Source organism: Podarcis liolepis (assembly GCF_965112155.1).
Source record: "Podarcis liolepis genome assembly, chromosome: 14".
Lineage (NCBI taxonomy): Eukaryota > Metazoa > Chordata > Lepidosauria > Squamata > Lacertidae > Podarcis > Podarcis liolepis.
This window is the reverse complement of record NC_139569.1, coordinates 51,219,088-51,333,494: the sequence shown is the minus strand read 5'-3', so window position 1 is coordinate 51,333,494 and position 114,407 is coordinate 51,219,088. Positions and strand designations below refer to the sequence as shown.

General features: G+C 43.6%; 4 protein-coding genes and 3 long non-coding RNA genes across 20 annotated transcripts in view; 3 read left to right on the top strand and 4 right to left on the bottom strand.

Moving 5' to 3' along the window:
* The window catches only part of MCEE (methylmalonyl-CoA epimerase), a 7,318-nt gene extending 2,988 nt beyond the window's left edge, over positions 1–4,330 (bottom strand). Inside the window, exon 1 of one of the 2 annotated variants that reach the window (XM_083476049.1) lies at positions 3,467–4,330. In XM_083476049.1, the coding sequence (XP_083332175.1) occupies positions 3,467–3,497 (31 nt within the window). In that variant the 5' untranslated portion in view covers positions 3,498–4,330. Of the gene's footprint in view, positions 1–1,162; positions 1,310–3,466 lie in introns of those variants that run through there. The other variant, XM_083476050.1, reaches the window with a different exon arrangement.
* A 2,212-nt stretch (positions 4,331–6,542) lies between these two features.
* Positions 6,543–18,240, top strand: MPHOSPH10 (M-phase phosphoprotein 10). 2 transcript variants are annotated; one of them, XM_083475770.1, is made up of 11 exons: positions 6,543–6,761; positions 8,200–8,881; positions 9,731–9,876; positions 10,496–10,676; positions 11,271–11,412; positions 12,220–12,287; positions 13,066–13,203; positions 14,161–14,271; positions 15,390–15,497; positions 16,513–16,740; positions 18,033–18,240. In XM_083475770.1, the coding sequence occupies exons 1-11, from the start codon at positions 6,688–6,690 to the stop codon at positions 18,177–18,179; spliced, it is 2,025 nt and encodes a 674-aa protein (XP_083331896.1). In that variant the 5' UTR covers positions 6,543–6,687; the 3' UTR covers positions 18,180–18,240. The 2 variants fall into 2 exon arrangements, with proteins under 2 accessions (XP_083331896.1, XP_083331895.1); XM_083475769.1 differs by having other exon boundaries at positions 6,565–6,761; positions 9,728–9,876.
* A 7,546-nt stretch (positions 18,241–25,786) lies between these two features.
* On the top strand, positions 25,787–57,623 carry FAN1 (FANCD2 and FANCI associated nuclease 1). Of its 10 annotated transcripts, none has more exons than XR_014519181.1 (15): positions 25,837–25,980; positions 28,333–29,749; positions 34,481–34,621; positions 35,897–36,092; positions 38,376–38,609; positions 39,909–40,040; positions 43,249–43,357; positions 44,237–44,356; positions 44,555–44,719; positions 47,793–47,961; positions 49,939–50,042; positions 51,566–51,760; positions 52,600–52,728; positions 53,986–54,567; positions 54,656–57,623. XR_014519181.1 is itself a non-coding variant. In XM_083475650.1 (14 exons), the coding sequence occupies exons 2-14, from the start codon at positions 28,432–28,434 to the stop codon at positions 54,121–54,123; spliced, it is 3,150 nt and encodes a 1,049-aa protein (XP_083331776.1). In that variant the 5' UTR covers positions 25,787–25,864; positions 28,333–28,431; the 3' UTR covers positions 54,124–54,938. The 10 variants fall into 10 exon arrangements, 3 of the variants coding, with proteins under 3 accessions (XP_083331776.1, XP_083331777.1, XP_083331775.1); XR_014519182.1 differs by having other exon boundaries at positions 51,501–51,760; XR_014519183.1 differs by having other exon boundaries at positions 25,837–26,050.
* On the bottom strand, positions 57,366–107,789 carry MTMR10 (myotubularin related protein 10). 3 transcript variants are annotated; one of them, XM_083475702.1, is made up of 16 exons: positions 107,448–107,789; positions 100,909–100,969; positions 90,494–90,630; positions 87,212–87,284; positions 84,439–84,593; positions 76,706–76,796; positions 75,534–75,690; positions 74,939–75,026; positions 73,685–73,773; positions 72,831–72,961; positions 70,217–70,286; positions 69,445–69,515; positions 68,386–68,555; positions 65,100–65,270; positions 63,568–63,750; positions 57,366–61,783 (listed from the first exon to the last, which is right to left on the bottom strand). In XM_083475702.1, exons 1-16 carry the CDS (start codon positions 107,499–107,501, stop codon positions 61,184–61,186), a joined length of 2,301 nt encoding a protein of 766 aa, XP_083331828.1. In that variant the 5' UTR covers positions 107,502–107,789; the 3' UTR covers positions 57,366–61,183. The 3 variants fall into 3 exon arrangements, with proteins under 3 accessions (XP_083331828.1, XP_083331829.1, XP_083331830.1); XM_083475703.1 differs by having other exon boundaries at positions 84,451–84,593; XM_083475704.1 differs by lacking the exon at positions 107,448–107,789 and adding an exon at positions 101,784–101,856.
* On the top strand, positions 63,765–64,915 carry LOC310693727. The gene is made up of 2 exons (XR_014519369.1): positions 63,765–64,077; positions 64,112–64,915. It is a non-coding gene; the product is annotated as an uncharacterized lncRNA (long non-coding RNA).
* On the bottom strand, positions 65,633–68,360 carry LOC310693717. The gene is made up of 2 exons (XR_014519359.1): positions 66,886–68,360; positions 65,633–66,806 (listed from the first exon to the last, which is right to left on the bottom strand). It is a non-coding gene; the product is annotated as an uncharacterized lncRNA (long non-coding RNA).
* On the bottom strand, positions 93,586–95,313 carry LOC310693721. The gene is made up of 2 exons (XR_014519363.1): positions 95,124–95,313; positions 93,586–94,977 (listed from the first exon to the last, which is right to left on the bottom strand). It is a non-coding gene; the product is annotated as an uncharacterized lncRNA (long non-coding RNA).
* Positions 107,790–114,407: the final 6,618 nt, after the last annotated feature.

Genomic DNA, 114,407 nt, shown 5'->3' with positions numbered 1-114,407 from the left:
GAGTTGTTAGGGGACTCCAATTCCCCTCACAGACCCACAGTTTGCAGTGTGGTTTTAACAGTCAATCCCTCTTGCCAGGGAATGTCCCCAAGGAAGGAAAATTAAACTTATGGAATTCACAGCTACAAGAGGTTGTGATGGCTGGTGCTTCTACAAGGGGATTAGACCAGTTTATGTGATGATGGCAGCAATACCCTGGTCCAAAACCGAGGCTCTGTACCTACAAGTACTCCATGTTAACTTGTTGTCTGGATGTGACAATCAGAAAGGGCATATTCTCCATGTTGGAGAAGAGCTCTGTTCCATTAGAAAGGAATGGGAGATCAAGCAGGCATCAATTGTGTGGTGCTTCTCCCAGCAACTAAAAATGCACCTGCTTATCTGGGCATTTCCTGACCATTAATACCAGCTCCAGTAATAATACAGGACGGGCACTCTGCGCTTTCCACCAGAGTTCTTGTCTCAGGTGCCACAAATGAAGCAGACTCTGGTTCTTTTGTTTGCTTAGCATTATGGTTAACCTTATTTTAAAGGTCTGACAGCCTATATTTCCACCCCTTACTTTGCTGCATATTTTGTGACTTTAAATCTCCCCTGTGGTTTTCTCATCAAAGAGTACTTGCCCCACACTTGGATCTTAGCATCCAGGAATTCTCCTTTCTATACCTTTTCCTCCTCATAAGCAAAACAACGAGCATTTGGAATTAACACTTAAAAGAAAGAAGGCTATCCAGCACTCCCTAGAATGCTTTGGCATTTGTTCTTGTGATCTCCATTCTGTTTCTTCTGGAGAGTTCCCAAGTGTCTCGCAGGTGGCGCTGTGGGTAAAACCTCAGTGCCTAGGACTTGCCAATCGCATGGTCGGCAGTTCGAATCCCTGCGGCGGGGTGAGCTCCCGTCTTTCGGTCCCAGCTCCTGCCCACCTAGCAGTTCGAAAGCACCCCTAAGTGCAAGTAGATAAATAGGGACCGCTTTATAGCGGGAAGGTAAACGGCATTTCCGTGAGCTGTGCTGGTGCTGGCTCGCCAGAGCAGCTTCATCACGCTGGCCACATGACCCGGAAGTGTCTCCAGACAGCGCTGGCCCCCGGCCTCTTAAGTGAGATGGGCGCACAACCCTAGAGTTGGACATGACTGGCCCGTACGGGCAGGGGTACCTTTACCTTTACTCTCCATTCTGTTTCTTCTGGAGAGTTCCCAAGTGTCCCATTTTCAATGCATAGTGAAAGCTTTCTCAATTAGTGGTGGGAGGTGGGGCACTTGCTAGTTCCCCCATGGGCACCCTGGCAGCACACACACTCGCAGTCATTATCTGTAGAAATTCAAGGCAAAATCATAGAATTGTAGGGTTGGAAGGGATCCCCAAGGGTCATCCAGTCCAACCCCCTTCAATGCCAGAATCACAGCTAAAGAATCTACGATAGATGGCCGTCTGACCACTGCTTAAAAACCTCCAATAAAGAGACCACCAGCTTCCAAGCGAGTCCATTCCACTCTTACTGTCAGAAAGTTCTTTTTAATGTTTAGTCAGGATCTCCTTCCTTGTAATTTGAATCTATTAGTCCTCTCAGTATCCTCTTTTCCAGGATAAACATACCCAGCTCCTTCAACAGTTCCTAATAAGACATGACTTCCAGACCCTTGATCATCCTAAAGTTGCCCTCCCCTGCACACGTAGCTTGTCAATATATCCTTCTCAAATTGTGGTGCCCCAGAATTGGACACAAGGATTCCAGGTGTGGTCTGACCAAGGCAGAATAGAGTGGGACTATTACTTCCTTGATCTGGACACTTCTCTTGATGCAGCCTTGAATAGCCTTAGCTTCCCCCCCCCCCCCCCGGCTGCATCACACTGTGGACTCATGTCAAGCTTCTGGTGCTGTACTAAAAACCCCTAGATCCTTTTCGCATGTAAGGCTGTCAAGTCACATGGGAAACAATCCACCCTCCTTGCAGCCGAGGGGCTTGGCAGGATACAGACCACATCAGGTGCATGAGCACATTAGAACAGATGGTGAGATTGTGGAGGAAGGATATTAGGCCTCCAATATTGAAAAGGATTGCTCCTTCCCTCAGACCCCTCCCAGGAGTCTGCACAGGGTACGCTCTTGGCAATTCCACCTCCCTCAGAAATTCAAGAGGTGGGGGGATGACCCATAAGCAACTGAAGAGCCTGGTGCTGGTAATGCCACGGTTGCAGTTTGATCCCTGTATAGGACAGCTGCATATTCCTGAATTGCAGTGGGTCCCTCCAACTAGGGCTGTGGAATATCCAGTTTTCAACATCATGATACATCACCAGCTAAACATTGTGATATGCCTAAAATACATGGAAGTATGTAGGGTGGGCACGAAGATCAGGTGGGTGGGGGGTGTGAAGGAGCAGCCATGGAGATCCGTGGGGTGTGTGGGTGGGTGTTGAGATTGGGCGTGTGGGCAGAGAGCAGTCAGCCTTGGAGATCCGATGGGTGGGCAATCCCTAGCAGCTAAACATAACAGTTTGTTAAACCACTCTGGAAATTGTAGCTCTGGGAGGGGGATATTTAAGTAGAACTTGACATCGGAGAGGGAGGCCCCATCTGCACAATACATTTAAGCAGTATCATGCCACTGAAACAGTTGTGGCTTCTCCCAAAGAATCCTGGGAACTGTAGTTTGTTAAAGGTGCTGACTCCCCTACTCCCCTTCCCAGAGTCCCCCAGGGAACTCACCTTCCCCCAAAAGGAAAGCAGTGCCCAATCTGGCAAGAACAGGATAAATGATGCAAGGAGGAGCTGCAGCCCAAAGCAGGAAGAGAGGTGGTCAGGGAACACCTAGCTACTTTAAATGAATTTCATCTCCAGGGCCTGATGAGCTGCACCCAAGGGTACTAAAGGAGCAAGCTTGTTTCTCCCTACTTCAGAGAGTAGAACTTGAACCAATTCAAATTACAAGAAAGAAGATTCCGACTAAACACCAGGAAAAACTTTCTGACAGTATGAGCTGTTTGGAATGGACTCCCTCAGGAGGCTGTGAACTCTGCTTCCTTGGAGCAAAGCTTGGGTGGCCACCTGTCCTGGATGCTTTAGCTGAGATCCCTGCCTTGCAGGGGGCTGGACTAGATGACCCTCGGGTTCCTTCCAACTCTACTCTCCAATTCTATTATTCTATGCTTGTTAATCCACTCTCGGAATTGTAGCTCGGAATTGTAGCTCTCTGCCCCTCTAGCAAACTCTTTCTTGGCGGCGGAGCCAGGCCTGTTTAAAGCGGCCTCACGGCGCCTTCAGTGCCTGGTGCGGACGTGGCCTTGGTGGGACCCAGCGGAAGAGACCTTGCCTTCTCCAGGAGGCTGCAAAAAGAGGGACAAATCAAGGGGTGCGAAGCAAAGCTTCTCTCCAGGTACCCTCCCTCGTCGCCTGCAAAGTGCAGCCCGCCCCCCCCCGCCCGCCCCACAGGGGTCTCCGCCTCGGAGCCCCGCCTCCCCCTACCTGCTGCCAGGGGTCGCGAGAGGGCCGCCATCTTTGAACCTGGCACGGCAGGCTGAGCAGCTGTAACGGAGAACCCGCTTCCATGAAGCCAGAGCGAAGGCGAGAGAGCGCTGGCAACGGCACCGCCGCAGGCTCAAAAAGGGAAGGGAAGCGGCGCTCGCGAAAAGATGGCGAGGCGGCCTTCGCCGGGGAGAGGGGCAGAAAGGAGCCGCCCCGCGGTCCTAGCGCGACCCTTTTTTCTAATGGCTTTAGCCAAATGCTCCCGTTGGACTCAAAGGGTAGAAGGTTGACTTCTAGTCTAAGATGCTCTAAAGTCAGAGCTAAATCCAACATCCTTCCCCAGTTTGTGTCCAGCATTTGGTGTGTGTGTGTGTGTGTTTAATGAGAAGCATAAAGGATCAAACCCAGGGGTCAGCAAACTTTTTCACCCTGGGGCCGATCCACTGTCCCTCAGACCTTGTGGGGGGCCGAACTGTATTTTGGGTGGGGAAATGAACAAATTCCTATGCCCCACCAATAATAACACGGAGATGCATTTTAAATAAAAGGACACATTCTACTCATGTAAGAACACGCTGATTCCCAACCATCCATGGGCCGGATTTAGAAGGCGATTGGGCTGCATCCGGCCCCTGGGCCTTAGGTTGCCTACCCATGATCAAACCTCCCTACAAGGTAGTCTCTACCTGGCTCTGGCATCTGAGGCATCACCACCAGCACCACTCAGCTGGGCTGGGTATTTTTTATGTGTATTTTATTTATTGTTTATGACTATGTTTGTTATGTTGTAGTTACGTGTGTTTTTCATGTTGCCTTGAGCATGGGTTGAACTACGGAAGGCAGCATACAAATAAAACTGTAGAAATCCAGAATGCGTCAGCTAGACTGGTGACTGGGAGCGGCCACCAAGACCACATAACACCGGTCCTGAAAGACCTACATTGGCTCCCAGGACATTTCCAAGCACAATTCAAAGTGTCGATGCTGAACTTTAAAGCCCTAAACGGCCTCAGCCCAGTATACCTGAAGGAGCATCTCCACCCCATCGTTCAGCCTGGACACTGAGGTCTAGCTCTGAGGGCCTTCTGGCGGTTTCTTCACTGCAAGAAGTGAAGCTACAGGGAACCAGGCAGAGGCCCTTCTGGGTGGTGGCACCCGCCCTGTGGAACGCCCTCCCGTCAGATGTCAAGGAAATAAACAACTATCTGACTTTTACAAGACATCTGAAGGCAGTCCTGTTTAGCCCAGAGTGGCTGGGAAAACCCTGCCAGATGGGCAGGGTATAATTAATTAATTAATTAATTAATTAAATATATGTACTTTGGTGCTTTACCAAACAGAGAGTAAGCCTCTATCTGCAGATGCAGTCTACCTCTGAATACCAGATGCTTGGGACTAAAGACCCAGGATCACCTGTGGCCTTAATATTAAGCTGCAGAAGGATAGTCATGTTAGTCTGTTGCTGCAAGTACACTAAGAGACCCTTGGGGCACCTTAAAGGCAAGATGCTTCCCACTGCACATGTCGCCCTCCTCAACTGTCATCAAGCCCCCAGACTATAATGCTGGGGTGCCCCCAATTCTCTGGAGTAGATTTTCAGGACACGTTGAAGGCTGCAGAAAGTCGGGAGGGGCAGCAGAAACCAAGTGTCTGGCCATCATACACTAGATCAGTGGTTCTCAAACTATTTTCTCTGGGTCACACTTTCAGAATAAAAAATTGCTCATGTCACACTGAGGTTTTTTTAATTGATAAGACATAAGACAAAGCAAAAAGAAACAACTCCTAGCAGGAGACATGATAAAGGCAAAGGTAAAGGACCCCTGACAGTTAAGTCCAGTCGTGAACAACTCGGGTTGCGGCGCTCATCTCGCTTTACTGGCTGAGGCAGCCAATGTTTGTCCACAGACAGTTTTTCTGGGTCATGTGGTCAGCATGACTAAGCTGCTTCTGGCGAACCAGAGCAGCACATGGAAACCTTCCCGCCGGAGCGGTACCTGTTGACGTGCTTTTGAACTGCTAGGTTGGCAGGAGCTGGGACCGAACAAGAGGAGCTCACCCTGTCGCGGGGATTCGAACCTCCGACCTTCCGATCAGCAAGCCCAAAGCTGAGAGGTTTACACCAGCGTCCCAGGAGACATGATAGAGTTGCATAAAATGATGCTTGGCCTGCATGCTCTGCATGCACCGGGAATTTAAAACTAGTCGTCTTCCGGATCCCGTTGGATTCTAGCTACCAAGAGCCCCAGCCAGCATGCCCAAGGGTCATATTGGAAGATGCAGTCCGTCACCATCTGGAGGGCACCCTGTCCCCGCTCCCCACCCCTGGGATGCATTAGCTCAGCATGTAGAGTTGGGAGGGATCCCAAGGGTCATCTAGTCCAACCCTCTGCAATGCAGGAATCCTGCCCAGAGCCATCCCTGGGTGGGCTAGAACCACCAACTGGTAGAATCCTATGCACACTTAACTGGAAGCAAGTCCTGCTTGAAATCAATGGAGCTTACTCCTGAGTAGGCGTGCAAAGAGCAGTGTGGCTCATAGGGTTGTTTGTGGGGATAAAGTGGGGTTTATGTACACCACCTTGAGCTCCATGGAGGAAAGCGGTGTGTGTGTATATCTATATAGAGAGAAACAGCTAAGTTTTAATTTTATTTCACAGCATAAAAATACAAAACACAAAAGACAGAATAAGAACCAGAAATCAAACCCCCAACTGCCCCTTCCACAAGCACATTTAAAAGGACTTAGAATGCTAAGAGGATTTCTGTTGCCATCTGTTTTCCGTCCCTCGCAGATGCCACCTGGCACGCGGGATCGAGTGGAGAATCCTGCCTTTCTGGGGCTGGACTACTTGTCCTCTGGGGTCCCTTTCCGAAGGCTTTAGGCTCCCAATGATTCAGACTTGTCTTGTTGTTTTTAGACTGATCATTTTATTGTTTTATTCTCTTTTTAAACCGCGTAGCGATCAAGAGGCGTCTCTGCGCGTCTTCCCGGCGGCGCTGCAGCCTCGCCCCGCGAGAAGAGGCCGCCGCGCCTCCCCCGCCCCGAGCGCTTCGTCTCTCGGCCCCCAAGGAAGGAGGAGCTCAGCCTGGGCCGCCGCCTTCTCCTTCCCCGCACGCGGAACCTTCGGCGCTCGGCCGAGAGGCGGAACTTTCCTCGGCGGGCTGAGGGACGCGGCCGGGCCGGGCGGCGCAGCGGAGGCGGCGAAGAAGACGAGGAGATGGCGGGCGGAAGGCTGGGCGCCTGCTTGGAGAGGCTGGGCGCCGCCACGGCCCACCCCGAGCGCTTCCTCAGGTAAAGCGGCCTCCCTCCCGCCCGGGCGCGTGCTCACGTTACGGCCACTTTTGAGAAAAGAAGAACGCGTGTCTTCAGCATCCCGAAGCACGCGGGCGAGTGAGAGTCGGCGCCACTGAGATCCTTGGAGCTGAGTCAGTTGGTTTCATGGAAAAGGGGCCTCCGAGGGGCATCTAGCCCACCCCCGCCATGCCGGGCGCCGCAGGAAGGCTTCCTCGCGCGGGAGATTGCCCTCTCCCTTGGTGTGGGGGGTTACAGGCATTATTTGGGGGTAATTCCAGGCGTGGGTCGTTCCTGGGCTACCATTCCCTCCACCCCAGACTGTTGGCACTGCTGCCTGGGGCAGGGGAGTCCAGCACCCACTTCATACCAGGGGCAGACTTGGATAACAGGGTGCCCTCAGCGAAGACAGAATTTGGTGCCCTCCCAAAAATATTTCTTATTTTCACAACAGAATCATAATTCATTTTGATACAGTTGTTTTAAAATGGATCTCAGTAGGTACCCATAAATATGGGCTTTATTATTATAATTACTATTATTGTTGTTATTTTGCATCCCCTTGGCCCGGAGCCCTTTACATTGGAACCAACCACATCACCTTAAATCTGGCACTGTACACACGCACACACACACACACACACGCAGTGTTATATGTGTATACACAGAGAGAGGAGGAGGAGGAGAGAGAATGTTTTTAAGCATCAAACAGCAGTCCAGGTAACTTTGCTATGGATCTTGGAAGAATACCCTCAGTACTGTAGCCATGGGGGTTTCCACAGGTGGGGTGTCACCACTAGGAAGGCGGACAAGGGACAGTGCCTGTCAGATGGACCATTTAGAAGGGCTTCTTCAGCAGATCTCAAAGCACGGTGTGGTAGATATAGGGAGAAGTTCTCCTTTGAGTTTTGGGGACCCATGTCATTGAAGGCTTTCTGCATTAACCTCAAAACCTTGAGTATTGTTAGTGTATTAGCAAACTGCAGTTTGTTCCGAACTGATGTTGCATGGCCAACTTGCGTGCATTCTGTACCAGCAGTAATGGTGTATATAAGCATACCTAATTTTATTCCGCAGATATTGCTCCTTATGAGGACATGGGTGCAGCTGCATGCACTCCAGCCTCCCACTCCCCTGCTGCTGCTCCCCTTCTGGCCACAGGAGTGGAGCTGGCTAGAGCTGGGGCCAGGTTTTCCCCCTCCCACCCCTGCAGCCGTGGGGACCTGGCTTAATAGACTACAATATAGTGTAAATTTGTGTGACTTGTTTGTGATTTTTCTTTTGTGTGTGTGTGGTGGTCTGGAACTGAACCTGCAATATCGCTGAGATATTCCTGTATATTCACATACTTTTCCTGTTTCTGCGTCTTGATCTGACAAAGACCTAAACTTTATGACTTTTAAAATGCACGATGTCTTACAATTTGTTTTGACTCCAGCATTCAGGATGGACTTGCAGATGACTTCATCTCTCTAACAAAAACATTATACGATTTCCACAAAATGCTTGGAGCTGATGTTATTTCTGGAAGTCCTTTAAAGGAACTGGTGATAGAGAACTTTGATGAAGAGCAGATTTGGCAACAGCTAGAACTCCAGAATAATGCAGTTCTAGGCTACTTCAAGAGAGCTGTTGCTAGAGATGTGGAGGGAGAGGAGGATCTGTGCCTTCTTCCAGCTTCAGACAAGGATGGTTCTGTCTCAGAAGACAATGAGGATCAGGCGGGTAATGAGGACCAGATGGAAGTAGAGGCAGATTTCAACAATGGTCATCTTGAAGAGGAAAGTGAGCTTGAAGGAAAGAGAAATTGGCTTGGGGCCATGGAAGACGATGCATTTAGTGACGATGATTCCAATATGGACTTTGACATTGATAAGTTGGAGCAGCAAGCCCGAACATCAAAGAGTACTGTGAAAAAAACAGGAGAAAAGTCCATAGTGGATGACAGATTTTTCAAACTGGCTGAGATGGAGGCTTGTTTGGATGCAGTGGAGAAAAGACAAATCGGAGAGAAGGGTGATGATGATGATGAAGAAGAAGGAATAAATTACTTTGAGGACATTTTTTCTGAAGATGATGAGAGTGAGGATGAAGAGGAATTTGGAGATTCCAAAACGAAGGTAACTGCATAAAAGGTGTAAAACATCATATGTTAAAAGCTAAACACTCAGAGGGTTTAGTAATGACTTCATAACGCAACTGTCTTTTTTATTAATAGCATTTTATGGAAACAAATGCAGTTGAACATTACAAACAAAATCATAATAACAATACAAACAAAATCATAATAAATCAAGCCAACATGCTCCATGTGTACAAGTAAGGGGTAAGAGCAGGAAAGTAGTGAGGGAACTGGTGGTTCAGATCAACCCATTGCTCAAACGTTCAAGTAATAGATCTGTATAAGGAGTCCATATATCAGAGAACTTCCCATCTTGTATTTTTGAAAAGTTACCTTCTCACATGCTGCCTGTAACTGTCGGTAAATAACAGGATAACTATTTGCATTGTGTTCATTAATTGGAAAAAGACTTACAATTTGCATTGACTGCCACTAAGAATGGACTAAATGGAGAACAGCAAAATGGCAGCTGAACTTTTCATTGATCTAGCTGGAGCAAAGGTGTATCTGAATCCCTGAGGCATCTGAAAGCAGAGTAGGAAGAAAAGCGATGCATGAGAACATGTTGAAGAATATTCTCAAAGTACTTTTTAACTTCAAATCACATGGGTCACTTTGGCCACATCCATGCTTGCAGGTCCTGAAAATAGAATTGATTGTTAATAAAGTATTTTAAGACTTTGGTTCATGCTTCTTCAGGAAAAAAATGTAAACTATCCAGTTTATTTAATAAGCCTAACTATTTAATATAGCCCCTTTACTCATTCATCTTGTTCAAATGTTACGTTGAAACTTCAGGAGCCTCTTTGTAACCTCTTGCTGGTTTCTCTCCTCTTCTTCCCAGCAGATCATCAAAAGTGCTCGTGATCTTAAATATCAGGACTACTTTGATCCTGTGGGTGATTATGAAGACTTCGCAAGTGAACACAAGGATAGTGACAGTGACCAGATTGAGGGAAAGGAAGAAGAGGAAGAAGGCGACATAGATGATGAGTATGTGGCTGATATTTTGAGGGCAGTGCTAAGTGGATAATAAAATGAAATGACCAGTGCATGTTTACTCAGATGTTAGTTTCTTTGTACTCAATGTGGCTTTCTCTCTGGTAAGTGTGCATAGAATTGCATCCCAAAGTTTTTTGGGGAGCAGAGGTAATCTTCTTTGAGGAGATAAATATTGTTGTGTTGTCAATACAATAGCATCTTTCCTATCTGGAGAGCTATACTGCTTGCAGAGTCATGTATGAATGGTAACAGGGTCATCAACATGGTGTCTGGAGACGTACTCATTAAGGCCTTCCCTGGTTCCCACATGGCTCTTCTTTCCTCACTCTGATCCCCAAATTAGGTTTGAAATAAGCCTTCTCTTGTAGCCAGCAGAATAGGCTTCTCTCTCTCTCTCTCTCTCTCTCTCTCTCTCTCTCTCTCTCGTGTGTGTGGTGTCCATGACAGGATTTCCAGTTTGCAGACGTGTCCAGAATGTTTTGTGAATGGATACTTTCCTCAGGGCACTTTTGTGTGGTGTCCCAGCAGGCTCATGTGTTTATGAATGAATCAAAAGCCTAATGAAAGTCCTTTAAAGGTCTCTTTTTCATGTAATGCTGTTTAACTACAGAGCTGAGGAAATGGATGAAATCAAACAGAAAGGAGGGAATGAAAAAAGCAAAGATCCTTCTAAACGAGTGACGTTCAGCTTGCCAAATGACAGTGACACAGAAGAGGAGATAGATATGTTCCCGGCAAAGAGAAATAGTTCTGCTGAAGCAAAGTCGTCCTTTGAGAAAAGACAGGAAAAGGTAAACTTTCTGTTGCATCCCACCAAACCAAATGCGTTTATCTCATGCCATCTGAAACTAGCCTGTTTATAGCAAAAAAATAAGAACTTCAAGCATGAAAAAACAGAAAAGAGAATAAGGCAGTGTTTGGGATCCTAAGATAAGTTGACTTAAGGAGGTTTACAGAAGGAAAGTTTCGTGTTTCCTCTTGCCTCTGGCAGACTCCATGCATCCTAAAAAGCTTTTTGTAGGATTGGGGCTCCTGGACATTGGGGGTGGGGTGCAGGAGACTGATGGGGAAAGGGGGGTGGCATCACCCAAAATTGTTCTTGGAGCCTAAGATAAGGACGTTCACAGAATGGAAGTTTCTCCTCTTTTCCTCCTTCCAACAGCAGCCCCCACCCCTCAATTCAACATTTTTAGGAGGATCCCTAGACTCTAGAGAGTCATTTTCAAGTGAGTGGGTGGGGGGAAGGTCACAGGTGGGAGAAGGGGATATCAACTGTCCTCCTGTGAATGTCCTTAAGTAAACATGTAAGATTGAAGCCAAGGGAAATAAAGTGGGATTGAAGCCATGGGAAACAAAGTGCCTTAAGAACTTTTTTTTTTTTGCAGATGAGCGAAAAAATTAAATCGCTAGAAAAGGAACTGCTGATGGAGAAGCCTTGGCAGCTGAGAGGTGAAGTGACAGGACAAAAGCGGCCTGAGAACAGCCTTCTGGAGGAAATGGTTATTTTTGACCATGCAGTCAAAATGGGTAAACATTGCACTTCCCAGCAGCGCTTTCACTTAAATGTTCCTTATAGGGCAGGGCTTGCAGCAGCAGCAGGTGACCCCCTGCATGAAGAGCTGGGAACTATGTTGGGGGTGCTGATGAGCTCTGGGCCAGGAGAAGTCACTGATGTAGAGGCACTGGCAGTTCTTTGTGGCAGCTGTGCCACTTCCTTCTGCAGTCATGCACATTCTGGTAACCTTTTATATAGCTGTAGCATGGGGGCACCAGCTCTTACAAACAGCGCTTCTGCATGAGCAAGAGTAGCGCCAGACCTTTGTCTTTTTCCTCTTCCTGGAATTTTTATAAGCCTCCAGGCTTATGTTTGATATAGAGACACTGTAATTTTGTACCTTTAATAGCTGGAAATTATGAAATCAACCTTCTAAGGTGGGCACCCTCTTCCCAGACCCTCTGCTTTCCATCCATGGTTCTTAGCATGATGCAGACTTCCTAGAATCGGTCAGGCCATGGCTAAGGGGGACATTAATTGTGTATGTCTCCCAGTCTCAAGCAGAGACTGATCCCAGTCTGTCCCAGGAGCTCCTCTGCATTTGCAGCCAGGATCATCTCTGGTTACACTGCTGCCCTCAAACAGCTGTACCTGTGTGCACCCAGTTCATTATGACCTTTAGGTTTGGGTGCTGCTGCTGCTGCTGAATTGATAATGGTTCCATGTCTTTTCAAATGGCAGCTGGCAATAGAGAAAGGAGCCTGCTCTTAACCCATAAGGTTATTTACAAATGCATTTCATTAAAAAAAATCCTGAGTTTGCTGCTTTTGTATTCTCAGCTCCTGTGATCACAGAAGAAACAACTCTGGAGCTTGAAGAGATTATCAAGAGAAGGATAAAAGATCAGGTTAATAGATCTGTTTTCATGTCTTCATTGCTATTGGAAGGAGAATGGGAAAGGGAACTCAGCAGATTTTACATTTGCATTGAATATGTACATTGAAAAAGAACAAGAGCACAACTAATGTTGCTTAAGCTTTAAACAATGCCCTTTCTGTATCCCCCACTTCTTGAAGGGTCTGATAAATGCTTGGGAGTTCCTTATTGTCTCCCTTACTATCGAATATCTGTATGAAGTCACTGTAGGTGATATCTCCTACAAAATGAAGAGTCTGCCATCTGCTTATTGTATTGTTATCAATTAGATTGAAGAGGCACCTCTTCAGTATATGATGAAAGCTACATAATGAAGGTTTCAGAGTCAGATCTGTGGGAAGGGAATTCTGCAGTTTAAGAGGTTACCACAAAAAAAGCCTTCTGTCACATAATGGGGTGCAGAGTCTTCACTAGTGTGGCTCCCATTTTATCAAATCTCCTCCCCAGGGAAGCCAGTCATTGCTTCAGGACTGCCATCAAAAACTTAAAACCTTTTTCTTTAAAGAGCCATCCATTTGTAAGATTTAGTATTCTGTGATGTGTCGATTTGCAACTGTTGAATTCTTAAGCAGAATGCAATCTCATTGACTACCCTTCTCTAAAACAAAAGACAGAATAGAAATGTTAAGGCAAATGAATGTGAATGGCTAAATTCTTTTGTTACCTACAGAAAAGGCTGCACATGGTTCTGTATTGTTTTTAATATAGCTGTGGTGGTGTTTGTTTTTTTTTAAAAAACTTTGTTTTAGGCTTGGGACGATGTGGTTCGTAAAGAAAAACCGAAAGAAGACCCCTATGAATATAAGAAGCGGTTGACTCTGGATCACGAGAAAAGCAAGCTGAGTCTTGCAGAAATTTATGAGCAAGAATATTTGAAACTTAATCAGGTGCCTTTTGAGGGAGGTTGTATTGGTTGTTAAGGGTGCTTGAGGGCCCAACTTTATCTGTGGCAGTGGGCAGATGTAGAAGTAATGAGCTTCCCTTGACATGGTTTGCATTTTGTGGCACTTGAGAGCTTCAGCCTTGTTTTCTCTGACCTGAAAGGAGCAGAAGCTTTTAGGACAGAAATGGGGAACATGATATCCTCTAGGTGTTGTGGGACATCAGTTCCCATCAGTCCCAGCTAGCGTGGCCAGGAGTCAGGGAAGATGAGGAGGAGAGTTGCTCTAGAGTGAATTTGCATGTGGCTTCCTTCTCAACTTCTCAACTCATAACTGCAACTCTACTCTTCCAAGCCTTTCTAAATCAATTGTTTGTTTCTTTTATTTTTTAAAAAATGGGCTTTAGAAATTTTCTGTAATTCACATTCCATGGTAATCCCATTGTTGAAGGATCCTGCACCACAGTGCATCATTTAGGCCCTGCACGATGCTGCCAGGGAGCCATTTTGGTCCTGAGAAATAAGCAGAGGGAAAGGAAGTACAAGTCATTTTGTGTTTTCTCCTTCCTCCCCTTCAATGCTGATTCCATTTGAAATAGTCTCTTGTTTCCTTTGCAGCTGAATTATGCAGATGAAACTTGTAATATCTGTTGTTCTGAAATATAAACCAGGACTTGAAAAACTCACCATTTGGCAATTAGGAATGTTTTGGGGGGAGATTTTTTTTAACCTTGTGTATTTTGTGAAGTAAGCCCATAGCATCTGGGTTTAGTGAAGGGCGAGTGAGCCTATAAATTGGTAACTCTTAGGGACCCCAGAAAAGGGGGTGCATGTAAAGGAAATAAATAAATAAACTTCCCCTTTCCTGGCCTCTAAAAGGCCAAAGGTAGCATTTGCTTTCTTTTGAGTGAAAAATCTTGCTTGGAAGTTGCTCTTGTCTAATCCCACATTGCTCTTAATCCAGAAAAAAACGGAAGAGGAAGAAAAACCTGAGCATGCAGAAATACAGAAAATGATGGACTCGCTCTTCCTTAGACTTGATGCCCTTTCTAATTTCCACTTCACACCTAAACCAGTAAGTATGGTAATGCAACTTTGTTTGCAGGATTGTGCATAAGAAGCCATCTTCGTAGAAAAGGGTTGAAAACTGTTTTTCTGCGCTAGCCGGATGCTCCAGATATTTTCCCTTGTTAATACGTGTACATCCTATTTCCTGCAAGTATCTCAAGTGGCATACATGGTTCACTCTCTCCCTGTTTTGTCCTAATAGCATAGTAACAGCAACAGAGAAGCTGTAACAAATAAAAAAAGATATTCCTGGCCATGCCTGTTTGTATTTCTGCTGCACATGTCCCTGTCTAAGTGGGTTGTCTTTCTGTCCAGGCTGGAATACAAGTTTGGCTCTTTAACCTCTGTAACAGAATGCTGACTCTGCCATCTTCACATCTAATTTCCATAGGTTATGGCTTACCTATAACATCTCAAACTGCTTTACATACACCTGTTAGAAAACTTACTAGAAAGCTGATTGCAACCCAGTCAGTGTCTAAATTGCGGGTAAACCTCTTTGTATATGAGCAAGTCTTTGGTTGGTTGGTTAGTGTCCATTCCTTGAGATTTTCCAGGCTATATTCATGAATTAAAATAGACTATCAGAAAGCAAACTATTTGGAGTTAATTATTTTGGTTTTGTGTATAGTTACTTTTACAAAATTAAGACTTGGTGTTATGCCCTCTTCCTTCCTGGATGGTCGCTGTTAGAAATTACCCAGCCTATTAAGCAACATAGGTTAGGCTAAGAGCCAATGGCTAACCCAGTGAATTTCATGGCGGAGTGGGGATTTGAATCCAGGTCCGCAGGCCCTAGTCCAGTCTTCTAACCACTATACCATTATGAAGTCTAGGGAGCCTTGTCAAATCCATATACCCCCATTGACCTAAGTGGAACTGAATCACTTCTTCTCTGGGATATGGAGCCTCTTGCCCTGCAAATGTTTTTTGACTCCCTCATCCTCCAACACCATGGCCAATGCTCAGGGATGTTGGGAATTGTAGTCCACCCGGATTAATGGAATTCAAGACCAGGCTTTTAGGGTTAGAGTTTGTCTACTCCCAGGTATGTGTGTGTAAGATTGCAGTAGAAGTCATTTAACACTGTTATCTAACATGCATAGCTTTTTCTATTTCCCTTAGCCTGTCCCAGAGGTTAAAATTGTATCCAATCTCCCAGCAATAACCATGGAAGAAGTTGCACCAGTGAGTGTTAGTGATGCTGCCCTCCTTGCGCCGGAAGAGATCAAGGTAAGGCACTAATTCACAGCTCCCAGTAGCTTACCACTTGGCCCATCATTTGCTGGGCAGCAAAGTACACTCCATTCTTGGGAACCCAGTTTCATTCCAGGGTCTCTGAAATTGGAGGAAACAAATGCAGTTTGATTTGGCTTGGTTTATGTAGGTTTTTCTCAAAATCTGGTGCTTTCCCCCTCTTATGCTCTTTCAACAGAATCTTAATGTTTATTATTAATATTAGACGCTTGTGATCTGTTTTTTTCACCTTACCTGAGTGTCCAAAGCAGCTGATAAAAAGCTAACTTACACATTTTTATCAAATGCAATGAACATAATCACAACAGTGGAGCCAGAGCAGGAACGTAATAAAACAAATGCACCCACACCTCAAGTCCCTCTGGAAGACAAGGGCAATCTTGTTTTTAAGCATTTTCATGGTAGCTGTAGGCAACAAATTGTGCACAGGTGAGAAGGAACTGCTTCTGTTGGCCACTTGCATGAGGCTAGCTGCCTAGTTCCCCCTTTTGCCCCCTTCCTGTAGTGTTGTGCCTGGCTGTGGTGGAGCTGGTGCCAACTTGGCTGCTGGTGACTTAACCATTACCACCCAGGCATTAGTCCACTGAATAAAGTGAGACTGACTTCTGGGTAAACTGCCTGCAGTTTCATTCTGTCCATCAGCAGGCTAGTAAATGTTGTGGGCTTATTTACAAGGCTGGAGAAAGGGTAAAGAGTTAGGAGGGAGGGGCCAGGGAAACATACTGGGGACAGAGTACCAAAATTTGACTGCAGTAGTGCAAAAAGTCCTGGTGTGTACTCAGCCCCCTAATACTCATAGGCAGAAAGGCTGAGCTGCTGAGGACCTAAGACAGGGGCTGGAGGGAGTTGCAGGCCAGAGAATTGTGGAGTGGGGTGCCAGCTTGGGGAAAGCTGCAGCCAGATAGCTGGTACTTGGATTTTGTATATTTGTGTGAAAGAGAGTTTTCTATGTTGCTTTTGGATCCCACCCTCAGTCTGTTCTTATTTTTAGGAGAAGAACAAAGGTGGGGATGTGAAAACAAATGCTGAAAAAAACCCCACTGACAAAAAAAGGGAACGGAGGAAAAAGAAGCTTGTTAAACGCCTGAAGCTGAAGGAGAGGGAGAAGCGGCAAAAACTCCTGGAGAAGAATTTGGTGCCGGGGGCTAGACTGAGCAAAAAGGCTTCGGCTGAGAAACTGAAGAAGCTAACCAAGGAAGGTAGAACCTCCTTGCTCAAGGTAAGGTTGCTAAAGAAACAACTGGAGAAATCACTCTATTCTTCTATCTATAGAAGCAGACTTTAGTCCAAGGCCTTTGTGTGTTCTGCTCCTGAACTTGGGGTGTGTGTGTGTGTGTGTGTGTGTGTGTGTGTGTGTGTTTGCCTAGGCTATCCTGGTTCCCTTCAGATGTTTTGGACTTCAGGCATACAAAACGTCTGCAGGGAACTGGGGTGGGGGAGCAAAGGCTGATGTACTACAACTTGCTTATTAGGCATATTTTGGTTTGCAGGATCAAGTTTGTTGCTTATTGTTTGTTTTTGCTAGAAATGCTGAGATCCACCCAGCGGAGCCAGGTGTAAAATAGTGCTTGAGGATGGGGTAGGGGTGGAATAGTTAAGAAACAGAGTGCCTCTGAGCATGTGCTTAGCCCAGGTCGGGTATTCGTTTTCAGTACCAAAACTGAGCTGACAATCCGGTCACACAAAAATCTACCCTTGATTCTCTATACATACACACACACACACACACACACATATACACACAACTCAGCAGCCTTTTTTTTAATTAAAAAAATCCTGAAAAGCAGCATCATGGGCAAACTGGAGGTCGGGTAATGAGGCTCGGGGGGGGGGATACGTTTCAGTGTTGAGGTGATGAAAAGTGGTGGAGCAAGACCCAGGCAGGCAGGCAGGCAAGCCGATGCCAGAGAAGGCAGGTCCTTCACTCATCTGGGGGCTGCGGTGTTTCTGTTACAAGCATAATAGATAGTATTCTGAATATGATATCTGAGATGGATTTCTGATCATTCTCTGCACCTTCAGCCCAGTGGAACCACAAAACAATTTGGGCATTGTTTAAATGAAGTATATTATGGCAAACAAACCTACCTTCTGCTATGCTTTGTTGGTGAAACATAAGACCCTTTTTAAAGGATAGAGTGATTATGGTGGAGTAACTTGAAGGAATAATGTTTAAAATTCCACTGGGGCTCCCATTGCTCTTAGTCCTCGATTATAAAGGGATGCTTTCCTAGTGCTGCATGCTTATCTCTCATTAACATGCATTAAGCATGAGAGTGTAGATAACGCCAAGCCTCCCTTCCGCTTTCTGGATTTATTATGCTGCCAGAAAAAGGGTATTGCATAACATAACAGCTGCTGTTTGCCATTTAGTTATCAATCGGAATACAAATAGGGTCTTTCTCTTATGCATTCTGCTGGAACAATTAATTGGCTGAAACTGTGGGGCATTATTTTACTTTACATGTGCATGTTTCCATTTGTTCTGAAATAAATGTTGCTCTGCTACAGGATGATGGCAAAGACAAGGCTTTGAAGTCCTCCCAAGCCTTCTTTTCTCAGCTGCAAGATCAAGTAAAAATGCAAATTAAGGATGCAAAGAAAATCCAGAAGAAACCTAAGAAACGAGAACTCTCTGCCCAGAAGCTGAAACTGTAATATATTATGCATGTTGTATTTTATATAAATTAAAAACCAGGGTTCTGTTTTTCTATTTTAAGCCTGTTTTTATTCTCTGCTTTGCATAAAGCTGTTTAAAAGGACAAGTTATATTGAAAATAACTCTTCCATTACTCAAAGCAAACCCACTTAACAGAGGCCATTGGGCATGGGTTACACAGGCACGCTGGTAATTATCAAACGGCGGGCTCCACTGTCACACAGGCACTTTCAGGTACAGTCATACCTCATGTTATGTTTGCTTCATGTTACGTTGTTTCAGGTTATGTCCTGCAGCAACCCGGAAGTACCGGAAAGGGCTATTTCCGGGTTTCGCCACTCACCCATGCACACAAGCACTAAATTGCACTTCGCGCATGTGCACAAGCGCCAAATTGCACTGCACACCTGTGCAGATATGGCGCCTCGGGTTGCGCTATTTTCATGTTGTGAATGGGCCTCCAGAATGGATCCTGTTCGCAACCAGAGGTACCACTGTAATCAATATTTTGGCTCATGTACACAGAGACGCATCTTTTACCTTTTTTAATGCCCACTATTTTTTAAGGGGACACTAACTTTGTTGACATGCAATTCCAAATTGTAGTTTCACATTACACAAACAAGCATTTGGGTACTTTAAATACTTCCTCAATTTATAACAAACCATAGTTTGCCATTATAGTCAGATATGTAAGGTATAGTTTGCACTTTCCTTCCATTCTGGAATTGTAAACACATGGAGGAGGGCCAAACCCCTGACATCATTTGCCCTTCTGACTCCACCGCCAAAATTTTCATGTAGGCAGGAATGTTGAGTAAAGCCCCTACCCACACTTGGCTGCAGATGCTCTATGTATGTGGTCAGGAATCTTGCACAGTCAAGTGCTTTTTTTTCACGGCTTCTGGTTGACACACCGGAGAGCAGGGCCAGCAGGGTTGTACTGTCTCCTGCTTCCATGTGTTGGCTTCATGGACAAGGCATGAAAGACAAATGAGCAACTTCGCCTACCAGAGAAGCTGATCGACTATGCCGAGATGGCAAAGCCGAGATGGAAAACTTGGAAACCAAGAGAATGGTGAAAAATCATTGCTTCAACACTGGTGATCTTTGCTTCTTCCAGTACACTGGTATTAGTTCCCCTGTCTTCCCAAGTAATGTGTAAATTTTTTCGGAGACACCGTTGATGGAATCTTTTAGTTGGATATGGCATTGATAAGTGGTCCATGTTTCACAAGCATATAGTAAGGTTGGTAATACAATAGATTTGTAAACAAGCATTTTGGTTTCCCTGTGAATGTCCCGGTCCTCAAACACTCTGCACTTCAATCAGGAGAAAGCCACACTCGCAGAGCTCAGGCAGTGCTGGATTTCGGCATCAATTTCGGCCCTTGTGGAAAGATAACTGCCCAGGTAGGAAAAGTGATCAACATTTTCCAACGTTGCACCATTGAGTTGGATTTGTGGAGCTGCAGAGGGGTTATTTTGTACTTGTTGGTGCAGCACTTTGGTTTTTTGGATGTTGAGTGATAGGCCAAGCTGTTCATAAGCTTCTGGGAAGATATTTAGGACGGTTTGGAGGTCATCCTCTGAGTGTGCGCACACTACGTTGTCATCAGCATACTGAAGCTCTATGACAGAAGTTACGGTAACCTTGCTCTTTGCTTTCAGCCTGCGCAGATTGAAGAGTTTTCCATCTGTTCAATACATGATTTCTATTCCAGTAGGGAGTTTCCCTTCAATAAAGTGTAGGATCATGGCAATGAAAATAATAAATAGAGTTGGGGCAATAACACAACCCTGTTTAACTCCTGATCCCACTGTGAATGGTTCATTTTGAGAGCCATTGTTATCTGTGATCGTTGCTGTCATATTATCATGGAGGAGCTGAATGATTACAAATTTATCTAGGCAGCCAATTTTCAGAAGGACAGTGCACAGGGCATTAAGATTTAGTCAGGTCAATAAACACCATATACAGGGGTTGGTTTTGCTCTCTGCATTTTTCCTGAAGCTGTCGAGTGGTGAAAATCATGTCCACTATCCCCCTAGAAGGCTGAAAACCATTTTGGGATTCAGGAAGGGTCACCTCTGATATTGTTAAGAGACAGTTAGCTAAGATCCTTGCAATAGTTTTGCCAGCCGCAGCTAATAGAGAGATGCCTTGATAGTTTCCGCAATCAGTTCTGTCACCTTTTTAAAAGAGATTGATAATTTTGGCATCCCTAAAGTCTGCTGGGATTTCTTCTCCTTGATTTTTTTGATGAGCTTATGAAGTTGTTTAAATTCAATTCCACCCACTTTGAAGATTTTGGCAGGTATCCCATGGCTTTGTTGTTTTTCATTTGGCTAATAGCTGTACACAACTCTCCCAGATTTGGAGATACTGCAAACTGATCTCTAACTTGGTTTTGTGGAATTTGTGAGAGGACCTCAGCAGCTACGGGGGAGTTGCGGTTATGGAGATGTTGGTAATGCTCTTTCCAGCGCAGTGCAATAGCTTCTTTATCTTTTAGAAGTGTGGTACCGTCTGCTGAGCATAGGGGGCATACGTCATGATTTATTGGCCCATAGATGGTCTTTGTGGCTTTAAAGAAACTCTGTACATCATGAGTGTCGGCTAAGCTCTGGATCTCTTGAGCTTTTTTCATCCACCAGGACTACTCATGCCATCGGAACAGAGCCTTACTTCAAAGACAGCGTGGACTGATCTACACCCATGAAACAAATTCATGCACAGGCATCATAGAAGAGGGCAGCAATACATTTGCTGCTACCCCAGAGAGAAGGACCAGATCTAATTGGCTTGACATACAGGAGATAAATTTACCTAGTGGGGTGGTGGGCTCTCCCTTGCTTGCTAGTCTTGAGGCAGAGGCTGGACAACCATCTTTCAGGGATGCTAAACTTGGGACTTCCTGCACAGAGGAACAGACTAGATGTCACTCCACCCCCCTTTCAGTGCTGGGACACCATGAAGCACTTTCTTCAACTTTTTAAAAAGTAGGAGGCTGGTCTATGTTTTGCAATCTTAAGGGAAGTCTGGCACAGTTGGCTTTTTGGATATTGGGCATTGATTACTATATTCATTTCATCAGAGCCTCAGTCAGAGATGTCAGCAGATCCCTTTCCTAATGCTATAGCTGTGCTTTGCATGCTTTTTGTTGATTTCTCTGCCTGCCTTCATAGTATCCACATGCCCTTTTGTAGTCCTGCATATATAATATGTAATCCTTTTGATTTTTGGCCTAGCTGCTGCTGCTACTCTGACTCCTAGAGCAGTGTTTCCCAACCAGTGTTCCGCGGCACACGAGTGTGCCGTGAGACGTTGCCTAGTGTGCCGCGAGATGCCTGGAGGGAGGCGGGCGAGTCGGGCGGCGAGAGGCGGGGCGGCGGCGGCGAGGAGAGGCCGCGCCTCCTGCTGCTGCCTGGCGCTCCTCCTCGCAGCCGGCAGCGCTGCCTGGGCGCCTCCGCGCGACTCTGCCTCGCTGGGTTTGGTCTCCCAGCAGAGACGGGTCACACGCGCCCCTCCCTCCCTCCCTCAGCCTGCGCGGAGGAAGAGCCAGAGAGAGGCATCGCTCCTGCGCGGCGGGAGAGGGAGCAGCCGGAGCGATGCCCCAAACAAACGCATGGGACCGGAGGGGAAATCCTCTCCGAGGCGGATTGAGCGCAGCTGAGAGAAGCCTTTCGAGGAGCTGCCGTGTCCCCTGGAAACCCCCTTCCCAGCTCTGCCTCAGCCGCCGCCGCCTCAGTTGCCGCCGTCCCTCAGTCCCTCGCTCTGCTGCCTCCTCCCACCCCCAAAGCTTGGAGGTTCCCCAGCAAGGGGGAGGGAAAAAACTTTCACTTTTGTGCGTCCCTCCCGGCGTGACGCTGCGCGCTGACGTCACGGGGCGGGGCTTTAATGGTGGTGTGCCGCGAGATTTTTTTTCAGTAAACAGGTGTGCCGTTGCCCAAAAACGTTTGGGAAACACTGTCCTAGAGGACAGTTAAATTCCCTCTTGGTAAAACCTGATTCCAAACAGTGCTGCTGTTTGAACTTTTGTGGTGCATGTGTAGCAAAGGTCCTTAGAAGTAAATACCTCAGCCTTCTTTTGAGTGCCTTTGCTTGGAGGCGAGCACTCCAGCTTGCTGTTTGAAGTAGGGCGCTTCAAGATGCCAGTGGGATGTGAACGCTCCTGACACTAAAACGAATAAAACCCCGAAGTCCCCACAAGCAAAGTGTAACCCCACATGGAAGCAGCCAGTTGTTCTGTGAATCCTCAGGATCCTTGCAATCTGTCAAAATCTGTTTTGGGTTCTGTGTAACCCTTGTCGAAAGCATACTGTACCACGAGCAGTGAAAAGGAATGTGCTTTGGCTGTATGCATTTATCGGGCTGACCTGGGAATAAATTTGCATGGTGAGTGGAGTGAGATCTAGCTCAGAGTAATGACTTGCTTTATATGGTTGTTGAGAATTAGTTTACTGTAAAATGCAATGTTGTTCATAAGCAGACCCCTCCATTCCACGCTCTGAAAATTATAGGAGGCAGGGCCTGGCCAGGAGGGATTACAAAGCTGACCAAGGTTTAAGGCAGGAGTCTTGCCCATCCCCACCCAGAGATGCTGGGGATTGAACCTAGCCCCTTCTCTAGCCCAATGGTTGCCATCAATTTGATTTGAATAAATTTTATAATGGAATGATTTTAGAATATTGTATCATTTTATTGTTGTTAGCTGCCCTGAGCCCAGCTTCGGCTGAGGAGGGTGGGATACAAATAAAAAATTATTATTATTATTATTCTGCATGTACAGGAGATGCTCTACCCCTGAGCGATGGCCCGTCTCCTGAAAACCTGTTTTCTTTCACAAGCCCTCTTGATTCCAGCAAATGTCTGGGAGAAACTATGGCTGCTGCACCTCTGAGCAAAGAACTTCCCCCAAAGAGCCGTCTCATAATAGATATTTGATTAACCCTCCCAGCTGGTGTTTCTATCTTGCTGTGATGGTTAAACCACTGCCATCCCACCTTAAGGTTGGAGTTCGGCAAAATTGCTTGGGAATTCATGGCACCCATTCCCTGCCTGCAAAATTACCTTTCAGATCTATAGTTTGCCTTAATTGCCCCTTTTAAGGTTCCCAAGAAATGTATGTACTCTAAATGCATTACTGCAGAGTGTTGGGAAAGATGGGGGTGGGCTGCCCATCAAATGATGCCATTAAGTACCTGAAAGAAATGCCTGTTGGTTGATTTAATAGGGCACTAAATATTTTTTCTTCTCTGACCTCATAAATTATGTGTTATTTGCAAATGTGCTTTGGGCGGAATTTGTCACAGTTAATTAAAGTCACATAGAGGGGAGAACTGCATTCGTTCAAAAAAAGTTTCAAGAGAACGCAAGAGACCACAATTATGGCTAATAGAGAGAGGCCTTAAGGTCACTATCTGAAAAATAAATTAAAAGACTCTACTTAAGCGAGTGATCGAGGGCACGGTCACAACAGTTAATGGAAATAGAAGGTAAATTCAGTTGATTTCGTGTGACAGAGGAGAAGCTATTCAAAGTTTTTCTCTTGCCCCCCTCCTCCAATCTTGCCTGCAGAACGCTGCATGGTGCCATGCATTAATAGCAAGAGAAGAAAGGACAGCAATAGGATTTCAATCCTTGCTTAGAAACATCAGAAGAGTCCCGCTGCATCAGACCAAAGGATCATCCAGCATCGTGCGTCACACAGTGATCAACTAGATGCTTCTAGGCAGCCCACGGGCAGGGGGATATCCCAGTCCTGATATTCAAAGGTAGACTGCCTCTGAACAGGGAGGGTCCATCTAGCCATCATGGCTAAAAGCCATTGCTTAACCAAGTCTCCCCCATGATTTTTAAAATCCCTCTTAAAGCTGTCTAAGACAGCAATCACCATCACATCTTTTGGCAACATATGCCATCAATTTATATTAAAATGCATATGCTGCCTTTCTACCCCAAAGGCCACCAAGGCAGCAGGTCACATAACTGTTTAAGAATGCCAGTGAACAGCTGTCCAGTGTGAAAGTCCTGCTGGAAGAAGGAGATATTACCTGGCTTTCTAATGGTCAACAAGGACCAGGACTCAAGGAAAGGTGCTCCAGAGTTTGGGTGCCATTATTGAGAAGGCCCTGTCATATCCATGATCTGAACCTCAGGTGGTAGTTCATTGGACTACTGGCATAGCTCAGTTGGTACAGCATGAGACTCTTGATCTCTGGGTTGTGGGTTTATTTCCAGCTCATGGAGGGCAATTGATCTGTCACTAGTTAGGGTGTGTGTGTTTGTGTGTATTCACTGCTGCCATCAGCACAGCACTGGAGAATGCACCAAGAGTTCCCATTTGGTTCATGAGCATAACCACCAGCTATTGGGGGGTGGGGGGTGGTGGCAGCAACCTGACATTTTTTCAGGTATTTATTTTATGAGCACAAGAGATAAAATATAGCTTTGGGATTGACCACAAAGCAAGACAAACTCCTCTGTCCAGCTTCCATCCTAGTAAAAAGCTCACATGCAGACAGTCTCCTGTGGCCTATAGTTCTTTTTCCTAGGATGACATGATGCCATCCAGCCAGGTGAGGTGGGAAAAGGTCCACTCCTCTCCTTCTGGAAGCATTCTCAGTGTCACTATGGCAGTACATCTCACTCCTTCGGATGCTGGTAAGTGTACAGAGAAGCTGGTCTGACCAGTTCAGCAGCTTCTTCTACTAGATTCCAAACCTGCCAAGCCTAGAAAAGACTCCCAGATGCCATCCAGACCAACCCTGCTCCCTGCTCACAAATCCTATAACAATACGTTTACTTCACAACATTTAACAGTTTAATGTTGATTTGGGATATGTATTGAAGTACTGTATTTATACAACACTTTTCAGGTGAAACGAAGTGGTCTCCAAAAATATTAAAACCTAGCTAAATATACTTACAGTGTGTGGGTTGGCTGCTAACATCCTGTGAGTAAATTTATTGGCATATCTACTCAGAAGTAAGCTCCATTTAGTTCAATGGGACTTACTCTCTGGTAAGTGCATGCAAATTCTTCAGCCTTAATTTAAAATGATGTACACATTGTATGATTAATTTAACTGCTCTCACTAATGATATCATGTTTGGAAAAGGTACTATTGTTTCTACTAGGAATGGTGGTTGTCTTTATTTGCTTATGATGACGCTTCTAAGCCACTGCTATCATTGTCATTAAACGATGGAAACCTTCTCAATGAGGCTTTCAGCTAAAATATAATAAAATCTATAAGCGCACGAGCACAGCTTGCACCCAGTGCGCACACAGAATCAGACTCATAGAGCTGGCATCACGCCGTTTGGAAATACAGAAATCAACATGAAGCTCTCTTTTAAAAAGTGGAGAAAGAGGGCAGCGCCGCCTTGCGCCTCACGACCTCGGGCAAAGACAAGGCCCCCGCGTGGCGGATGAGGAAGGGGGTCGCCTCAGTCTCTGCCTCCCACGCTCGTCCTCGCGGCAACTGGGAATCCCGGGCCGCGCTTCGATCCATGGCTCCGGCATCGGCCACGCAGGCCTGACGCGGGGATGGATTGCACTTGCCTGGCGGTGGGGCGCGGAGCAAGAAGGGCGGTGGGCGGGGCCTCTGCCGTGTCTCCTCCTCCTCCGGCCTCTTCCCGCCGCGCGGGCCCCGATCCTTCCCCGCCGCCGCTCAGGTTTGGCGAGCAGCCGCTTCTGGCTTCCCCGCGTCGGGGAAGGAGGGCCGGAGGCGTGTATGTCTTGAACTGGCCCTGAATTCCGCCCGCGGCTCCCAAGATAGGAAGACAAGACGGTTTCCTGCCGGGTGTTCAAGTGCTTGAATTCAGCAGCGCTCGCTCTTTGTGGAGTGTTTACCCTTCCAAGTATTGGCGGCATGTGTTATACTCTCTCCTCGTGTTTTATCTTCACAAGAGCCCTTTGAGGTAGATTAGGGAAAGGGAAAGGGGCCCCTGACCATTAGGTCCAGTCGTGACCGACTCTGGGGTTGCGGCGCTCATCTCGCTTTATTGGCCAAGGGAGCTGGCGTACAGCTTCCGGGTCATGTGGCCAGCAGGACTAAGCCGCTTCTGGCAAACCAGAGCAGCGCACGGAAACACCGTTTCCCTTCCCGCCAGAGTGGTACCTATTTATCTACTTGCACTTCGACATGCTTTCAAACTGCTAGCTTGGCAGGAGCTGGGACCGAGCAACGGAGTTCACCCCGTCATGGGGATTCGAACTGCCGACCTTCTGATTGGCAAGTCCTAGGCTCTGTGGTTTAACCCACAGCGCCACCCACGTCCCACTTGAGGTAGATCAGACTGAGCCTAATTCGCAGTCCGGTGCCATCCAGTGTGTGTCATGATTAAGCCAGAATCTGAACCTGGGTTCAAACCCTTCACTGAATTGATTCGTGTCTCTTATTTAAAAAATCATGGCAGTCTGCATCTTTCCCTTCTGTCTCGCTTTGATGGAGTGTCTTGAATGCTGTGGTGCAGTAGTATCCCCCTTTGAAATACAAGGATAAATAATTGGCTTATTATAAGCCACTAGTGGTGGGAGAGAATCCACTAATCTGGTGCACAGGCCCATCAATTGGTTTCTGAAATGGGGATTCTCAGGCACTTTTTGCAACTAACTCGTTGCAGGGCTGTAACAAATTGAGAGGTTAAAAAATGAAAAGGCAAATGTGAATGAATGTGCCCAGTTATGTTAAAATAAATCAGTTTACTCATTTTCCTCTTAATTATTGACATGAGTGGGAAATGGGATAGTACTGTAGTTCTTCAAAAAAAAATAGTTCTAAGATTGATCACTTTCTTAATAGCATATTCAAAACTTAACATGCTTTCATCTGCTTATAGTGGAATCATTACGGCATCACAGAAGCATTTAAGAGGTCTTGTACTTTGTGCTTTACAGCAGGAGTGAGCAGAAAAGGTAGATCAGGTTCAGCTGATTTGCAGGAGAATGGCAAGGAAAGCTCAGTTACTTGACAAAGGCTGCAACAAAGAAACTTTACAGTGGTATCTCTGGTTATGTAATTTCGTTGCTGAAAGGAAAAATGCTTTTTGGGAAAACCAGGAGTGGACTTATGCATGAAAGTGTAAAATTGCTTCTAATCCTGAAAACAAATTCCTGGGCTGGGCTTGTGCTTAGAGGCACCCTGGCCCTTAATTCTAAAGGTCTGCCTGTCCCACCAGTTTGCATCTGGCCCTGACTGATGAATCTCAAGGTACTTTTGCAGAAGCCAAATAGATCCGTCAAGCCTGAAGTCTGTCCACCCATGTGTACTTTACAAAATGCTAACATGACTAAAAATATGGTTCCTCGTCCCAAGATGCTTACAAATTATTTTTTTAGAGAGTGGAACAAGAAAAAAGAAGGCAACAGCAGCAGTGGAAGAATATGGAAGAAAGAATTGCATATTTCTGGTTTAGTATTGATGGGGAAACAACTAAGAGGTTGAGACAAAAACAAAAAGGCAGCTCAAGCAACCAAAGATCATATTTAAAAAAAAATTATTACTAACTTGATACTTGCTAATCTCCTTATTAAGTGTACTTGCTTTTACTAACTTGGACACTTTCTACATTAAATCCAGTTTGGAATAAAATCTGGAAGAAACTAATAGCCAAGTTTAAATTTTGCATTGCTACTAAATCCCTTAAGATACCCTAATATCAATAGTACTAATAGCTTCATTGGCAAATTGTTCCAGAATCTAGGTGATACCCAATGATAAGATACTCAGAGTAGTCCCATTGACTTCTTACTTAAGTAAGTTGATTGCATCTGGTTATGACTTACTTGGATATCACTCCATGTCCTTACGTAGAGCCAGTGTTGTGTAGTGGTTAGAATGTTTGATTAGGGAGACCTGGGTTCAATCCCCACTTGGTGATATAACTCACTTGTTGACCTTAGACCAATCAGCAGTTCTCAGCCAAGCTTACCTCACAGGGTTGTTGTATTGATAAATTGGGGGGAAAGGACCGTATATGCCTCCTTGAGCTCCTAGGAGGAAATGTGAGGTGTGCATGTGATTGATAATTAAAATGACAAAACATTTTTAACTTTTTCATAAGCCTACCACCTATGAATTTATTGTTGTTATTGTTGATGCAAAACTTAAGCCATCACTTCTGCTGTTTATTCATTGCAGGCAAGGCCATGAAAAATGCTTTTGATAACTTGACGTGAAGAGTTTTTTTTCCGTTTGCATGAGGCGGCTCCTACATTCACCTTATCTTGGGTTCCTGCAATGGCAGAAGAAGAGCTCCCAGGAAATAAAAGGCCTTGTAGAAGCTCAGCCCTCAATAGGAAGAGGATAAAACCTGCCAGGAGGAAGCAAGGGACGGGTGTGGAAGGGACACTGCCTTTATCTGCATCCTCTTGCTCAATTGCTTCATTGTTCAATAATGTCCCCCCTGCCAGAGTTGCCTGTCCTTTGTGTGGGCAGATGGTAGCAAGATATGGAATCAACCAGCACATTGATGAAGTGTGTCAAAAGAGCCGGGATGATGATAGGATTCTGGTTGGTTCGGCGCCTGACGTGGGTGCAGGCCCATCAGTTGAAAATGTGCCTGGTGGTTGCAGTCCGTACTTTGCAAATAATGCCTCGACTCCAGAGAAGTTAGTAGGTGACAACTCTGAAACAAAACCTGAGGTGGGAGGACAGGTGAGCCCATACTTTAAGAAGGGCAGCGGTTTCCTGCTGGGCAATGGTGAGCCAGAGGTTCAGGCAGTTGGGAAGATCTCCCTGGGAAGGCTGTCAACCAAATTGTCCAGGAAGCGTCGTGCTGAAGGTGGCAGCATCTTTTCTTGGGATGCTAAGTCTCGACCAGCTCAAGATGTGTGTGACAGCTCTAGAGAGGAGAATCCAGAAGGCACCACTTCTTCCCAGAAAGAAAACTGGTTGCCCTTTTCAAGGCTTCAGAGACAACCTAGTCGAAAGGAAGGATTCGAAGGCAAACGAGAAACCCTGGACCCCACATGGGAAGGTGGCGCACAAACACTCTTGGGTGGTGGTGATGCTTCTGCTCCTGGACTGTTTCCATCTGATCATCTTGCTTGCGGTGAAGTTGGGCTGCCAACAGAGGACAACAAGGAGCAAAATACTCCTAAGGAGGACTTGGATTCTGATATTTGCAAGCTTGCAGTATGTTCAACAGCTTATAGTAAAGAAGCACCGTCAGACTTGGAAACCACAGACCTCTCTTCTGGTGAACAGGCTCTGTTGCCCAATGTGAAAGGTACTTGTTGCAATCAGACACAAAATATCTCTTTTGTGGGGGGTGACATGGAAGTACTTCCTATGGAAGATCATACAGACTTAAAAAATGAAGTGGTTGATTGTGTTGGTTTGGGACCTTTGGAAAACATGAATTCTCAGAGTCCAAGCAGCAACATTTTAGAGGTGGTTCTCAGTGGACTCAGCCGTGGAGAAGACCCAGGAGGGCAACCATATTATCTTCAGAATTTTCTGATGGTCCTGCAGGCTGTGCTAGAGAATGAGGATGATCAGAGGCTGTTTGATGAGAATGATCTGGACACCATTGCAAAGTTCTACCAACTCTCAGGTAGCTAATATTATATTCCATATTCTAATGTTGATCTCTATCAAGCCCTCAAGGGTTTCTGCCTATCTAGAATCAAAACCACACTGCACAAGAAAAGTAAGTCTCAGCAGACTTGAGGTAAACCCAAGATTTGCAGAAGTACAGTGGTGCCTCGCAAGACGAAAATAATCCGTTCCGTGAGTCTCTTCGTCTAGCAGTTTTTTCGTCTTGCGAAGCAACCCTATTAGTGGATTAGCGCTATTAGCGATTTAGCGGATTAGCGGCTATTAAAGGCTTAGCGGCTTAGCGGCTAAAAGGCTATTAGCGGCTTAGAAAGAGGGAAAAGCGAAAAAAAATCGGAACACTTGCAAGACGTTTTCGTCTTGCGAAGCAAGCCCATAGGGAAATTTGTCTTGTGAAGCAGCTCAAAAACGGAAAACCCTTTCGTCTAGCGGGTTTTCCGTCTTGTGAGGCATTCGTCTTGCGGGGCACCACTGTATAAAAATCTCCAGGGGTGACCCTCACATATACAGTCATGGGAAAAAGAAAGTACACCCTATTTGAATTCTGTGGTTTTACATTTGAGGACATAACAATAACCTGTTCTTTAGCAGGTCTTAAAATTAGGTAAATACAACCTCAGATGAACAACAGCACATGACATATTACACCGTGTCATTATTTATTTAATCCTGGGCTAGATGGACAAACAATCTTGCCTGGTCTGAGGCAGCTACCTGTGCCCCACCTTTGGGTAGTTGGAGGTTGCAGCAGCTAACCTCTGAAGTAATATCGCGGCAGGTGATGACTGTCCTCTTGGGTTGGGATGCGGGGAGATGACTACATGCACATAGAGTAATAAACAATAATATACACCACTTTAAAAAGCACCTGCTGTTTTCTAAGCTCTGCGCATATGTTAAAGTGTGAGGCAGTTCTTTCTCACAGGTTCACAGTCTTAATAGGCAAAATGAAGAGGAGGAAGGAGGAAGCCAGCACCGGGGCACCTGCAGTTTTTGAAATTAGCCAGGCACATTTTGCACCTGGCTATCAGTCATTTGTGACCAAGTGAAGATGCTTGGGTGCCAGAATGGCGCCTGACACACAACAGCTTTTTTCTCCCTGTGGTGCTATGGCATGAGTCAGATTTTAGCTGGAGCTGACAATATCCACAATTCATTTTCATCTTTGTAATCTTACAAAAAAACAACAACCCAAACATATCCCTAGACAGGCACCTAAGCATTCTGTTAATGTACCTGACTGTAACCTAGGTTTAAGGGGCCATATGGCAAATAGCTTTTATAGCTCAGTTTCTAACACTGGACTTGTGCCTCCCTAGCTGATCGATGGGGACAGGTTGGCCTCCCCACTTGTCCTGATTTTTTTTTTACTTGAGAGGAAAGAGGGGCGACCCTTCATGCCCTGCACATCTAGTGGGATTTGGATTTAAGACAGTAAGCAGAGCACATTAATTTGCCAAGCAGACAGCTTCTGTTTGGTTCCTGTATGCAGAGATGTTAAGCCGTGCCATTAGATGAGCTCTTTGCATAACTTACATGCTCCCCAATTGGTTGGTTTCTGCTAAGAGGCAGATACAATTTCTTACAGCTCTATGAGCCTTTGATGTTGGGCTGGTGATAAGCACCTGGGAAAGAGGCTGCACCAGGGCATGATCACTCTGCTTGAGCAATAATTTCTGCTTTGCAAGTTGGGGCTACTGGGAAGCAGGGCTTCTGCGTGATCCACAGGGACCTATTTGAGACTCCTTAAAAGGAGTGAAAGGCGGGATATCAAATCCAAACTCCTCTTCTTCTTCTATAGGAGAGTGAAGTTGATTTTGGATAAAATGGGCATCCAGTTTCCCCCCGCCCCCATGAAATCTTTCCTCCTCATCAAGCCTAATCTTTGATAAACTGCTGGGCCACAACATTTTTCTCTTCTTAGCTCAAATTAGCCTTCTGTGGCCTAAAAATAAAGCTAAGTCTTCTCTATCTGATCCCCTGGAGGCGATCCTTGCTGTACTCAGGTGATAAAGCGAATGGCTGTTTTATAAGCCGTGTGTTTTGAAATGCAGTTGGAAGTGTTTCCCAACTCAGAACCGATTTGCCAATGTCTTTTGTTACCTGGCCCACATGAATTTTATCAGCTGAAGGACTGAGCTCTCTCTGCAGGGTCCCTCATCTCTTGCGTCCATTGTCCACTTCCATCTTGATGTTTCAGCATTTTTAATGTACTTCATCTTTTTGACAGCCGCTGTGAACTTTTGGGAACCATGACCTGAAATGTTTTAAACAAAATCTCAGTGAGAGTTTGTAATTAGCCCTTCACCTAATAACCTTGCTATACTTTCATTTTGCCATAAAGATGCTGTTCCCAATCTTGGATGCCCGGATGTTATTGGACTGCAGCCCCCATCGTCACCCACCAGAGAGGCCAATTGGCAAGGATAAAGGGAGTTGTAGTCCACCAATGTCCAGGGACCCAAGGGAGAAGGATGATGCTTTAGAGAGGAGCACTTCCCAAACTTAAGAAAAATCGCTTACTCCTTTGGAGAGTTGAGTCGTATCCCTCCTCAGGTGAATATAATGTGGGGTACTTATAAGAAACACTGCTCTAGAGCTTTCAAAGCCGTTCATGATCACTGCCTGTCTTCCAATACTCCCTCTTAGGTATGCAAATAATATTTTCCCCATGTTACATATAAGGAAAACTGAGGCTCAGGGAGAAGGGATAATCTAAAAGCCATCTAAGTGAGTTCATGTCCCAAGGTGAGATCTGAGGAAAGGTGAAAGTGCATTTGCTTGGAATGCAGAAGGTTGCGGGCTCAATCCTGAAATCTCCAGGTAGGGCTGGGGAATAGCCCAGTCTGGAATCCTGGAGAACCACAAAGAATCGGCGTAGATAATATAGAACTAGATGGTCTGCCCAGACTTGGCTTCCCAGGTTGTGGGCTTCCTAGAGCACCTGGATGACTTTGGGAAGCAGGCCTGATCCTTGTAAGCTGGTGACTTTCTGTATGTTTTTGGTATGTCTTCCTCTCAGGTAAGCATGTATCCTGATTGCAACTTCAGGTCTCCCGTGATGAGCCGGAATCTGCTCCAGCAGGGTTCTTTCGCAAATTAGAAAAGGATGTTTTGCTTTACTGTAATATTGTCACCGAGTTTGCTTTTTTAAAATAGCAGGACATAATGGTATATTAAATCTTAAGTGTCTCCCGCACCCATCCACCACCGCTGAAGGGAGAAGTAAGAAAGAGGGATGATGATCTGTAAAATCAGCATTATTTCTGGCTTTTTGACTTGGGAAGTATCAGAGGGAGAACATCAAAGGATCCTCATCCCCACTGGGAAAATGACAACCTGGGCTTTGAGTACCTGGGCTTTGAGCTCTATAACACGCACCGGACCATAACACGCATGTAGTTTTTAGAGGAGGAAAATCTGTAGGCATGCCACCCGTAGGCATTCCCTCCATAACACGCACAGACATTTCCCCTTACTTTTTAGGAGGAAAAAAGTGAGTGTTATGGTGCAAAAAATACGGTATATTCTTCCTCTTGGTAGAAGGTTGCATGAAATTCTCTTTATTGTGACACCCTGGGGTGGAGGAAAATGTTGGGGAAAAGTGAAGAAAGTTTAAGAACCCGAAGGGAAAATGAATTAGTAGTCATTTTCTGACTTAAACGCCCCCCCCCATCTCATGTAAAACCAAGGAGCAGACGGATAAGAATGGCAAGATATAACAAAACCCCCGGTGTAAGTGAATAAAGCAACCTAAATAAATCAGGGATGCGGAACAGGATGCAATGGCAGATTAGACCCTGAGCTCCTCTCCCCTTGCTGGTCAGTTTGACAGGTGGCAAGGGCCTCCCACTTGTCAGTTACAGATGTTCACGTGATGTCAGATGACCTGACTTGAAAGGCAATAACTGGGATCCCAATTCTTTTCTTTCTCCTGTTGCATCCTGGGCTGGAACCAGAAACCTCAGAGTGCACTCCTGGTTGTTGCTTTGCAAGCAGGCCTTGTATTGGGTGCCTTTTACATTTGGCGCCAGGTGCAGTCTCCACTAGGATGGGCTCCTCTCAAAAGCTCCCATTCAGAAGTTCTTGGTGTGGCCAATCAGGATTTGCAGCTGATCGGCAGTGATGCGATTCCCACTTTCCGAACTCCTGAGCAGGCCAATCCCAGTGTGCTTTGCAGCCACCCTTGTTCAGCATGTTTTTTAAAGTCACATATCAAAAGAGTTGGGGATGCGTTTGAACTTTGATCAGGGCCAGCTGATGTGCGTTTGACAGCAAAGCTGCCGTGTGTCTTCCAAGTATTTTGTAGTGGTTCCCAAAGTGGGTGGTGTCTCCCCTGGGGAAGTGGAATTACCTAGAGGGGCCCTAAGAGGCAAGTGGATGTTAGGGTAGCGGTGAAACTGTAAATGACTACCAGAAGAAGAGCTAGGACCACTGCCTCAAGTTCATCTCTTTCGTTGGATTAATTTAACTAAATAGTTTTGATTGGATTTTGACTAAATGTGCCATTGATTGTTACTGTTTTGAATTTTATTGAGCTATTATATGTTCTGAATAATGCTTTCTATAGGGTAGGGTGGGAGGCATTGGGGATGAGTTTATGGAACTAAGGGGGCAGGAGCCTGAAAAGCTTTGGGAACCACTGGTGTAGATGTGGATGCAATTCCAGACTTAGAAAGCACCTTTAGAATTTTCTCTGTCCTTCTCCTGGTTTATGATGCCACTGCAGCCAGCGCTCAGAAGTTATACGTCAGGCTTTTCCAACGCAAGCTGAGTTGGATAAAAACGAACAAGATAGTCTACTCGGAGATTGCTGAGGATCTCTCATCATACATCAACGAGCTTGTTGGAACAGGATTCTTGCAGTCAGGTATGTCTGTTAAAAGTTTGCATGACAGTTATGTGGAATAAAATAATGTGATAGTTCCATTTCTGAACTGCACCACTGCAGGTGGGGTTTTTTTGGTGGGGGTGGGAGTAGATAAAAAAAGTAGCCCCGTATGAAAAGGAAAAACAAAATATTGATGTAAGTAGCATATCAGGGAGAGGGGGAGGTAATACTGCTTTCCGTAAGATAGGAGTTTTGGGGGTTGTTTTAAACATGGGCAGCATTCAAAAAGTTGACCTCCCTGCATACACTCTGGAATGGTACAATCCAGGAAGATCTCACTTGTAGAGATAGCGTAGGCCTGGGATGATTTGTGCCTTCAGTTTTGTACTGCAGGTAACTTGCAACTTTGGGTGGTAAATAAATAAATAAATAAATAAATAAATAAATAAATAAAATGGGGTGGAAAGGGAACAGACGTCTGGGGAAAAAAAGACTTTGGCAATCTCACCCACCATTGAACTCAGGGTGTTTTTGCTATATGCAATTTTTGCTTTAGGCGTGATCCCTGGAACATAATCCCTGTGTAAGTTGAGAGTTTCCTGTATTTTCTCTCCTTGATATTCCTCAGGGTCTTGTTACCTGCCCCAAATCTACAAGGTGGGAAGGACACGGACACAAGTAAATGTAAAATGCCCCTTTGCAGTTTGCTGGGTTTCAGCTTAAATTATAGGCAGGAGACTCTGCATACTTTGTATGTATAGCATCTTGGGTTCAGTCCCTGGTATCTCCCACTGAAGGATCAGATAGCTGGGGAGAGGGGTTTGAGTACAACAGTAGCCCTGATGAAGAGGCAGATCTGCTGCCTGGTCCTTCCCATGTGGGACCTGCTAGCTTCAGAGCCTGCATCTCATTCCCTGCATACCAATCAGGTGCCTCTGCCACCAGACTTGAATGACTGGGCCACAGCCTCTTCAGAGAATCAGGAGAGACCTTTAAAGCTTCCCCCAAAACAGCCCCTGCAGCTTCTACTCTGTTATTGTTAGCATCTCTTGGTCAACTTATCCTTTGTAAATTAGTCCCTCCCTGCCCCTCCACCACAAGTAGCTTTTTAAATTTGTGGTATTCATAGCACGGTTTATAATATGTGTGGTGTGTGTGTAATAAGGCAGTAAAACCTCATGCTTTAAGCACAGGATGTGTCGTAACTTACACAATGACTGTGTGGCATTCTTTGGAATTTCATGTAGCAAAGGACTTGGGTATCTATGGGGAGTCCCTTTCATTATTCTTGCATTTTTCCCTGTGTACCTGCAGAGGCAGAATTAAAAGATCTGTCTGAGGCTCTTGACTTGCTTTCTGCCCCTGAGCTGAAAACCTTAGCAAAGGTCTTCCACCTGCCAAACCCAAATGCACAGAAACAGCAGCTCCTGGAAGATTTCTTCCAGTTGTCAAAGCAGCGCTCAGTCTTCAGCAGGAACCAAGCTGGCATTGGGAATGTGATTCTGAAAAGGTAACTTAACTTTTGAGTGCCTTCCCTTCTAAAATGATGAAATAAAAACATCAGAATTCTGCATCAGGGCCACCCAGGCCAGGCAAAGCTAGATTCTGCAACCTCAGTAAAAGATGGCAATTAACTACGTTGCAAAACTTTCTGTTGTTAAAGACTGATAGATGAAAATCTTGTCCTTTCAGTCGTTAGCAGAAAGTTTTGAGCTTGATTCGCCAAGAAACAAGGAAATAAGGCATTTTTGTCCATAAGACAGTTGGTGTATTGCAGAAATAAAGAGCCCGTCCTTTCAAATGGCACCTGTGAGATATATCTCTTTCCTGCATTTCTGTTTTTGGTGAATTTTTCTTTCAAAAAAAGAAAGGAATGAGATTGCTACTTCTCAGGAAGTTGAATTCTGTTCCCAACAGAGACAGGAAAACATGCCAGTATTCTGTGTCTCCATGATTTGCTCCCACACTTTTTAAAGCCTCTAGAAAGGTGGAGGCTAGAGGATATTTGGTTTTGGCAAAGCCTCTGTTCTTTGCTTCAAGAAATGCTGTGCTTTCTGCTCCACTGTAATCCAGTTTTCAACAGCTGCCGTAAGCACAGCAGGCACCTTTCAGGAGACTCTCCTTTTTATAATTCACTCTTGAGCTATGCACTGGTTTTTAAGCAGATGAATATCCTGGTTGACGTGTGTGTGATTTTGGAGGAGCATCTCAGCACTTCAGCTGCATTGTCATATCCATTTTTGCAGGTGGCAGGGGAAGAACATAAAGCTCAGGGAAATTCTATTCCTGAGCTGATGTTGTTTAAACATATTCATTTCGCTTTCATACGCATAAAAAGGGTGAACATAAATGAAATGGAACTTTCTGATTGAAAATAACAAGAAATCAATATCACTGATGCATGGACAAGGTCATTGCAATACGATGGTACAAGGAGCAATATAGACGATAGTGCATTTAACCAAGAGTTGTTAGCCATAAATTGCCATGTGTTTGAGGAGATATAAAATTTTTGTTACATGCAAATTCAATGAAACGGTACCATAGCTCACCAGATTTGTCTGTTTGGTTTCCTTTTCTTAGCGCTTTCACCCTGTGTATTAATTTTTTGCATCAGAGCAACAAACCAAATTTCATGATAATGTATGTGTAGTAAATTTAGATGTGGTGTGTTCCATTGCCTTGCTGAAGTTAGCCCAGCAGCTTCCAGTTGCATGATTTGAGATTATTATATTGTTGCTGAGTAAAGTTTGCAGAGCTGTTTGCTTTAGGAAAAGGACCACCTTCAATCCAAATAACCTGTTTGCAAGGAGCATGCAGTAACTGTTCTAGCAGCGGGGGAACAGGGCAGTGACTCAAAAAATAGATAGTTAACTTGGTCCAGTTTCAGTTGGCATCAAGGCTTAAGGGATCAGGCAGTGGCTTCATAGAAATGGGGGGGGGGGGAGGGTCCTGAGAGAGAGAAGGTTGTCCTATGTCACTTGGCATTTCCCAACCTTGGTACCTTCTGGATAATTTGGACTGCAGCTCAACATTGTCCATTCCTGTTGCCTGGCTCTGATGTTCGTCTAGTGGGTTGAGGATGGCTGATGTTAGAATTCTTGGAAGAAGTTCACAGATCTCAGGGGCCACGGAGGGAAGGGAGGAGTCACTTGAGAAGACAGGAGAACTTGGACATTTGGAGTCACAGAATTGTAGAGTTGGATGTGTACCCCACAGGTCATCTAGTGCAGCTCCTGCAATCCCATGGGGCATGTGGTGATGATGATGTTTTGTTTTGTCTACAAGTCTTTCTCAATTCTGTAAGAGGCACTAACGTTTTGGAAAGTGCTTGCTTCCTTTTATCCTTATGTATGCTTTGTGATAAATACATTTACACCCACATCCACACTCACCCTCCCATCAATGGAATTAGACTAGAAAGAAGCATCCTGTTGCAAGCAAATAAATAAGGTGTGCTGTTTACTGGGTTGCAGACGGTGCGTTTGTGGGGTCCAGGACAATGCCTCCTATCTGCAGATGGACCCATAGGCCCAGAACGGTTGGCAAACCCTGGCCTAAGCTGTGAATATCCCCAGCAGCCTAGTAATCTGCCAGAGAAACAGTTGGGAAAAAATGGTTTAGGGGCTAAAATCCTTTTAAAGAGCCTCACCCTTACAAAAGAGTCGGCCCCATTGGACATTGTGGGACATAATTCTAAGCAAGTGTTAGACCATGTGTCTCTGTAGAAGACCTGAGGGTGTTTAGTTCATTTTGACTTTCCTTTTCCTTCTTCTTGTTGCGTACTCCTCAGAGCAAAAGATGTGGCTGGCAGATCTGTCAGGGTTCATAAAGTTCCCCGGACAGTCTTCTCACGGGTGCTGCTGCTCTTTTCCCTGACTGACCCAGTGGAGGATGAAGAAGCTGGAAGTGGCGGCCAAGGACAACTTTCCACAGTCCTCATGGTGAACATGGGCCGCATGATCTTCCCCAGTTACACAGTCAACAGGAAAACCCAGATATTCCAGGATCGGGATGATTTCATCCGGTAGGGAGGCATCCAGAAGGCCCTGGATGCTGTTTCCCCCCTTCTTACTGTAGTTTTTCTTCTTCTTCTTCCTTTTTACAGAAGGAGCCCTGCTGGACGAGGCCAGAGACCACCTAATCCAGCGTCCTGTTCTCATAGTGCCCAACCAGGTGCCCAGGGGAAGCCTGGAAGCAGGACCTGAGGGCAGCACACGCTTCCCACCTGAAATTCTGCACACCTTAGGTTTTTAACCTCTGTGAAAGTTTTTATACATTTTGTTAGTTTTTGTATAGTACTGCTTCTGGCCTTATTATTGTTGACATGTTTCTAATGAATTGCTACGTTTGCTTTATGATGAGTTTAAAATGTGACAATGTCCATATAATCCAACTGGGTTGTTTTTTGGATTGTCAGGGAAGAGTGTTCTGCTGCTCGGACCCTGCCTGCAGCTTTCCCACTGGGAGAACAGGACGCTGGACTAGATGGGCCATTGACATGATCCATATGTTGATATTTTATGATTTAAAATGGTTTGGTATTTGATTGTTCTGACAGTGATGCAAATTAAAAAGCTGCATGCAAATTTAAACATTAAATCTTTGAAACCCACGGTATGTGTAAAAGGAAAGAATGTTCATAAGTTGAGGTCCACTTACCCATCCACCTCTCTTGATATAAATATAGACCCTAAACTTGGAGTGGGTAACCTGTGAACCTCTGAAAAAAGATTTGGGGACTCAGCTCACAGGTTTGGGAGTTATGGCATGATGCCATGATTCCACATTTAAGAAATTCTGTTCTAGTTGGGATTTGGCAGGTGGTACTTTTACCATAATTGTAGGCAGTCTTCCCCAACCTGGCACTCTCTAGATGCAGATCAGACCGTGTCAGCGAGGTCTGATGGAAGTTGCTTCCTAAAGCAGCTGAAGGGCAACTGGCTGGGGAAGGTGGAGTTTACAGAACTTAGTAGGGTGGCTGTTATTATGGTGGCACATCATTCTGTAACTCTGAGGAATTACCAGGCTGAATGCTGTTCTAATTCGATTGCTGGCTGCTGCTATAGTAGTAATCTTTATTGTTAAGTAGGTGTTTTAAAACTATCTTTTAAAATATGTTGTGTGAATTTGCTTAATAATGCTATTGTGAGGCACCTTAGAAGAAAGGTTTCATCTCTAAAAGCTGGGATATAAATCTACTGCATAAACAAATGCTACAGCATAATCTGTTCTGAGATGGTGGCCTTCATCTTGAAATCATTGCTTTAAATTATTATTATTATTATTATTATTATTATTATTATTATTTCTTATTTCTTATTAGGTATGCCAGTGCTGCGTACTTGTCAAATGACATCTCTGTGGCTGTGACTCATGGGAACTGGAAGGAGGCACACAGACTCTATGAGGTGGCCAAGGAAATCTGGCAGGAGTTGAGGGAACACTTTTCTTTGTGGTATGAAGGCTGAGTAGAGCAGGAGGAGGCAAGGGGGGTGATCCGCAGTGAACACATGTGTGGGCTAGGGCTTGATGCAAGTTGTACTCAAAAAAATGGAAGGGGGGCTGAAACAAAGTGTGATCTCATTTCTGCTGTATTATTATTATTATTATTATTATTATTATTATTATTATTATTATCCTCCCACCTTTCTGCCAGAAGCAGGACTCAAGGTGCCCCCCCCCCCGATTAATCATGGATAAAACACCAAAAGTTCAAAACATATAAAATGCAGTTTTAAAAGTCATTAAACTATAATAGCATTTAAAAGATGTAAAAATAGCACAGCACTATTAAAAGCCATTTCCTTAAAAACAGTCATTTCCCCAAAGCTTGCAGAATTAAAGCAGTCTTCACCTGATGGAGGAAGGACAAGTAGGGAGCCAATCCAGTTTCTCTGGAAAGGCATTCCAGAGTCCCTCTTCCCATGTCTGCACCAGATGTGCCTGGGAGGGAGGTGGGACTGAAGAGCTGGGCAGCTTCACGTGGGAGAATGCAGTCCTTCAAATAGCCAAAGCCAAAGCCATAAGGGCTTTATAGGTCATAAGCAGCACTTTGAATTGTTCCCAGAAATAGCCAGTGGAGAGCTGCTATAATGAGGGAGTCGTGTGCTCCCTATAACCAGCCCTGCTCCACAGTCGGGCTGCAGCTCCTTGGGACAGCTGAAATTTCTGAGGACCTCTCAAAGGCAGCCCCACGTGTTACAGAAATCCAAATGGGATGTAACTAAGGTGAGTGTCACTCAGGACAGATCAGGCATCTCCACTGGTACAGTGGCTTTAACTCTGCAAAGGCAATCCTGGCCACTGCAGAGACCTGGGCATCCAGGATCAGGGCTGAATCCAGGGCAGGTGTAGCCTGCCTTTGACAATTAGCTCATGTTCTCTGCTATAAATAAAACCAGAGTCTGTTCTGTTTGCAGCTTTGGTATTATTCTAGGAAGCATTGATCATCAGGGTTTATTTGTTACAGTTCCGTGTTTTTGTTCCTCAGCTCCGCAGAGGTGAATTGGGGAGTGGGTTTTAATTTTTCCCTGAAAAAGAGCTTGCAGGCGAATTTATTCTTGACAGTAAAACCCTTGAATAGCTTAGGGTATTGTTCCTGGCCAGAAATTCAAGAGAATAATAAAGGGCCTCATTTTACAGTTTATAGTTCATAGTTTAAAAGATTCCTTTGAGAAGGCTAACATCTATTGTGGCATAAGCTTTCTTCAGTACACTGGCGAGTCTTTGTTGTCATGAGATTTGGCCATGTGGGAGGCCTTTTGCAAGACCTCTTTACCCTGCGCATATGGGAACCAGCCTCATGTTGACTCTTCCGCTTCCAAAAAGATTCTGTAGAGTTACAGTGAACTGCTCTGGATATTTGGCCGACTGCCTTCAAAATGTACTCCAGCCTTCCTTCCTTGTTTCTTTTTTGCGCAACACAGACAATTCTTTTATTTTAGATTCAGGTAGGTAGCTGTGTTGGTCTGACGCAGTCAAAATAAATATTTTTTTTAAAAAAATATTCAGTGGCACCTTAGAGACCAACTAAGTTTGTTCTGGGTATAAGTGTGCATGCACACTTCTTCAGCTATCACATGAAAGCATATACCCAGAACAAACTTAGTTGGTCTCTAAGGTGCTACTGGACAATTCTTTAATGTCTTTTATTTTAGAGAGCTGAAGGCCGTATGCCTCTGAATCCCAGTTGCAGGTAATTGCGGTGGGCGGTGGGTGCTGCTGGTGCACTCAGGTTCTACTTGCTGGTTTCCCATAATGAGCCTTTGGTTGGCCACGGTAGGAACAGGTTGCTGGACTAGATGGGGCCCCTTCGTTCTGATCCATCAGGGCTCAGATAATTTTGTTGTCGTATGCATTCTCATCTCACTACTGTTTCCACTCAATATCTCCTCCCCCTGCCCTTGCTGGACTTCATAGTGAACCAACCTGTTTGATCTGGGATGACTGGCTGCAGGAAGCGGCCTTAGCCCAAGCCAGACCAGTGTTGCAGCTTGCTCCCTTTTGTCGATGCTTCTGGCAGTGGCTCTCAAGGGCTTCTGGTGGGACGTTTTCAGCCTGACCTGGAGATGCCTGGAATTGAACCTGGAATCTTCTGTGTTTAAAACAGATGCTCTTGCCATTAAGCCAGTGGCTCTCAAAATATTTTCTTTGGGTCACACTTTCAGAATAAAAAATTGCTCAGACCACACTAAAAAAAATTTATTGATAAGAAATACTTTGGAAAACAAAAAAGAAATGACTCCTGGCACGGCTTGATTTGTAACGTAGAACACTACTGCTTTATAATATGATCATGGAACATCCAGAAAATATATAACAATGCAGCTATGTAAGAACATGAATCCTTCCCAAAATATAATTATAAAAAAGCCTCTTGCATATGTATCTTAACTCAATGAGAGGTGTGTGTGAGCTTGCTTTTGCCAGGTAAATCTCATTTGTATTAGGCCTAATTTGAGACAAACAAACTCTTGTCTCCTCATCACCACAAAGAAGTCTTTCTCTTTTCTGATCTTTCATATTTGTCAGAGTTGAAACTCCCTGTTCACAACAAGATGTCATAGAGAACTATAGAAGAATAGCCCAGGCTCTTGAAGAGAGGCATGGATACTGTTTCTGGCTGTATATCCAAAAAGAGTCCAGTGCATGCTACACACTGAAATGTTGAGTGTTTCTTTGATGGTCCCTGAATCTTGCTGCCACACATGCCATCCTGTCCTGCCACACCTGTTGAGAACCCCCGCACTAAGCTAGAACCCCTTCCTAACATGGAAACATGGAAGGCTGTGCGGTACTGTGCCGGGCTGTTAGCCTATCTAGATCAGTAATGCCTATACTCTAGGCAGGATTTCAGACAGGGATCTTCCCCATCTCCACCTGGAGATGGCAGGGATTGAACCCGGGACTTTCTGAGCTGTGATTCTCCCCAGACATAGCAATAGGAGGGATACCTGTACATTGCAGGAAATGGTGGCTGTCTTACAGCTTTTGCTTCTCCCAAGCAATTGCCCATCTCCAGCCTTTTTCATAGAATCATGGAATTGGAAGGGACCCAAGGGGTCATCTATTCAAACCCCATGCAGTACAGGAATCACAGCTAGAGTGGGTAGTTCCATGGCAAAGACTTCCTGGTTTTTTTTGCCCCCCCCCCCCCTTTACAGGTACCATGCAGCCCTCCCGGAATACTTGAGGCGTTTCACTGTTGGGTGGGTGTACACGCGAATCCTCTCCCAGGGTGTTGAGATCTTGCAGAGACTACATATGTATAAGGTAATAATAAATAAATAAATAACCTGCCTTTCACCAGCAGGTCCCAGGGCAGGTTACAGCAATTAAAAAATCCAAAATTAAAAATGTGGGCCCTGAAAATGTATGTCTCAGAAAAGGCCAGGGCACAGAGGTGTGTCTTCATCATTCCCGAAAAGCTGTGTGGTGAAGAAGCCAGGCATCGCAATGCGCCGCAATGTGTTGGGGCCAGGGAATGCCGGGCAACAAGCACTTGTTTAGCAAAGTCCTAAAGCCGACTGGAAGCTCTGAAAGGACCAGCCTGTCCTGGCTGCAAATGGTATCAAATTCCAATGTTCAGGGTATGTGGCCGAAAGGGCACTATCCATGCAAAGGGGGCAGGTGTCAACGGGCTTGGTGGAAACCCTGAAGATTGCTAAAAGTACAAACAAAACACTCAGGCAATTTTTGTTGCAGGGCCACTGCCATGTTTTACTACTAAGCATTTCTGTATTGCAGTTTAAAGTCTTTGAAGTGCTTCACATACTTTCCCTTGCCATAATCCTTACAACAGACCCTGCAAGATAGGCCTCTATTACTTGAGTGAACCCATAATGCAGATACAGAAAGCTGGCGTTCCAGCTTTCCCCAGAGCCACCTAGAGAGCTCGTGGCAGAGGCAAGGAGTGAGATAGGAGTTTCCCAATTTACAGCACGGTCCAGGAATGGTCAATGTGGTCCCCTGCAGATGTTGCTGGATATCTAAACTAGCATCATCTTTTGACCATTGACCATTCTGACCAGGGCTGGTGAGATCTGGGAGTCCAGCGTGGTTTGAGGGCCACAGGTTAGCTATCCCTGGCTTACTCCCTTGGTCACCAAGCTACACACCTTTTTTTGACTGTTGGCCTCATGTCTGCCCTAGGAGGCAGTGGAACAGCTTCAGGATCTTTTGGCCCAAGACGTTTATTGTTCTGACAGCAGAGGACGGTGGTGGGATCGTCTGGCTCTTAACTTGCACCAGCACTTGAAAGACACGGAGGAGGTAAATGCACCCATCTCTGCCCCCTTTGCACCTTGCTTGGAAGGGTGATGTCTTCTCTCCTTGCTCTCCCACAAGCACCTTCCATCTGGCTGTCAGCCCTGGATGGGGCAACTTGTGCTTGAGGACATCCACCTGCCCCTCTTGGTTTGGTGGGGGGTCCGTTTGCTCACCTCTCTGCAATGCTTGCTTGTCTGCTAGGCCATCAGGTGCATCAGGAAAGGTCTCCAGGACCCATTTGTTCGCACAGGCCATCGACTCTCCCTGTCCCAGCGAGCCCAGAGGATGAAAAATTCCTCAGCGTGTAAGAAGATAGGGCATCTCCTCCAAGATCTGCCACTTCTTTCCGTGGAAGATGTCGCCCATGTGAGTAGCTATTGGATGTCTGGAGAAGCCTCTCTTTTGTGGTCTGGTGTACATTTATAAATTGGGAATGTGGAAAGGTGCCAGACTGTTTTGTTTTTCTTTTTCATCTTGGCTTCTAAAATGGTTCACACCCAGTTCATACATAATGCTCATCCATGGTTTGTTTAGCCAAAGGTGGTGCATTTGTACATGTGAACCTAGCAGGTGTCAGGGACTGGCCGGGCACCGAGGAGTGGGTGGCAGAGGCTGTAGGGCCAGAGACTGACTCAGGGGAAGGGAGCAGTGGTTTATGGGGTTTTGTGCCTGCTGCAAGGCAGGAGCCAGGGCTGAAGGCAGGGGAAGAGTCTGAGCAGGAGGAGCTAGGGGAGGAGATGCAGGATACAGGGCAGGAGCCGGACCAGGGAGGCGGTGGAATCCCCTCCATCCCCTCCACCACTGTCCCTCAGGACCAGGAGGGGCTTCAAGAGACAGGCACAGCAGCAACTTCTGCGTAGGAGAAGTCACAGGCTGCTTGTGTGTGCCTTTAGACGAAGGTTGTACAGTTTGGGTGAAGGCATGGCCATGCTCTTGCTCCAACAGTCCAGTTCAGCGCACAAGCGGGGGGAGGGGTGCCAACTACTTGGTCTCCAGAAGAGTGTGTGTGTTCTGAACAACTTAGGAGCTGGCCTAAGTGCCTGCTTCGTCAATAAAGAGTTAAACTACCAGCCGGTTGTCCTCCTTGCACTGGGTATGTTAAGGACAGCAGGCTAACCATGGTTTGTTTTCTGGCAACAGGCCAGTGTCAAGCCATGGTTTTTTGGTGGTCTTAACTGCGGTTGGACATTATGTCCAAATCCAGCAGCCTTGCTTAACTGTGGTTTGTTGAGCTACTCCACCCTGGATGTTCGCCAAGCTTTGATGAAACAAGCTGTGGCTTGTTGGCTTGTCTGCCGCTGGTTGTAGAAACTGATCAGAACAAACTAGGTGTTCACATTCTGCGTAGGCCATTCATGAGCTTTTATTGTCACAATGCAGGGTGGTAGCAATTCTTTGATGCAAACTAACACGATCCCAGAGGAAGTGTTTTTGTGTGTGGCACCTGCTCTTTGCATGCAGAAGGTTCCCAGTTCAACCCCTCGTGTGCCTGCAGTTAGAAAAAGAATCTCCCTGGGAAGGTGGGTTAGCAAATAGTCTGAGTTGGTATAAACCATCTGGTTATATTGAGTTTTACTATATGTAGGAGCCCTAGCTCAGAGACTGAGCAGCAGCTTCTCATGCAGAAGCCCCAGACACAGTCCTCAGCGCTGCCAATTAGAACAATCTCAGATCGCAGGTGATGGGAAACAACTTTTCCCCTTGGTGAGCCACTTCAGCTGATTGGCATAGTGGGCATGTGCCAGCTGATCAGTCAGACAGTCCAAACCATTAATAAACTGCTGGCCGCCTTTTTAGGAAGCTGGATTTTGTGGCTGAGCTGCACAACTGGGGCCTCCTGTCTATATGTACAGAGCTGCTGCAAGCACCCAAAAGGTGCCATTCTGTGCCCTGCAGTGACTCCACTAGAGTCAGAATCAGAGCAGCAGATCTGACAGCATCAAAGCTCCTTCAGGTGTTTGTGGGGTCTGTTCGGACAGTATTGTTATTAAAACCTGGGAAAATGTGCTGTCCTGCATCTGACCTCTGTGGTCTTGGGTGTGCACTATTTGCATGCTTGTCTGCATGAATGATTGTGATGCATTTTGCAGATTGCATTTTAAATTGTTGTTCTTTTTGAAGCAATTCTAACCATCCTTTTTCTGTACTCCTCTATTTCTCCTCACTGCCTACCATCCTTATACTTCTCAAAATGATGCTTGTTGCCACTTTCTTGAATGTGTTTTGCCCAATTGCATTCTTTCTCCTGCAAGAGCTGCCATCAGAGCACTAGCCTCTTGCGTCTTCCCATGTCTCATTTAATACGCTCCAGAGGCCTCTGTTCCCTTCTGTGCTGTTCTCCTCCTTTGCTGTCCCCACCTGAGAGCTGCTTCAGCAGCCGGATGGGGCTTCCTTCCTACGTGTTCAATGAGACGTGCAATGTGAGAACAAATTTCCAGTCCTGACACCAGCCCCATTTGTCAGTCCCCAAAATGAGTCAAAGGGCTGACAAGGAGACAGCACTTAAGCGCTGGGTGGTCTTATTTTTAGCTTGTCACTTAGCTGGTGTTAGCAAAGTTTAAGTAGCAGCCTCTCTTCCCTCTCACCCCCCACTTCTCTCGCATTATAATTTAGAGTTCTGTAAGTGAGAAAACCTTGCAAGGCACAGTGTTCTTGTCCAGGGTGCCAGCCAGTCAGCAGTGCCCAGTGGCAGGATACTCCATTCCTCTCCTCTCCTCTCTTCTCCCTCGCCGCCTGGTCACCCAACACTCTGTTGCTACTGAGCATGCTCAATATTTATTGGGCTAGTTTTGGATTTTTACCACTTTGCAGGTTTTTCTTTTCCCTAAAGGTTCTTTGTCATTCTGCAAACTTTGGATTTCGTCTCTCAAGGCTGATGATACTCCCTCTTTTGCATAGGGGGTATATAGAGGATAATAATTGATTTCTGCACTTTGATTGATTGTTTTTTATAGAAAAGATTTTTAAAAGTTTTTTCAAACAAATATGGGGAAAAAACATTAAGTTTCCCCCAGTCACCCCCCTCCCCCAGGAACAGAAGATTTTAGCATAAGCTTGTGTGCAAACTGACTGATTATTTTTCATCAGGATGTGAAATCGAGCCTTTCCCACCTGCCCCCCTAACTGTTTTCTATGCGGTAGCCCTCTCTCAGTATACTATTATTACACACCCTTCACCCCAAGGCCTCTCTCTCTCTGTGTATAGTGATATGATTTAATTTGCTCCTTCTCCCTCCTGACCCCCCACCCTCTCCATGGGGCCTGTGTAAAGTTTTCACCATTTCCCTCTTGCCCTAGTCGCCTTCTGCAGTCTCCTTTTGTTTATTTTGAACATACTTTTAAACCATGCTCTCACAGAAAATATAGCATGGTGGCACACTGGGTAAAAGCATGGTGTTGTAGCAGCAAAAGTAAAAACATCAGTAGTTTTGATTTGCAGGTTACCATCAAAGGAAAGCTGTGCCCACAGACCGGAATGGGGAAGTCCATGTTTATCATGGAAGATGTTGGTGCCGAAGACCCAGGAGAAGACCTTGAGCCCTCCACTGTGGTGTGCTCTGTCGAGGAGCTGGCATTAGCCCACTACAAGCAGCATGGCTTTGATCAAGGTAATGGCTGGCCATTGCTATAGAAAGCCATCAGCCAGCACTCTGCCCCTCCCTCCCAATGCTCTGTCACACTGCCATGTGACCAGGAAGGAGCCAGTGTGGCTTAATGGTTAGACTGTTGGACTATGACCTGGAAGACCAGGGTTTAAATTCCCACTCCGCCATGAAGCTTCCGGACTGGGCCCTAACCTCAGCCTCATTTAAGCATGCTTTACAGTTATCAAACCTGAAGGTAACCATTGTATGAACAACTTGCAGTCACATTATCCTAGTCCAGGAACCATTGCTACTGTTTCACCAGCTGAAGCTGGTTAAAAACGCCCTACAGTCAGGCGGTTTTGTGGATTCTGCAGTTTCAGTGCAGCTCTTTCCCCTCCTCCACAAACCCCGCTCCCTGCCAGATAATTTCCTCACAGAATGGAATCACCAAGAAGTGGTAAATCATGGCCGACTTTCTGTTCATAAACTTTCTTAGTCAATAATAAGGCAAACTTTTTGCTTTGTTTTGCGGCCTTTTGCTAATGCCTCTTCTTACGTAGTAATCGGCTTGTGTCCTGAAAATTAACTGGCAGATAGGTCACCCAAGTTGTAATTGCTTCCAAGTTCTAAAGTAGTTGAAAGAAGGTAGGTTTTGCAGACCTGATGCCCTGAAGGCTAACCTTGAGGGCTATTGTGTCGCATCTGGGCACGATGGCGGTTCCTCGCTCCTAAGATGCTCCTCCGCATCTCAAACCTTTTTGTCTCTGGGGACTTCCAGAGAAGGTGGTGGCGGACTAGGCATCAACTGCTGACACTCCTGTCAGCAGAGATAATTATGCAGTAATTTAAGATAACTGGGTTATATATCTTGGTTACCAAAACTCCCTTTTGAAATAAGAGAGTTAGCCTCACATGCTTAGAAGGTCATGCCTCATTCTCTCCCTCCCCTCTGCCTGAACTTCTTCACAACCCTCAGAGGGACTGGAAAGAACAGCCACCGTGGAATGTGGGTGTTGGCCAGAAGACCTCTAGTGCAGTCAAGAGTTGTTGGAATTCATCATATTAGATTGGAGAAGGATTGTGACTGACATTTAATGATAATAAAAATTGAAGAGCTTCTTTTAGTCGTCTTTTGGGTGGAGGAAGGTGAATGTGAGAGGTCTGGGAATGAAGATTGAGGAAACATTGCCTAGCAGATGGAGAAATAGCTGGACACTAATAGAGCCCAAAGTTATCCTGGAGTGCATACTTCCAACATTTTCAAATAATTGTTATAAATCAATAATATACATAATTGGCAGAGAACTGGAAGACGTTCCTTTTTTTAAAAAAAAAAACAAACAAAAAACTTTTTAAATCTTACTTATGACTTCTTCCTCCCCCCCAGCCCCAATTATCCTTATGTTTTGTTCTGCAATTTGAAGTTCCTTATCTTTTATCAAGGAAGATACACACAGGAAGGTAATAGATTGAAGATAGAGGGCAGAGAGGAACTCCTAGGGTGAGAGGCTGGGGGAAGACTTAGTAATTTCCCTTTTTCCTTCTTTTCCTTCTTTCCTTTTTTTATTCTCTTCCTTTCCTCATCCCCCCCCCTATTTTTATAGTATCTTGTGTGGAAAACCTTCAGTAAAAATTGATTACACAAAAACTTATTGTGTCCAGTGTGACAAACAACTTTCTTCAGAGCATGTGAAGATAGTCTCAGGTCTCACTATCTCACAAGGGAGGGCATGACAACCAAGATTAATGTCTTGGTTATCGTTAATCACCACATAATTATCTCTGCCAATGGGAGTGTCTGCAGTTGACATCTAGTCAGTCATCTTTCCTCCCGGAAGTCCCCATCATTGCCGATTTTCAAATCATTTTGAGTTGTACTCTGTGCATCTTTGAGCTTTGTGTTAGTGATAAACTGGGTGTCAGAGGTAACACTTTTTGGTTGGCAGCTTAAATATCCTGCAGTGGCTTCATGATTGTGATGCTGTGATAATTCCTCAGGGATTCATGGTGAAGGATCTACATTCAGCACCCTCTACGGCCTCTTGATGTGGGATACTCTCTTCATGGATGGCATCCCTGATGTCTTCAGGAATCCTTACCAGGTATGTTTGCTTGTTTTTAAAGTGCTTTTTATTCTTGTGGATGATGTTTGAAAAGGATATTCAAAACAGCTTCTTTTAAAGTCGCAGAATTCTCCCAGAGAAACGCCTCAAAAACAATTTTGGGAATTTTGTTGCAGAATACACAGCTTTTGGGGAGCATACCTGCGCACGATGGATTTGGCATTTGCTGGCTGTTTTTGGAGTAGGGCTGGTGGCCTTGAGTTGCATCTTCATTATTCTCTTTAAAATAACTATAAGGAAGAGGCAGTTATGGGAACGCATTGGCTGAGCAGGGGCCACAGAACTGTGATGTCTAATTTGCACAACAGCTTGCCAAAAAAGTAGTAATAATTTAAAACATCATTTTTATCCTTCACTCCCTCTCTCTTTAGTTACATACATCTTGTTTGACCCTCAAAAGAGTCCTGTGAGGAAGGCAGGATGGGGTCAGAGACAGGAACTGCCCAAGGGCAAGAGGCTGGAGCAGTTCCCCCAGGAGAAAAGACCCTGAGCAAAGGGAGGCAGAGGGGAGGTGTCTCGGTTCCAGCATCATGTGCAGGAAATGGATAGAGAAGTTTTACTCCCATCTCTTATCCCATCGGACCGTGTGTTTATTTAATGAAGCTGAAAGGTTGGAGATTCAGGAGCGAAGAATGTTTCCTCAAAATGTGCAGTTAACCTGTGGAATTTGCTGCCACCCACTTAGATGGTGGCTTTAATGCTCACATTCATGGAAGATCAGGCTAAGGCTGTGGCTATAGCGGGGGCTGCACATACTAGCCGGGAGGGCTCTCTGGGGATGGGGTGCTGGACCATCTCATCTTACATTTTTATGTCCAGGTGGGTTTCATGGCTGAGTCAAAAACTGAGCTCCTGTTTCCTTATCACTGCACCAGGATAATTGCCAGATGTTCCCAATCATATTCCAGGAGCCATTACTTCTGTGGCTCCAGAGAGCAAAACTCACGTGTGGCCTGGGGTCAGCTTGATGACATCCAGACACAGTTGCGAGCCGGAGTCACTGAGGAAATGAAGTGGAGATCTTGAGGTTCTTCAGCCAGCCGTTTTAGCCCACAGAAGGCAAAGAACCCACCTGGATGAAGTGTGCAGTGGGGGCTTTTTTGGTGGTGGCTCTTTGCATGTGAACCTCTCTCCCAAACTGAGCTGTGTCTGCTCCCATCTCTTCATAGTTTTAGGTGACTGGTTAAGAGGCATATTTTCTGTGGGTGTTTGCGGAGGAGAGACCCAGCTGGATATACGGATTAGTTGCTGCTGCTAATAGAAAATCATTCGGAGTTGTTGTTGTGTATTTCAAGGACTGTGTTACTTTATGGATTGCTTTATTTCACTTAGGAGGAGGGCAGTGTATTAAGTATCCAAATAAGCCCACAAGTGGTAGTTTGGGGCCTCTCTGCCTTTTACTGCACCCTGGCAACTTAAGGCGGTTTGTGTCGCCAGCCTCTTTCTTGCAGGGGAAGCAGTAGGTGAGGGATGGGGCCACACTGACAGTCCGTTTCCTGCAGACCTCCCCCCTGGATCTCTACACTGACAGCTTCTATGAGAACCGGAGGGAGGCCATTGAATCCAGGCTCCGCTTACTGCATGAGGCTTCGCCTGAAACCCTGGAAAAGTGGATTGCGGATGTCTGGAATGCTCAGGAGGGCAAAGCGGCAGCGTTAATCAGCTGGGACCGATTCTCTTCCCTCCAGCAGGCCCAGGTAGGCGTCAAAGGCCCTTTGAGCTGCCCTGGTTCCCTTCTTACAGGAAAAGGGGAGGTGTCCATCTTGCTTGATACTTCAGTTTAATTTGAGGCCTTGTGCCTCTTCTATAGTTTACTGAAAAAAATGGCATTTGAGGTATATGAGTTACAAAATAATGTTTTTGAATTGCTCTGAACTTAAGGCTAGAAAGCAAGCAGGCAAAACCCAGCAGCCATGGCATGGCAGGAAACCCTTCTGGGGGAGGGCTGGGGGGGCACTGCCTGAGGAGTTTTGTACTAGTGGATTTTGGCAAGCGACGTAATAATGTGGCAATATGAATCTATGGAAGTCTTATCAGTGTTCACATCAATGAATATGCAGTTGGTTGATGAATTGTTAGAACTGCACTTAGGAGTTCCCGCCTGTCAGAATTCAGGCAGGCACCTTCACCGCACTCTTTTCGGTGCCCGAATAAATTTTATGAAATTAAACAAAATACAGCAACAAATGAGGTTGTTGCAGAAGTCAGTTAGTGCTCATTGGTGTACAATTACAACCGTTATATGTGCTGCTTCTCATACACACATCCATTTGCTCATTCATCTACTCTCTAGTTAACCTGTAGCCTCCCTAGGGGAGGAGATGATCTTTGTGGGGGTTGCAGTGCACAGGGAGGGGTTAACCCTTCCCATCGGCACCCTCTTGGCAGTAGCAAGGTTTCTCAAAGTTCTTCCATTGTGCCAAACCTTTAAAAAAACACCAAAAAACCCCCTTATCATGAGCCAGAGGTTCCCATCCCGTCTTCTAGCCCCTTGCAGTTTGGGAGAAGGGAGAAAAAGTGGTCTTTCTTTTTGTAGCACCTGGCGTGTTGCTTTGGGGGTCCTTTCCTGAGTGGAGTTTGCCGACAGCTGAGCAGAGATCTGCGTCACTGCAGGGGCGGCCTCCCTGATCTCGTCGTTTGGAGAACGGAAGATCACCATTTTAAGGTTTGGCCCCAGCTGCATTGTTCAAGTTGCAGAGTGTACAGGTCAGGGATGTGATGTATGAGAGTGCCCAACAGGTGGAGCCAAATAAAATCCCCCCCCCCATCTTGCAGTCATCAGTGTCAATGATATCTGAGCAGTTTATATCAAGAAATGAGGCTGATAAGCAGCAGTTCTGCCTGGGGCTCTGAGCATCGACTGCCTCAGGCTAGTTGGAAGGTGGCTGGAGCCAGGCTGGAGTGTTTTACTGTTGAGCATGAGCTGCTTTGGAGCAAACGGCATCTCCTGAATGTGGAGGGAGCAGCGTTAGGCTGAAGCAGAACCTTTTCAGCGGTCGCCCCAATGCTGTGGAACTACTTGCTCCTCAGAGAGGTTTGGCAGGCTTTTTTTTAAGTGTTCTTGGGTTTGTTTCTTTGGAATTTTATTGATTCTGTGGTCTTACATTGCATACTATTATGGGTAGCACTAGTAGTTGATTAGATATCAATCATTATTCTCTGGATGAACCTGCAAGTCTTGAATAAAAATCCTCAGAATAATGATTTTGCATCCTGTTGGTTGTTGTTTTTCTGCTAAACAAACTTAAAGATCCCAAGGTTGCAAAACTTGTGCGACTTTAGGAAAGCGCACTTGTTTTTATTTTCCCCTTGTGGGAAGAACAAGACACATGCTATGAAACTGGCTTCATCAGGCAGCCATTGCATCTGAATTTTTCAGTGATTCAAAATGCAGATCCAAGTTGGACTGCTTGGATATCACCTGTAACAATTCAGTCAGGTAATTGAGTTCTGCATCCCATCTCCTTTTCTCTACACAAACCACAAATAAAGAAACCATGTCGTCATTTTTTCTGATGAGTGATGTCTACAAAAGATTACATCAGAATCAGCCTTGTGCTAAAAGTGTTTTTAAGAGCCACTAGAATTGCTTTCCTCTGGTTGGAGCCAATAGGCCACCTGGCTTGCGCTCATTTGCTCTGGTTGGATTTGGCACTGGCTGCAAATCTTTGCATCTTGCAACTTCTGTTTAGGATGGAAATGTAACTAAAGAGAGTTGGCTCTCCCGAGGGACCTAGAGCTTAACATGGCAGATTTCATGTATGTGATTTAAGTGGGAAAGGCTGAGGGCAGGGCTCAGGGCGTAGGATGTAAAAAACCAAATGGATGCAAACCCTTAGTCCTCCTTCAGCCCACTCCCTTAAAGCAGTTCTTTGAAACCTACTGAGAAACTTCTCCTTCTCTCTCTGAATCATCTTTTCAGCTGGTGGAAGTCAAAGGCCCCAATGATCGCCTTTCTCACAAGCAGATGATATGGCTTGCCGAGTTGCAGAAGCTGGGTGCAGCAGTGGAAGTTTGCCATGTGGTTGCAAGTGGATCTAAAAGTAAACGCTTGAGCTGAGACTCTATTGTGGTTGCTGGGCTCAAGGCCAGAGTAACAAAAGATGGACACATTTCTCGTTCCTTTGGCATGCAGCTGCTAAGACAACACAAATTCAGATGTCATTCTGAGAAAGGATGTGACTTTTCATTTTCATGGGAATCCTCTGAATTAAGTTAACTTCTGCACCCTTTCTTGCACATAGCAGCGCTGGCTGATTTTCCTTGTTCCAACAGCCCTCTAGAAATCAAGCATTGCCTCAGCTAAGCCTGGCAGCTGCCTGCTGTCTCATGCTAGGAGGAATGTCTCAGCTACACGGGTTTGGACAAAATGCAGCAGGCTTGTGTTTTCTTTCTGGAAACAACACTGCTCAGCTCAATTCAAAGTGGTAGTGGTGACCTTGACGTCACACCATGTGGCTCATTTCAGCCTGGGCTGCGCATTGCCATTCCTGCAAAAGCCCTGGCCTTTGCAGTTCGCTGGGACAACCACAGCAATGGGCTCTTGGGTGTTTAACACCCTTCCTTGCCCTTTTCCTAAATACAAGTCAAAGACACTCTTCCAAAAGAGTCTTTAATTATTATTGCATTTTTCTGCAATCTTATGTATTAAGCTTTGCCAAAGTCAGACTGAGCTTAGAGGGGGGGAAATAGCCATGACTTGCAGTCCCCCTCTTGCAGGGCAGTCCAACCTCTCGGACCAAGTGAGCTGCAAGAGCACTTTTGACAAAGAACCCGCAGTTCACTCACTGAATTAAATTTCCATATTGTAAATTAAAGTGTAATATGTGCAATTAATTGCAAATTTATAATTAAAGGCACAATTCATGGATTTGATACATTTATTAAGGAGAATTTAATGCAAATATTATAGTAAAAGACTATGTGCTGCCTCCCTGCCCTCCGCAGAACATGCAACCGTTATGGGAAGGCTGGGAGAAAGGAACAGGAGAACCAACAGCAGTGGTTGCTGCTGCCACTGTGACTCCAGCGCCCCCGCCAGTCTCCTGCTCTGCCCACCTGCTGCCCTCCAGATGCTCCTGCCCCCACCTCCCATCATCCTCAACAAGGACTGACAATAAGTAGGGATGACAGACCAGTTTTTGGAGAGCGTTGTTGTAAAGGTTACCTATTGAACTTGTACTTGTTTACTAGGGAGTAAGTCCCATTTATTCCAATGGGTCTTACTCCAGAGTAAGCATGCCGGGGATTACAGCCTATGTGGCCTTAACAAAAGTTCATCCATGGTGCCTTATGATAGAGAAGCAGCCCGAAGGGTCTGCATGAGCATGCACAGCCAACTGGTTTGCCATCCCGCTCTCTCCCCTCCACTTACCTGAGCTGCTCTTGGTTCAAGGATGAAAGCCACCCACCATGCTGCAACAAACAAACAGCAGCCCATGGTACAAGAGGGGACATGTTGTCCTTCACAGACCATAACAATTCAGTCTCTAGTACACCTATGCAACAGCAAGAGCTGCTCCATCGTCTGTCTCTCCAGGGCTGCGGGCTGCGGCAGAGGCATCTAGTTGTTTGAAAAGACAGGACTCTCGCTCATGTCTCACAGCTGCTGCTCTTCTGGATGAATTCCAAGGGCCACCAAAAAGGCATTGTGGGCTACATGTGGCCCACAGGTTGAGCCACCCTGCTGAAGGTCCTCAATTGCAGGGATCTGAGAACGACTTAGAGGGGATTCTACCTATTGCTTGTTTAGAGTTTTGTTAAAGAACAGTATCCCATCTTAGACAAAAACTGTTAAACTACTGCAAGCCTTATTTAAAAAACAAAAAATGTCCTCTTATTTAGCAGAGGCTTTTAAGGGTTTTGTTATTGCAGTTATTACACATGTAGCTTTTGTGTATTTTAAACTAGAATCATAGAATTGTAGCGTTGGAAGGGACCCAAGGGTCATCTAGTCAAACCACCTGCAGTGCTGGAATCTTGGCTAAAGCATCCCAGACAGCCATCCAACCTGCTTAAAAACCTCCATGGCAGGAAAGCCCACAACCTCCAGAGGGAGTCCATTCCACTGTCAAACAGCTCTTACCACCAGAGAGTAATTCCTGGTGTCTGGTTCGAGTCCTACACTCCAGAAGAGGAGAAAACAAGCTTGCTCCCTCTTCCATGTGGCAGCCCTTTAGATACTTGAAGGTGGCTATCATATCTCCTGTCTCTCCTTTCCCAGGCTAAACATACCCAGCTCCTTCAAGCTGTCCTCATAAGGCTTAGTTTCCAGACCCCTGATCATCTTGGTCTCCCTCCTCTGCACACGTTCCAGCTTTTCAACATCCTTAAATTGTGGTGCCCAGAATTGAACACAGGACTGCAGATGTGGTCTGAGAAAGCAGAATAGAGTGCCTTGATTGATCTGGACACTATAATTCTGTTGATGCAGCCTAGAATAGCATTAGCTTTTTTTGCTGCTGCATCACACTGTTAGCTCATGTTTACCTTATGGTCCACTAAGACCCCCTAGATTCTTTTCACAGGGACCACTGGCAAGCCAGGTGTCTCCCATCTTATATTTTTGCAGCTGATTATTCCTGCCTAAATGCAGAAGTTGACATTTGTCCCAATTGAAATTAATTTTGTCAGTATGGTCTCTGTTCTCCAATCTTACTCAAATATTTAAGGCTGCGTTAATTTTGAATTCTGATTCTGTCGTCTTTGGCACTAGCTACCCCTCCCAGTATAGTCATCTGCAGAATTGGTGAACTAGGGTTAAGTTCTAGACTACAGCAAGGGAATTCTGAAGTGCAGAAACCTGAAACAGCTAAATCCCTACTTCAGAAGTTTTCCCTCCATACTCAAGCATGTGACTGAAAACAGTCCTCAAGTTTTTTCCTACTTTTTAAAACTGTGTAAGAAAGTTTGTTCCTTCTCTCTGCCGGCATTTAGTCTTTTTTCCTGTTCTTGCAAAGACAAGCAAGTGACAGGAGCAGAGCTCTCAGCTCTGCCCCACCGTAAATGGGTTACTGCCAATTTACGAAGACTTGGCTGCCGATACTCCCCCCCCCCCCCGAAAAACACTACTGGACTTTATGCTGGTGGACGTAGGGAATGTTTAAGCCAAAGTGACACTTCATAAATTCGTTGCAAAAAGGCCACTTAAATGTTCTTCAAATGCACTGAACATATTTAAACCTTGTTTTCACATAGATATGTCCCATTACTCAGGTATATATGGATGGTAACTGTACTATGTTAATTAATGCACACCATTCTTAAAAAGTCGCAAGTTCCACACCAACAAAGACTACACCGGAAGGTTTCTTTGTTTTTAATTACGTCTTGATTTACTTCATATTCACAACATTGACAGGTTGGGGTTTTCTTTGTATGTGTTCCTGTCAGCGCTGCTTTACTCATGTAAAGGCATTGTTTTCGGCATCAAGGCTTTAGATTCCGTTTCAAAAGGGGGAGGGGCTCTTTCACCCTCTGAGTTGCAGGGGGTCCTGACTGCTGCAGTCAATTTTCTGATTAACAACTTCAGCCTTTAATTAAATAAAATTTTACAACAGGTTTGGTTTTAATGTATACCTTTTCTTTGGAGATTTAACAGCTAAACTGAAAGAGAATCTACAAAAACAACCACTCTAGAAACAGGATTCCTTCTGCCAATGTGAAACGCACACTTTTCAGTGGTGTCTCTTTGGTTCCAGACCTGCACAAGGGGTTAAATATAATTGCACTTCCATGATAAGTTACGTAACAGTCAACTTCCACTCTGCAGTAACTAAAAGGCATTGATTTCTACGTGGACCATAATCCATTTAGAACTCCGTATACCAACCCCCCTGCTTTTTTAAACAAAAAATATCCTTTAATAATTGCAGCTGCATTTTGCTTGTTGCTAGGGTGAAAAAAAATACAAAAATAAGCATCTATTCTTTTCTACACTTACAAAAAATTCCTAAAAAGGTACCTGGTTTTAGAAAGTACAATCCCTTTGGATTGTGCCCACCTACAAGCCCCCTTTTGAACTGAGTGAAGGCATTGCATATAGCAGAGGGGGCTGGCTGAAGCCTGACAGTTCATAGGCAGTTCATAGCCCTTTAGATAAGCAATGGAGCCTGGATTTCCTCAATCAAGGACTTGCTGCAATCTACCTCGGGGTTTTGTGAAGGTTTAAATGTCTCCTGCTACCCAGAAGGCAAGTCACCTGTCTTCCACCCTGCCCTGTGGTTCCGCTGCATCAAGAAACGTGGGTAGCCACTCCCAGCCCACTTCAGTCAAACCACAGAGACTTCTCTCTATGTCGTCATATGACGGGGCAGGAGGGGCAACAGCTCCACCATAACTATGGGATTACAAGACTGTGCAAGGCTAGATCAGAAAGCACTGCTCACCAGCCCCATTCCACTACTTCCTTGGTTTCTGATTGTAGGACTCACAGCATTTTGCCCAGTTAAAAATATCACAGGCCCGGTACTCCAAAGTTCAGGCTCTCCTGCGAAACAGGCTTCCTTCCCAGTCTCTTTCATTTACAGTAGTACGAACCTGGGCAGCCATCCAGGCACTGTTGGCCTGGAGTTAACCGTATAAACCTGGCTTAGCTTACTCTCTAGTCTTAAAGCCATCTGATCCAATCCATTGGGTATGGACAGTTTATAGGCAGCAATTCTTAAAGGCAAAGTTCAGTAACATCAAAAGGATAAAAAGGGCACAGGCTACAAAAATGCACTTTAAAAAAACTCCTGTAAGGAAGGGACACATGTCTCAAACGTTAAAACACCTTACTCAGTAATTCTTGCAAAGTATATTGACCCAACTTTCAGTTAATTAGCAAAATTTGGTACATCTGAAATGTAATTAAGACTATTAGGCATTAAGTAAAAATCAATATAAAGTCACCTTAATAAAGTCTATGATCTGGTACAAAGAGAACTGGTATACAAACTGGACATGGGATGAAATTTAACACTAGGGGAACAAAGCTTTGTCCATTCTAACAAGACACTAAACTTGTGAAGAGAATCGCCTTGGACAGGTAGCCAATACTGATCAGCCCTTGCCTGTTTTCCAGTGAAACTAGTCTACCTGACTTTCACTTGGTGGAAGCTTGGTCAAGTGTGCAAAGGGGCGTGTGTTTACAGTATTTTACAGACACCCAATGCAACTGGAGACGGTAGGTGCTCAATGGGCTGGGCAGGCTGAAGATGGCACTGCATGCCCAACATCCCAGCCTGATCCAAGTCTTTTGCGCACGCTCTCTCTCTCTCTCTCTCTCTCTCACACACACACACACACACACACACACAGCTCCTGTAAACATAGAAGCCTTCTGATCTGCAGCGAGTGAGGCTGCCCGGCTTTAAACAAGCCCTAAACCCTGCCAGACAATTGAGCAGCAGAAGGGCAGTTTTTCACTTGGCTTTTGCATGCATGTTTTGGATCAGGGCAGAATGTGCAAAAGCTAAGAGACCTGGAAGGGGTAGCTGGGGAAAGGGGGCATGATGCTCTACTGTAGAGCTGATTTTGCACAAAAACAAGTCACTTTCTGGATGTTGGCACATGCCACTGAAGACACTGCATAAACTAGCTGACCACTTTTGAATGTGAATCTTAGTCCACCTTCATGACCACATGTGAAATGAAGCAACAGTATGGTACTCGGTAAGTAAACTGGGATGTTACTGGCATGGGAATAAAGCCCAAAAAACTCTTATTATATCAAGGTTTTCTAGTTAATTCTTTCATACACCACTATCCCACACATTCCGCATGCCATTTTGTTTTGGCCATTAAAAAAAACCAGCATCCACTGAGCACGAAACTTGACCTTAAAATAAAAATTTAAATACAAGTACATTTTCTTTGAAAGACATTTTACAGCAATCTTAATTTGGGCCTAAGATCTTCCACCTAATATTCTGTACCCATCGAGTTAAATATATACTTCAGAGGTACTCTCATTAAGTTTTCTATTCCTGATCACAAGGTCAAAGGTTAAGATGCTTTTGGAAACGTCCATAAATTGTGGTATGAATGAGATTCTGGAAATGGATACTACTAATGTGTAGCCTATTAGCTTACCACATTAGAGTAATTGAATTCCATGATGGAGAGAGAAATCTTACTTCAAAAGCAAGAAAAGGCACTTTTAAGGCTATAATCGACTGACATTATTTTGAGGTTTGTTCAGCTGTAATGACACCAAACTATGGTAATGAGATTGGCAGCTAATTCTCCTCTCCACTTTAACTATGGTTAGTGCTACCAAGGACTCCTTTCAACCTAGCGGATGGAACTGACACCTACTTTGAAACCACAGCTGCTGATCCTAGGTGAAGGGGGAATCCTTTAGGCCAAGCTAACACAGCTGCCAGTGTACGCCTTAGCCACAAGTTAAAGCAAGCCCCAGTAGAGGGACTGGGGTAGTGAGGTCAGCACACGTTGTCCTATAGGCAGATTTTGTAAACTAAAAGGCAGTTTCAGATACAAAATGAAAAGAGGAAAAATGCTCATGGACTAAACTAGATATCTCCACCATTCCCATAGCCAACCTGATCAAGATGAACACTTTAACTTATTTCAACAGGAAAGGTGCTTTTATAAAGTACCATTGAAATAAACAGGATTTAAAAAGTCCCTACCCTCAGCTGAATCATGCCATGAATTTGAAATGTGACTGACAAAATTTATGGCTCTTATATCTGTACCAATTGTAGCGATCGAATTTGATGGAGCAACTTTTTTGACTCTAATGTCTGTCTTCACCTGTTAATTCATCCAAGCTGACAAGAGATGTGCTTCAAATCAGCAGCAGGGAATAGTAGCTTTGGGACACAAACAAAACACAATCAGACCTTAGATTGTGGTGTGTTTGTGGAGAGACTAACCTCAAATGGTATGTGCCTTAGTTATTGGACTGCTGAAGAAAAATGAAACAAAACCCAAATAAAAATAAAAATTGTGCGATCTGAAAGCATGACACAGCTCCTTTTAAATACTTTGTGCAAAACATAAGTAACCTTAGTATATAAAGCTATTACAGTTTCTGGTGCTGTGGTTAGCAGTGTGCTGCAAAAAAGGATGTGTCCGTCTCTCCTCCTTGTCTCCCTTCTTTGTCTCTAAAGACATCAGTCTTCATTGGCAAGTGTCTCTGTGGACAACCAGATTTTGGCACCACTTAAGAATTTGCTCAGTGGTGTTCCCAAAATACTCCGTCGGCAGAGATTCCCTACAGGAGAAAATGGGAAAGAGGAAGAAAGGAAGTCTGGGGTTGTGGAAGAATCATTGAGCCCATTTGCTCTAAAGTACATCCGGCTTTGATCGAGTTCAGAAGTGTTAGTGAGCAAAGGTGGGGTACCGCTGTGTTGCCTCAGACACCGGTTCAGAACATCTACTTCATCTGCTAATAAAGAGATTTTATGGAAGGCAGTAATGAAGCCTCCACTGTTGATCTGGGCCTCAGGGATCCAGCGGAAGTAGCAGAGTTTCCAGAGTTTGATTTGTGTCCCAGAGAGATGGGGCAGGATTACACCATGCAGGTCAACTGGCTTAGAAAACCACTCTCTGAAATACTGCTCCATGCCATTGGTGGTGGTATCCGTATGGTGAAGAAAGTCTGGTTTCAGTTTTAGTATTAGGGAATTTCTTCTTGGAAGAAAGTCTTGCTCGCTGATAATACCGTTCTTCAGGGAGGGCGGAAGGCCCCTGAGCGTTGAACTGTAGTTCTTCTGGGAAGGGAAAAAATACCTTCAGTTTCCCATCAGGTTCAACTTGATCTCCACGGAGCTCCGGTTACAGTTACGTAGACCCCACCCCCATCCCTGGAATAATTACTTCTAGATACTATTAACATAGCCCAAAATGATGGGCTATATTACTTCTATTCTTCCATGAATTTGTCAAATCTCCTTTGGAAAAATCAGCACAATTTGTAATAACAGATGCCATATAATGATGAAGTACTTTCTGGGGCCAAAAAGGTGGAAATGAGAAACTTTCCATTAGCAAGAGCATATGCAATCCTTCACCAGCAGTAAGTGCTTCATTAGTTTGGATGAAATAGTGGATAATTCCTGGTTATATGGAGAGCAAACCTGATTATCTATGCAAGTATTTTAGTCACTTCCACTATTTTTTTCTAGTAGAGGGTTCTAAAAGATAACCACACTAATATGGAATTTCATGCAGGTCAGTGTTTGAAGTGCTGTGCCTAATCTGTCTGCTTGCTAAAAAAATGGTTCCATTATTTAAAAAAACAGACATGTAAATTAAAAACTAGCTACCCTTTTATTATGTCAGCAGAAGATATGTGTGAACTTGAAAAAGTCATTGGTCCAATACAATTATCTTCCTTATTTTTCTATTATCCCATGACCTGAGAAACAGTTCTGAGAAATAACTTTGCAATAAATGCAGTACTCAACACCAAGAAACCTTGAAAATAGGGCCCTGAAAGTAACTTCTCTACTGGATGTGGAAGACGAGGGCTCCCTTTTCCGGCAGGCTGCTTGTTTCTATGCTGGGGGCAGAGGAGGCAGGGAGACCCCCCGCCCGCAAGCTCATTCACTTACAACATGGGCTTTGGTGTGAGCTCTGGCTGGTGGACTACTGCATAAGAGGCAAGACTGCTCTGAAAAATCACTGAAACCAGTGCTTTTTTCCTGGGGGTACTCGGTACCTGCCCTTAAAAACAGAAGAAAAGCACTGACTGAAACACTGCAACGAAACACCCACTGGCTTCTGAATGTATTACGACATCCCACCAATCGGGACTGAGTGATTTGGGGAAGCCACCCATCAGTTTCCTTCTTCCTCCTCTAACTATATTCTCCTGGCAGACATTGTCAGTAGGTAGGCAGCCCCCAGATTCCCTCATTCACTATCTCTGAATCATGTGGTGATTCATCATCATCACGTGGTGATTGGAGGCAACCAAGCATACACTGCTTTCCTTGGTAGTTAAGGTCAAAACCACTAACCATGTTAAGGGTGGGGAATCACCTGCTAGAAAACTGCTTTACCTGGAAAGTTGAAGCAGAGTTCTCATGAACAATGTAGTATGAAATAAATGAAAGTATCACCACTTGATTACCTGAAGATCCTACGAGAGGACAAAGACTTGTTTGTTCTCACCTGCCCCAGAGGGCAAGGTAAGATCTAATGGACTTGTTTCAGGACAGGATTTGAGTTGAACATTGGGAGAAGCTTCTTGAGCCAGTTACATAGATGGGATCTCCCTTACTGGAGATTTTCAAACGGCGACTGGGCAGCCCAGTGCTGGGAATGTTCTCATTCTGGATTTCCTGCATTGGCCAGTGAGTTGGGACTAGATGTGCTGCCCCTGTTTCAGTTCTTTGATTTTCTCCAGCGGGATACTGCTGGGCTGCACAAGGGCACTGGCCCAGTGCACTGAAAATGGATCCCATTCCAACAGCAATGAGGTACCATTTTTGCAGCAGCTAAACTGAAGCACCACTGGCGTAGCTGGACTGACTCACTGGTCCATTCTTACCTTTGATCGCTTGAAGTATTTCACAGCCCCACTGTGCACACACGGTGCACTCTTCCCAATGTACAAGGGGTTGTGGAATAGCATACGATCCCTCACAGTGTGTTGAAGAGACCAATCCCAAACAGAAGGAAATCTGAGGCCCTTCTCATCACCTAGCTGGATGTTTTTGCTTATGGCAAATTCCTGAAAGAAAGAAAATTCAGATAAGTTCACATATATACACACTCAACCCCACTTCACCAATAAATATAAAACCCTTTATTTGCAGAAAAATAAGATCCTGCATTCTCCCCTCTCTTTATGGTAATGGAACACAAAGGATTTTTTTGTGATGCTTTGCTTAATGATTTATTGGATTTTGATATGCACTGATTCTTTTCATTGTGAATTTATTATTGTAGCTTCTGTGAACTGATTAGAGATTTTGTTATATTTATATTACATTATTAAAATGAATGAGGCCAAACATTGTGGCATCTATGGACATCTGAGGAGAGAGAAGAAAGCCAAGTTACTGGGTGATGCCTTAAAAGAATTTTGCCAGAATTTAAACACAATTCTTCCAATTGCTAAAGCCTTCTTGAAGCAGGTTAATGAAATTCTTCAACTTTGAAACAGTATCTTATGCTCTTTCCAATTTATGCTATTACCTTCAACTGAATGACCTCCTTGAAATCAACAGCAGGCAACCTAACAAGCCCCTTTTGGCTTCCTCTAGAGCCAGACCAGTATATTGTCAAATAAGCCTTCTCCCTGAGGAATGCTACTTTCCCTTTCCCTGTCTGTTCCAGAGGGGAATTGCAAGGTGACAAAGCCTGTTCCTTGCTTCTCCTCCCCCAGCTCCAATGGCATGGCTATAGCTGCATACCCCACCTCCCACTGTGTGTGTGTGTGTTGTGTGTCGAGAATAAAAGGAAAATTACAGAAATCATGCACAGCATTAGGGAGGAAGTGCCTTGCAGGCCTCTGCATTGGAGACCCCAGAACTATTCAGACAAAATATTTTCCACGGTTCCCCAGTATACAAATGTGGCTGTGTCTCAACCTATCCCATAAGAATCCTAACTTTTTAAAAAGGTAATTTTGCATTTGTGCTCGAAGAATTCTAGAAAAATGGTAAGGAACAAAGGCAAAATAAAACCCAAACTTTCTACCTATATTGAAATCTATTGATCATAATGGCTTTCTCCCAGTGGTTTTGCTGAAGGTTTCTCTCAAGTTGATGGTTAACAATCTAGGGCAAGAATACCACAGGACCAAAGTGCAACTTGTTCCTCGCATGTGGCGTTATCAATGTTGATGACAAATACCACTACTGTTAATTAAAACTCAATATACAAATAAGAAATCAGCAGAGTCTATTTTTTGGTCCTTAATGTGCCAACTGCTCTTCCATCTCATAGCTGTGAGCTACAATCCCTTGTTGGCACAACAGTTAAGAGGCTTCCACCTTGACTACTGGAGGTGGTTTTCCAGCTTCCTAACCATGTGTTGCAGCTTCTACTTGAGGTCAGACAATGTTTAGCACCCACCGTGCTTTGCTTCACTCTCTGATGGGGAGAGTTGAAGAGGAAGGTACCAAACAGCGAGATCCGCGTGCTGTCATACAATATCGTCAAGTAAGCTTCAGAAAATTCAAAGGCTGATGGGTATTGCTCAAGCAGTTGCCAGACACAGTCCAGGAACATCAAAAATAAGGGAGACTGGAGTGGGAGGGAAATGATAGGAAGATGTTACACACAGAAGACTTATGCAAGTTTGCTCAAGCCCTACATTTACTGCAGTCACCATTAAATCAATGCTGAGATTATTATTATAAAATATAATGCACTACAAAGCAAGTGTACAAACTGGAGTAACACATATGGAAATGCCTACTTTACATTCAAGTACCTCTGACTAGAGCCAGTAGTCTGTAACTTAGCTGTGTGAACTATAGTGAACCATGAAATGTAGTTTTCTGCCTGGCAGACAGCTCTTCATTCAGATTTTTTTAGAGGACATAAATATTTCCTTAAATTAAGATTCTGTCTGTCATGGTTACAGAAAATATTTTTTTTTAAAAAAATGTGAAAATAGTGCTTGTTGAAGCCTATGCTAGGAGTGATGTCAGATTTCTCATGGCTTGGGAGGAGAGAATTTTATTTCAAAGCACCAATGTACTAGGGTCCCAAATCACTCTTCCCCTGATTTTAACTAGCTGCATTTTAAATTTCCGCTAAACCACTGTTTTAGCCAACACTGGGCTTTTAGGCTCTATTTTGTAATTCTCTGCCTTGCATGGCTCTGAGATTAGCTGCAACAAAGCTTATACCTAGCTACCAATTCCGTTAGAACGAAAAGTCTAGTTCTAATCCCACACGATTCTGTAAACTTCAGGACTTTTGATTCTTCAAAGGCTTGCTTGTACAATCTATTATTGTGCACAGCCACTTCTGAAACAGATTTGTTTAAAATTTCATGAAACAGCTGAAAACTTTTGGTAAGATAAGACACCAATGAGCATGTCAATAGTTACAGGGTGGAATTTGTAGTCCCACAGAAACCATAAGACTCAGGACAGTCAGAAATATGAAAACACCCTGAAATTCTTTGCTTGTGTCGACAGGGGGCATCCAAGATAAAACCCTATAGTACCAACCTGAAGGTAATAATTTCTGATTCTGATTGTGTAAATCAAACCCCAAATTAGCAATGCTTGTTCAAGGCTTTTGATACCACCAACCACAGTATCTTTCTAGAGTGGCTGTCCAAGATAGGGGTGGGTGGCACTGCTTTGTGGTCGTTCCGATCCTACATGGATGTCATTTCCAGAGGGGAATGCTCTTTGGCTTCAATGTGGAGTTTCTCAGGGTTCATGCTGTTTAACATCTACATGAAACTGCTGAGTGGGGTCATCAAGAGTACATTGGCAGCAATATGCTGATGACACACAGCTCTACGTCTCTTTTACATCTGCCAGTGTGCATGCTGGACCACTGTCTTGCCTTGGTAATATGGACTGGATGAGAACCAAAAAACTGAAGCTCAATCCAGATAAGACTTGGAGACTGTTAGTGGGAGATTTCCTAGACTGGATGGCCGAGAGATTGCCTGGTCTTGATGGGGTTACACTGCCTCTGAAGGAACAAGTATGTAGCTTGAGGCCTTCTGGATCTTTTGCTGTCGCTTGAGGTTCAGGTGGCCTCAGTGGTGTGGAGTGCTTTCCATCAGCCCTTTGGCTGGTGGCCCAGGTGCAACTCATATCTAGACAAGGATAGCCTAACTTCTTTCATCTATACTCTGGTAACTAGGGCTGGGTGATATCTGGTTTTCAACACCATGATATATCACCAGCTAAAGATCACAACATACTGATATATCACGATGTCTGAAATAAGGATGGAGCTATGTAGAGGCATTGGCTGGCTTCATGGTTTTTCCTGTGTCATGATTTTTGCATGCACACACATACGATTCGCAATATTGCCAGGTCAAAAATTATGAATCCGATATCACATTATGGACTTCAAATGATTTATTCCCTACCTCTAGGTTAGAGTACTGCAATGTGTTATATATGGGGCTGCCTCTGAAGATGGTCCAGAAACTTCAGCTAGTGCAGAATTCAGCAACCAGGTTGCTAACTGGAACAAGACTGTTTCAGCGTATTACACCGATCTTGGTCCAACTGCACTGGCTGCCAGTTAGTTTCCGGGCCCAATTCTAAGTGCTGGTTTTGATCTATAAAGCCTTAAACAGCTCAGAAGAGCAATACCTCAAGGACAGTCTCTTCCCAAAGAAGCTGACCCAGACCCTGCGATCATCATCTGAGGCCCTTCTTTGCATACCTCATTCACGAGAGATCTGGAGGGTGGCAGCACAAGAATGGGGCTTTTTCTGTTATAGTTTTATGGTGTGAACTGCCCTGTGATATTCAGATGGTGGTATGCCAAGACAATAAATAATGATAATAATAATAACGTTCACTTGAATAAAACTGGGAGAAAATGTTGTTGGCCCCTCAATGGGGTTTCTAAATACATTTCAAACATACTCACTGGAGGGAAGTTTCTGTACTACTGACAATAAATTTTAAAAAATCTTTTAAAAGGGGGGGATTTGTTTCATTAAGCACAATGCTCTTAACATGGTGCTATGCATCCCAAAAAGAGGCCAGTTCTCCCTTGCTTTTTTGCCAGCCAGAGCTGCCCAAGGTAGTTGGGGTTTCAACTGTATTCCTGACCTGAAGGCACAGTCCAAATTCTGACAATTCAAATAATCCCCTTCAACACATTCCAGCATGTCCCAAATTTAAAACCAGTTCTCAAATAATTACAGCCCTGAAAGAAAAGTGCATCATCCCATCTCTCTGTGCATTTCCCAATCCATCACTCTTCTGGCCTCCTGCCCTCAGAGATTTCCCCAAATCCTGTTATTTCCTTGGAAAAATCCATTTCAAATGTATAAAATAGGTAAAGGTAAAAGACCCCTGACAGCTGAGTTGCGGACGACTCTGGGGTTGCGGCGCTCATCTCACTTTACAGGCTGAGGAAGCTGGCATTTGTCCACAGATAGTTTTTCTGGGTCATATGGCCAGCATGACTAAGCCGCTTCTGGCGAAGCCAGAGCAGCGCATGGAAACGCCGTTTACCTTCCTGCTAGAGTGGTACCTATTTATCTACTTGCACTTTGACATGCTTTTGAACTGCTAGGTTGGCAGGCAATGGGACCAAACAATGGGAACTCACCCCGTCGCGGGGATTCGAACCGCTGACCTTTTGATCGGCAAGCTCAAGGCTCAGTGGTTTAGACCACAGCCTTAAGTACCTCAATTACCTCTTTGTCAGATTTCTTCAGGTGGTTACACCTATCTAGAAACGGGTACCCTGCCATGACCCACTCCTTCTGAATCAGGCTCTGGAAACCAGCAATGGTCCGGAAATAGGGATCCAGCATCACTTGAATGAGCGAAGCCACACAGCAGCTCAGGTCACGCCCTTCTTCCTCTGTAGTTGACATTTGTAACAGTGATATAAAAAAAGAAATATGAAGTGAGCGGGGGGGGGGGGGGAAGATGTTAACAACAATACAAATAGCACAGGGTCATGTGCTTTGTTTTTATAATGCTTTTCGAACGGATCTCAAAGCCACTTACAAAGTATTATCAATGCTATAAGCATCAGTTTTAGAAGGTTACAATAAAATGGTAACACACCTGCTTGCTCAGAACTGTGTTTATTTAGTTGTGAATCAGCACAGTGTTTGTATTTGTAGAAGAGGAGGTCAGTAATGGGCTGCCTATATTACCAGCACCTCTTCAAGCTAAGAAGGGTTACCTTTTTAATACCACCTCTGAACAGTAACGTTTCCAAAAATCATAAAGGCAAAGCCTCCTATTCTAACCTGCTACTGGGTTCTGGGAGCTTTTTAAGACTATTACGGACAATATGGCAGAAAAGGCCTCCCTGTGAGGAGAATGGGAGTCTGCCTGCACAGCTGCCTGGCAGGCACAACCCACCTATTGCACTGCTCAGGTCATGAAGCCGCAAGGCCAAGGCACACCAGACAGGGACCGGGAAGGGAACTGGCTAAGAGGAGGGAAGAGGAGGGGGTGGAGGTTATTGGTTTTGTTCTGTTCATATTTTTATTATGTATTTTGTGTTTTTTTATCTTGTATTTTTATCTTGTAATCCGCCCTGAGATATATGAAGGGCAGTATACAAATTTAATAATAATTTAAAAAAGAGTTCAGAGATAAACACAGTGGAAAGGATAAATTTAATAATGGTGTCCACACTTTGAGTAGTGGATAACAGCTACTACAATTATCCCTAAATATACTGATATAATGTCTGCAGCAGCATCAACATGCTTAAAAACACTTGAGCAGCTTACCATGTAAAACTACCGAAACATGCTTACAGTCCAACATGTATACAAGCTCTGCGGAATGCTTCAGGAAAAGTCTAGACCAAGACAAAAAAGGCCTATATTAATTTATTTGTATTATTTAGAACTATTCAATGCTCAAGCAAGTCCACTATTAGCTTTATTTTGGAATAAGCCGTGTACTGCAAGGTATTTGTAGAGGCAAACTCACTTTAAATCTCTAGTGAAATTTAGTTTCCCAGAATCATATATGTCCAAGAACAACATTTTTTACAAACTGTGTAGAGAATCTCATTGAGTCTCTCACTTCAAAGTGACACAGTGATTGTCAATATTTTATCTTCTGTACATCTAGGACAGGGGTCAGCAACCTAAGGCCCATGGGCCAGTAGTGGCCCACGAGGCTTGTCTAACCGGCCCATGGTGACCCCTGCCCCCCCGCTCTTACTGGTGCTGTGACCGACTTCCAGGTTGATGGTGCCTGTGCGCATGCGCATGGGCGCTCCTCCGACCCGGAGGTGCGCTGGAAATAGTGTGTGGGACAGAGAAGTGCCCGTGCGCATATGCTATTTCTGGCCCACTTCCAGTTCAGAGGAGCACCGGAAATAGAGTGTGCGCATGGGCGCTCCTCAGACCCAGAAGAGCATGCGTGCGCACACACCCTCCTCCGATGGACAGAACGTCGACCGGCCCATCCTCGGATAAGGTTGCCGACCTCTGATCTAGGATGCAAATAAATCTGTCAACAGAGATTTTTAATTGCAGCTTCTGCACGTACCTCACATACTCCAGCCAGTGTGAATTATCCAGTGAAGACAACCATTTCTCCTCCGTTTCTTCAAAAGGTTCTGTGACCAGAAGAGAAAAGAAGTAAGAAATCATGCTCCCCATATTTGAAAGATGAGAGTCGTATAGTGATATTACTGTCTTTAGAGGAGTAAACTCCCAGCAGACTCAAGCCAATTGCCCATTCTCCATTCCTCACTTAATCAACACCTCCTGTTCACTCCCAATGCAATCCCATGATGACAAAACGTCAAGGTGTGTTAAGGAGATATGTGCATTCCCTGGCAGGGCAAGCAGGCCAGAATGCAATGATCTGCCCCTTCTTTCTATGATCTAATAAAAGCCATACTCTCAATACAGTATCTTAAATGACAAAAACAATTACATGGGTTGAGTGCCAGGAGGGTGTGGAGGCTTTCTAGTGTTTTGCACTGTGTCACATGTAGGACTCTCCCTGTCGGAGAGAAACCGTGGGTGTGTCTGAGGTGCAATGAGTGCCTGGCTGTGCAGGAACAAGTTCATTGCGGCCACGGTGGTAGACTTAAAAAAGCTAAGGGAGGCAAACATCCGGTTAGGGTTGTTATAGTTGCATCCTACTTCACGACAATCCCTCCCTTCCCTACTGTCAGGGAGAATGAGCGTCTTAGGCAAGGAGAGCGGCACTCCTGAAGAGTGAAATACTCCCCTTAGAAGGGAACCATTCATTGGGGACAAACTAGTATACTTCCGGAAACCAGTTGCTGAGAATCAAAGGATCGCAGTGCACTGTTCTGCTCAGGCCCTGCTTGTAGCTCCTGTGAGAACAGGTTACTAGGCTAGCTGGGACACAGGACTAGTACAGTAGGGAGAGATTCCACATGTCTCTTAACTATGGTTAAGGCATCAGGGATGGGCTAGCTCCCCTCAAAGGTACAGCACAACCTCTCCCACCATTTATCCACAGTTTGTTAACTCTGCCATTAATTATCACCCTGCTAATTAGGGTTTTCTAACCAACCTAAAGTCCCTATTCTACTCCTGAAATGTATGAACAGCCTTTTAGGCACAGACAGTATTCTCCAGGTCTTCAGAATTAAAGGTCCCTAGGAAGCTGAGGCTCCAATACTTTGGCCACCTCATGAGAAGAGAAGACTCCCTGGAAAAGACCCTGATGTTGGGAAAGATGGAGGGCACAAGGAGAAGGGGACGACAGAGGACGAGATGGTGGGACAGTGTTCTCGAAGCTACTAGCATGAGTTTGACCAAACTGCGGGAGGCAGTGGAAGACAGGAGTGCCTGGTGTGCTCTGGTCCATGGGTTCATGAAGAGTCAGACACGGCTAAAGAACAAGGAGAATGTGTAAATAGGTGTGTGACAATCTGAACTTTTTCTGTGGTTTATTATTGTAGATCATGGCAGGAATAAAGGTAGGCATAGCTTAATATGCAAGGGGGGGGGGTCCTCATTATGAACTTTTCTTGACCTTGGTACCAGTCTATCTCAAACATGTTCTAGAAGGCATTGACGAGACATCCTGAACTCGTAATGTAAAGATCAGCACATGTAATCTAGTTACCAGCACCTGTAAAAGAATGGTTTCCACACAGATAATAGTAAAATAACTTTAACAGGAAACAATCAAGGATAACCAGTTTAGTCATCACTCACTAGGGTTATATTATTTTAACTTTCAATCAAGCAAGAAGAATAAACAAAATGGGAAATAGACAGGAAACTCTAGGAAGAGTCAACAGAAATATTGGAATTATAAGAATTGCTCATCTAGGTAAAAGTTCAACCCTGCTTAAATTGTAATGTTGATATCTGAAGCAGCATTAATATATTCTGCCACTTTCATTTCATGTTATAGACCAATCTTTTTTCCGTTTGTGTGAGAACTGCTTATGGGCTTTTCTTGTGTGTTAAGGGTAAACACATATTCATAACGAACATGTTATAACTCTAGTAAGAGATCCTAAACAGCTGGATAGTATGTGAATGAATACATGTTAGTGAGGGACATGCATGTGAATTCAGACACATACATTGTACCAGATGTATTTAGAAACACATCCTACCCATTGCTTCTTCTGAAAAAGTTAGTGCTAGTGTTCTCAATGCAGGGCCTGCAAGGCTCTGTATTCTCCTGGATATCCTCATCCAAGTGGACGGCAGCACAAGTCCTTCACCATAGGAGCATTGGCTCTTATTTTCAGGATGCAGCCCAACATCGGGTCATGCATTTTGGGTGGATGGGTGTTAAGAGGCGCACCTCCTCACGATGATGGGAGCCACAGAGCTCCTGGTTAAATGCAGGGGACAAGGAGGGATGTGTCGCTGCCAAGGACCTTCGGGCAACTGGGTCCTTGGTGGAGGGCGAGCTCCACTTGACAGGCATCTTCCTGCCTGCATCTTTTTCCTTACACTTTCAACTTTATGGAGACATAGAGAAGGCACTCTGAACATTTTGAAACCAGTCACCCCCACACACGGCAGCTATTCCGGCTGCACCTACAAACAATTCTTAAAATTTTAGATGTGCTCACAGACCCTGAAAGGTTGGGAATTCCTGTCTTGAGATACCCAACTGCACACTTTTTACAGAAAAAAAGCAGCCAAGAACATACCATTGACACATAATTGCTTGAGTTTGAGAAAGGCAGCCTGGATTTCTTGGATATTTGGCAGACTCTTGTCCAAATCAGATTTGTAAACATCACTTCTTTGTGGATGGCTTCTAGTGACAGCATTGCAAATCCTAGCATAAAAAAAAGTACTGAAGCAAAGTTGGTCATGAAGGAAAAGTTTGTGTCCTAAGAGTATTTCCTTCCCCTGCTGATCCTCTGGCCTAAAAACTGATAGCAAGCATTTTTACCAGCTGACTGGGCATGGTTGCTAGTGTTCTTGGCAATGGCAAGCTGCTGCGTTCCTATTTTGTGGGGGTATGAGATATGAAAGAACCCTGTAACCAGGGAACAACTGGCACGATGATGCCCTCACCTATGGGGGCCAGAAAGCACAACTACATACCTTCATATTAGGCCCCCCCCCATCTCCACATAGCCTTCAACAACCAACAGAGAATCTGATCTTGATGACCCAAGTTAAAAATGCTTAAGAGCAACTAGCTTATCTAACTCCACACTCAGGGATATTCATCTCCTCTGTCAACAGAATATGAGATAGTAGATGTGGCACATGGTGCAGAATTTGATCACTAAGTTCTCTGCAGAAAGGTGAGTTTTTAAGGGTCACAGGCAACATTTGCCAAAGGTCCTACTGTTAGGTGAAAGGACGTCGGTTCTGCCCCACAGATACTTCTCACAAAGATTAGGGATCTTACCCTTCACTTGCACCTTAACATATTTCCTACTTGCTTCTATGCTACATTAAGACCATACACATTTCCCCAAAATCTCCAAACTCTGGGTCAAAGGGAATCTGATTTTGCCCACTAAGCAAACAATACTACCATCTTTACCGTTGGTCTATTTTTCGCTGTTGCAACTGGTCTTTAATGCTGGCCATTCTCACAAGTGCGCTTCCATTGGAGTGATTCCAGCACCACATCTAGAAGAAAGTGAATCCTTTATATTGTGGATACAAGGCAAGGTACAAGTCATGCAAAGGACTATATGCAGCAAGCCTACAGCACCTCTAACGACCATAAGAAGCTCACTATCTTTGTGTTCATGAAGGAAAAGTCACAGGCTGCTGGTTGTAGCTGCTGAAGTTCCAGAAAGCAAAATTATCTTCAGCATTTAATTTAAAGCATTTCTATACCATCTTTCATTTAAAAAACTCTAAAGGTGGTTCACAATAAAATTAGCATGGTATTAACAATATCTTAAAAGATAGCATTCAGGAGCCAGGGAAAAATACAACCGGGTATTAACCCACAGCGCCACCCAAAAAGCATGCTTTTTGCAAATGCCAGAAATACATTAACATTGTGAAGTGTAGCCTCCACAAGGCTAAAATATCCAGAATAGTTTCTAGGGGTGTCCCTCCTATCCTATGGCTACTACCACCCACCCTACAACCCTACAGAACTCTATTCCCTTCCTGCCCCGCACAATATCTTAAGAACAGCAGTCCATCAAATCCAGCATTCTGTTCTCAGCGATCAGCTAGATGCCTATGGTTAACCTGCAAGCAGGACATGAGCACAATCACACTCCATTAGCTCTTTTATTGCTATGATATCCTCATCTGCCACCTCCCCTCCCTACACTTCATTTGGGTGGAAAGGGGGATTTTTCCCCTCCATCTCCCATAACACTAGAATTCAGGGTCACCCAATTAAATTGATAGGAAGATGATTTGAGACAGACTGAAAGATTTCTTAATCCAAGAAATAATTTATGAAATTCATTGCCACAAGATGTTGAAATTTATTCCTCCTTGACTCTGACTTTCCACGGTTAGCTATGATGGCTATATGAAATCTCCAAATTCAGAGGCAGTGTACTTCTGAATGACAGCTGCTAGGGTGCAATAGCAGGGAAGGCCTTGTGTCCTGGGCTCTAGGCTTCCAGTGAGTCTGACTGCCCAGTGAGTCCTCAATCTGATTCACCGGGGCTGCTCTTACACTTTCCTTGAACCTTTCCTTTCTGACCCCGAAGAGTTTGGAACTCAATAGTTGTAGATCCCTTGCATAGTTGTGTAGCGGAGTGGGCTGCACTCTGGCAGGGATGCAACACTACAGCAGCAGCAATGTCAGCTTCACACTTACTGGCATCCGTCTTCCAGTGAAGGAGTAGGAGTACTGCTTGAGATCTTGATCCGCCAAAGATGATGGCACAACAAAGTATTCTGGAAGACTTGGGGACAAGACAAAATACACTCATAATAGTTACTTGGGAAATGTAATACAAGTAAAGTCTTTTTATATGCAGCATTGATTAGAATGCTAAAGCCAAGAGTTGAAGTGTCAATGTTTTCCTTTTGTTTAGAAATCAACCATAGAAATCTTAAGATTAATCTGGTCATTATTATCTCTAATGACAATGCAGAGCTAGCTTATTCTTTACTAAGAAATGGAACCTAAACTGCATTATTTCAATTGCAATCTGAAAAAAAACATTTCCTCTTGCAAAAGCACCAGAGTATTACCAGCCAGTGGCTCACAGACAGAGTGGTTAGCTATGTACCAATGCAATTCATAACAACAGCCATGTCAGTATTGTTTTCACAAACTGCTTCAAAATCCGGTTGCAAAAGATCACTGAGAAGAGGCTCATTGCTAGGGAATGGAATTGTGCCCTGAGGCCAACTCTGCCTCTCAATCCCAGTGTGGTTTCCTGGCTATAAAAGAAAAGCAAACTTACCAGGTAGATATCATGTAGCCTTCATTCACTGAACATACGCGCCATTCTGATGCTCCTGTTCTCTTGATCTCTCTATCCCAGTCAGAGTATGTCTCAAACAATGGAGTCAGCTGCCCACCACCTCCTCCTCCAGGATCTATTCCATTCACTTTTTTTGCTAGAAGGAAGTGATTTTTTAAAAAGTTCTTTCCAAGTTGTGCCATGCAAATAAACAGATGTACAATATCTTGCAGGAAACAAACAGACCTCCAAACTTCCAATGCTGCTTTATATAAAACTGTTAAGTTATCTTGAAAATACAGCTGTGTAGGGGCCAGAGCACCCCCAAAGCATATTATTTTCCACTGTGTGTCTGGCCAAATTTTGACAGACTAAATGGGGAAACAAAGAGAAGTTCTGATCTGCCCCTACCATATGTCAAATTAATTTAATGTGTTTAATCTATCTGTGACAACATGTTATGCCATTTTAAGGAATCCCTCTGTTAATGCAAACTTTCATAAATTTCAATGGATTTAGGATTAGATTCCCAATATTTCGAGGCTAAACCAACTACCATATTGAAAACTACCACTCCTTTCTTCAGCGGTTTAATTCTTGAGAGGTTCTTTAAATGAGCAACCTTCAAATACTTCCCCCTACAGATTACTTTGCTACAAAAAGTCTACGTGGAAGTGACTCTAGCCTCATTAGTAGAGCTTGGTGTTGCAAATCTATTATCTCACTGCAGCCAAGGAACCAAGACTGGGAAGAAAAGGTAGGAAGGGCACCATTGTAACACTCCCATGTGACACAAGCTGGTTCTTCTTTTCCAGCCCGACTACCTTGAACTCCAAAACTCCGTTGAGCATAGCTTGTTTCTCCTCTGGCAAACCCAGAACACAGCAAGGGGAGATGAAAGCTCAGCCTTCATGGTGCATATTGACGAGCAAAGGGCTCTCTTCTAGCTTCAGAACTGCAATCCTCCCCCAGCACACTAAGGCACAGATACATTTCTAGTGAGCTTTTCTATGCATGTAAACATGTACTACCTACCAAGTAGGACTGCTTATATGACACCCTCCAAAACAAACCCCTGGTTGCACCAAAAAGCTCCCATAAAAGTTGGCAGCCATGCTCTCGCCGAAAAGGCCCCTCCAAGGGGTATGAGGGAAAGTAAATGTCTGCATTACCTGGATTATGGTATTTCTTGCCCACATATTCAAATGCAAAGAGGAGCTGAAGATCTGCTGGCTGGGAATAATGAGCTATTGCAAGGCACACCTGAACAGAGGAAAACAAAAAGAACTGGGGTGCATTGAGCTGCTTCCAACCACTTTTTACTAGAAAATACTAGACTGCATGAGGAAATGGCGGACTAGAGAAAGCAAAACTATGTGATTTTGTCTAAGGAAGGGCGAGCTGTATCCCTCCAACTTCCAAGTGCCATCACCTACTTTGGCTTCTACTAACAGTGATCATGATCAAAAGAGCTCCTTAGGCATACTCAAGGGCTGTGCCATACCCAGTGGACACCAGGCGTCGTAAAATAAACCATGACACAAGCCTGAACCCTCCCTGGGTGAAGAAAACTGCTTATGCAGTTATCTGAATCCCAGCTTTTGTCACTAACGTGCTTTCTAAAATCCAATTTCCAATTTCATTAAACAGAAAGATGACTATGTTTTTTTGCTAGGCAGCTAGAGTCAGCCATGGCTTATTCTTGGCTCTCGACATTTTTCAGAGGGAAGCATCACTCCTTTATCCTGAGGGTCCTCTGTGCAACTTGATATACAGTTTCAGAAAGGCTTGAAGTTGCAGGAAATTGAAAATAAAAAAACTTTTAAGGAATCTGGGGAACTAGTTTACATATTCACAATATTTCAAATATAAATTTACTGTGTTACTTCAAGAACACGTATATAATGTATATAGCCTGGGGGAAATGTACTGTTTAATATATTTATAAAATTAACATGGATAGGTCTCTAGGTTTTATTCAGCAATAACCAGCATACCAAGTGGCCATGCTATGCCATGATGCAAATGAGTAGTAAAGCTGCAATTCAATGAACCTACCTAGGAATAACCCCCACTCTGGGACTTGTTTCCAAGCAAATATGGGTGGTGGTGGTTGTTTTGCATGTTTCATATTACCTGTAGACAATATTAGCTACCCTGATGCCATGTTCATTTGTTTTATATTGTGTTTCAGCCCAGAATATAATCTCCATTTGAAAATACCAGCATAAGTTTATTTTTCTACTCAGAACTGATACCTAGGGTAGATGCTGCAGCAATGCTATTATTATCTCTGAATAGATTTGCAGTTGTGTGAATTAGCTGCATTACCATATTATTTTAAAATTCCATTTTAAACATATTCCCATTCATTCTGAAAGAGAAGAAATGTTGCCCATAGTTTCCATTTCAGGCATTGAAAAAAAAAACATTTCCATTGACTTAAAAAAAATCAAATTGCTAACTTTATCCCATGGAACAGTTCTAATCTGCACGAAGTCCATTCATTCTCACCTTGACCAAAGCAACATATAGACAAATATAAAAGGTAAAGGTAAAGGTACCCCTGCCTGTCAGGGCCAGTCGTGACCGACTCTGGGGTTGCGCGCTCATCTCGCTCAAGAGGCTGGGAGCCGGCGCTGTCCGAAGACACTTCCGGGTCACATGGCCTGCGTGACGAAGCTGCAGCTGGTGAAACCAGCACCAGCGCCGCACACGGAAATGCCGTTTACCTTCCCGCTATAAAGCGGTCCCTATTTATCTACTTGCACTTAGGGGTGCTTTCGAACTGCTAGGTGGGCAGGAGCTGGGACCGAACGACGGCAGACAAATATAGGCAAGGCCTAATGCCACTGCCTTGTTATTACACGTGTTGCACATTTTCTTCCCCGATAAATCCTTACTTGCATTTTAACAAGGGGAAAAGGAACAGAAACAATCCACAGGATTTTGTTGAAAACAATGGCCACATGGGTCTTTTGACAAGAGAAATTACTATCTACCTGGAAATCCTGATTTATTTTTCTACAAAACGCCTGATTTGTTTGCTATTTATGCCTAGAACAGAAACTACACATAGTGGTGCCATTGTCCAGGGCTTTAATGAAAGCAGTTTCTTAATGCCAAATGGCAAATTCCTTGAACTTACACGGAATGTCATGGAAAAGGAGAAAGTTCAAGATTTTTCTGTCTGCCATGAGAAAACATTTCTCTATTTCATTGCACACACTGCCCCAGCCAAGTGCTTAGTGTGCAAAGAATAAACTTTTAGGATACACAAGCTAAAGCTCTTGAAAGCAGCTCACAGTACAGCAAAAGTAGTGCTGAGGTCTGCTTTCATATACAAAAAGGCCCCTTCCCCCTAAATCCAGCTACCTTCACCATGTAGCACTGAACATACAAGATATCTACGTATAGGTTAACTTTTGTTGATCCACACCGCTTAAGGTTTACTGTACTGCCATGTGGCAGATGATATATGCTACCACTGCCTGCCCTTTTTCTGGGAGCATTTTTGTTAAACAAAAGCAAGGGTTGGATCCAAAGAACCCCCTACCCTTTCTTGCTACAGCTGCCTCCTGAAGTCATTTCTGAGGGTTGGGAACCCTTTAAAAATGTGTGGAAGCAGCATGGGTGATAAAATGGTGAAGACACACTTGGATCAAAGCCAAATATAGAGAAGTCATAACTCTTCTTGGTAAGACCACTTTCCAAGCAATCCTATACAGTATATATGTCTGCTGAGAAATAAGCCCCACTGAGTTCAATGGGTTTGACTCCCAGGGAGGTGCCCAGCAATATTACCAAACCAAACCAATGGTCCATCTCTCTCAGCACTGTCTAAACTTTTTAAACTCTCCCAGCTCTACTTGGAGACCTTCTGCATGCAAGCCAGCTTCGATGTCTTATACTGACAATGTGCTTTTGGGAAAAGTAGAAGAACAGCCATCGAACACCCCACAAAAACTAAATACAGATTTTGCGTAAGTCGGACAATCACTCTTTCCCATCCTACCCAACTGATTCTTCTGTGTAATGATGCTCTGCTCTTCTTCTTAGAAACTAGCAGAGGAAGGTTTTTATCTTCAACTGCTCTAACATCAGAGAATGGGAAGAGATCAAGAGCACCCTGTATAACAAGCAACATTGTTTTTTAAAAAAGAGTTTCCTGCTCGAGACAGGCAGTTTTGTCAGGCAAAGCAGGGCCGCTGGAGAAATGGCCACAGCCAAAAAACCCACAGCTTCCTGGCAGTGTGTACGATAACATTTGCATTTTGCTACTTTCTATAGAGGGACACAGGTGGTGCTGTGGGTTAAACCACAGAGCCTAGGACTTGCCGTTCAGGTCGGCGGTTCGAATCCCTGCAACGGGGCGAGCTCCCGTTGCTCGGTCCCTGCTCCTGCCAACCTAGCAGTTCGAAAGCACGTCAAAGTGCAAGTAGATAAATAGGTACCGCTCTGGCGGGAAGGGAAACGGCATTTCCATGCGCTGCTCTGGTTCGCCAGAAGTGGCTTAGTCATGCTGGCCACATGACCCGGAAGCTGTACGCCGGCTCCCTCGGCCAATAAAGCGAGATGAGTGCCACAACCCCAGAGTCGGCCACGACTGGACCTAATGGTCAGGGGTTCCTTTACCTTTACCCTTTACTTTCTATAGAGCAACCTGTATAACCCAAGCAGATACAGGTGTTCCCGAAATTTAAAATGCAAGGAATAAAATAAAAACTAGTTTTCTGATGTATTAGTCATTAGCCCATGCCAAGGTTAAGAATTTTTAGCTGTAGTACCAATCTCAGATAACCATCTCCCCAATTTCAATAGAAACTGTTGCTTTGGACTGCAACTTAAAAATGCACCATTTCCTTTGAAGTTGCTGACTTCTTCTAGTTGCTTCCACTTATGTTCTCCTTCCCCTCCCTTCACTTCCTCCCACACCCACCTTATTTGTCTTCCTTGAGAATTTTCAGCTGTAGTTTGACAGCAGAAACAACTGAATAACAAACTTAAGCAACACAGAGTTTTGTGTTGTCCCTCCACCCCTATTTAGTCACCACCTTATAGCTCAAGCTAATTAGTCACTATGAACATGTACACATATGGTCAGGGAAACTGAAAACAGAAGGGCTAATTCACTGCAGATGGATTTTATTATTATTCAGTAGGTTATGGGACATTGTCTCCTATTCTTTTAGTATGACAAGAAAAAAAATAAAGCAAATATAGTAGAAGTTATTTTCTAAATCTTCATGTTCTAATTTGCTTTTAAATAAAGGGGCTCTGGAGAGGGAGGAGGCAAGACTGCAAACCCCCCCCCCCCCCGCAGATGGTATGCAACTAGGCTCACCCATTTTGATATGAAGGGCAGCAGATACGGAAGATGCAGTCTGCTATCCCACACATACAGCCTTTATGATTTGACCAGGGAACAATAACACTCCCTTGGCAACTACTACCGGGGATTCTTCCCCATGTCACATTCCAGAGGAGAGACTCAGGAAGGAAGCAATGGAAGATTTGACGTACTTTTGGAGACTTGAACCAAGTGTGCAAACACAGTCAGCTTTATTTGTAGAAAAGAAAAACCATTAGCATTCCTCTTCTGTCTTCCCACAGATTGTAACAGGGACCTCCTTCCAGACCGGTTAGCTTTGTTTCAGCAGAACAGAAAAAAAGCTAAGGAAAATTACCAATAAATATTTTGGATCACTTTATTAGTCCCATGCAAACAGCTACAAAACTTATCAGGAATTCTTCTGCAACAGAGAAAAGCCTAGGGGGCTTCCTCTGTTTTCAGAAGGAAATAGGAATGTGATTTTAAAACTCAAGGCTACAAATGCTTAGAGAGAAATACTATGGCGAAGCAGAAGTGTAGAGATCAGCCCAAACACTGGCCAGTTCCCCAAATCTACATCTGCCTGTTAAGTGAGAAACTGTAATCAATACCAACCAAGAAAGATAGCAGCATGAACTGGCTCCCACCATTGGTCCTATGCAACCCCTCAACTTCTTTTTAAAAAAAAAACACTGAAGAAAGATGGTAAAGGCTCAGATGGTGCAGATTTTAACATTTCTGGCCCCCTAAACTGTGATTAAGGTATCAGGAGCAGACTGTGGGCATTCACTGCTTCCTTCTTATAACGCAAATTCTTACCTCTGCTGGCTGACGCTAACAAGCATTGCTTTTGTAGCCAAACCAGGGTTGGAAGTGGCTTTACATGCCTTGGGTACAAAAGAATACCTACAATATCATATTTAGCACTAAAATAACATAATGCTACCTTATGGTTAAAGCAAGCTGAAGAATGGGATGGGCACAGCTAAGTGGCTTTTCAGCCTTTGGCATGTTCTTGATCTTAGGAGATTCGACATTCTGCATCTTACTATCAATGTGCTGGTCATGTTGCTCCCTCAATCACACATGAACAAAATTTGAGTCCCAAATCATGCATTTCAAGTACAGATTCTGCTAATACTATCAATATAAGCAATGTTTATATTGCAATGTATATACTGAGATATTCAAAGATCTCAAAGTCCAAATGTCTCCTAGTTACTTCTTATGGGAATGAAATTTTAAGCATTTCATATACAAAAAATACCAGTGTGCTGCACAAGAAAGCATGCTTAAGGCTGATTCAGTCTCTGTATTGGTTTCTGGATATTAAGTATTTACAGTTTTCACTTGAAATTTACAGTTTTCACTTGAAATTTGTGTTTGAGTAAAGCCCTTAGCTCTACATATAGCTCTAAAAATAACAGCAGATGCCACACTGAATGGACTTCTTGTTCTTTCTTTAACCAAGCCTAAATATTCATCCAGTAGCTTTTAAAACAAGTGCAAAATGCTAAGCATCTGCCAGAGAAAACTCTGACTTCAACTTTCCAGGAGCTATGTGTAAATTTTCATGTCCTAACCTTCGACTACTGGCAGCTCAAAGGACAGCCACTGTCAGCATAAAGCAAACGGTTTCCATTTCTAGTATCAACAAAACCTCTACTGTGAAGTCTCAGGGGGTTTAAAATGAACCATTAGAGTATTTGAGTCTTCAATCCCTACACTTTCAAACTGTAGTTTTAAATGGGGTGCATTTTAGAAGTGGGTTTTATTGGCTGAAGACTAATGCACTAAAACTAGAGGTCAAAGTAGATGTAGGAAACCTATGACCCAGATTACCTACCTGCTTTCTTTCTTTTAAATTACCATGTCCATGCAACTGCTTTGACAAACGGGGAAATAAACCTAGATAAATAACACTGCTATTTTTTACTAAAGTGGAAGGTTCAGGGCAATCCCATCATGAACTCATACTGCATCTAGTTTGGCTCTCAGCAGTTTAGGGAACAGACACCAAAACAGATGGTGGGCCTTAGGTCACAGAAGGTGTGTGAATGACATTTTAGAAAGTGGACCCAAGCCTGAGTGAGAGGAAACAAGTGTTCATTTACCTAGAATCATGGAATCATAGAGTTGGAAGAGACCACAAGGGCCATCGAGTCCAACCCCCTGCCAAGCAGGAAACACCATCAGAGCACTCCTGACATATGGTTGTCAAGCCTCTGCTTAAATTGTGGTTCCAAAAAAATTGTGGTTCCAAAAAAACAGAAGCCCCTTTTATTGTGTATTAAACATTTAAGGAACAAAGCTATTAGAAGACTGGTTGCTGCAAAGACAGGCAAGGAATACATTCTGCAACTGCAAGAACCAGAAAAAAACCTAATATGGTGGTGATGAAAAATATTTTTCAAGGATTAGAAAAAACACAGAGGCCTAGTTTGGATGACTGTATTTTTGTGTTTGCTTATGAAATGGATACACAAGTCTTTTGCTCGAGTGCACCACTCCTTTGCAGTGCACAGCAATCAAACCATTAAGTCTTTAATTAACCATGGTTTCTTCTTTTTTTACAAACAATACTTTCTTTTCTTACAAACAATAGTTACCAACTTTGGAACAAGCCAGGATATAACACAAACTTATTGGTCTGGCTGCTACACACCATGAAAGATGGAGCAAAATGACTGTATATGCAGGCAAAAGGCTTGCAAATATATTGGCTGAATAAGCCAGTATATGTTTTTCCAAATGCCACCAGCATTAAAAACACTACCCAAAATCTTTCATCTCCTATTAAGTGGCTTGGCTTAGCAACTGCAGGATTCATGAAAATGATATGCAAGTTACATTTAAGATAAACAAGGAAATTTATTTAGCCATAAGCCTTAACGTTACATTAAATGGGCTTAAGTGCTAAGCAAGATTTCACCACTTAATTACTTGCTTCATGTCTATATGGGATACAGTAGAAATAGTTGTGCATATATAGGCTAAAGCTAGCTAGCTCCTCCTCAGAATCAGCCTATGATAAGAGTTACTAATGAGTGAAAGGGATTAGGACCCCATGACCTCGTTCTCACTGTGGTCTGGGCTGCACCACTGGTGTTGGAATACAGGTGGGGGACCACAAGACTGAATCTCCCCCAAACCAATTCCCTCCAAGGGTTCAAGCTTAGCTTCTCCCTGATGTGCTATGTGGAAGGATTTTTTTAAAATACAAAGGTACATTCCATTATGCAGGTCCCCATCTGCAGAGGCAAGTGTTATAGTTCACACAAAAATCTACCACCTCAATGAGAGCCAGGTCTAAGTAAAAACACATTTCCATTGTCACTTCAAGCAACTTCAAGATTCTAGCATGTAACATCATCTTACTTCTATAGTTTCAAAGTTATTTACTGATGTTTATGGTGGCAAATGGAACGATTAACCCATGGATGAAACACAAGTAACCAGTTTCAGATACACCAGAATGGTATTTAATTATTTGGCAGGTTTTTATTTTGAAAGAAAAATCATAAATTGTTGGCTAATTCTCCATCTAGACAATATTCAAGACAAATATCAGACCTGCTGCAATACCTTCTTTGCACTTTCGGGTCCCGCTTCATCGAAACGAAATCTGACGATACGAAAGTCTTTGCAGTAAATTATTAATTCTGTTGGGTTAAATTTAAGCTTTTGGTTGGGGCCGAGAACTTTCTGTTTCCTCTTTGTGTCATTTACTGCAAGAGAGAAATTTTTTTAAAAATAAAAAGGAGACAGTTATGCATATAACAAATAACCATGTTATGAATGCTTAACAGAAACAAACTGATATACAACAGCTCCCATCTGAAGAGTACATTGACCTGCTTACTATTTATTTATTTTGATTTAATTAGAAAATGTATAAATAACTTGATAAAAGTTTTCCAAGTGGTGTACAAATAAAATTTTCCAGCAGGTGTCTACAACAATAGGGCACCTGCCTAATGGTAATAGACTATCCTTCTGTTTGTATCCACTTTATCCTCCCAGGAGTTCAGAGCTTCACAGCTTTGTAGTGAGTTCTGCAGCTGACTTGTGTTTCCTTCATTCAATTTCAACACTAACAACTGCACCTCTGGTCAGAATCTAACCCACCTCTGTACTATTGTGCACAAACAATGGCATAATTTGGAACTACTGGCCCAAGAGTCAACTATACATGCTGTCCAAACCACGTAACTCTTACATGGTGTCCCTGTTGCTTTGGGTTACAAATGCTTCCTATTTCTTAGTTCAGTTTCATTTAGAAGGCATGCATTTTTTGTGACTTCCCGCCCTACTTCCTGGATGCGTCCATAGTTTTCCCTGTTGCTGCATTATATTGTATATTTACTCTAATTCACATTCCATTTCTTAAAAATAATATTTTTTCATTATCCATCAGCTGTCCATTTATCAATTTATTTTTAATATACAGTTAAATAAATGTATATTTATTTATTTAAATAATGTATATTTATTTAAATAAAATAAATGTATATTTATTTAAATTAAATAAATGAATATTTATTTAAATAAAATAAATAAATAAATGTATATTTATTTAAATTAAATAAATAAATGTATATTTATTTAACAATTAGATTTCCAATATCAACAAGTGAGGTCATTAATCCCTTTACATCTTGCATGTATAGCAACCTGGCATTATCCTTTCCCTAGTTGTTCCCCTTTACTTTCCAATTCCATAGTGCATTCAACCAAAGTCCTTTCCTGTCTGAATCCTCTTTGGTGTGTGGTACATTTTCACATCACAAAGCTTGTAATCTGTTGTCACTTATTGTGTTGAGTTCTCAAGGACAACCATCTGGCTCACCATCTGGCATTCCAACAATCATCATCACAAACATCAACCCAAAGAACCAAGGGAGATGTACTGTAATATCCATAGCTGTCAACTTTTCCCTTTTCTTGCGAGGATTCCTATTCGGAATAAGGGAATTTCCCTTTTAAAAAGGGAAACGTTGACAGCTATGGTAAGATCTTGAAAACTTTATAACCAGTACAAGCCCACCTCTCCTCTTTCACAGTCAAATCACAATTCTTGCACTCTACCATTAGGAATTCCAGATTACCTTTTAGGCAAATAGATCTGCTCCTTCTTTGCAGGGTTAATTATATTCCAACAATCTTTGTCTATAGTAAATACACTCAGTTTCAACTTCCCAAATTTCAATTGTGCCCTTGAGATCTTTGTTAACCAAAGCCATTTCCTGTCCAAATCATCACTGGTGTAAGATATATTTTCGTATCACAAAGCTCATGGTCTGTTATCAATTATTAAGTTGAGTTCTCAAGGACAACCATCTGGCCCACCATGCGGTCTAACTAAAATCATCACAGACATCGACCCATGAAGCCAAGCGGGGAGGGGGGGTATACTGCAATATCTTGAAAACTTCCATGCCCACCTCTCCCCTTTCATGGTCAAATGCACAAATGGATCCACTCCTTCCTCACTGGGTTCACTGCATTCCCTTCCTTTCTCACAGTTTTTAAGTATGTTCCAACAATCCTTGTCCACAGCAAATGTGCTCAACTCCAGTGTCCTGAGATCCTTATTTACTTTAAGTTCTTTATATTTCAACATTCTTAGGTGAAGTAGGTAGTGTTCTCTTGGTAAAGAAAAAGAAAGCAGATCGTCCCTTCCCCATTGCCATTACTCAACCAACTCACATACACAGTTTCTTTCCAACCAAACCCCAGATTTATTCTCTTTTACTAGAAGTTTACTAGACTTGTTAACTTTTATTCTATTAATCAAGAGGGCATAGATGCGACAAAAAGCTTGCAAACCTTAATACAAAATATAAACATCCACCCCTCTGCGCTTCCAGCTCTCATCTACGGCAGGAATTACCTTCTTCACAAAACCTCAGTCTTAACAGGCAATCTGTTTGCAGCTTACTGTTCTCATCTTCTCCATAGGGTGCCTTTAACTTATATCCAATTATCCGAATTGAAAAAGAAACCTGTCATTTGCCATGGCAGACATGGAGGCTGACTCTGTGATGGAAAGCTTAAGACCCAGCGCCTCACCCCTCCCTGTCCCTCATGGAGGCAGGGAGCAGGCACAAATGGGGACCACAGATCCCCTGGAATTTTCTCGAAGCGTTTTGGGATGCATAGCACCTCAGTTATCCCCCCTCCACTCCATCAAAGCTTCTCGAGCCCCAGAGAGCCGCCACCATAGTCGCAGGCAGAACTGGAAGCTGGGAATTCTGACTATTCTGTTTTAATTTCCTAAATATAAATGTACCCCCCTCCAAAGCAAAAAAAATCTATCTTTCATATCCAGCTCCTTAATACGTACCTGTCACTATCTGCTCAATGCATGTTAGAGCAACATCATGTTCTCCCAGGAGAAGGTTCCTGTAATGGAATTTCTGGAATACAGGAGATAAGTTCATGATAAATATCACAACTCACTTTATATTTTGGCCTAATAATTGTGAAGATGAAGTGTGATGTATGCTTTGTTTGGTTAGATGCAATCATCTTGAGGGCTGAGGGTCAATATTTTATTGCCACTCAGCGTAACATTAAGCTAAAAATATTCTCCTGCAAACTGCATTAGAGAAACCAAAGGAGGGAAGGAAGCAATCAGTAGTAGCAGCAGTTCCCAACAAAATATTAAAAACACAATAAAACATCAAATATTAAAAACTTCCCTGTACAGGGCTGCCTTCAGATGTCTTCTAAAAGTCATCGAGTTGTTTATCTCCTTGGCATCTGGTGAGAGGGTGTTTCACAGGGCGGACACCACAACTGAGAAGACCCTTTGCCTGGTTTGCTGTAACTTCACTTTTTGCAGTGGGAAACCGCCAGAAGGCCCTCAAAGCTAGACCTCAGTGTCCAGGCTGAATGATGGGGGTGGAAACGCTCCTTCAGGTATACAGGGCTGGGGATGTTTAGGACTTTATAGGTCAGCATTATCACTTCGAATTGTGCTCATGCCTTTAGGACCAGCATTATATGGTCCTGGCAGCCACTCTCAGTCTAGCTGTTGCATTCTGGAGAGTTGTAGTTTCCAAGTCACCTTCAAAGGTAGCCCCACATAGAGCGCATTGCAGTAGTCCATGCAGGAGATAACCAGAGCAAGTACCACTCTGGCAAGACAGGGTGCAGGTAGGTAGGGTCTCAGCCGTCATACCAAGTGGAGCTGGTAGACAGCTGCCCTGGACACAGAATTAGCCTGCACCAAAGAACATGGTGGTGTCCTTTTTTAGGTCAGTATCTCATTACTATCATCTGGCAGTTTTTAAATTTCATTTGGTCTTGTTCTTATTTGTATATTTTTAATGTCCATATAAGCATTTTCAACATTTGGTAAGATATCTGCTGTCTCTTTCCTTATTTTATTGATATTTTAATACTAGTTTTAAGCTATACTGTGCAACTGTTTTTATAGTACAGTGGTTAAGTACTTAATTTGTTCTGGAGGTCCGTTCTTAACCCGAAACTGTTCTTAACCTAAAGCACCACTTTAGCTAATGGGGCTTCCTGCTGCCGCTGCTGCACAATTTCTGTTCTCATCCTGAAGCAAAGTTCTTAACCCGAGGTACTATTTCTGGGTTAGAAGAGTCTGTAACCTGAAGCGTCTGTAACCTGAAGCGTATGTTACCCGACGTACCACTGTATTATGCTAGATATGTTTACTATTTGGAGTGCCCTAAAAGAACTTTAATTCATAATACACTGAGCATATTTTTGTGTACCTTTGGAATTTCATTCCAAACTATTCCTATTTTCTTGTAAACTAAAACAATAATCTAGATGTATGACAATAACATTCCCCGCTAAAATTTCAACATGCAAGTAGGCAAATCAGCAGGACCGGCACCATTATCAAACTCCAGTGTCTACTTTTAAGTTTATAAACAAAACAAGACTACATTTGCAAAATAAGCAATGTAAATTGTGATCAAAGCCAGGGCTTGCTGTTCTCTTCTAGGAAAATGCTCTTTGCACATGTGGCGATTCCCCACTTTGTACACACCAGACATCTACCTCCTCATGTAAGAAAACCAGGAAGTTGATGAATGGGAACCATTGTTGCTGAAGCGCATGGCGAGTTACATCAAATTTATTTTCATTCCAGGCATTTTGTTTTGCACCGATTTTCAAATTGAGAAATTGGTTTTGCACCATTTCTAACTCTTTAATAGCACTCTCATAATTTTTATTCAGATTCGTCATGGCCAATGGCTAGTGCAATAAAGTTATTTGGATTGGATTTTCAAATTCAAAGAGTGTGGGAAAGAACTGATGCTTTAGCAATTATTTGTCTTTTCTTTTAAAAAACAGAGAGGGTGTGCCTCTCTTAAGATGCTGAGCACATGGTGCACAGTAAGAGTTGGGGCACTCTGGCTCTTCCCCTCCAAGGCCGCTTCACCTGGTAAGTAAGACTTCTATAACCTGGCCTACAGAGAGGCCTTTTAAGTAAACCAGAAGGGCTCTTCTTATGTTAGATACATTAATCTTTATTATTATCAGAGCAGAAGCCTTCTTCAACAATGTCAGGAACGAGCAGTGGCCCATCTCTCAACCAACACCACCCCTCATTGCCAGGCCAGGTCCCTGTTCTCCAGCTTCTAAGCCGAACTATCTAAAGAAGCCAAGTATGCCTGAGTATCAATCTTGTTATTTATTATGACTATGACAGATCAACATGGCTGTCCACCTGAATCTGGGTATCAATGGGCTACCTAGCTCTCAGTGGATGTGCAAAGCCACCAAGGGAAGTGCCCAGTACTAGGAAGCAGATCCATCTGCTTCAGCCTTGTCTTTCCCTGCTATTGCACACTGCCGAGGCCATTAAAATGACAGCCAAGTAATTCAGAGATGTGCTGCAATTCCATGTTTGTTGTGGAACCCACAACTTTCTGTCCATTAAAGCAGCTGCAGCCAAGGAAAGGAAAGTGCATCACCAACAGTTTTGGCATGAGCTGGCAGTGGCCAGTAAGAAGAGGATGGATGTGAGGGTACTCCTTGAGGTCACTCATTTATCATATTTTTACTCATAGTTTCCCATCACAGAAGCCCTGTGGGGTAGGTTAGGCCAAGTAATTGCAACTTGTTCAAGACCACTTAGCAAGGTTTACCGTTGGAAGCCAATATGAACCTCGGACTCCATGCAAATTCAACACTCTATCCACTTTAACACACTGGGGTCAGGGTAAGCAACATATTATTAAGCATTCAAAATCTGGCACATTAGGGCTGAATGAAGAATCCAGGAGAACATATGGTAGCTAACATCAGGAGGAGCCCAGTAGACCTATGTGTGGCTATTCTGCTGCTTCTCCCTGCCTACACACCCCTCCCAGCAAATGCAGGTAATTCTGAGCCAAGGTATTAAGCTTGGTTCAAGATAAGGAATCTGGAATGGTTCGGGAAACTAAAAGGCCTACTCCTGGAACATGTATGGACTCAGGATTGCAAGTGTGCTGGCTACAGATGAGTCCTGCTGCAGCAGACAATCTAAGCAGGAGGTCATGGGTACAAGGACCTCCACAATGGATGTCTGTCTCTTGGGTCCTCTTGTCAGCCAAGGGCAATTGTATTATGGAACTCAATAGGCATAGAAACCAACCTGAAGTGGCATAGGATCATCTGTAATGAAGGATATCTTGAAGTTGCTGCAAACCAGCTTTCCCCACAAATCATACTGACTTGTATTTGTTGCAATGCATTTCCTCACAAAGTTCACTTCATTCACCACAATTTCACCTTTAAAAAGGGGGGGAAAGCAGATTAAAAGAAGATTCACTCAATGTCTTAATCACAGCAACCTGCAAGGAGAAAATTCACACCCATGAATCTGTGATTTTATGAAGTATTTTTTTTGGGGGGGAGGGGGAACTAGTTGTGAAGCAAATACTGAATCTCCTTTGTGAGGAGCTTAAGCTTTACTTCAATGTATGTATTGCTTGGGTCATGTCATGGTTCTTTAAAGAAAAAAATAAAGAATTACTAAATAGAACCTATTAATCAAGTAATCCCAAACTGGGGAATAAAAAGCTTCATGATACCCAAGTATCTTTACACAGGTGTGGGGGAACCTGTGGTCTTCCAGATGTTGGTCTCCAGCTACTATCAGCCCCAGTCAATGTGTTCAATGGTCAGGGATGATGGCAAATGGAGTCCAGCAACACCTGGAAGGCCATAGGTTCCCCACCTCAATCCAATGCAAAATCTGAATTTCAAGGTGTTCATCTCCAGTTACTAAAAACTATTTTTCTCTTCTATACACCAAGAGCCCTCCAAATATTTTAAACGGCATCCTCATCATGATATAAAATTTATTTAAATATATACATCATCTTTCAAAGGCTGTTTACAATAGCTAATAAAAAAGAAGAGGAGAGTTCCCATTCCTTTCACAACACTGTTCCTCTCAGGTCATTCTATAAAGCCTTTCAACCCTTGGATCATTCCATCCCTCTAGACAGTCACACCACTTTTAATGGGTTAATTAATCCAGATCTGCAGACTTCAATTTCAAAGAAGAGATCATCAGATTTGTTTAGAAATATACTGACAGATACAACCACAAAACCACAGCAGAGTATGCAGAGGTGGCAGTGAAAAGTACTCTGCATTGCTTGCTGCCAGACTAAAGAAAAATGGCTTTTGTGTCTATGCCCCCCCCCCAACAGAAAATGACAATAAGAGACTGGACAGGGGAGTATGGTCACCCTCCATCCTTATTTGCAAGGCTGGGGGAAGATGTTTGATCTTCTATTCAACCAGCAAGACCAAAAAGGTAGAAAGAACATAGGTCACTTGTTGTCCTACTCTCCCATCCCAAACCTGCATGATCCAGCAAGCGATAAATTGACTTGCAATAACCACTCAAAAAACCCCACCAACCTTATTTATTTGCCAAATAATACAGTTCAGGAGTTTGGCTTCACTAGGAAAAGGTAAGCAGCAAAGCTGGTATTTGCTCTCTATAATGTTTAAAGTGAGCAACAGTGCCGTTTCCTTCACTTTCCTTTTCCATGGCATAAGCTGTTCTGAGGGCAGAACGACAGTCACTTGTGTGTGACTTGAATAGCCAAAGAGCAGAAACAAGAGACGACTGCCAAGAAACTAGAAGACAACCCACCCACCACATTACTGTGAAGACATTCACAGAGACATGCTCACTAATCCAGCCAGAGGATTACATCCAAATTACATTCTCTCAAATTTGAGTTACATTTCAAATACTTTCAGAAAAAGCATGCAACAATTTGATTTCATTAAAAGATTCTGTTTAAAATACACCCATGAACACTTTGCTAGCTGGCATCTTGCTCTAATGTCAACTTACAATATCTTATACATAGCTTATCCTCAGTTCACTGTATGAAAGTGAGCACTGTATTTTTCTGAAGTGAGGCAGCATAAAATGCTAAAACAGGAAATATCACTATGCAACAGCATGCTATAAAAAGATGGGGAGAGATGGGGGAGGTCAGAAGAAAAAGCAGAGAGTATGATTTTAGGTTCCAGAAACCAACCCCAACACTTGGGCTTCCACCTCAATCAAGATTTATTTTATGTTGTCCACAGTTAAGGTTTGTTTGTTTTTATTTCAATCTGGTATTTTCAATATATACTACCCCCCCCCTCTCTCTCTCGTTTGAAATAGAATAAAGTCACCTGCTGAACTGAACATAGCAACTTGTACAGATGGGAGGAATTTGCTGAACAAGGTCCCCAGATGTAGTGCAGATATGGCAAAGCCAGATGAAGAACCTGGCACCTGTCGTGTGCTCTTGGGCTTGAAATTGAAGAGTAAACTACAGATATATAAATCCTATGCCTTCTCAACATGTTAACAGCCAATAGAAAAATAGTATGAAAGCTTATTGTTTATTAAACAGCAGAGACATAACACTGAAAGTTACTTCACATAGTGAGCACTGAAGCCACGTAAATACTGTACTATGAATGACTGAATGGGACACCTTTAAAAAAACACACCTGATCGTCAACTGTTTGTTGGAGAGCCCTTTCCCCATGTCTATGTTGCATTGTATTCTGATGTTTTAGGGTTCTGTGTTTAGGTTTTGTTGAGCAAATTGCCAGCAAAATTAACTGGTACCAAAAGCATTGTAATGTAATAAGTCTACTTAATGTGACAAAAACAGGAAGGAAGTCATGTAAGCATCAAAGAGAAATGCAACCAAGAAAGTCAAGTAGGAGCAAAACTCAACAGCTGCATCCGGAACATGGCTTGTCTTTCTGAAAGCTGGGCAAGATTTTCTTTTAGGCTGAAGGGTGGGTACCATATTGCTTGTCATATTAGCAGTATCTGTGCTTTTAAACACGTGCTTATGTTTGCTGTAAAACTTCAAAATCTTTGACTAAGATTTTTTTTTTACTGCACATTTCTACAATTGGATTATTTCTGATGTAAAAGCTCATTTGTTCCAGTTCATTTTAGGAATCCAGCACCAATGCATGCACTCAGCTGACATGGGAAATGTCCTAGGATATATTCTGGGGGAATGATATAGGCACGTGGGAAAATAAGAAGTTGTAGTATTGAATTGGCGGTTGGCCCTATGATGCCTTCCTGCCACTATCAGAAACACAGATATATAAGCTTATCTCCAAATGGCACCTTAAACCTAGGTTGCTGTCACCACAACGGAATGTCAAGGCACTCTTTCTGTGGTGGCATTTACATTATTTATCAACATCATCATCATCATCATCATCATCATTTCTATATTGCTCAATATTTTAAAGAAAACCATCTCAAAGTGGTTTACAACACATTAAAACATCAAATAAAACAATCCAGAATAAATCAACCTGTATACCATTACTGCCACAAGACAGTTGTAGCTTGGGGGAGGGCGGGCAAAAAAGTAGTGAGGATCAGAAATAGTGGTTTGCTAAGGCCACCCATGAAGTGAAGTGACTTGAAGTAGGAACTTCTAGCACATCATCCCAGCAAATCTTTCAGTTTTACCTAGGACACAGGACTTCTCTAGGGAAAACTCTCACAATTTCTCCCAGCAACTGGTGCACTTATGGTACAGCAGCAGCAGCTTATAGCATATTTAGATGGATGTAGTTCTCAACCATATAATGGTTTACACTGCACTGTACATAAACAGATACCCAGAGAGCAAACTAGTATATTAAACTAAAAAAACCTTGAATAAATTTGCTTTCTGACCTGATTATGGTCTCACAGCATTTTCAGTCACATAAGTTCTTACTGAAGAGTGGAATATTAAAACAGAATGGGTTTATTAGCATGCACCAAGCATTTATATGTAAATTTCCTCTAATCCATGTTTAAATGAATCCTCTGTTCAGCTTGCTCAGTAGCTATTTTAAAGTTCAAAAGGGAAAAAACTGCATTCTGGTGAATGTAAACTCGTGAAGTGCTTTTTGACAAACCTTTAAGGGAATTTTCATGAGCTCTTACAATGTGTTAGTGGTCCCACAAGAGATCTAGAAGTAATTGCATGCTGTTATCTTAACTGTTGCCACCTGTTCAGATTTTATTCAATATCCTTCCCTGTGAATTAATACTTAAGATGCTGACACTAATGGCAGATTACATGGGGCTAGGCTCAAAATGAGGCAATTTTATAATGAAGAATGGAAACCAAAGTATTTGGACATTGCAGAAAGAGTAACAGTTTACATTGTTCAGTAGGATCTCTTGATATGATGACTTAAATTTTACAGGAATGAGAGAAGTGATTACGATGGAAGTGATAAGAATGAGCAAAAGAGTAGGGCTTTTCAGACTGGTCACAAAAATTACTTTTTAATATTATGCAATGTTGATCGCTGCCCCAGATAAGTCAATCATTTCCCACAACACACAACAAACCAGAAGATGTACATAAAGCAAACCCCTAATTTGAAGTTATAATGCCATACCCCAATGAGGCACCCACAAGGCTCCCCAACCTTTCATCTTCCCTCATCCCCTCACCTGCCTAATGGATCAAAACAAGTCAGCAGCCTTTTCTTAGCAGCTCCCATAGTGTGGGATTCCCTCCCAAGAGAGATTAGATTGGCTCAAAGTTTGTTATCCTTCTGCCGGCAAGCTAAGACCTCAGTGGCGTGGCGTGGGGGGTGCAGGGGGGGCCGGCCGCAACATCTGGGGGTTAGGGTTAGGGGGCGCAAATCCACGGGTTAGGGGGCGCAAATTACTTGCCTTGCCCCGGGTGCTGACAACCCACGCTACGCCACTGTAAGACCTTCCTGCTGCAGACGATGCTGATCACTTGGCTATCAGGCCAAACTGTTTTTCTAATGGGTCTTGATGCATTTTAACTACTGTTTTTAACTAGTTTTTTAAAATAAATAAAAACTTTGTATTTGATAATACTACTTTAAAATGTTGGAAGCCACCTTGAATTCCAACCTGGGAGGAATGTGGGATAGTCACTGAACTTCCTGCACTGAACCACAAATGTAAGAAATTATTTTAGTGCTTAATATAGAACTAGACACATGCCATACCAATGCTTCTGAAATTAAACTCTCCTTTAAATGCAAGTGTACCATCTTGCATTTATGACCAACACATTTTTATTATAAATGTAAAAAAAAAAAAAAAAGCATCACAGAAACCAGGTTTCCTGAGGTTTGGGGTGGTTGAAAATATAGCATAACTCAACTGTATACATACTTCTAGAATACTGTGATTTGTGTTTGATGATGCATCTAGCAACTGATGGGGAAGGAATATAAAAAGAGAGAACGTTCTAAATCTGTGCTTTTTAAAAACATACAACCCACAAAAACACTACCAAAAACTTACAGCAGTACAACTCCAACTTGGCTTAAAATTTCATGTTTTGGGGTTCAGTGTTTAACATACAGAAATCCACACTGTAGTTATGAATCTAGCACTACCATCTTGACAATGTGGGAAGAAAAGAGGGGTGAGAGAACAGTAAATAAAGGACATTTCGTTGAACCCACCCACACAACAGAAGGAAGTAGAGTGTGTGAAGAAAGGGTAACAAGAGATGAACATTTATTATCTGAATTTACAAAATGTTGCCTATCAAGACATTCTAACCAATTAACTAAACTACATACATCAGTTGGTTCTGCCCAATTACATTACGTCTTTGGGGGTAGGAGAACAGAGCATGTTAAATAGGGACAGTGACTAACTCACTTCTGATCAGAACAGTAATACAAGCAAGCAGGATGTAACTAAACTTGCTGAGGTGTGTCAGCAGCAGAGTTTACATCTTTTCAAGATGTTAGCAAGGACAGTTGCAGAGTTCTGATAAAATGGGCAAATTTCAGAACGTTCATAGATAGAAAGTTAACGAAGTTTATTCTTCAAATATTCTGATTTAGAGATAGAGAACTAAGCATGGAATAAGTAATGGGATGTAGCTAGGACAAAATTAGAAGATCTAGCTGGGAACAATGCTACCTGCCTGCATCCTGAATTAGCTGGTTAACTATGCACTCTGTACACTGGTTGTGAAAGATGAAACATGAAAAATAACTGAGGCCTCTTTTTGGCCATAGTTTGTTAGGACTTTAGCAATAGCTTTCCCATGGAAATGCCACCCTAAATTTCTGCAGAATTCAACAGAAACCTGTGTTGTTACAAGTCACAGTCAATATGCCTATTTCACTTCTATGCTGTCAGCAATATCAACTCACTGGAGGGTAAGCTCCTACTAACAATGACCAATTAAGTCTCATACTTACCATATTTTTTGCTGTATAAGACTCACCTTTTCCCTCCTAAAAAGTAAGGGGAAATGTGTGTGTGTCTTATGGAGTGAATGCAGGCTGCGCAGCTATCCCAGAAGCCAGAACAGCAAGAGGGATTGCTGCTTTCGCTGCACAGCGACCCCTCTTGCTGTTCTGGCTTCTGAGATTCAGAATATTTTTTTTCTTGTTTTCCTCCTCTAAAAACTAGGTGTGTCTTATGGTCTGGTGCGTCTTATAGAGCGAAAAATATGGTACTTCCTACAACTGGAGTGAAATGCCAAACTTACACTGTATTAATTTGCTGTCTGGAAAGTGAGGAGAAAATGGGGCTGAAGCATTAAAAACCTTCCTCATTGCTATGATATTCTTTCTAGTACAGACAAAAATGAAACGTGAACCTCGGGTGTGGTGGGCCAGTTATATCTGATCGACCGCTTCTGGGCCAAATTTGAAAAATTCACCCACCCACCAAGCACTTGACATTACAGGCAACCCCCGATTTGTGTGGGTGTTGCATTCTGGGTAACTGCATGCTCTGCTCCACACAGCCACTGTTCTGCACCCTTTTTTGGCCACTTCTGTGTCACTGCAATGTTTGTGTGCAGAGTTGCAAGTCAAATGGACACAAGTAAATTGCTTGTTGCCTGTAAAGGTAAAAGGTAAATGACCCCTGAACCAAAGGTGACTATGGGGTTGCAGAGCTCATTTCGCTTCAGGCCAAGGGAGCCAGCGTTTGTCCAGACAGCTTTCCGAAGCCTCAAGGAGGCTTTGCTCTAGGAACACAAAGGGGTTGGCAGTGAAACCTCTGCTAAAATTGAATTTTTCTCCTCCACTGCAGCTGGTTTCACTGCACACTCTTTCAAGATCCTGGAGCAAGGTAAGTTGCACTGCCCATAAGGAAGGGACGGGGGGGGGGGGAGAACGTGCCATACTCCAACAAAGAAGGGCCTGGTAGGCCAATCTGGGATTCATGGAGGGCCAATGTTACATGCCCACAAGCTGGACGTTCCGCTACCCCTGTTGCGGCTGCATTCAGCAGGATAGAGAACTATCACACAGAGGTGTGGCTCCTTTTTTCTCCTCTAACAGGGAAGTAAGACACTGTTGTACTCTGGACACACTCCCACTATACAGAGAATGCAAAATATTCACTATATATCCTAACAGTATATCAATCTTCAGTCCCCCCACACTTAAATTCTCTATTTTCTGATGTGACATTCTAATTCCTCTTTAGTCAGACTGTCCTTTGCAGAATCAGCTGGCCTCAATAATGACTCATTCTTCAGCCCACATCAGCAACTGCCTCCCATGTTGCTTGCAGTTTTAGAATGTTTCACAAAAATATTCCATGGGTCAAAGCTTCAGTGAAAACACACACCGAAAGTTATGCTGTTATTTTAATTGGAAAACTGAATTCTGATAACTTGGATCTGAGGCACTTTTAAGCTTGTCAGCGAACAGAGGAGGTTGCTTTATCTGTTTGCAATGTATGCTTAAATAATCTGGGAACAGCTCCCGGGGGGAGGGGGGGCCAGTGTGCCGCCTCCTGTATTATACTTATTTATGTTCTCTGCAGTTCATGACAACTAGTCCGTTGCCAAGTGTGGAGAAATCTCAAATACCAATAAATCATGAAGTGTGGAAAACTAAGCTTTGTGCAACGACTATGGTAGAATGCAGTTGAGCTGCGTGCAGGACAAGCCAGCATCTCTCTGTGCTTCTGACTGATAAAAGAAAGACCCATTGGGCTGTAAACCAAAGTTCAGCACAGAATTAGTCAAATTAAGAGACCATCGTTACTTTAGAATACTATACCCACAGATGGGGAACTGCCAGTTATCTTCTACAGATTTAATAGTTACATGTTTTATACAGAGTTTTAGACAATTCAGTGGCGCTCCTGGACTGAGTGAATGTCACTGGTGCTGTACAGACAACATAGGAACAACTTCATTGGAAGCTGCCTTCAACTGAAGCAGACTACTGGTCCAGCTAGCTCAGTATTGTTCAGAACGACAGGCAGCTGCTCTCTACAGTTTCAGAAAGGATGCATTTCCAGCCCCTTCTGCAGACTGAACCTGGGACCATTTACATACAGGTGCTCTACCATGAATTTCTGGCCCCTTCCCACACAATACATGAGCAGCAAATACGGATCTAAACTCTATGTGCACATCTACATGCGCCCCATTGTATTTTAAACTTAGAGAGGTCAATGAACACATATCTTATTTTAATGAATTGACTTTTGCACAGCTTCGAAAAGCTTTTACAGAGCTACGACTAAATACAATAAGCTCTGCTTATAGAGATGGGAGACACAGAGGCATACCAAAAAACGAACGTGTTTGCATTAGGGGATGTTCTGAAGTAGAGGACCTTATGCATTATATCTTGCACTGTCCGTTATATAATGATGCAAGAAAAAGATTTTTGGTACCTATAATGACAGGGTCCCCTGTCCAGAACCCCCTTGACATGACGTTATATCTCCTTGCAGACACAGATAAGTATGTGACCTGGCGGGTAGCACTTTTTGCAACTGCTGCTAGGAAAATTAGAGCAAATTATATAGCCAAGGTAGCCATTAACTGTAAAGGAGATGAATTTATTTGATCCCATCTATCTACCTCAGGCTATGCTCTATCTTTGTCACCACACTCTGACTATAAATTGCACACTGTATTAATTGATACTGTTTTTAACATTAGTGACCATGTGATGATTTTAGCTTACGAATTTTATTGTTTAATGTTTTTATTTGTACATTGGGGTACTTTTATAGCTTTGTTTAGAGTACGTAATGTTTTAATAATATAAATGTTTTAAGTCTTTTTTTACCAATTCAGTATATTTTCTTTTAATTGTCAAATAATTCTGTGTACATTGCGGCAGCCTTTGGCTGTGTGCAATAAAACTGACTGAGACTGAGACTATACCGCCCTTTGTATCATGATACCTGAAGAGAGCTAATTTTGCTATTATTAAGAAAATTACCTGGCCGCTCTGAAGAAACCTATATTAAATACTTTCTTGCCGACAACTATCTGAATATCACCAGGCCTGTCACAAAATTCTGTTTTATGGCAACAAGGACAAGATAGTGTGGTGACAGTGATGGCTGACGAATAAGCACTGATTTTAAACTTTGGAACACAGATTTTAGTTGAAGGAGTGTTATTTTTTAACATAAATATGTTTATAGGGAATTTTTAATTACATCCGCCACTTGATGCTGATGAAGCGTACGTTGCTGCTGTTAATTTTGCTGTCTGGTCTTTGACCACAATGAAGATCAGTTTCTGCCCTTATGGAAAACAGACTTTAATAGCAAAGTTGAGGGTTATAAGGCATCCTTCTTTTAACAATATGTACTGAGCTAGGTCAGCATCTCTTAAAATCTAGGGGTTGAGTCATGACTTTTAAATGTGGTTAAAAATTCATTTTAGTACACACTCTGAAAGCCTAACTTATTTACTGAGAGATTCACATAATTTTACGTGTTTTCTGCAATTATCTTTAAACTAAAACAAATAGGGATTGCAATAGATTCCCTCCTCTTACTGGGTGAGTTACATATTTGCTCTCTCATTAAGCAGAGGCTGTTAGATCATGAATTTCAAAGACTATTCTATTCAGCCCTCTGTATGCACATCTGCTTACTTAGGTTTGCAGCCTTGTCATGGAAAGATACCCAACTACTTTTATAATTTAGATACCCCTTTGTATCATAAAGCTTTTTTTTGTTAACCCATTCAAACACACCCCCTTTGTACTGTCTGGAACGTTCCAAAAAATACCCTTCCAGAATAGACTTTGCTCTTGTGGTATGAATACAATATACCATATAATTTTGGGTTCCTCTCTCTTCAACATTATTCAGGATATTTAGCCAAGATTTTTAAAGTCAAATTTAAAACTACTTGATTTTACTTTATGGTGGCTACTGAGTCTTTTATACGTCTTATATGTTTAGTATGTCTGGATTACCAAAGTTTCATGCATGATTTCTCTCTCTTATGATTTTATTGTCTAAATTATGCCAATAAAGGCTGAATGAATGATTGAATAAAACAAACAAATAAAAAGTATTGCTGAATTTTTAAAAAATGCAACTAGACATACTATTTTAGTGCTCAGGTTGGGGCAAATAGCCTTTTTACCCCAGTTTCTAACACCGAGTAGAACAGGATCAGATGTCAGACTAAGGAAGAGGTATCTTAAAGATTGACAAACATGTTCCTGCATATACCCATATGGGCCCCAAAACACAGCAACAGAAAGAATGCTTACCTGGCAAAAGAACTGGCTCCAATTTTTTAAGTCTAGGCTCCGGTGCTATCTTGTCTTCAGTCTGAAACACAATAGTGATAAAAGAGAGATGTAATATACATGAACTAATCTAAATTGCTTGTAGAATCCTAGTCTGAAATACATATTCTAACCTAACCCATAGCTCTCTCTCGTTCTGTGTGTGCGTGCAGAAAGATGAAAAGAAAAGAAAAGGACCAAGAGAGACAGCAAATGAGGAGAAGGAGAGAGGATATTAAAGAAAGATAAAAGAAACATAGGTAGCCGCCCTTAGCTCTCAATTTGAGACTGTTATGGCACAGACATAACTGTCTGTAGCAAATATAGTGCATGACCGCTGCTGTATAAACATTATGCTTTCAACAAGGCTGGCAACTATCTGCAGTATCAGAACAACTGGCTTCTATGCAAGTGGGTTAATATGGGAAGTAAAGTCTTATCAACTTTGCATGTGCAACTGCACATGCTGGAACTGTGAGAAACCCTCCTGGACACCTTGCTGCAGCATAAAGCATGCCATGAAGATTAAAAAAACTTTCTCAGGCATAAGAAGAGGGTGTAAGCCCTTTGGAACAGCCTCACTTTTACTGGGATTTTTTGGCATGCTGTTTTTAGTCACATGTTCTATTTCTTTGCATTTTCTTCCACAGTTCTTACAAGGATTTAAAAAAATCTATCTTTTAAGAAAGCTTAATTCCAAAACTGAGTAAAAATCTAAGCAAATGCATTTCAATTGTGCTTGGCCAAAAGGAAAACAAAACATTTTGATTAGCAACACGACGGAGAAAAGAAGAAGCTTTATGTCAAGAAGTGGGACACAGATTTTCCCCCCCAAAAAAGTAATTACGATGGTTAACCTTGATCCAGGAATGGGTAATTGACAGAATTCAATTTTTTGTGATATCAGGGGAGTTTTCATCAGAAGCTCTGCCACAGCAACATGGTGTTGTCACATGGTGCAAAATTAGAAACAATATTCCACAAGATCTATCATCTGCCAGGAAGAGATGGCATCATGAGAGTGAGTTCCAGGGAATGTCATTGCTATGTGTACCCACCATACAATTCAGAGGCAGCATGGAACTGAATGCCATTTGCGGGGAAACAATAGAAAAAGGGGGCTATTGCCATCATGCTCCAAACTACAAGAAAGAAGATTCCACCTAAACATTAGGAAGAACTTCCTGACAGTAAGAGCTGTTCGACAGTGGAATTTGCTGCCAAGGAGTGTGGTGGAGTCTCCTACTTTGGAGGTCTTTAAGCAGAGGCTTGACAACCATATGTCAGGAGTGCTCTGATGGTGTTTCCTGCTTGGCAGGGGGTTGGACTCAATGGCCCTTGTGGTCTCTTCCAACTCTATGATTCTATGCTGGGGGGGGGGGCGCTTCCCAGATCATCTGGTTGAACTAAGTTGAACTACATTGGCCTTTTGTCTGATGCAACAGAACTCATGAGACAGAGGCAGATGAAGCACACTGCCAGGGACCTCTCTATGTGGTAGAGGCAAGGGAGGTAACATCCCCTCCCTGTTGAAGACTTTGGTTCACTCCTAAGGGTGGGAAAGTAGGTAAGCAGGTTTGACAGACGTATGTGTCAGCTTTTCTTTTTCCATTCATTTTCTGGTTGTGTCCATCCATGCATGTATGAAACAGGACTCACCCTATTTAAAAATGAGCAACCCCCACCCCAAGGGTTTTTTCTTTACTCACCAATTTATCTGATGTCACATTGAAAAAATAGTAACTTCTCCCAGCCCTTTAATTTCACTAACCAACACCTTTTTGCTTCAGGAAGTCAACTTTTAAGTTTAATGGCAAATCAGTTTTGAAAGCAGGGTATTTCACATTTGCTAAAAAGCTCCTGTTTAAAATACAGTTTAAATTGGCTGTATCAGAGTTAGATGTACCAAAAAAATTAACCTCAGATCTCTCAGTAACATGAATCAAGTAGCATTTTAACTTTAATCCTTCAAACAGGAATTTTAAAAAGAAAAAAAATCAGGCTAGTTTTTTATATAATAATAAAAAATAAGAAAATAATAATAATAACAACAACAACAACTATTATTACTATTATTATTATTATTAGGCAGCAGCCAATCTGACTGGGTTGCCCCAGCCCCTCCCAACAAAAAAAAATACAGTGGTGCCCCGCAAGACGAATGCCTCGCTAGACGAAAGGGTCTTTCGGTTTTGCGTTGCTTCGCTAGACGAATTTCCCTATGGGCTTGCTTCGCAAGATGAAAACGTCTTGCGCTTTTTTCTTAAAGCCGCTTGAAGAGGCGCAGTTGCGACGGACCGTGCTTCGCAAGACGAAAAACATCGCAAGACGAAAAGACTCGCGGAACGAATTGTTTTCGTCTTGCGAGGCACCACTGTAGTAAAAGCACAATACAACATCACACTAAAGACTTTCCTGAACAGGGCTGCTTTCAGATGTCTTTTAAAAATCACATAGCTGTTTATCTGTTCGACATCTAGTGGGAAGACGGGAGCGACTCCCCAAAAAGCCTTCTGCCTGGTTCAATGTCACCTCACTTCTCACTTCAGAGCTGGATCTCAGTGTCCAGGCTGAAGTTCATTTAACGAACAGCTAAATTTAAAAATAAGTAAGAAATACAAGATACAAGCAATGTTATACTCAAATTGTTGTACTTTGAAGGCAATTTAAAGTAGCTCCAGGGTTGATATTTTTTGTCTTGCTAGAGTTTGTGCCTTCAGCACTTAACAGGTGCAGGTTTTATTCAACTTCAAGATACTGTGATATAAAATTGTGTACCTGTTGAGCTATTAACAGCAAGTAGTTGCTAACAGCAAAGAATGTCTAATGATAAAAAGGTGATTAAAGTAATCCCTATGAACATATTAGCCATTCCTCCAAGTTATGAACTGGACATTTAAAAGCAGGGATAGTCTGAGGAGAGCCAGACAACTCTATTTCTTGTTGTAACACTGAAATACAAATTTTGCCAAGTATATAAGAAGGCCACATATTTAAACTAGTTGCTAAATAATGGGCAAAGGGAAGTATGCAAAGAGGCATTATACACAAAAAGAGGTGACAAAGAATCATAGAAGTGTAGAGCTGCAAGGTACCCCAAGGGTCATCCAGTCCAACCCCCTGCAATACAGGAATCTCAGCTAAAGCATGCATGACAGATGGCCATCCAACCTCTGCTTAAAAACCTCCAAGGAAGGAGAGTCCACAACCTCCCTCGGGAATCTGTCAAACAGCTCTTAACTAACAGAATTTCCTCCCATAGATTTAGTTGGAATCTCCTTTCTTGCAACTTTAAGCCATTGGTTTGGGCCCTACCCTCCAGAGCAGAAGAAAACAAGCTTGTTCCCACTTCCATGTGGCAGCCCTTGAGATACCTGAAGATGGCTATTGTATCTCCTCTCAGTCTCCTCTTTTTCAGGCTAAACACACCCAGCTCCTTCAAGCTCTCCTCGTATCGCTTAGTTTCCAGACCCTTGATTATCTTGGTCACCCTCCTCTGCACGTTTGAGCTTGTCAATATCCTTCTTAAATTGTGGTGCCCGGAATTGGACACAGTAGTCCAGGTGTGGTCTGACCAAGGCAGAATAGAGTGGTACTATTACTTACCTTGTTCTGGACACTATAATTCTGTTTATGCAGTCTAGAACAGGATTAGCTTTTTTGCTGCTGCATCACACTGCAGTCCACCAAGACCCCTAGATACTTTTCACATGTACTACTAGCAAGACAGGTGTCTCCCATCTTATATTTGTGCAGCTGGTTCTTCCTGCCCAAGAGCTGAACCTGACATTTGTTCCTATTGAAATTTATTTTGTTAGTGTCACCTCTCCAATCTGTTAAGGTCAATCCTGATTCTGTCTTCTGTGGCATTAGCTCCACCATCCCAATTTGATGTCTTCTGAAAAATTGATGAACATCCCCTCAATTCCTTCATTCAAGTCGTTTATGAAGATGTTGAACAACAACAGGCCCAGGACAGAACCCTGTGGCACCCCACTTGTCACTTTTTCCAGGGTGACGAGGAACCATTAATGAGTACTCTTTGGGTCTGGTCAATCAATCAGCTACAAATCCACCTAAGTTACCTTCTTCAATCCTCATTTTACCAGCTTCCTCACAAAAAATATCTAATAGGGGATTTTGTCAAAAGCCTTACTGAAATCAAGATACAATATTTCCACAGCATTTCCCTGATCCACCAAGCTTGTAATTCCATCAAAAAAAGAAATGAGATTCGTCTAACATGACTTGTTTTTGAGAAACACATGCTGGGTTTTAGTAATTAAAGCCTCCTTTTCTATGTGCTCAGAGATTGTTGAATTATCGGTTCTAGGACCTTTCCTGGAAGGTCAAGCTCACTAGTCAATAGTTACTGGGTTTCCCCCCTCCCTTTTGAAGATAGGAACAACACCTCCAGTCTGCAGGGACATCACTTCTTTTCCAAGAATTCTCAAAGATTAAAGTCTGTGTTCATTCTGAGCTTCAGCCTGCCTGACCTTCACCCTGCAACTGTTGGCTCCTTGTCAGTGCTCAAAATTAGCCAGACACCAGGTGCATTTTGCACCTGGCTATCGACCATTTGCAACCAAGTGAAGATGCCTGGGTGCCAGGATGGCACCTGACATCTCTACCATCTGGTGGTGCATGTCTAGGGATCATTGGATCTTGACTGTTTTCACACCATATCCTGTAGAATTCTATCCGTTATATTTTACATGCACAATCAGAATGAATTTCAAAATGCTTTTTCTGTAAAGCCTGAGCAAGAGCAGTGTTGTAGCTTGTCTTCACTTACCCCACGGCCCTGCTCAAAGTTGTGAAGAATATTCTTACATTGTGAATGGGATTGTCACCATTAAGAAAAAGAGGTGGGAATATATGTGGACTGTCCCTGGATAAAGTGATTTTTCTTCTTTCAGTTCTCAAAGTTCTTAACCTAGCTCAAGGTTGTCACCTGAACTAGCCAGATGTTTCACTGATAATCAAGCACAGCCAGTGCATTATTTGAAAAACAAGACTTTAGAGCCGTCCTGCTCAAAAATTGCAACTAGACATTCCATTTTGGCGACTGTAACCTTGGTTTAAGGAGCCATTTGGCTGCTGTCCCATTTCACTAACTACAGGAGAAAATTGGAGCTTTACAGAAAAGAAAGAAGTTAGTTGTGATTTTTAGAGAATGTGTTATTCTGCCACTTTCATGGGGATGATACAGAACCAACAATCCTATTTTTCTTCCAAATTTGGCATGATTTTAGTACTGTATTGCTTGAATTAAGAGTTTTCCATAAAGGTCTGTATATATTTCAGAAACATTGTATTTAAAATTATTAGCACAATTGTTCTTGGAATCTCCACAGCCCACTTTCTGGGAAAGTGGGACTGTGATACAGTGGTACTTCGGTTTAAGAACAGTCCAGTTTAAGAACAATTTGGTTTATGAACTCTGCAAAACCGCAAATAGTGTCTTGGTTTGTGAACTTTACCTCTGTCTAAGAACGGAATCCAAACGGTTGAAGGGCACCGGCGGCGGGAGGCCTCATCAGGGAAAGCGTGCCTTGGTTTAAGAATGGTTTCAGTTTAAGAACGGACTTCTGGAACGGATTAAGCTTGTAAACCGAGGTACCACTGTACTTTGATCCTTCAGGCTATTAACAAACAAGCCCACACAGACTGAACACAATGGAGCTTGCTTCTGAGGAAACAGTAAAACGAACTGCATGCCTCACACACGGCCATTCTATGCATGCCTATGCAGACTCAAACCCCAATGGGGCTTATTCCAAGAAGAGGTATGTGTAGGATAGCACTCTTTACCAGAAAGCAATCCTAAACACGTTAACGCAAAAGTCAATCCCACAAGACTGCATGCTGGTTTCCTAGACACACTTTCCTCAAAAGTTAAGTTGCACTAAGGGAAAGGAGAAAAGTGGGCGCTTTGCAAAGTAATGCATTAGGACTAAAAGGAAGCTTCCATACGTGCAGAGAATGCTGCTGCACTGGAGCCTCTCCCACCTGCTACATTTCTGCAATATTAATTTGTTTATTATTTATTATTATTATTAAACTTGTGCATTACTCAGTGTTTCCTCAAGTCCCACCAAGCAAAGGCAGGAGCGGGTGACTTCAGCTGTAAAAAACCCAAACCAACTCATGATACCCACTGAAACAAGTCCCACAGAGCTCAGTGCGAATTGCACTTCTTGTTATTGTGCGACATCGAAACACGCGCATGCATGAATCTAGGCTTCCTATTATCATCGCTGATATTTCTTGGATTTGCAGACGGTCCGTCATCCCCCCCCCCCCGCGCAAGACACAAGGGCTGCGCTATTCTACTACGGGGCCCCGCGGAGGCGGAGGGGGCGCCCTCGCTCCTGCCCCAGACTCGCGGGGCAGCAGGAGGGCGAGGGCGGCGGCTCCGTGCAGCTCAAGCCGGAGCTCCGAAAGGGGCTTCCTCGCACCTCACAGCCAAAGGGACTCCGGAGGGGGAAAGAGCCGCCGCCCGGGCGCGCGCGCCTTACCTGAGGCAAGAGGTAGGACTTGAAGGTGGCCTTGGGGGGCTTGAGAGGAAACATGACCGCGGCGGCGACTCCCGAGCCAGGCCGACCCCGCTCGCCGCTCGCCGCTCCTTCTCCCTCGGAGCTCCGGGCTCGCCTCTTGGCCCCACCTCACGCCCGCGGCGGCGGCGGCGGCGGCTACTACGCCGGAGAAGCCACGCCCCCGGCGTCACGCGCTCGCGCTCCCTCCGCTGCCGTCGTCGCGTCGGCTGCCGCTGCTTCTTCCTCCCTCCCCCCTGACTCCGCCTCCGCCATCCTCACGGTTACCAAGGCGGGAGTTAGAGGCTCCGGCGCCCCGCCCCGGAAGGGGAGGAGCCGCAGCTCACGGGGAAGGCCAATAGCACGAGCCAGACGCCGAGGGGCGGGGCGTGAGGGGGAGGGCCGGCAGCCGCTTCTTCCTCTCCCGCCCCGCCCTCCCTCTCGCCTCTCGTCTCCTAGCAACGCTCGTGGTGAAAGGAGGGAGGTGTCGGACGGTGGGGCGGAGGGTCAAACGCGGTCGCTCCGCGAGAACGGAGGCCTCCCCCGCCCCGGGCGAGGCCAGCGGCCCTTCCCCGAGGCCTTGCAGGAAGCGCCGCAAAAGGCGTTGGTCGGGCTTCCTTTTCATTTTTTAAAAAATTAAAGGCAAACATTTATTGAATAAATAATCGTGAGGTTTTTTTCCTTTTCAATCGAGGCAAACAGTGCTAAGGCCCACATGCATTGAATTTAGGGTTTTTTTATTTTCAACTATTTTAATTTTTTAGGGCAAACATTTGTTGAACCAAATAATCATAAGGGTTTTATAGTTCCATTATTTCATTTTTATAGGCAGCCATTTATTGAATTAAATGGTCGTAAAAGACATTATTTTTATTCATCAAAGAAATTGAACCTTAACAAAATGCATTAAACATTTTAAATCCATCGATGATATGTTTTATTATTCCATACTTTAAGGGGGAAATGTATCCAGAAAATAAAGCAAGTTTCTGCCCCCTCAGTTGGGGGCAGGGCTGCCTGCCAGCTCCCCTCTAGTCCACTGCGTAGGGTTTATTTCGTAGCCTAGGAGGTCACACTCCCAGTGTTTTTTGATTGCGTTGAGGAGGCTTGTTGGATTCTGGGGCAGCATTCTGTATATTGTGGATACAGTGGAACCTCCGTTTTTGAACATAATCCGTTCCGGAAGTTCGTTCAACTTCCAAAACGGTCGAAAACTGAGGATCAACGGGCTGGCTGCAAAGTCCATGGGAAAAAATGAAAAACGTGCCTCAGAAGCTGTTCAACTTCCGGGGCGCGTTTGAAAACTGAAGCATTCACTTCCAGGTTTTTGGAAGCATTCGGCTTCCGAAACATTTGGCAGTTGAGACGTTGGAAAACCGAGGTTTGACTGTACCAGCCCCTCGCCGTGTCCCCCTGCTGTTCGGAGGAGGTTTTCTGCTGTGGTCAAGGGGTTGTCTTAAGAAGGCGTGCAGTTGGTGGTGTGTTAGCCAGGGTATCTGGGTGTCCCCTAGTTTGTGTAAACCTGTTTAGCGTTGTGGGGATTTTCCTTTGTTTTGGAGGAATGGGTATGCTCGATGGGGGTGTTTCTGAATATGTCTCTCTCACAGTGGACTCATTGTTTTATCTCCTCCTCTAGAATGTATGGGATTATGTGGTGCACTTGGTTGGCAGTGTAGTTCTATGCTGGGAATTCCCCATCTTCCTTCTGAGGAAAGGAGATGCAGATATTTGGAGCTCATTCTTGGCTTTTTGTGTGAGAAAATAAATGAGTGTAGTTTTTTCTACCATCAACAGAGTTGGGTTGGGGGAATCCAGATTGGGAAGGTTTGGAATAGGTAGGTTAATTTTGGAGAGTGATCATTTTGATCGCGGCTATTTTGTCTGAGAGGGTGAAGTTGGTGTTGTTCCATTTCCTGAAGTCTTTGTTAATTTCTCACCACAGGGGCTTGTAATTGTGGCTGTATAGTTTGTTGAGGTTTTTGGTTATATGTACCCCCTGAGTGCTCACTGGAAGGACAGATCGTGAAGCTGAGGCTCCAATACTTTGGCCACCTCATGAGAAGAGAAGACTCCCTGGAAAAGACCCTGATGTTGGGAAAGATGGAGGGCACAAGGAGAAGGGGACGACAGAGAATGAGATGGTTGGATGGTGTCCTTGAAGCTACTAGCATGAGCTTGATCAAACTGCGGGAGGCAGTGGAGGACAGAAGTGCCTGGCGTGCTCTGGTCCATGGGGTCACGAAGAGTCGGACACGACTAAACGACTAAACAACAACAACCCCTAAGTATCTGAATTCAGTGCAACAAAAATTTATCTTTGTGATGTTGGTGAATTTTCAAACATTAGAGAAGCAAAATGAAACAAAATTCCCTTTACTACCTTTTTATTCATTTCTTTTATTACATTTATGTTTATTGAGGAAAATGTAAAGATATGCCAAAATCAGACATTTATTTTCTTGAATTTCTTGAATTTACTGGTATGTGTTGTTTTTGTAGTGTTAAGACAAATATTGGCTTCAAAAGCAGTGCACTTTCAGGTTGCTTATTAGTCAGTATGAACACAGCGGATAGCACAGAATTCATCCCTCTGTTTAACGGTTAACTGGAGGTCTCCTTGGATTAAACTTCGGCATATAGGCCACATTTCACCTTCATAGATGCACTTCGATTTCATCCTGTGTTTTCTCATTAAGAGTTTTTGTTTAACAGTTTTAAACACACAGCGGTAAATTATCCCTTTCCCAGTTTCTCCAACCTTTGCCCTTTTAGGCTTCAAACCTTTTTTATTTTAGGGGAGAAAACTATCTCTGCAAGAATGCTGGCTGTTGTGATCCTCATTCCACAGAAAAGCATTACCAGAGCCTTTCCAGAGTAGCATGCGGGGAAGCATTTTTCTTATGGCTGTACTTCACAAAGTGTGGGAGGGGACATGGCAGAAAACACAGGCTGGGTGTGCATGCCTGGGTGAGGGCAAGGCATTTTCTTCCTAGTTAAACATAACTTGTGCTTAATAGTCAGTTCTACTACAGTGGTACCTCGGGTTACATATGCTTCAGGTTACATACGCTTCAGGTTACAGAAATAGTACCTCGGATTAAGAACTTTGCTTCAGGATAAGAACAGAAATCGTGCTCCGGCAGCAGCGGGAGGCCCCATTAGATAATGTGGTGCTTCAGATTAAGAACAGTTTCAGGTTAAGAACGGACCTCTGGAAGGAATTAAGTACGTAACCAGAGGTACCACTGTATTAAGCAGATGAAGGCAATTACATGAAGGCAATTACCTCAGGTGGCAGATGCTGTGTTTGGCAGCCACCTTGCTCCTTTAGTTCCTGTAAGCTAGCCTGCTGTGCTTAGGTACAGTGAACGAAGAACTCCCATCACCACTGTTAAATTCTACCAGTTTGGCCAGATTCTGTTTGTGCATTGGGGAGAGAGCAATGTCTTCCCTGCCACAATGGGAGCTTCCATGCCCTCTCCTTCCTCCTTCCTCACCTATTTTTAGCCTGAAGCCTGGAGAACTTTGATATATTTTTCCATATACTCTTTTATCTTCCTTCCCTTCAACATCTAGTTAAGAAAACAAAGTGAGTTGTGATTTTCCATGACAAATTTTTAAAAACAAAATGTGAATTTATTAAGATGCTAGTACATTTTAAAATACAGTCCTTACTTAATATATATTTTTTGTTTAAAATGCTTCACACAAAAATACAAAGATAAGAAAAGGTGTCATTTCAGAGAGTTCCATATTATTCTTGGATTAACTTGTATAACAATCATTTCAGTACCAGAAACAAAGGATAAAGGCTTAGTTAACACATCACTTCATAATGATGCTGCTGGGTTTGGGGTTTTGTTTTGTTTGTTTTTTGCTGATGGAATGCAGGCATACAATGAAAGGCATCTGCATATTATATCAAATAGCATCACCAGACATGCAAAGCCAAATGATCATGTAATTGCACAAAACTGTTATGCAAAAGTAAACTGTGAATGGCAAGGCTACCAAATTCTATTGCATGTCATTGTTGTAATCATGACATTGTAAACAACTTCTGAGATAATGCTTAAAAAGGAGTCTCAAAGAAAGCCTTTGCTTCACTATACCAGTGGGGTGTGGGTGTAGGTATGTGAAGCCACTTTCTGGATTCCATTGTGAGCACACTCTATAACAGCCTGCCCTGACCTGATACCCTCCAGTTGCTCTGATGGGTGTTGTAGTCCAAAACACCTGGAGGGCGCCAGATTGGGGAAGCTTTCCCTTTCATGTGTCTGGGAAGAAGGGGCTTGCAGATTGACTTGTCTCCTTAGGGGAATCAAAATGCTAAGTGTAGGGAGGAGACACAGAGTGACCACCCAAAAACCCCCTTGGTCCGTGGGAAAGAGGGATTCTGCATACAAAGCAACTCAGGATCCCACTGTAATACTTTTAAGTTTATTGTACATAATAGGACTGCCAGGAGTTAAACATAAAACTTTGACCTCTGTGAAAAATTAACTTTTCCACCCCAATAGCTGAAATCCTATTTTACTTAGGTAATGTGCTTAATGGTTTGATTAAAAAGAAAAAAACCTCCGCCTTTGCAGGGGGGAAAGCAGCCTCCTGGAAAGAACGGGAAGAACTTCCGTTACTCATAATAGAATGCTGTTCACAAAAGGAAATAACTTATCATATATTATTTAGTTGTAATGCTACAAAGCTAACCTTTGGATAAGTAACTGTGCCGTTCTGTGCTGAAGCTCAGGAGGCTACAGGATTCAGTGGCCACTGTGCTACACCAGCAATATGCCCATGTAGGAGCACATCCAACTCAGTCCCAGTGCACAACTTTGAGACTACAGGGTGCATATATGTGCACCTTTCATGGAAGACTCCTGCAAGCTCTGCTAAGACAAGGGAGAAATAAAAATCGCGGGTTTTTTTTTAAAAAGTAAGGTTTTTAAATTTAAAAAAAAGATCAGATTTTCAAATTTTTAAACCTGATTTTAGTTGTTGTTTATTCATTGTTAAATGCTAAGTTTCTCTTAGAAATAACAATATGAATATGAAATAATCTAGATTTTAGCATGTTGGTTCTACAGTGTATGTGCAAATTGAATCAATGTCTCTAGCAGCTGTAGTAAATTAAAGGCTTTTCTCCATAAATGAAGAGTGCTTCCAGACAAGGGTTTATTGTGGGATTAGTGTTATCTTGCATGCACGTTTTTCTCAGCGTCCACATGAACATCATTGCCAGCCCAGATTTCCCCACATTTAATCCAGATTTACTCTTTCCACAAAAACATCCAGTAAGTTTTTTAAAGAAGAAAAAACCACTTGCCAACTCCCCATTTGCTGTATCTGAATAACCCGTACAACCCGGGGGCAGAGCTCAGTGGTGGAGCAGTTGCTTTGCATGTAGGAGGTCTTGGGTTCTGTCTCCAGCATCTCCAGGGAAAGCTGGGAAAAACCTGGAAAGCTGCTGCCAGTCAGAGTAGACCATCCTGAGCTAGAAGCTTCATCTTCTTTTCCTCCTGTGTCATAAGGGTGCAGAGCTAGTTGTGAATGGATTGTGCATTTCTGGTGTGTGCAAAATGGAAATGCTTGCAAAAGCAGGTTTGTGGGGTACGTATCATCTGGTTCTCCAGCACACGATTCTGCGCCTGCTGGTGTTTGTCACATTGGCACTGGGAGCTAGATGCAGGAGGGAGGGGAAAAGGAACAGCCACCACTCCGTTTAAATTTCTCCCAATTCCCAGCATTTGTGTGGGAGATTCTGGCAATTGACTTGTAGATCAGGGTACAATGCAGCTGCTATTTCTTTTCTTGAGCAGGTCTCATAACTTTCACCTGCTTCTATTCATAAAGCAAGTTTCATTTCCTCTTTCGCTGCTTCTGCAGTCATTGAATACAAATGTCCCTTAAGCAAGTCTTCAATTTTCTCCCTTAGAGTCTACCTATCCACCCTTACTGTAACTCAAAGATAGCACCACCCCCACCGCATTTGGAGTGCTCTGAAGCAGTCCCTTCCTATCAAATGTCCATTAACAGTTCTTCCACAAGGCAGCACCACCCATGTGATGCTATCACTTAAGGCAATCACCTCTGTTCGACATAATTTGATCTGGAACTATAGAGACCTACAGGGTACATTAACAAATGATTTTTAGGAAGGTGCAGGAATTTGGGGCTATGCCAAACAGATAATACAAGACTGTGAAGGCCAAGACATGTGTGCAGACGTGTAACAGTAGCCTGATGTAGGGGTGTGACTGTAACTGTATTATTATTATTATTATTATTATTATTATTATTATTATTATTATACCCCATCCACTTGGCTAGGTTTCTCCCGCCACTCTTTGCAGCTTCCAACACATAAAAACATAATAAAACATCAGACATTTAAAACTTCCTGATACAGGGAGGAACTTTTAGATGTCTTCTAAAAGTTGTAGTTCTTTATCTCCTTGACATCTGATGGGAGGGTGTTCCACAGGGAGGGCTCCACTGCCCAGAAGACCCTCTGCCTTGTTCCCTGTAGCTTTACTTCTTGCAGTGAGGGAACTGCCAGAAGGCCCTCGGAGCTAGATCTGTCCACTCTGAGTGATGGGAGTGCAGACACTCCTTCAGGTATACAGGGCCAATGCCACTTAGAGCTTTAAAGGTTAGCACCAACACTTTGAATTGTGCTTGGAAATGTACTGGGAGCCAGTGTAGATCCTTTAGGATTGGTGTTATATGGTCCCGGTGGCTACTCCCAGTCACAAGTCTAGCTGCTGTATTCTGGATTAGTAGTAATATCTTAATTAGATATCTTAATCCACGATTTCTGAAACAATACACAAACTGAAATGTGGCCTTCCTTAGAAATTAGCACTTCTCTGAATTTTGCAGTGTGATTCTCTAGCCAACCTATGTTTACAAAAATGCATGTACAGTCGTACCTTGGTTTTTGAA

Coding starts and splice junctions, on each gene's coding strand:
- MPHOSPH10 (XM_083475769.1), top strand. CDS start 6,688: ATGGCGGGCGGAAGGCTGGGCGCCTGCTTGGAGAGGCTGGGCGCCGCC. Junction 13,204..14,160: donor AATATTTGAAACTTAATCAG/GTGCCTTTTGAG, acceptor CTCTTAATCCAG/AAAAAAACGGAAGAGGAAGA. Junction 14,272..15,389: donor TCCACTTCACACCTAAACCA/GTAAGTATGGTA, acceptor TATTTCCCTTAG/CCTGTCCCAGAGGTTAAAAT.
- FAN1 (XM_083475650.1), top strand. CDS start 28,432: ATGGCAGAAGAAGAGCTCCCAGGAAATAAAAGGCCTTGTAGAAGCTCA. Junction 34,622..35,896: donor AACAGGATTCTTGCAGTCAG/GTATGTCTGTTA, acceptor GTGTACCTGCAG/AGGCAGAATTAAAAGATCTG. Junction 47,962..49,938: donor GCAGCATGGCTTTGATCAAG/GTAATGGCTGGC, acceptor ATAATTCCTCAG/GGATTCATGGTGAAGGATCT.
- MTMR10 (XM_083475702.1), bottom strand. CDS start 107,501: ATGTTTCCTCTCAAGCCCCCCAAGGCCACCTTCAAGTCCTACCTCTTG. Junction 90,631..100,908: donor GGAGCCAGTTCTTTTGCCAG/GTAAGCATTCTT, acceptor CCCTTTTTAAAG/GTGAAATTGTGGTGAATGAA. Junction 69,516..70,216: donor CACTGGCTGGAGTATGTGAG/GTACGTGCAGAA, acceptor GTCTTGGTCTAG/ACTTTTCCTGAAGCATTCCG.